The sequence below is a fragment of the Myodes glareolus genome, chromosome 2 (genome assembly GCF_982192425.1).
Source record: "Myodes glareolus chromosome 2, mMyoGla1.1, whole genome shotgun sequence".
NCBI lineage: Eukaryota > Metazoa > Chordata > Mammalia > Rodentia > Cricetidae > Myodes > Myodes glareolus.
In genome coordinates, this window is record NC_142027.1 from 13,152,113 (window position 1) to 13,295,265 (window position 143,153).

General features: G+C 43.5%; 2 protein-coding genes across 4 annotated transcripts in view; one reads left to right on the forward strand and one right to left on the reverse strand.

The window, feature by feature from the left end:
- Positions 1–36,903: 36,903 nt before the first annotated feature.
- Positions 36,904–117,689, reverse strand: Map3k7cl (MAP3K7 C-terminal like). Of its 3 annotated transcripts, XM_085685727.2 has the most exons (7): positions 117,563–117,680; positions 99,818–99,928; positions 99,114–99,148; positions 73,712–73,820; positions 59,564–59,625; positions 48,862–48,977; positions 36,904–38,057 (listed from the first exon to the last, which is right to left on the reverse strand). In XM_085685727.2, exons 3-7 carry the CDS (start codon positions 99,129–99,131, stop codon positions 37,877–37,879), a joined length of 486 nt encoding a protein of 161 aa, XP_085541853.2. In that variant the 5' UTR covers positions 99,132–99,148; positions 99,818–99,928; positions 117,563–117,680; the 3' UTR covers positions 36,904–37,876. The 3 variants fall into 3 exon arrangements, with proteins under 3 accessions (XP_085541853.2, XP_085541854.2, XP_048278891.3); XM_085685728.2 differs by lacking the exons at positions 99,114–99,148; positions 99,818–99,928 and having other exon boundaries at positions 117,563–117,689; XM_048422934.3 differs by lacking the exons at positions 99,114–99,148; positions 99,818–99,928; positions 117,563–117,680 and adding an exon at positions 76,197–76,775.
- Positions 117,690–136,781: 19,092 nt separating this feature from the next.
- The window catches only part of Cct8 (chaperonin containing TCP1 subunit 8), a 10,684-nt gene continuing 4,312 nt past the window's right edge, over positions 136,782–143,153 (forward strand). Inside the window, exons 1-7 of the mRNA XM_048422680.3 lie at positions 136,782–136,939; positions 138,692–138,782; positions 139,357–139,436; positions 140,719–140,868; positions 141,573–141,753; positions 141,855–141,916; positions 143,102–143,153. The exon at positions 143,102–143,153 is cut by the window's right edge and continues 86 nt beyond it. Of these exons, the coding sequence (XP_048278637.1) occupies positions 136,880–136,939; positions 138,692–138,782; positions 139,357–139,436; positions 140,719–140,868; positions 141,573–141,753; positions 141,855–141,916; positions 143,102–143,153 (676 nt within the window). The 5' untranslated portion in view covers positions 136,782–136,879. The remainder of the gene's footprint in view (positions 136,940–138,691; positions 138,783–139,356; positions 139,437–140,718; positions 140,869–141,572; positions 141,754–141,854; positions 141,917–143,101) is intronic.

The following is a 143,153-nucleotide window of genomic DNA, read 5'->3' on the forward strand; positions in this document are numbered from 1 at the left end:
TATTAGTTGTTAAAAAAATCTGGACAAGTTTTAGGCATCTCTATATTTGTGCGTGCATCTTTGTCCATGTGTTTGTTAACGCTGAGGGACACACGTGCTTAGATAAATAAGGCATAGATGTAGAGCTCTACCAAAACAAAAAAAAAGAAAAAAGAAAAGTGTGAGAGGATGAGATAGGATTGTCAGAGACCAATTGTCCACATTCTCGCTTCTGCTAACCTATTTTTAAAAACGACCTTGAAGTCTTTGACATCCCCTTCCCCTCACCACTGTTAACTGTCTACAACTGTCTATGGTGTGGACCATGTGAGCCTTCCCTCCTCCATGATTAAATATTGACAGGCTCAGTCTTCCTGGAGGCCTTGTACTGGTAATCCCAACTGCACTGAGTTCGTGGGTGTAATGCCCATGCCGTGTTCAAAACCATGTTTTTACAATACAGCTCCCCCCAATCCTTTGGTTCATCCATTCCTTCTGCACATCTTCCACAACACCCCCTGAACCTAGGAAGGAGTAAAATAAATGAATCCATTTGGGACCATACACTCCACGATCCCTGATTCTTAGCGCGCCAACCAGTTCTGAATCCACATTAGCCACTGCTCTCTACAGTAAAAAGCCTCTCTAACAAAGGTTGAGGGGAGTGCCAACACGAGGATGCAAATATGAGTGTTGAGGAGCCATGAACTAAATAAACAAGAATTCCAGTGCTAGGTAGGGGATGCTTCTCTGTGAGTTGTTTGTCGGGGAGTCCCCAGATGCTCTCAAAGCAGCACAGGCTACCATCATTCCTCTAAGCTGCCCATCATAACTAAACAAAAAGACTCTATTTCTGAAAGCATCGTGCTTCGGTCACAGGCTGTGGAGCAATCAAACTGAAACCGAGCCGAAAGCGGCTTGCTTCCTGGATGGCTGTCATGGAGTCGCAACATGTCCTGCAGGTGGCTAAAGGAGGAAAGTCACTAACAGCCTCATCCACCTGTGCAGGGTGTGAGCCACAATAACAAGCCAGCAAGATGTGCCCACTGGTACAGGAGTGGCATGGGTGTTTAGGAACAGCCAGCCACCTTGGGATTGGATTTGAGGTTCACGCCACAGGAGGAAACTCGTGGGGCAAACAACACATGCCTCATTCTCACCTGGCAAAGTCTGCTCTAAGGTTTGCTGAGGTTCCCTCCTCAGCAGTGTGGAGAAGGGGCCTAGGCTTGAGGTTTATCTGAAGTCAGGTGTTGAGTGCGCTCTAGGGTAAATGGAAGGCAGTTGTCTCGAGACTTCGGGAAAGAGTCTGTGGACGCGGTCTGCCTGACAGGACAGTGGAACCTGTGAAGACATGTTGAGAGGTGCTCTGTCACACAGGACAGCTAAGCAGGGAGCCTGAGCAGCCATCTGTGGTAAAGATCTTCACAATCAAAGGATTTGATGCTCCAAACCAGTGAGATAGTGTGACAGCTGTTCCCACAGACCACGCTGTGGAAAGTGCAGAATGTGAGACAAATGTCTCCTGGGGGGCTAGAAACACTCGTTTGCAACAATGCCACTCAAGACTGTGTCACTCTTGTTGTCTTCCCCATGCCCCCGAGTCCTCATCTGGAAGCACAAGAGATAGCAGAAGGTCAGTGGGAGGGGAAAATGGAGGGGAAGAGAGACGAAGCTGCACACAGTTCCTATTCCCTCTGCAGATTCCCGAGCTTGGCAAACCTGGCCGTGGAAAATGGAATTAAGTTTAATCTGAATGAGTGATGAAAGTTTAATATTACTTGGGGCTAGATTATATTATGGTTTTACCTTAAATTTCCCCCAAATGTCAATACCTCAGGACTTGGGTGGCAGCCTCAGGTGCTCTGAACCTTTGGGAAGGAGGCCCTAGTGTGAGGACTCTGGGTTATTGGAGGGGTTCCCTGGGATGCTGGACTCTGGTCCCTTTCTCCCATTCTTTGCTTCCCGGCTGCCATGAGGTGAAGAAGTATCCTCTACCTCGTACACCCTTTGGAACCTTCTGTTCTCACCACACACTTAAAGTGACAGAGCCAAGTGACTGCTGGCCAAAACCTAGAGCCAAACCAACTCTTCCTTCTTCAAATTGATTGTGTGGAGGATTTTTATCAGAGACCAAAAGCTAACTTGTATATTTTATACCTGTCAGAAGATGGACTCTGTAATACAGATAAGCGTCAGATAGGGAGCTTGTAAGGATATGGTAATATCTGCTCCTTTGCCTCCAAATAAGTTCTTCCTGTTCAAAAACGGGTTATACATTGCAAACATATTATTAAGCAACGACTCTTGAGTGGTGTATAAATCAAACCTGGAGGAAAACGCCTGAGGAAAAAAGATGATGCCTTAAGGAACATCATTAGCAATGTATTACAATAGAGAAAGGGATCCCTGCGGGCTCCTCCCAAGCCTTCCTTGAGCCCATGGTCTAAGGTGTGGATCACAGCATGAGGGCTGGCAGGCAGTGTGCACACCTAAAACATGGGTGTCCTTCGGCTGTATGTCAAATTGAATTTATATTTATTCGTTCGTAGCTCAAATTTTAATTTAAACAGCAACCTGAAGATAGTAAAATATTTCATCCTTTTACATATCACCAATTAAATCGAAGGGTCTAGAAACACAATCGAATGGAAGGATAAACAGCAACAGAAGGCAACGAGAGTTGAGAGATCTCGGCACCAGCAGTGATCCCACTGTGTGGTTGTGCTCAAGGACTTTGAGTTTTTGTCTTACTTGTGTTGTTCTTAAGATAGGTTCTCAAGATAGGGCCTAGGCCGACTTAGAACTCGCTCTGTAGCCCAGGCTGACCTTGAATTTGTGACCCTCCTGCTTCAGCCTCCCAAGTGCTGGAACTACAAGCCTGGATCCCAATCCCTTCAGTGTGCACCAATCAAGCCTTTCAACAACCCCCATGTGTAAAGCATTGGGAACTTGGTGTCGAGCCTTCCCAGGACTTCTGTAACACCTTCTGATGGCTCCTTCTTCCAGAGAACTGTATCTAAGAATGAGACTAACACCCCATTCTTATTTAAGACACAAGGCATTTTTAATAAACTAGAAAATTATATTAACAAATAAAGAGATTGTCTCAAATTTTATACTCACAACAGAAAGAAGATGTCCCTAGATCTACACAGTCTGTCACTTTAGCCACTGGCTGGATGTCACTACTTAAATTTAAGTTTATTAAAGTTATAAGAAGATTAACTGTTAGTTTGAAAATAGACACCATATTGGACATCAGACACATAGAACATCTTCTCTATCACAGATAGAAGTGTGAAAGACTTGAAAAAATAAAATATTATTTGTCATTTTATCCATTAATTGCTTTTGGGGTTTTTTTGTTTGTTTGGCTGGTTGGTTGCTCTTTTGTTTGGTTGGCTTTTGGTAGTTTGAGACAGGGTTGTGCTCTCTAGCCCAGGATGGCCCAGAATTCCCTATGCAGCACCAGGTGGTCGTAAACTTGCTGGGATCTTCCTGCTAGGCATCCTAAGAGACTGCTTGACGGGCACGGGTCAGCAGGCACAGCTCTCTCACTCATGTTAGGGACAGGCTGAGCTCCCTTGATCCTTTATTTCTAAACAGCCTTTTATGGCCAACAGACAAGCAGAAATACAGAGTTGCAGAACTTCCTGGAAGCCTGAGTCGACTCTGGAACGCTGGCAAGCCGTTCTGCTCTCCACTGGGGGATTGTGCCGCCGAGCTGAGTGACGTCATGCGCGGGCTGTTTCTGAGAAGCTTTGATGGTCCCTCTGCTAGACACACTGAGCTTCTTTGTATTGCATTCCTTTCCCATGGCCGGCGGTCTCACTTCCCTTTTATGTGAGTCACGCTTTAAGGCAACAGGGCCACTTTTTTTTAATGGGTAGATCTGACTGTGAACATGGACAAGGAAGGAACACTCAGGAATATTTAGGGAATTCTGTCATCTTAGAGACTCAGAGCCCAAGAGGCTTATACTTATTTTAAGAAAAATCACAACTCCTGACAGTATGAGATTTCAGATCCTGCATGCTGCCTGCCTTCCTACCGCAAAAAAAGCTAAACACATCTTTGTCAGACTAATTTTTCCTCTAGCTTCTTCCTCCAGGGAGGAAATACATACATACATACATACATACATACATATGACTAAATCACCCAAAACCATTTTCATTTCCCAATGACGATTTCTTGATATCTGAGAAACCTGATCTACTGTGTAGTAGGAAAATGTCATTTAGTCTTCTACAATGAAAAAAGAAACATCTGCACTTAAAACTATAACTTGTCATCTCAGTGAATCATAAGGATACTGAAAGGACAAGGTCCCTTTACAAGCACTGTGACCACCACCAGAGCGATCTTTCATCTCCATCCTGAGAGCAGCCAATAAGGAAATAAACTCCTAAGAAAATTCCGTGTGTGTGCTCTCTGTGTTTGCTCAGCCTTACAGCTATATGATTTTGACAACCAGATGTCTAAAGTCTAATACAATAAAGATGTTATTTTCATATTTACAGGATATACATTTTTTAACTACTAGGGAACTGTATTAAACAGAAAAAGATTCTCAGTCTACCCCTCAGCCCCAGCCACTTCCTACAACTGACGAAAGGCTTAGAATGTCCAACTTTGGAGAACTAACTGACAGTCCTGAGTAACTTAAGGAACTTAAAATTGTTTGCTTCTTACGTCTCCTATGGTCTTTCAAGAGTTGCCCCCAGACCCTGTCATAATATTAGTGCAAAAGCAAAAACCACATAGAAAACCATTCTTCAGGGAAAGAGGAATGAAGGCAGACTGGAAATGGATGATAACGATTCTGAATTTCCAGGAAGAGAGAACTGCAGGAAAGTCTCAGTGGGAAAAAGGAAGTGGCAGGAGAGAGCCCAAGACCCATCCGGAAGGGGAACAGAAAACTACCCAGTGCTTTTCAGGCTTGAAAATGACAGAGGCTGTGTTCTCCCACCGTGCCGCTGGTCAGAGCTCCACACACACACCTGGCTCCTAAGGGATGTGAGTGCTGCCGCCCTCTGGCCCAGGCTTTGGGTCCAATACCTCCAAATCACCTCAGTTACCACAAGCATTAAATAACTCACAATATTTATAATAACATTTATTCTGATGGTTCACAAGACTGGCCTTTACATACTCTGGATGGTTGTTTTAAGTGAATCAAACAAGAGTCTATGAAATACTTTGGGTAATCTTAACTATTCTATAAAAACATGCTTGAAGAGGCTCGAGGGACTCAACATCACAGTATCTTGCCATTTAATAAATCCCTTTATCAGATTCCAAATAGCACCTCAAATCTGTATTTGCTCTTCCCAGGTTATATGAAATTAGATACTTCAGTAATAAAAATGTTCCGTGTCCAAATAAATTTGAAAGTGTTGACTTAAAAACAGTTCCTGGGCTGGTGAGATAGCTCAGCAGGTAAAGGCAGTTCAGCTAAACCTGATAACCTGACCTGAAGTCTATCCTGGGACCCACATGGTGAAGGGAGAAAACCAGCTCCCCTAAGTTGTCCTCTGACTTCTACAGACACATTGTGCTACACACATACACACACAAAGACACACAAACATACACACACAATACAAAGGTTCTTAATGAGTTCCTTAGGGGTAGAGAGATGGCCCAACAGTCACAGAGACCACGTTCCAGTTCCAGGGGGTCTGACGACCTCTGAAAGCATCTGTTCCCATGTGCACATCCCTACACGCAGACACACATGCATACACATAATTAAAAGTAGAAACTAATCTTTTTAAAGGAATGTTTCCTTTACCATCAGACTCTCTTAACACAAACACATTCAGACTCTTTAAGAGAGATCTATGTGATCAAGAGCTCATGGTTGGGGAGCTCACAGGACCTGAGGGTGAACCTGTTAAATGGACATAGTACCAACTGCCCTCTGAATTTGTATCTATGTAGCCACAGATTAGCGCAGCTCTCAGATCCCATCAAAATATGTGTGTGTGTGTGTGTGTATGTGTGTGTGCACGCGTGCACACGCGTGCCTGTACACATACATATGGAGGACAATAGCTGACAAACACACATCTGGTCAAGGTGCAGAGAACCAGTAGCTGTGGAGGCCCACAAATGGGGCACGAACATCACCCTGCCTCTCCAAGATTCATTGAGGAAGAGGTGCGGAGAAAAGACTGTAAAAGTCAGAGCCCAGGGAGGACCCGAGCTAAACCGCATCTTCTGGCTGTGACAGGAACACTTTATTCCAGGAATCACGGCAGCTGCGGTTGCCTGGACGAAATCACGCCAGTCAGTATTCCAACATGGGACAAGGAGTAGTAACAGCTGAAGGCTTCTGGGGAAGAGAGATGGATCCTGTGTGTCAGCATGTTCCAGGGCACGGCTCCATACCCAGCAGGAGATGGGCAGTATAGAGTGAACTTAATGGGCGATTAAAATAAACCAAAAAAGGAACACAAAGTTTGGGGGTTTGGGAAGAGTTGGAAAAGGAGTTGGGGTGAATATGATTAAAACCTTGCATGAAGTTCTCAAAGAGTTAATAAAATAAATATTAAAAACAAAGAACTGGCCACAGACCCCCACACTGTCTTCACAGCCACTATAGAAGTCTTCCCACACTGTGAATACTGTGTTAGTTTTTTTAAATATTTTATTTAATATTCATAATGTATGCAATATGTTTCGATCAAATCCAATCCCCTATTCTCTTCCCCTCTAATTCTTCCCCAAATCCCACTCCTCGGTGGTACGGTTTTGCATGAACTCACTATGTTACTTCACAGACATTACTTAAATCAGTGTAACCTGCAACCAGGACCTAAAAATAAGTTAGTAATAAGGTTCTCAAAGACGGCCAGGGGGCCAGAGCAGAAACGATCACCTTGGTAACAGTCAATCAGATAGGGTCAAGAAGAAAAAGTTTCCACGAGAAACAATGGAGACAAAGTTGGGCTGAAGGTGTTCACAGACAGATTACGAAGCTCGAATGTTCAAAACCAAAGCTGCCACGTGCCTGCCACCTACAAGGAAATGACAGTGACCTCGGCTTCCCAGCAGTGCCCCGCAGTGCCTCGTGATCTCTGCCTTTGAGGGTGAAGATACAGACCAAACAATTTCCACATGGAGGCCTTGGGAATCTAAATACATTAGCACCCTCTATGATGACCAGGGGTATGCATCTACCTGTATGAAATGTTTGAAAACTTCTTTGATCTTTCTTTGGATAGGCTATATTGAAATAACTACTGGATGGGGGTTTCTCCGACAGCAAATGGACCCAGGAGGTTGATAGGCCATGAGTTCTGGATATGTAGTTAATAATGTCTTCCTTCTAATATAAAACACAGCTTTGATTGAGCTTTCTCCTTTTACACAGAGGTAGAATTTGTGCCATGCAACTTCAGAAAAAAGTCACAGGTATGTCCCACAGTAGCTAAATGAGGCCCCCAGATATCAACGAGTTCTCTTATAGGAAGTTGTATTCAGTGGCTCTCAAAGTTTATCTGCTTCAGAGTCACCCAGAGGGCTACGATCCACCCTCGAGTTTCTGATTCAGTGGAGCTAAGGGCCTGCATTTATCATAAATTCTTGGTGCTCCTGTTACTCCAAGGGGCACGATGTGAGGGGCCCCCCACCGATGGCCTGGGCTTCATCCTTTACCTTAGACGGGTGAGTCTGAGGCAGGGATGAATTTATGGCCTACAATGGATCCAGGAAAGTCTTTGAGCCATGAGTCCTGAACGTGATCCCTGTACCCTGCTCTGCCCTCCTCTGCGGCTTCAGTCACGGGTTCAGCCTCAAACTGGGGTGTGTGGATCCTCCCTGCTCAGTCATCGGCTCCATTCCCTTATCTGGGGAAACCATGAGACTTTGATACACACCACAGAGACCGCTGTGAGCCCAGTCTGGTCCTCTAGGCTATCTTTACAGCCTTTTATTGCCTTTCACCTACTTTACAAGACTCCAGTGATTCCTAGAGCTGATAGCCGTGAGTGTGTCCCTGCACCGAACTGAACCCTTCAAAATGCAATTGATTAGGGGCCCAGCTACTGGAGGCTCCACAGGGACAGGCTAGAATGACCTGAGCCTTATACCTCGGGAAAACTCTCAGCTTCGGGGGCCCTCAGCAGGGCTGACTTGTCACGTGAGCCGTGGGACCTTCATGTGAGCCCTCAGCCCTCCACCTCTAACTCCGGGGGAGTTTTCTATACCTGCCAGGGTAACTGACCACAAATAGTGTGAGCCTGTGAAAATCCACTCTTAAAACCGGAGCAAAGTCAGAGATCGGCCTCCCTGGGCTACAGTTCAGCTGAAGCACTGTTGACCTGGCCTACGGCTCCACGAGGCACCTACATGCTGCCTCTTCCAACTTCTGGAGGCCCCGTGTCACTTCCCGAATAAGTCTTTCTTCCCTCTCCAAAGCCAGCTGCACAGCCCCGCAGTCTCTCTGATGCTGATCCTCCTGCCCCCTTCTAATGAGGACCTGGTGGTGACAACGGACCCTAGAAAACCTGCAAAAGTCCCCATCTCAGGGTTCTTAACTTGATCCCATCTGCCTTATCTCTTTTTCTCTGTGAGGAAATAGTCTTAAGTTCTAGGAATTAGGATATGCTGGTCTTTGGGGAACAAAGTCCTACTGATCATAGTAGAACCAGACCAGAGAGTTCTATAGTTTGGATGTGGTGTGAATGTCTCATTCAGCACTCGGAGTTCATGTGTGGGGATGGCTGACTCTCTGTAAGGTGGTAGGAGAGATGATTGTTGGAGGAAGCGGGGTTCTACGGGAGTATTTAGGTATTACCCTCTAAAGTAATTAACAGAGTTTTTCCTGGAACACTGGTTGCTCCCAGAAGTGCAGTGGGCATAAAGAACATGTCTGGCCCCTCCCTGCTTGCTAGTTGCCTTGCCCCATGACCTCTGCCTCTCCCTTGTAATTCTATCATGCCATCCACGTTGTGACTCAACCGAGGGCCCCTCACCAGCCGCACATCAGCCCCCTGAGCCTCCAACACTGAGGAAAAAAAAATCATTTTTCTTTGTAACTTAAAAAACTACAATTGATTATTTGGTTATAAGTATTACCAAATATGCATCTACTTATAAAGCTGTCCTGTGTCAGCATTCCTACTGCCTATGTGGATGTGTATTTTTAATTGTCTTTTGACTTACAAGCAATTCTGTAAGTCATAAAAATTTATGAGCATCTCGAGAATTTCTTAAATAAAATCTTAGACATAGATTTGTAAGTATTTTGATGATTTTTGTATTTTATGACTTTACTTTTTATTAAAAATAATCACACAACATTCTATATTCTCCTAAAATGGGGTGTAACTCTTGAATGGCAGGATAAAAATATCAATGGCATGCTTTTCCTGAAAGCCACGGAATCTGTGGCAAAATTATCAAAATCAGGTTTTTTTGAGCTCTAGAAACTAAAGTGTTGCAATATCGCTTTGTATGTGTATATTTATAAAAACAAAAAAAAAGACTGAATCTTGGTTTGAAGAATGTGTCATGGTATTTTTACTTGATGCTAGCCCTTCTCCTCCTAACTCTGTGGCTGCAAAGACCCCCATGGAAGCTGTCCTTCTTTGGTTCTGTTGTTGAGATAAAACACTGGCTGAAAGCAACTCAAGGAAGAAAGAGGGGGTTTATTTCATCTTACAAATTACAGTCTGTCATCACCAGGGAAAACCAGGACAGGAATTGGAGGCAGGAACCTCAAGGAGGCAGGAACTGAAGCAGGACCATAGGGGAATGCTACTTACTGACTTCCTTGCTCTTGCTTACTTAGCTACCCTTGTGCTGCAAGCCAGGCCCTTCTACCTTGGAAAGTCAGGGCCCACAGTGGGCTGGGCCCTCCAATAACAATTAACAATCAGGAAGGTGCCCCCACAGACACATCCACAGGCCAATCTGAAAGTGAGGTTCTCTCCTCCCAGGTGACGCTAGTTTGTGTCACACTGACAGCCACTGGAGAGGAAAGAGCGGATTGGAAACGTCCCCCAACCCCACCATGGATAAGAATTTACCTGTGCAGCTGCTTGTCTTTGCCAATTTCCAATTTCAGGGGGATTGGCTCTACTTTTAGATAACGCAGACCATTTTTTTTTCCATGACAACAACCTTATACTCAGCGAAAAGAAAAAGGAAAAAAAAAAAAAAGAATCAATGACAAGCCAGGTTCAGTGGTACATCTAGTTCTAACTGCCCATGATGCTGAGTGGGGACACACAGCTTAAGAATTTGAAAGCAGATGATGGACTGAGAGGGACAAACAGATCCACATGCGGGTGGTCTGCCCAGGCTGCAAGGAAAACACACGGGCCACCATGCAGCACCAGGAAGACAGGCGCTATTACATGAGCAAACAAATGGGCGGTATGGAGGGGGAGGGGAGAGAGGGGCGGAGGGAGGAAGAGGAGGGAAGGAGGGACGTTGGTTCATTTCCAGTAGACAGAGGCGTATCTGAAGAGGTGAAAGCAGTGCGAAGCGGGCTGAGGTGGGCGACTTGATTGCCACCCAGGGCCATGGTGATGTCTGGGCCTAGGGTGCTGCTGGGACCCAAATCTGGGTCCTTAGCCCTGGATGCAGCCTTGGTCTGTGAAGACGTCTGTGGCGGCTCCTGATACCACGGAAGGCTAAGATGATAGGGCGCTACAGAGTAGGCCCCGCCCCTCACTGGCTGCAACACTGGGAAGGACCAATCCTGCTCCTCACTGGCTGAAGCACTCAGGGGAGAAGCTCTTACACCTCAGCTAGGCAGCGCGGTAGAGCTGACCCTATTTGACCCTGAGAGGTGAGAATGGGAGGGCAGGTCATGCCCCTCACATCTGCCGTGTGGTGGCATGGGTGAGAAAGACAGCAGGTGCAGGACCTATCCAACCTCTGAACCAGCTGCGGGCGCTCAGGAGAATGGGCCCTGCACCGCACCTGGGCAAGGATGCGGGCGAGCCAGCCCTGAGGGCATGAGAGGGGCATAGCTGGTACTGCTTCCCTCACCTGGTGTGGTGATAGGGATGAGGGAAAGATGCCCTCTCTCCTTCCCATTACCACCTTCAGATGGGGAGGGAGCTGTCACTAAGGAAAGCAGGCCCTGTACCTCATCTGGGCAGCACAACAGAGCTGGCTATGGGGCCACAGGAGGCCGCTTGTTTGTTTTCAGCTGCCCAGAACCAAAATAATCACACAGAAACCATATTATTTGTAATATTGTTTGACCAATAGCTTAAATGTATTGTTGGCTAACTCATATTTTAAATTAACTCATCTCCATTAATCTGTATATGGCCATGAGGCTATGGTTTACTGGGTAAAGTTTTGGTGTCTGTCTCTGATGGGGCTACATGGCTGCTCTGTGACGCCGCCTTTTTTCTCCCAGCATTCAGTTTAGTTTTCCCCACCTAGCTCCATTTTGCTAAGCCACTGGCCAAAACAGCTTCTTTGTTCATTAACCAATAAAAGCAACACATATACAGAAGGACTTCCCACACCAACAGGTGAGCCTGCTGTAGAGAGCAGGAGCTTGGGAGATCTGGTCCCACCCCCTCATCTTCTGTTTGGTGGTGTGGGCAAGGGGTAGATGCTCCCTGCCTCTCGCCACTCGTATCAGGTGGGAAAGCTGGCCCTGAGGTCATAAGAGTGGGGGAGCTGCCCCTGCCCCTCACCACCTGCAGCTCTTGGGAGAGTGTCCCATCTCACCTCACCTGGGCAACACGGTAGAGTTGGCCCTGAGGGTGTAGGTGTGGGAGAGCTGACCCTGAGGGCCCCGTAGAAGAGATGGCCCTGCCCCTTGCTCATCTACGCAAGGGGTAAACTAGCCAGAGCGATGATGGTGAAGACTGGGAAGAACTGGCTGGCTGACCAACCCTGCAACTACCCAGGCCCAGAATCAGGGTTATGAGTTAGCCCACCCCAACATCCACCCCATCTGTGATCTTCTGGAGTACATGAAAGGACCGATCCTGCAGACCCAAAGCTGCTGGTTCTCCATGACACAGGACAAGAACAGGATACCTAAGAGGAGTCCATTGAAGGCCCAGCACCGATAGTGTAGCAGAAACCAGAGGCCCTGAACCAGACCAATGACTGCAGTGAACACTTGCAAGTAAAGATCAATGAAGGGGAGGCTTTGCTGCGTTTTTCACCGTGTCACACGACAGCCTTTGTGACAACATTTTTCATTTTATTTTATCTTAAATTTTATTTTTTTGTGGGGGGAAGGTTGCAAGGGCAGAGGATGGGTATGGAGTGATGAAAAATGAATGGGAGTAGATGCATGATGTGAGAGAGACAGAGAATAAATTTTAAAAAAATTTTAAAAAAGAATTTGAAAACAGGCTGAGCAACAAATAGAGACCCTGTCCCCAACAGAGAAATAACCAATCAAGCACCAGTGACAACTCTCAGGGTGGCATCTGTGCCAGACACTGTGGCTGCTTGGGACTAGTAGGAAGCCGGCTGGTGCACAACTGAGAAATGAGAGGTCTGTGAGGATCTGTGAGACGCAAGCACATGGCGAGTCTGAACACCCATAACTCCAGTTCCAGGGCATCCAATCCCTTCTTCTGCCTTCTGTAGGCACCACACATGTGCACATGCATGCGCACACGCGTGCGCGCGCGCACACACACACACACACACACACGCGCGCGCGCGCGCGCACACACACACGTAGAATAGATACACATCAGGGAAAACACTCAACATGTAAAATACAATGAACAAATCTAATAAAAATTTTAAGTCGCTTGATTGGATAACAAACATGGGAACTATTGAAAAGGGAAATCAGTGAATTCAATAATTCAATTGAGATTGTTATGTGTCAGAGAGACCAAAATAGGTAAAAAAACAAAAAAGGGCACACACACACACACACACACACACACACACACACATCCTTTGAAGTTCCAGAGGAGAGAAGATGGATTTTAACAACAACAACAATGATAATAAAGAGAAAATAAGCCTAGTATCGTCCACAGATCTATAGTTTCAAAACTCAGGAGTTAGGGAGAGGGAGAGTGTAAATTTGAAGCCATCTTGGGCTTGTCTCAAAATGAAAGAAAATTCTGAAGAACACAGTGACCCAAATTTTTCCAAATATGATGAAATACACTAACCGGCACATCCAAGAATCTCAATAAATTAAAGTAACATAAACTCAAAGGATTTCAAGTGAGATTGAGTCCTGAAAGGCAATCTTTAAAGCAGTGGAAGAGACGGGACTCATTGCACTCCAAGAATTCTCAATACAGCTAACAGTTTGGGGCTAGAGAGGCAGTTCAGCAGGTGAGGTCAGGTTCTGCTCTTCCAGGGGACCTCAGTTTGGTTCCCGGCTCCCTTGTCCAGCAGCTGACAACACAGAACTCCAGCCCTGGGGGATTGGTTGCCCTCTTCTGGCCTCAACCAGTACTACACTCGTGCATATAGACATATACACAAGAATTTAGGTTAAAAAAAAAAAACAGTCGAAGACTAACTCATGATTTCTTGTCAGAAACCACTGATATTTGAAAGAGGTTGAGTAGTCTAGTCAGCGTGCTAGAAGAAAAACTTGTCAACCAGAACACCTTCTCTCTGTTTACCACTGAGACCACCCCTTTGCCATGCCGCACACTTTCCTACGTTCCTGTCTCAAGTGATAGAGATGATTCAGTCAGGGGGCTCAGAGCCCCCTCCCTACACCAGAGCAGTCACTGTGCCAAGTCTCATCACCTCTAGAAGACCTTTCTGTGGCTAAAGGGACACCTCACACCGTGGTCCTTTAGAACCTCAGTGAACGGTGGGAAGACAACCTTGAAAACTGAAGAATAAAACTTACCCTATCTTTCTCGCAGAGACAATGCCCCGTGCATCCCCTGGTCACTTGGACACAAGCCCATACTCACATAGGCTGGTGGGCTGGTCAGTTTTATTGTCAACTTGACACAGCCCAGTGTCACCTGAGAGGAAGGAACCTCAACCAAAACATTGCCCCCAACAGACTGGCCTGTGGAACTGGCGGGGGAAGACGTTTTTTGTGATTGCCCTTTGATACAGACAGGCTCAGCCCACTGTAGGTGATACCATCTCCCAACAGGTGGACCTGGACTATGTGAGAAAGCTGGCTGGACTGGCTGGAGGGAGCAAGCCAATCAGCAGCGTCTCTTCGTGGTTTCTCCTTTGCTTCCTGCTTGAGCTGCTGCCCTGACTTCCTCCAGCCATGAACCTGGAAGTGTAAGCCCATGATCCCTTTCCTTGCCTGAGCTGTTTTTGGTCAGTGTTTATGAGAGTGGCAGAGAGTAAACTAAAAGACAACAACAAAAGGACACGTGCCCACTTCTGAGCAACTAACCTGCGAGAAGAACCAGTGTTACCTTATTCAGCCAAGGGTTTTGTATGTCTGTCCTTGTTTCTGTTGTTGCTGTTTTTAAATAAATGGATACCTAAATAAAACTCTGGGGGTGTAGACAGAAAACTCAGCTCCTGTGACCCAAAGCTAGAAAGTGCCACCCTAGCACAAGGGGAAGGATGGAACAGGGACTTTCCTGAGGTGTGGCAATGCCAAATGACTCATGCCACTTCCTTGTTCTAGCCCTTTCCATTGCTAGGGTGGAGAACACCCAGACAGGCTGGAGAAGTACTCTCATTTAAAGGGTGGCCATGGTGTGGCGAAAGCTTCGTGCCTTCTTCTTGCAACAATACCAGACAAGGATCTAAAACTGCAGAGCAAGATGGGGAGGGTTTAGATCTTGGAAAACGGCTCCTCCAAGGGCTCTGCCATGCTAAGGACTTCCCATTAAAGGAGGCTACAAGTCCTCCAAAGCAGCCTCAGCACCAAGATATCTCTGACCTCCCAGCTTCCTGCTTCTTCTCTGAAGCAAATCATAAAAGCAAGAATTTCTCTGACCCATGATGGTTGGTGGAAACCAGAATCAATTTTCATGAAGGCAAGGCATAGAGTATAGGCTAGCATGAAAGCCATCTCTAAGGTCGCTGGAGGAGCAAGACATAATTAAAGGCTCTAGCCTACCAAATCCTAGGAGCTCTACTCCAGAAGGGGCCTGCATGTGCCCCGGGGGAAGGGATGCTACACAGCAGCCAAGAGACTCCCAGCAGGCAGATTGCTCAATCTCCAGACTTGGTATATCACCGTAGGCCACACCCTTTCCACACATCAGTGCATTCTCCACTGAACGAAACATACACACACACTCACATGCACACTCACACACAGAGCAGTTGTGTCTGAGTCCAAAACTCATCTTCAATAAACCTCATGTGCAGCTTGTCTCTTACTTTGCCCTTGTTACAGGAATGTCAACCATGACTCCTACGAAAGAATCAAATCCTTTCTCCCCAGCAGGTACAGGAGCCATCTTTGAGATCAGTTCAACACATTCTAGAACTTGTTACCCACTGTGTATATAATTACAAAAAGAGTCAAGCTCAACAAATTCCTCTTCGCCAAGCCAGGAACTGAAGGAACCTCAAAGCTCACAAGGCAGGCGAAGAGACCAGACAAAGAAGAAGGGAGAGACAGGGGTGTAAAGAAGAGGCTATCCACCTCAGTCCTTGCAAGCAAGGCTGGATTTGCAGCTTCATCCCATGACTTACTGAGGTTGTCTCTCAACAGCTAGAGAAGATAATGGTTCCTTCCAGACACTAAATCTGCCTGAAAGCAAAGCACTCAGAGCTCTGCCAGTCCCTCCGCTCACAGGCAGAGGAATAATTGGGCTTTTTATACCTCATGAGGCTTTCCAATCACCAGAGATTAGCTATCAGCAATTATATAAATCCATCCATAATTCAAAAAGGATCCAAGCTGTTGAGGAAATCCAAGCCAAACCAGAATGGCTCTTTATTTCATGGAACTACGCTGCTTTTGAAATGTTATTATTGAGCTCATTCAGTAAAACTTGCTTGCTAAAAGGCTCTTTGCTGAAAAGAAAAGCAGGGTGTGAGGACTCATAAAATACTGTTTCATCAGCAGACTCTGTGTGGGGATCCGAGAAATTACACTGAAGATTCTGTGTGCAGCGCCCCCTGCAGCGTGGGCACCTGCGAAGGGACCAGAAGGATGTGGATGCTATTACCACTGTGCTTTCTATCGTTGTGACTGTGGAGGTGGATTTATGAATTACGGAGACTTTTCCATTGCTGTATAGCTCACCCAGACCCCTCAGAAGACTGACAATTGACCTCATGGCCCACAGACAGACTAAGTTCTAGGAAGAAACTTCGTCTTAGTTTAAAGACGAAGATTTTTAGATTAAAGAGTCCGCAGGTTGTTTGACCCTGGTTGCACATAGAAAGTCACCATTTTGTAGACCGTGTATCATATTGGACCACATTGTGGCTTTCAGTAGTCAGCTGCCTCAGTTTTTGTATTTCATGGATATTGCTGTAACTAATAGATAGACTTCTCAGGCAGTTTTCACAGAGCTTAGCAGACATCTCTCCTCTACCAAACACACAGCTAAGCCTATTTTAACATCCAATGTAACATGAGGGGGCCTGTTTGTTGGGGGTTTTTGTCCTGCCCAGTACCCACAGCTGGCAAGTCCAAAGAAAACCACACAGAGATTTCTATAAGTTATAATGCTGATTGGCCCATTAGGTCAGGCTTCTTACTGGCTAACTCTCATATCTCGATTAACCCATTTTTCTGATCTATGTTAGCCATGTGGCTCAGTACCTTTTTCAGTGGGGCAGCTCACATCCTGCTTCTTCGGTGATCTGGGCAGGAGTGGGAGGAATCAACTTCCTCCTCCCCAGAATTCTCCTGCTCTCCTTGCATCATTTCCACTTCCTGTCTGGTTTCCCCACCTATACCTCCTGCCCGGCCAATCAGCATTTATTTAAAACATGATTGACAGAATACAGACAATTCTCCCGCACCAATCCAACACCTTTAGAACAAACTTTCCCATTTTCCTGTAACCTCAATGATCCACCAGTGTAGTTGGGAAGCGTGTGATTTATAACTTCTTTTTTTCCTGAGATTGGGCAGGTCCACGTAACATCTTCTGCAGGGAGGCATGTCATTCGTGTGTCATAGTCACTCTTGATTGGCTTTGACTCAAATGACTTTCTTGTTTCTTTTCGTAGAATATTTTACATTGGTCCATGTAGAAAAGAATGTAATACTCATGTTTTATATCAAGTTATGATTAATCATGTTCTCAAAAGAATCTTTATTATTATCTAAAATTAATTATAGCTTTAAATTCCTGAATGTATTTTTTAATTATAGGAATTCCTTATTGTGTATGTCTCTGACCAAGAGGACACCAGAATACAGCCCCCTCAAATATACCTCTTTCTTGGTTTTTTTTGTTTGTTTTGTAAAGAAAGAGCATGAATGGATAAATAAATAAATAAATGAGTATGGAGTTGTGTGGGGAGGGAGGGAGAATCTGGTAGGAGTTGGCCTAGGGGAAAGTATGATCAGAATGTATTGTATGAAAAAAGAATTGTCAGTTAAAATAAGAACAACAACAACAACAACAATAATAATAATAAGTCTACTCTCGAATGGTGTTTTGGTGCCAGTGGGAAATCTTTATTTTTGTTCTGGGAAAGAATAACTTAGTCCTCAGAACTTCTTAGTAGTGAAAACGGCCGCCCGTTGAAGCTATGATTCACCTCTGCATTCTAGTTCAGCAAAAGACAGCAGCTGAATGTGAGTACCAGTCCACATCTTTGAATTTCTGAGATTCCCCATGTACACACAAGGTATACTGTTTCTATTACACTAAGACGCTAGTATACTGATAATATGTTAAAGGTAAATGAATAAACTATTGGGTTTGTGTTGTTTTCTTGTTGGTGTGTCTTCTGTTTGAGGGATCTGACCCAGTCAAGCACCCTGAAGTAGAAAGAGGAGCTTAGGTTTATCACCTGTACACCCCAACAACTAAGTTTGTCCATTACTTCATTTCTGTCTTATTTACCATCATGTAAGTGGCAGATAAACCAAGATTATCCTATAAAGAAAAATTACACTAAAAATGTGAAAAAAAGGGCTGGGGGAGATGGTTCAGTGGGTAGAGTGGTTGTAGCACAAACACGGACCTGAGTTTGGATCCCAGCACCCATGTAAAAACCTGAGTGTGGCCATGTGCAGACTTGTAACCCCAGTGCTCTGGAGAGCAGAGACAGGAGGCTCACTGATGGCTGCTGACCACCCTCCTAGTGTCTGGTTCAGTGAGAGATGCTCTCTCATGAAAATTATGCACGAAGTGTAGAGTGGACAACCAATATCCTCCATTGGCCTACACACACACATGCATACACACACACACACACACACACACACACACACACACAGATGTTACACACACACACATGCATGCACACAAGTACTCATGCATACACAAGACTCTCTTGAGTTCAATGCCAGCTTGGTTTATGTAGTAAGACACTGTGTCATAGAAAGAAAAGTAAAAAATTTTCAAATGTACTAAGTGACCTGCATGGGTTATCTAAAACTATTTACTCTTACGAGGCTATTTTGCAACCCTTTAAATATAGAGATGCAAAGAAATCTTAGTAGTTGAGAACACTAGTTCCTCTAATAAAATTCAATTCCCAGCACTTACTTGAGAGCTCACAGCTGACTGCAGCTCTGGTTCCAGAGAATCCAATGCCTTCTTCTGCCTCTGCCAGCACCAGGCACACAAATGGCACACAGACATACATGTAGACAAAATACTCGTTATAGAAGATAAATTACAATTTCTAAAAACTAAAAATAAACATCTAAATAAACTTGGAAAAATTTGATTGTAATATAGAATGTGGAAATGAAGTTTTCATATCAGGAATAGCCCAGCCTGTGGTCTGTAGGTGACATGTGTCCCAGGATAGGTATGAATGTGGTCCAACCGTAGATGACAATATTATGTCACATGTCAAAAGTGTGGGCACCTTTGACCTAAATAATCATCAGACTTACACGGTTCACTTAGAAGCACATTCACTTTCCCTCCAAAGCCACAGCAGTGTCCTCCTTCCAGAAGCTCCTGTGTAGTTGTCATCAGAGGACCTGTCAGTCAAAGACGAGTGACTCAGTATGTGGGCTACAGAGGTCCACCCTGCCATTGTGGACAGCAGTTTCCTACACAAGGAAAGCAACCGCCATGCCTGTAAGTGTCTCAGGGAACGTAGTAGGCCAGGAGCAAAGGAAGGAAGGAGGCAACCTTGGGAAGGGGATTCTCAAGGATGAAGTGATATCAGCTCATTTCACAAGAGCATTCAAAACAAAGACTTTGCTCTGTTTCGAGAAAGGAAAAATATTAAAACTCCACTGTGTTTCATACTTTACCATTACAGTTACATTTTTAAAATCACAGAAAAAGCAACTTTGCCCTAGGGAACACATTGCTAAAATGTTGTCTTTGTTTTTAAACTTTAAATCTCATATAATTATAGAGCTTAACATTTTACAGCTATAATGCCATTCTAGTTATGGAACATTTTATGCAGTTGGAATAATTATACAGGAAGAATTTAATTAGCCCATCCATGCAGTCATTAATGTCAGTTATAAAGGAACTTAAAATATGTGTCTATCTGAATGTATGGTGTTTCTGACAAGAAAGGCACCAAGATGTAATTTTATGAATAGCTGGTTATTCTAAATGATCATTATTTAGTGGCATAACTAGTGAGTGATTCTAGGGATTGTTGAATAGGGAAAAAAACTTCTGTCTGTGCATTCAGTGCAAGACACTCAATGGAAGATGGAGAAAACCTTTCGACAATTAAAATGTCCTATCATGTCCATTTTAATCTTTTCACTTTAAAATTATCAACAATTTAATAGATTGTTAATATGTTAATATTTCCTTTTAAATATTTTAGTATGTGTATATGTGTGTATGTGTATGTATGTGTATATGTGTGTATGTATGTGTGTGTGTATGTATGTGTGTGTGTATATGTGTGTGTATATGTGTGTGTGCCACTTACATGCATGGACCCTCTTGGAGGCATCTGATCGCCTGGAGCTGGAGTTACAGGTGGTTGTGAAGCACCTGATGTAGGTGTCAGGAATCAAGCTCAGATCATCTTGGTGAGCAGTATGCACTCTTGAACACCGAGCCACCTCTCTGCTTATAAGTATGTCATATACTGCTCTTCCTAAGGTGATCAGGCAGTGAGGAAATACAGCCACCACCCCTCAGACATCTCCCACCTACAAAGTTATCCTTAGTGTCTACAAGACAGACGTGTACACGTCCTTCTTCCTGCCCCCAGTATAACTGAGACTACAAAAAAATTGTGGCACTTTGGGGACAATGAAGATGTGGAGTCAAGACATGTTTGGGTTCCAGAATAACTAATTATTTTTTGGGTGATTATTCATAATCAAGCCAACACTGTGAAAGTCAGCAGAAGTCCATTAAAAAGACTACAGTGTTACCACATAATGTGTGTGTGTCCATATATATACATATGTATATATATAGAGAGAGAGAGAGACTGTAATAGTATTGTAAAGATAAAGGATAATATTTTGTTGACATCTGGAATATAATAAGTGATCAATTGATCAATAAAGGTTATTCGAGCATTTCCTTCTCTTTTCTAATCATCAGTGAGCATTTTTATAAGTATTACATTTCTATATATGTTTTTCTATCTTAACTGTGTGTGGCATTGTTACATGAGGGTGCTTCCACACACGTATCCATCATTCTTTGAGTACACACCCTCATCCTTATATATTTGCTATATAAGCTAAGCGGGTGCCGTAACAGGAGATGGGCATCAGCGAAATGACAAGTATCGCAAGAGTTCGCGTCTCTCAAGTCTGTCACGTCTTCTTCACTTGCTAAGTTGCTATTAGAGTTTACTTCTCCCTCAACCTCACTGTTTTGACACCAGTGTTTAAAAACACACACAGAAACATTGAGCAATTGATAATGCTTGCAAAATGTTCCTGGCCTTTCCTGTTCGCTGTTTACAGTGAGAGACTAATGTTCAAGCCTAATTAAGTAAGGATAAAATATTTGCCCAGAGAGAAAGATCTAGTTCTGCCTGTCCATGACGGGCAGCAAGGAGCCAGGAGCGGTGGCGCTCAGGAGGCGGAGGCTGCAGAGTAGGAGGCAATATGGGATCCTCCCTGACCAGTCAGCTTCATGGTCATCCCATCTGGCACACCTGTCTAGCCAGAGGTCAGCCAGTCTTGACCACGCCATCTAGGTGCTTGTCACACAGGGATTCTTCTCCCAGAACCACCCTTCCTTGCATTGTGTACTGTGATCTTCTCAAGTCTTTATTGAGTTCCCTGCTTTTTACCACTATGCATTCATCTCTGAAGGGGAGAAAGACGAAAAGAACAGAAGGAATGTCTTATAGCCCATCTCCTGTCCTCTGGGGATGGTAAAATACAGGTGCTTCAGTCAAACATGGATTCTAACAAGCAAGAAATGATGTGTATGACGAGTCTGCCTCAAATAGTCCATGAGATAGCATGTACTACTTGCTTACATTTAAGTTTCACTTGGCACTCTGTATTTTGATTTGCTCAATCTGCTGCCCCTTGCTGTGGAATGGTATTAGGCAACTTGTCTTGCGTGGTACCATCCTTAGTAAATATTACCCTGCTACAGTCTCTTTGAGGCCAGGAACAGTCTCCAACCCTTCCGTTTCGTCACTACTTCTCTCTCACCCACTGAGTTCCCATAACACCATCTTAAGTGTTGGCAAAGCAGGGACGGGATCCCCATTCATTCCTTCCCTCCTTCTCTGCACTGAAACAGCTGCCGAAAGCTGAGCCGCTGCCAGGCACTGGGTTGGTTCTGAAAACAGAACTTCAAAGGAGACCCAGCATCAACAGCTTGCTCCCTGCTCCAACAGGACTGCAGAGAGATCAGAGCACTTCCATCTCTGTGTGAGCTTCTAAACCAGGACGGTGAGAACGCAGGCACTCGTCTAGGAGGAAAGAGCACCAGGCTGAGACTTAGTGACTCATGGCAGTTTGCCAGAGAAGTGGCAGAAGGAACAGAATAAATGAAAGCTCACAGAGGCACTGGTGATTAATGCACTCGGCTCCCTCTTATTCCAAGCCTGCTCTGACTTGGGCCGTCATTCACGGTCTTGGAGGCCTCAAGCTCTTGTTTGTTATTTTCTTCAACTTCTTCAAGAACAACAGCTCCTCTGCTCCTACAGTATCTTCCTTCTCTGAGCACGGGGCTGCTCTCTTTCTCTCTCCGTGCAGCCTTGGCATCTTCAGGGATGAGGAACTGAGTGTAGCCAGGTGTCTTTCCCTGCCGGGGCCTCCCTCCACCCATCTTCCCCTCTCTGCCCTGGGTTCTTGTTTGTCTTTACTCCCCACCACCTCCTGTTGTCTAGCTGAAGCTTACCCTAGGGAAGCCTAGCCACACCACTCACCTCTCATTCTGCATTTCCTGCATCAAAAAAAAAAAAAAAAACCACCCACAACACAATGGTGGTTGACAATGACATTTGTAGGTTCCAACTCTAAAAGTACAGTCACGAGCTCTCTGAGGAGAAGCATACATAGTACAGGAGGGAGGTCTCAGGTAAGTCCTTTGATTGCACGTCCCAAGAAGCATCCTCGGGATGAGCCACCACGCTCTCTTGCTTTTGCAGTACTGACCTGGGTTCAACACAAAGCCAGCAGCCAGGAAGCTGCTGATGCAGGAATTTACGTGTAATTAAATCTTCAGTCCTAATTAAACTTTGATATAATTAATGTTCAGCGATGGCTGAGTGATAGAATTAAGCAAATAATGAACAGTAGTTGCTTTCTGTACTATGTGTTGAGCAAAATTTTACAGGATTTGAACTGGGATCTTCCACAGAGCCCAGTAAACACAGAATCAATCTAGAATCTAATCACAGCAACTAGACTGCATTTGGCTTCTAGAGGCCCTGGAACCAATTACCTAATGAAGCTATAATTAACAGGTTAGCCTGTAATCAATTGTGTGATTGGCTGAGTAAGCTGGAGCCAATTAAGTTTTCTCTGACATGTTTCTGTTTTCCTATAAATGCTATCAGATCACACTGTTGGGAGAGTTCTCAGACCCTGCTACGACTGTGGCAGCTGCTGCCCAGTTGGTAAAGAGTTGATTTTTGTTTTAGCGTGTTGAATTTAATTGATCTAAGGTTCTTTCATTTTAACATGTGAAGCTGGAAATGTTGAGGGCTCTGGAGGATTTGTGACAAAAGAGTGTCTATGGTGGTTAATTTCACATGTCAGCTCAATGGGCAAACAATATTCTGGATGTTTCTATTGGGGCGTGTTTTTACATGAAATTGCTGGGATTTAAATATGCTAAATATGCTGAGAAAATCAGGGTCTCCTGTCTAGGGTGGTAGACTTTGTCCAAAACAAAAATTCTGACTGTTCTCTTAATATTTAAAAGTTCTTCTCCCTTGCTGCCTTCATAGCGTTCATGAGTATGCCCTGAATCTTGAGCCTCCTGGTCTATGGACTGGATGATCCTCTGGCACGCCTCGGTGTCAAGCTTCCTCACTATCTCTACACACTGTAGGGCTTGAGCGCTTTCATATCCTATATGCTAAATCCTTTTTACAAACATATGTATGGACACACATAGATGATAGATAGATATGAGAGAGAGAGAGAGAGAGAGAGAGAGAGAGAGAGAGAGAGAGATTGTCCTAGTTAGGGTTTCTATTGCTGTGAAGAGACACCATTACCACATCATTTTTTTTTTCTACATCAATTCTTATAAAGGAAAACATTTAATTGGGGTGTGACTCACTCACATGGTAGAAAGCAGCATGGAGGCAGAAAAGGTGCTGGAACTGAGAGTGCTTACATCTTGATCCAAAGGCAACAGGAAGTGATCTGAGACACTGGGTGTGGCTTGAGCATATATGAGACTTCAAAGCCTGCCTGCATAGTGACATACTTCCTTCAACAAGACCATACCTACTCCAACAAAGTCACACCTCCTAATAGTGTCATTCCCTTTGCGAGCCATTTTTTTTCAAGCCATCACATAGATGATGAAGATAGATAGATAGATAGATAGATAGATAGATAGATAGATAGATAGATAGATAGATAGTAGATAGATAGATAGATAGATAGATAGATAGATAGATAGATAGATGGATGATAGGTAGATAGAAGATAGATAGATGATAGATAGATAGATAGATAGATAGATAGATAGATAGATAGATAGATGATAGGTAGATAGAAGATAGATAGATGATAGATAGATAGATAGATAGACAGACATATTTGATTTACATACATAAACACACAAACACGCACACACATAAACACACACATGCATGCACACCCATGCATGCGCACACACACACATTCACACACCCTATTGGTTTTCTTTCTGGAGAACCCTGAAGCAATCTCGCTGAAAGCAAAGCAGTCAGAAGACACTTTGATAAGAAAACTCACCTTTAATTTGACTGACAAATCCTCTTTGATTCAGATGTACCTATCTCTCTTGGTTTCTCCCAATGTTCACCTGTACTAAATGCAGATGATTTTATTCCTATGGGTCATCTTTTTATGTTCAATGTCAAGGACCTTTGAAAAATATTTTTTAACTAATTTAATCCTTAAAAATCCCCTAGCAATAGACAAATAAATATGCATCACATGTATACCTAAGGCTTCCAAGTAGACTAGGGGATAGGGTTGTATTTGAGGGAATCAAAACAAAGGGCGGTTATCTGTGAGAGCTTATATCTGAAAATCAAAAGAAAAAAATCTGGATAAAGCTAATTGAGATTTTCTTCCTCAGATATTCTCACAGTCCATAATAGTGTTTTGTTTGTTTGTTTGTATATTTGTTTTGCAGAAGTAAAGGTTTTGAAAATGACAAAGAATTGAGAACTCAGTGGGAGGGGATGAGGTGAGAGTTTGGAAAGGATTTCAGTGGGATCTGGGTACTAAACGTGTTTCACTGAGCAGTATCACTTTGTCGATGCCTAGAATCAGATGGGGCCTGAACAGCCAAACGCTCGGCCACTGCGTGAGCTGCTGAATAATGTTGGAAACACATGACCCGATTTCTCTGTGTTGCCCTGGGCCCTGGAAGTTTATTCAGCCTTTCACTCTCATAGTGAGTTTGATGGCCTACTAATTGCAAAGCAACTGAGGTCTCATAGTCTCCTTACTCTCCCCACGGTAGAATGGGCAGCCAGTCAGCCATGAGAAGTCACCAGCAGGAACTTGTGCAGACATGAGAAGAACTGGAGCACCTTCTTACCAGAGTGTAGAGGGCTGTTTCCAGAACCAAGAGAAACATCATCTGTCACTAGCTAAAGTGTCTTTATTCATTATTGCCTAATGAAGTGGCAATAATGTCCAAAACATCCTTTGCCATTCCTCACCTCTGACAAACTTCTAGCAATAATAAACGGAGTGAACAATTTGGTCCTTATTACTTGATATTCAAAGGCATCACACCAGGCTGAAGGCAGATTGTAACACCCGATTCTGTGTTACCCCCTCGGTACAGTTCGCGCACCACTGTACCATATGCAAGTCGGGCAAGGGCCTGGAGATTGAAAGAACACACAAGAGACTTGGGTCATTCGAAAGGAGATCAGCCGAATGCCATTTATTCACCTTTGGGGAAAATCTTATATACCTAGCTGCTGCACAAGGATTTCCCCCCAGGCAGGTGGGAAATTACCATACCAAAGATGAAACAATGCCCTACACCTAATCACCAGGCAGGGCAGAGGGAGCACAGGAACAAACAGAATGTTTTAGCTGGCTGAGCAGAAACTGTCCTCAAGATGCACCCCAGGAGCAGGGGCAGACCCGGGCCCTACAGCAGATCAGACAGCCTATTTCCATTCCGCAGACAGTGTGTCAGCGCAGTATCAGTACGCTGGTGACAATAGTTTATCTTTGTAGAGACGGTTGCCTCTGAAATACCTTGGATGGATAGTAAAAGTGAGGGAGTCTAGATCCGAAAGTTAACTTTATGAACTCTGATGGTGGATCAGAAGGGAACGGTGCTACCTGCTGTGATAGACAGCGGCTCCTAACTGCCCAGGAGGGGGCAGACTCAACCATCTCCTTAAAGTAAGGGAGGATGCCAGTAGCACGGCTGACTCAGAGCTACTCTGAAGGGTTGGAAATGCACTCATTGCACACATGCTCACAGCCCACATGCACACACGCTCACACACACATACACACACACACACACACACACACACACACACATACACACACACACACGAAGAGAGGGAGGCAGGGAAGGAGGGAGGGAGGATTGAATATGGAATGTCCCTCACAGGCTCTTGCTCAAACACTTGGTCCCCACAACTGGTGCTGTTTTAGAAGTTGGTTAAACCTTTTCAGGCAGGGTTCTACTCAGATGAGAGTCTACATAAGTTTTATTCAACCCTTCAGTTGACCAGATGACACCAGACCACATTAGGTCGGGAATCCTGTTTTACAACCTGTACTCTTCAAGACATGTTATAAGGCGTCATTTGACCAAACAACACGTGTCCCTCGTAGTTCAGTGAAGCTGACATTTCAAGTGTCACTGGAGCATCCTGCAGCAGCTGACAAGATGGCTGTCCCACTCTTCTCCATCTTCCTTTTCAGGCCTGGATCAGGTGCGCCTCCATTTTGGGTGTTAGGAGACAAGACAGACATCCCTCACTAAAGACTTCATGCAACACACTCTGCAGATCAGTCCAGGACTTGACATCTCTCTCGTTTACATAAGAGAACCAAGCAGTATATTTCACAGTTAATTCTCAACCTTTTTCATGACTTGCACTGTCCACAAAACAGAATTATAGATAGGACAACAAACTAGAAGAAATACTTCTGTTTAGGTTTCATTTCTGTGGCTATAATTTAAAAACATACACACACACACACATACACACACACATACACACACACACACACACACACACACACACACACACACACACACACCCTAACAACAAACAAGTTAAGAAAGGAAGGGTTTGAAGCTTAGAATTCCAGTTCACAGTTCACCAATGCAGGAACATCAGATCCTCAGGAGCTTGCGACAGCTGCTCACATCGCCTCCTTAGTGGCAAGCAGAGAGATTCGTGCACTACTGGGTACTCTCTTCTCTCGTACAGGCTAAGGCCCCATTCAGGGAGTCTGCTACCCACTTCAGGCTAGCTCTTCAGATAATAAAGAGTCCCCCAGAGACATGCCCTCAGGCCAACCTGATTTAGACAATCCCTCATTAAGATGAGATATTCTTCCCAGGTTCTAGGTTATATAAAGTTGAGGCTTAGAACTATCACAACTTGTGGCCAAACACAGAGAAAAAGCAAGACTTCCTAGTGAGGGGTATCCTAACTGGGGACAGAGCAGAAACACACACACAGCCTGTCACATCGCTTCATGCCGCCTCAAGAAATGCCTATGAAGAGCTGACGGCTGTTTTTATTCTCACTTTTCTTTCTGAAATATTGAGGACTGTCCCTGTTTCGACAATAATTTGGTTTTAATTGTTTCCTCATATTAAGCTAAGCAACGCTATTCTGTATCAAACAAACAATCTAATATCTTATTAAATGGAATCTCTTATTGGGATTTTTAAAACCATCTTTAATACATGTACATATGGCCTTAAGGCAAGATTAGAAGATGAAGATAAAATTCTACTTTGGCATGATGGACATCAAAGTGATTATGTTCAATTTAAATTGTATTTTAATGAAGACCTATGGACACAGAAAAACAAAGACATGGTCAAGCCTGTGGCTTGTTTGCTACAGTGAGTTTTTGCTGGGGTAGTTATTGCTATCATTTGGTGCTAGGAATCAAACCCACAGTCTGGCTCACCGCTGAGTGATAGCTCTAACCTCTAGGTTTAAAATAAAGTAAGGAAACAGGAGTATTGATATGCTGATTTATATAAATATTAAATACCCCAGAAATCCTTACATGGTGAGAACTCTTTTATTTATGCAATGGTTTTATTTGACCATAAAACACGGCTTGCTTTTTTTTTCTCTTTCCTTCTTTTCCTCCTTTCCTTTCCAATATCCATAGCACCATTTTAGGCATTGGTGTTGAGAGCACACATTTTCAGAAAGCCTTCACCATACCTACTTCCAAAGGACTTTCTTCTCACCACGCATGGGCCAGCAGAGGGCCAGCATAGGAGGGCCGTGCAGTGACACCATATGCTTGCTGAACCTTCTCCACACCAGCCCCTAATTAGGATTCTTCCATTTATAAAAATGTACTGTTAGTCCCACAGATCGAGAATAAGACAACTATCACAATTTTAAGCCAAATTTGAAGCAAACTTTAATTAAGTGCTGGCGAAGAAGAGGGGCTCTGGCCAGGAAATGGCCATGAGTCACATTTTGCAGAAGCTGAAAAAGGTCAAAATCACAAGGCCACCATATTTCCCTTTCGATCCAATCAGGGACAAGCATATATCCTGATGTACTTCCTGCCTGTATATCTCCCACCTGTTATTCCTTTGGGTCTGATTCCTTTAAGAGCTAACCACGCCCACTCCCAGCCACTTCTGACGTCCCTCGCCGCCATCTTAACTCTCTCTCTTTGGTCTTTCTCGGCGTGTGCACAGGTGTTTCTCTCTGTCTCTATGTTTTTATGTCTTTTTGTTTGTCTATCTCTGTCTATCTTTCTGTTTCTTTTTAAGTAATAAATGTTTACCCTTATGTTTATTTACTATGTCCTGTGGGCCTTTTATCCACTGTACCCATCCGCCTGACTCGCCCGCCGCATGGCGGGATCAGCCTGCCTCCCTGGAGATCTTACAGGGACCCACAGCTGTCCTTGTCGGACTAGCGGCTGCTCTGCGAGCCTGCCAGGGAACACACCTGCCTTTTAAAGAACAATACCACCTTCATCCAATCAAGGGCAAGCATACATCCTGACGTATTTCCTGTCCACGTACCTCCCACCCACTTGTCATCAAGCATACCTGGTGTAGATGGGTCAAATAAATATACAACAAATAGGAACTTTTTTTGTTCGTTTGGTTTTTTTGACCTGGAACTTGCTCTGTTCACCAGGCTGGCCTTGAACTCACAGAGATCCTCCTGCCTCTGCCTCCCCGAGTGCTGGTATTAAAGGCATGCACCTTCACCTCCCAGCCAGGAATTTATTCTTAACTGCCTTAACTGACAATAAACCTCTTAACCTGCATGGTTTATTTTCCTGTTTGTTTTCACAGTACACTGGAAAGTTAAATGGGGTTTCAAACCAATAGTAAGACCTTAGAGTAGAGATATACCCCAGGCAAGATTGGGGACATAATTATACTAAAAGCATTAGCTACTGCCTGTGTGAATCCTGGGATTCCGTTTTCACCGAACAGCTTGTATTTTATCTGGCAACCCCACCTCTGACGTCCTCAAGAGCCACAGTTTGCCCTCTTCACCCAGTCGTGTGTATTTAACAATGCTTTACTACTAAGTCTGTCCAGGATCGAAAGTGACCAGCCTGATGCAAGTGTCTCCTCCTGCAGTCCTAACTCAGCCTCCCTGGTGCTGGGACTATAACGGGCACCACTGGGCGCAGTTGGATCCTGGATTTCGCCGTCCTCTGCAAATCTCTCCTCCACCCTGCTCAGTGCCTGACAGAGTAGCAACCAGGCTCCCTGTCCTCTTGCTTCTGTCTGGGTTTGGCCAATGGGAACCACCCGGAGAAGATGACAAAGGGCAGGAATGAGAAAGGTAGTCATCTCTCCTCTTCTCTTTGCAAAACTCTGATAAGCTGTGGCTCTGCTTCACCCACAGGTCAAGTTCTGAAGGCCGGTCAGTGGCCAGGGTGGGGTAGGGAACCTCTCCCATCCCCACAGCTCAAGCACAGCCCTCAGGCAACTTCCTCTTTTGTTTGCCCTTGGAGGCCAAGAAGCTTTCTCTGGTGGCCAGGCTAGCCCGGCCTTGAGAGCCCCAGGGCTTGCACTGCCCTTTTGATTTTCCAGGCTTTCCCGCCCTGAGCTTTAACAGCAGCTCCCTGGGGCTGTCCCTGACACCCTTTGTGACTGTGTTCCCTCCCTATCAGGACCCTGACTTTCCTGGTGTAACACCTACAGCTGAGATTCCCAACCTCAAACTCAGTCCTCCCATTGGCAGAACTGGACTTCGACTGGACTTCCAGCTCCTGGATAACCCTAAAGAGGGCCTCCCGCCCCCATTTCTGAGTGAATCAGAGACCCACGTATGTCCTTTCCGTTGCATAGGCTGAATGTAAAATGTGTGATTGTGCTGGCCAGTGTTACCACAGCATCCTCCACAGCACACTTAGATTGTGTGGTTGCTGTCACCTCGGAGGTGGGGACCAGGGTTCTTAAGTGCAGTCAATGAGCATCTCTAAATGAAAAGGAAAGTGTTTGCCTGTAGAGCTGGTGACAGGCTGGAGGTGGGGGTCGGGGTGGGAGGTGAGCCTTGCCTCACGCCTGTAGTCTGAGATCAGAACAGCAGATTTCAGCGTCCTGTCCCTTGTCAGCATTCAGAAAGCCCGAGGTGTTATGGTGAACAGTCTGCAGAACACTTAGATGTGAGGCAATTTACATGAAAACCTAAAACAAACAAAAGAAGCCATCCGGGAACTCTCACCCTGACCCCTACAACTCTTCCCCCAGAGCAGCTATTTTTAAATCACCAAACCACTGTAGTATCTGTGGCATTTTGGAGGTGGCCGGGATCGTGAGTCACATCCGTCTTTACAGGAATGATGGCGAAAGACAGCTTGTTCAGCACTCCGTTTATGAGATGTGAACAGCAATTAAGACGCTGGGGATGGAAGGAAGGTGGGAGGGGAGGGGGGGTGGGGGCGTTTCACAATCAATCAGACCTCATCCCAAAGTCTCTTTATCTTTCCCTTCTCAGGACTCTGACCTGAGAGAAGAGCCATAGCCCAGACACGTTTGGTGGCATGGTAGTTGTCTGTTATCCTGGAATCTTGTCTGGGTTACAGAAACTTTGCTTCCTCCTTGAGCACCCTGACTCGGTCGCATATGCGTATAATGTGTCCCTGACCCTCTTTGCCCACAGCAACTGGTGAAAGTTCGTGAACATTCGACTCCTGAGGGAAACACTCTGTGTTCCAGTGTGTGTGACTCAGGTGATCACCTCATGGCACAATCAGAGTCTCAGTAAACAGCCCTCGTAAAACCAACCTTTTATCTACCGGCCTTTGGAGAGGCTGGAGCGCAACATTTCCAGCCTCTCACAGCAACGCTCTCCTGTCCCCAAGAAGAGAACTTTATTATACCATGAGAAATAAAAGAACGTATTCCCACTTAGTGAAAACAGGTTCGAATAGGGAGGGGTTCAAAGCAATGGAGAAAAATGTGGTCAACAATGGAGTATTTCCTTAGCCCAGAAAGACTTGAGTTCACTGACCCAGGTTGACCTCAAATTCAAGTCTACCTTTGCACTTTTGTGCGTTCTTTCTGGGCTCGCGTGTGACGGCGTCCGTGCTCCCTGTCCTGGAAACCATCACTCTTCCAAAACAGCAAAGATGTTAGCTGGGTGTGAGGGGTGCAAGGTTGGAATCCCAGCATTTGGGAAGGTGAGGCAGGAATTATGATGAGCAGCGGGATGATGGGTATTTCTACATGTAACATGCAAATGGAAACAAAGAGACAAATTCAAGACTCTTTATTCTACTAGGCAATGTGATATTGCTAAAGGCTTGTTTATTCTGTAAGTATACCCATGAAAAATATATATAGTACAATATCTATTTTGTATCCATCAAAATATATAGAGTACAAATAATTCTATACAGTCTTCTAAGAAGCCTAAAATGAGGTAAATTGTGAAAGAAAACCCTTAAAATCCACTATCCTCTTTGTGCAAGCCAGTGGGAGGCCTGTCCCTTTCTGAATGGAGATGGAGGAGGCGTGGATGGGGAGAGGGGATAGAGGAGAAAGGGAGGGTGGGAGGAGAGGAAGGAGGGGAAACTGGTTGGTGTGTAAAATAAATGAAAAAAAATGTTATTTAAATTTAAAAACTCCACTACCTAGCAGTGACTGCGTTACCTTTGTAATGGAATACACCTGAAATTCCTGCAGAGTACCATTTTGCTATTAGGATTAAGCCCAAACAAAACAAAACAAAACAAAAAACTGCCCTGTATTGAGAATTTCACACTTACATAAAACGTGTTTGGAATTCGATCCCCTCCACTTCTCCCTTTCCCTAACAATTTCAAACACAAACCACAAGCATGGAGTCCATTTAGTTCTGCCTGTGTGTGCATGGTGCAGAGCCATCTACTGGAGCCTGGGTGGCCTCTGGGGGACACATCTCTGAAGAAAAGCCACTCACCTTGAACAGTCATGTTACCAACGGCTTCTCAGGCCACTTCACTTAACTCTCAGCCACACTGGACTGACTACCCACAAGTTGCTAAAGTAGTGTGGGGCCTTTGCAAGTGTGAGGAGGTTTTTTGTTTTCTGCCGTCTAGGTCTTTGCCACCTGCCTTCTCTGTCTTACTCATCCATCAGATCTTATCTCATTACTCATTACCAAGCCATCAAAGATTCCTCATCTCATCCCTACCCTGTTTATTATACGCACCCATAAATGATATCTTTTTCCTGTTTGGCTCTTACCCCATTTGGCATATTCCTTATCTTTTACCACTTTAATCAATCAACCCAAAATTTAGTGGCTTAAAGCAACAAGCATTTACTGTTTCAAAATTCCCAGGAACCAGGATCTGGACGCACCTTGCCAGGGCAGGCTGTTCTAGCTCCGTCTTTGCTGAGCTTCGGGTAGCCTGAAGCCACCTGCGGTGTTGCCTAGGGCTGGAGGCTCATCAAGGACATCAGTTCAAACCCGAGGACCTCCCCACACCCAGCTCTTCACAGCCCAGCAGCTTACTCACCCCAGAGAGGAGGCCAGGCAGGCCACACCTCTGGCCACTCCCTGCGTACTTACTAGAAACATTTTATCAGATTCCTACTATCAGGGAGAAAAATTGGTTTCCATTTTTTGAGGGAATTTTTTTAGAAATATCTGAAGCTGCCCCACATGGTTACTTAAGTAAACATATGTCTTCCTTCCTAGACTAAGAATTTCTTGGAAATAGGACCCCCTACACACACGGCTCTCACTTTTCTCAGCCAGAAGCCTGAAGCACATAGGCCCGCAGTAATGGAAGAAGTGGGGATGGGAGGAGGAAGGGATGGGGGCAGGGACAGAGAGTTGGGGGATGTGAGAGTTGACATGACTGGGAGTGGGGGTGGCATCTCGGTAACTGGATCCCAGATCTAGAGAATTTAGTATAAACCATGGAATCTTATTGTTCTGGTTCGGGTAATGGGTGTAAATACAGCGACTGACTAGGGACATATGACATGATGTATGTGATATGGCAGAGATAATCTATAGACACGCAGCATGAAATACAAGGAGACTCTCAGGGGGAAGGTGTCCAAAGGAGAAGGAGAGCAAAAGAAGGTAGTTAGAAAAGACAGAATGCATATTTTCCCTTAATTAAAGATCTAGATTTAGTTATGTATACACACAGCTAGCTATACAATATGTGTGTGTGCGGGAGACATGAAAACATGAAAGGGGTTATCGGAGGTACAAGGGGACCAGCCAGCCACAGGGGAGTAGCAACGATGAGGAAGCACAGTAGGAAAGCAAATATGAGCAGAGTATAATGAGTTCTTTATCTATTTTATGTGAAAACATTATGATAAACTCATTATTTTATAATTTAAAATTATTCCAAAGATGGGTCTGTTGTGCAGTGGATAGCATCAGGAACGTGTAAAATCCTTCAAGAACTAAATGGCACCTTGTCCTTACCACGCCCTTGGAGTCTGACGTGGGAGGGGGGGGGTGGGGGAGGCGCTGAATCTTTTTCTTCTCCTTCCATGTTTAAATCACTTAGGCCGTCTATTTGATGTGGATCCCACTTCTGGTATATCTCCTGTTCCTCCCATCTACTGGTGCGTGTCCATGGCGGTTACTCCAGGACCCTTGCGCATACCTACGAACCTCCACCAATCCCCTCCTCTTTCTCTCTCTCTCTCTCTTTCTCGCAATCGACACACTACAGACTATTTATCTTTAGTTCTTTATACCATCTGCTTTTGCAGTTTTTGTTGCTGCCATATTTATTAAATGTGTGATAGCTGGGGAGGGGTGAATTGCATATGAATTTCAAGTTCTTTCTGTTCCTCATTTGTGCAGAACTGATAATACACTCAAGCCCTCTGTAACTTAGAGAACCAAGCTCAGCCAGTTCCAATAGATTTGGCCGTTAGCCATATTTGATCACATTCTTCTCAAGTCTGCACAAACTAAATGGCCCAGAAATAGCAGATCTTTTAGAATAGCAATTGGAAAATATAATGAGATTTTTATCACTCTTTAATTCTAGCTGTAAGGCAAGCGCCTTTACGCTATTACTAATAAGGCCTCTGTTGAATGTTGACATTCTGTAATAGTAACAATGGTGCTATATCAGGAATTCTGCCATTCTATTTTTCCTTTTTGTGTTGCTGGGGATTGGCCCTAGGGTCTCACTCAGTGCTGCTGTACTATAGAGTACTCTACTATGGATTTATATTGTGAAGATGGCAAATTCTCAGTGGTCTGTAGTAGACAGATACTATGCGGTGGTACGTAAGACTTATGGGAAGTTGCCAAGTGAATGACACATTCTGCCTTTAGGTTTCTCAGACTTGCCATAAAAAAGATGATAGTTCACATTTTCATAAATTGGAATATACTGAAAACACGCACACTTGGGGCAAAGTTTGCTTCTGAGGAATAAATATGTGTATTTTGGAAACACTGGGTAAAGTTTCTCATTGAGACTAGCAGTGCTGTTCATAGTGGTCCCAGGCCATGATCCCAGTGACGTCCTGTGTGGTTTGAATAGGAAGGGCTCCCATAGGTTCATAGCTCTCAGCACTTGGTCATTACGGAGTAGTGCTCCTTGACAAGCATCAGGAGGCTTGGCCTTGCTGGGGAAAGTGTGTCACTGGGGTTGGGCTTTGGGGTTTAAAATGCTCAAGTCAAGCCCAGTATCTCTCTCTCTCCCTGTGCCTGCCAATCTGGATGAAGAACTCTCAGCTCCTCTCCAGCACCATGTCGGCCTGCACACCACCACACTTCTTGCCATGATGACAATGAACTAGCCCTCTAAACTGTAAGTCAGTCCCAATGATAAGATTTGTATATGTGAATTTGATGGTAACTAGTAACTAAACTTCTTTGACCATTATAATAATTATGATTAAAAGTATCAGATGTGATGCCAGAAGATGGTATATGAACAGTGTAGGGTAACTCTAATTAAAAGTATCAGATTGTAATGCTGGTAATGTAGGTATCTTTGAAAGTATTTCTCAAAAACCATACATTAAATTTATTTGAAGTATTATAGAAATGAAGGCTGTTTGATTTTTAAATTTTGGTCAATCAAGTAAATATGGTCTGCCCCTGAATTTAAATTTTGCCTTTTGACTGTCCTAATAACCTATTTGTGAATTATACAGATAAGCTGCTTTGACAAGAGTGACAATTGATGTACCAACTGAGTGTTTAATTTCTGCATCATAAATCAGATATATTAATGTTGAGCATTAACAGGTATTTTCACATATCTGACTTTAGTATGCATAGAGTGAAATGGAACAAGTAACTAAATGGGGACTAAAAATTGGCCTTTACTTTTAAATAATTTGTTATAAATCTTGGCAATAAAGAATAAATTGATGTTTTAAATGTCTTGTAAAAAAAAAAAAGATTTGTTGAGGTCACGGTGTCTCTGCATTGCAATAGACAATGACTAAGACACGTTCCAACAGTTGTAGCTGCTCCAATATCCATCCTGCCAGAGGGAGGACTTGGGGACGATTTCCCCAAAGTCCCTCATCCTTTGCTTCAGGTCACAACTGCTTGGGCTCCACAGATGTTTTCAGCAGCTGGTAAACCCCATGTCTGAAACTTAGGAAGTGACTTCTCCTGCTACTCCGTGTGCCCTAGAGTTGTGTAAATCTGGTAAGATCTCCTTCCTGTTAGTACTTCTAAGCTTCGCAGCTACTACAAATTAACAACAAAAGTAGGGTCTGGCCAGAATCACAGACTTTTGTTTTGCTTTGGTTTTCCTCTTTGGGTCAACGATTAAAGAAACAAAGGCCGTTCAGGTTTCACAGCATTAGAGACCTGCAGGAAAGCTTCATCCCTGTAAGAGGGGGGCCTCACAATCCCTGACCCACATACGGAGCAGGCCCTGGCTTCCCATTCTGTACCCAAGATCCCCAGAGATTGGTTCACCCTGAGGGACAATCACTCTTTGTCCTGGTGACATGGGACTGAGTTGGATAGCTCCTTTTAGGGATGGCTGCTCCGTACTGTGCTACCATCCTTGGGCTCTGGCCTCCATGCCAGTGTGGTCCTCTGCCCTAACTGTGGCAGCCAAAGAAAAGGACCAGCAAGATGGCTCAGCGGGTGATTGCTGCCAAGCCTGAAGACCTGGATTCAATCCTGAAGCTCTACAAGGTAGAAAAAGAAAAGTGATCCCAAAGTGATCCTCTGACAATCACATGGGCACCATAGCACACACGTACACGCATACCCACATGCATGTGCATGCACACAAAACACAGATAATAAACGTATTTTTAAAAGGAAAGAAATGCCTCTAGACACTGTCAAGTATGCCCTAGGGGGACATCATGCCTGGACGGAAACCACTGTCTACATCTATGGTCATCTTAGACCTCTGAGTCAGTGTTAGTGTTCTGAGGATTTTTGGGCCTCGCAGTCAGTAGCAATGCTCGGAGTACTTCAGATGAGAACGCTAAGTGCTTCCGTGAAAAATGACTCAGTTCTTCTTCAGCACATCCTGTGGAGAAGACGTTCTAACCAGGGCAACTCTTAGCACAAAGGGCTCAAGAACGAAGCAAGACACAGAGCTGCACTTTTGATCATGTTTAATGAAAAAGAAGTCACGTGAATAGAAATGGACACAGAACAGAGATGGGCGGGAAAGCGTGGCGGCTGGAACGACGGGAAGTCGCTTTGCTTCTGACTTCCACAGGCACATCCTGTCAGTTACTACTGACCTAACACGATTCCGGAAACCCCAAACACCGCGATAGTATGCCATTCCACTGACCTTCCACAGACACGCAACCACGTGTGTCCGAATGGTGTCTCTCCACTTTCCCCCCCACACACATATCCCCAAGACACACATGGCCAAGGCAAGTGTATCCACTGTGCGTTAACCTGGAGTGAGGAAACGCAGCAGCCTTGGCTCTTTATTACACAGCAAGTCAGCACTGGCCGGTGAGCTCTGGGCACGGACACGACGGCTGCTCATATTTTCACGAGAGAGCGCTTAGGCTACGCAATTGTTTATTCTTAGGACAATCAATCGCTGGAGAGTTACATCTGACTCTGCCAGCTTCAGCTATGTGGAAAGACATTCCTATGGTTTGTAGCTGAGCAGATGTGAAATATGAAAAGGCATAAAGTTTTAAAATGCAGAGATGTGCAACTACAGTGATCCTCCTCCTGGCTTGTTTTATGGCTCATGATTTTCAGTGGGACCAGTCAATATTCTATTTTTATTATCTTCTACTCTAATGAATAGTACGATCATATCGTTCTAACTAGGAAATATACATATATAAATCTTTGGAAAAGAACTCTGATCTCTGAAAATATATACTGGTGAGAGCTTTGCAGTAATGACCTCGATTAAAATAAAATATCCCTCTCTCAAGCTGGAAGCTAGGCAGCACTAAACTCATTCTAGACATTTGCCATGTGGGTAATAAAGAGAAGCAATAGATTTTACTCTCTGTCCCCTTTCAGATACAAATCTTGTTGGCCAGGGCAAAGCAGCCAGCAACCTCATACGCTGACATTTCACCGATGGACGTTAGGAGGACCCTTGCCTCTTCTGATACTGGATGCGGAGTTTTTCCAGTTGTTCTACACACTGAGACTGCGCCATCTTCAGCGTCCGGTTCTCCTCCGTCAGAGCCTCAAATTCCCGGACCAGCTGAGCAGCGTCCAGCTTCTCCTTCTCTGCCTGGTCCAGCTTGGCAATGAGCTCCTTTCTGAAATTCAGGACACAGGACAAGAAGCACAGGCTGTACTACACACATACCCGGCAATCCGCACTCCCCACTGCGCTTCTCAGTGTCTGCTCTCTGACCGCCAACGACACACCTTACTTTTTCCTCCTCTTTTCTTTTCCTTCCCTTTTCTTCCAGTATCTTTATGTTTTTATTAGCTTGCAAAGCAACAGGTTTCCTTCCACATGGGATGTTCATACATCTCTCCCTCTTTTCCCCTCTTTCCCTTCTTCCCCCACTGTACCCTTTAGACCCCAGGCCCCCTTTCTACTATGTTCTATGACCTTCTCCACGCTTCCCTTAAAGCCTTTTCTTCACTCTCACGGGCCACTTCCCAGATTCCTGCCCTTTACTCATTTACATCCTCCTGGATGTGAGTATTTAACAATTAGAAGTTAGGATCCAACTCAAAAAAAAAAAAAAGTAGCCCTCCGATATATAAACGGGAAAAGAAAAACTGAGAAAGAAATCAGAGAAACATCACCCTTCACAACAGCCACAAATAACATAAAATATCTTGGGTAACACTAATCAGAGAAGTGAAAGACCTGTTCAACAAGGACTTTAAGTCTTTGAAGAGAGAACTTGAAGAATATACCAGAAAATGGAAAGATCTCCCATGTTCTTGGATAGGTGGGATCAACATAACAAAAATGGCAATCCTGCCAAAAGCAATCTACAGATTCAATGCAATCCCCATCAAAATCCCAACACAATTCTTCACAGACCTTGAAAGAACAATACACATATGTAACAGCAAAAAACCCAGGATAGCCAAAACAATTCCGTACAATAAAGGAACTTCTGGAGGCATCACCATCCCTAACTTCAAACTCTACTATAGAGATACAGTAATGAAAACAGCTTCATATTGGCATAAAAACAGACAGGTTGACCAATGGAATCAAATTGAAGACCCAGATATTAATCCACACACCAAAGAACACCTGATTTTTGACAAATAAGCTAAAATTATACAATGGAAAAAAAGGAAAACATCTTCAACAAATGGTGCTGGCATAAACGGATGTCAACATGTAGAAGAATGCAAATAGATCCATATCTATCTCCATATCTGTGTATGACATCTATTTCCTTACTATTGTAAAAAGAGCCATGATCCACATGGATAAGTAAGTGTCTCTGTAGCAAGATGTATAGCAAGTCCTTTGGGTGTGTGCCTAGGAGGTAACTAGGTCATAGACTAGTTCTATTTTTAGGTTTCTGAAAAGCCTCTCACTGCTTTTCATTGTGGCTGCAGTGTTCTATCCTCACATCAACAACAGATGAAATAAGGTCTCAATCTACAGACCCAAGTTGGCCTGGAACTCACTATGTAGTCCAGGGTGACCTTAAATGTGCAGCAATCCTCCTGCCTCAGTTTTCTAAGTGCTGGAATTATAGTTGTGAACTACAATGCCCAAGTATTGGTCTTCTTTTTTATTTTAATTTCTCCAAAATCATGGGTCTTTGGAATATGTTTAGGACTCAGAGATCTTTCAATCATTCAAAACAATGATCTTTCAAATTATTTAGTGTGTGTGTGTGTGTGAGTGTTCCACAACATGCAATAAAATCAGCTCTCTCCTTCTACTAAGAGTTCTGGGGATCCAGCTCAGGTGGGCTACCTTGTATGGCAAGTGCTTCGTGCCTGTTAAGCCATCTCCCTGGCCTGCGATATTGTTACAGAATATTTGTTGAACTATGTACAGATGTGTTGCATTTAACTATGTATAGATATTTTGCATTTGCTTTTAACTATGTACATGTATGGTGCATTTGTTTAACTATGTACAGATATGTTGCATTTATTTTAACTAGGTACTGATGTGTTGCATTTAACTAAGAACAGATATGTTGCATTTATTTTAACTATGTACAGATGTGTTGCAATTGTTTAACTATGTGCAGCTATGTTGCATTTGTTTAAGTATGTATAAATATGTTGCACTTGTTTTAACTATGTATACAAGTGTTGCATTTGTTTTAACTATGTACAGATGTGCTGCATTTGTTTAACATGTGCAGACTGTTGCATTTGCTCATGTTGTAGACTATTTATTCAACTATGTAAAGATGTGCTGCATTTATTTAATTATGTAAAGATGTGTTGCTGTCTTATCTTGCCTGCCTAAGGTACCTGATAGATCTAATAAAAAGTTGAATGACCAATAGTGATAGAGGAGGTACAGGTGGAACTTCTGGGCAGGGAGAGTAAGTAGCAGGAGGAATTTAGACTCAGGGAAGAAAGAAGAGGACAGGTGGTGTGGGAAGTTCTTCTGAAAAATGTATTGTTTTTATTGGTTAATGAATAAAGAAACTGCTTTGAGCCTATAGCAGGGCAGAACAGAGCTAGGCGGGGAAAACTAAACTGAATGCTGGGAGAAAGGAGGCAGAGTCAGGGAGACACCATGTAGCCACCAGAAGGGAAAGACACAAACTGCCAACTAGAACCTTGCTGGTAGGCCACGGAACTTCATGGTAAAATATAAACTAATAGAAATGGGTTAATTCTAGATGTAAGAGCTAGCAAGCAATACACTTAAGTGATTGGCCAAGCAGTGATTTAAATAATATAGTTTCTGGGTGATTATTTTGGGAATCTGGTGACCAGGAAACAAATAAGCAGCCTCCTACAACAGACAGGGAGATGCAGGAATAAAGGAAGCAGGAAAGTAAGACATACAGAAGGAAGAAAAATAAAGCTGTGAGACAAAACATAAATGAATCGAAATGGGTAAAATTAAGGTATGTGTTAGCATTTTTTTATATACTATAAAGCATACTCAGATATGAATGCGTAATGAGATAACACTGGACTCTAGAACAAGTGGGTGAAAGGAAAGCTAATGAGGAACAATATTTTTTCATGTTCTCCAAGTATATTTCCACAAAATCTTACGAATTGCAAAGGATAGATGAGAAGGGAAACCCGGGTGACTGCTTCAGCCAAGTCAACAGCATTGTTGTCACCATGGGGACAAATAGGTACCACATGCCCCGTGAGGAACATGCATTAATTACAGCTGCAGTTTTGCCTACCCAACCCAAAATGCACACGCTAATCTAAACATGAGGAATGTTAGACAATTACCAGACAAATATCCCTCACTGGTCGGAAAGAACAAAGTACATTCTGGAAAACTTTTAATAATAAATCCAGTAAGAGACACAAGAGGATTTGTAATACTTCCTTTGGGGTTTTCAGCACGTTTGAAACCTTCAAGATGATCTATGAAGGAGCAAAAGTTAACTTAGAATAGAAATTCTAGCATTTTCTTTCTATACCTGATAGACTCCCTTAACCACTCAATTTGGTATCGGCTGAGCAAAACCAAGCTTTCCAAAAGAAGGAGGACCCAGCAGGACCAAAGGGGAGGGTGTGGAACACACAGGCACACACACTAAGTCCATGGGCTCCAGCTGATCTCTGGATATTCCAAGCTGTTTAAAATAAAAACTTGGCAAATGAATAATTGAAGAAAAACAAGTACGTCAGGGAAAGATCGTTTCTATCCTAAGAGAGAGGAAACCTAACTCAAAGTGCCCCATTTAATTAAAAAAGCCAGACAGCTAATAAGAAAAGGCAGAAATCAAGCCTGTCCTGATTAAAGTCTTAGTGCTCTGTGTCCCTGAGCACAGGTAAAGCAGAAAATGCCGATAATTAAATATTGATCAGTAAAAGTTCTCTTGTAATGATCTTAAAGAAATTAATGAGAAAAACCCTACATGGGGTTGAAAAGGAGAACTGTGGCACATCCTCCACCCATCAGGTCATCCCTCTGCCTGGGGCCCCCTCCACTTTAAATTACCTACATCACACAAACCATTAGAGTTCCGCTTTCGCTGCACGGTCTGGGGGTGGCTGGTGCCAGGATGGCTGCTTTCCTGGCTTTCTGTTTGACTTCAGTTAACCCCCTGATGCTCTCTGTCTGTCTTTTGTTTTGATTTCTAGAGACGACCACCCGCAGGATCACTGACTTTCTAACTGCAAGGAATAGTTGAGACTGTGTAGTTCCATCTCTCCACACTGGAGAATGTCAATAATAATTTCTCCTTTACGACAATCAAGAAGCCTCGGCTGATAGGTTTCTAAATTAGCTTCATGTAAGTAATTATATAGATAGCCAATAAAAACTGCCAAGATGTCTGCTGTCTCCTGTTTGGAACTTATTTATTTAGACATATTTATGTTCATCCATTAGCAAGTCGTGAGTAAGGCCAGGCACATCAAGCTACTGAAGCTATTTTGTAAACAGATGATTCCAAGAAGAATTCATTGTTTACAATGAGGCAAACTATGGGCCCAACTTTGATCTTTCAGGCTACCGTGTCTATCACTCATCCACTGTCATAGAATGTGGGGGGTGGGGGGAATAGCTATGGGAATCTTATTTTGATGTTAAGAATCTGTAGCCTAATACTCTATGTGATGCATCCCAGCAGTCTGAGGGCCACACCCTTAGGATCCACCACGAACCATCAGATGTCCCCATCCTAAGCCACAGACCTGGAAAAGTTCTACTTGTAAAGAAAACGGAGAGAAGGAAGAGTGTTAGTAAAGAAAAGATTAAAAATATGTGGAAATTAATTTCAAAGTGTAGGAAATTCTTTAGGTTCCAAGAAGTTGATTCACTGATGGTACAAATACTTTTTGATCTAAAGAGACCACTCTTGGACTGGAGAGGTAACTCAGACATGAAAGGTGAGGCTCGCAACCTAACATACAGGACTGAAAGAATTACTATCATGGTCCTTGGTGATTGCAAAATTAACTAGGGATTTTTATTGAGAAAAAGTTATAATTCTAGACAGTTTGACTCTGATGAACTTGTAGGATAAACTTCATTTTTAAAAAAATTCAAACCCTTGACTTGGTGGTGCTTATATGTTCAGAGGCCCATGTTATATAGGAGAGAGAGAGCAGATGCCACCAGATGATTGAAGGATTGAAGATCTTACCTTCCTTTTTTTAAATGATGGAGAGAGAATGAATGATGTTGAATCGAGGCTTCCAAACTCAGTCTGCCAATGGTGTTGAAGGCTCATGAATAGTAAATGCATACATGTACTAAGATATGAGGAGGCAGAAGCAGGCCAGAGGACAGCACTGTACCCTTGCGGGGGTGGGGGTGAGATTGAGTCTAAACAAAGGTTTGTTTAATGTGAGTATGTTTGGCATTTAGACCTGAAGGGTCTGCTCTAGACAGTGCCGTTACAGGAGGCTTAGCATCATCCTTGGCTCTCAATCGCTAGATGCCAGACACAACTTCCTCACTTCCTGGTCATGAAATCAGAAATTTCTCTAGATATTAGCCTGGTCCTGGGTTGGCGATGAGGGAGGAAAGTCTCCTTATGAGAAACACTGCTTTAAGTAAAGAAGGCTACAGGGCTCGCGCTATTGGTCAACCTGAGCTGATCCTCAGGTGGGGTAATAAAGAAAAAAGGAAGATGCTTCCTTATTCTGCTCCTCTGGAGATTGTATTGTTGCTGCCTCCCTGGTAAAGGAAATAAGTTAAAGATATACTCATTAAAGGTACATAAATGCCTTGCCCATTTTAACAAGGTCTTGGGCAGAAGATAAGGAAAAGAAATGTAGTCAAGAGACTGGACAGCGATGAGTTAGATGGTGTTAGAGAATCAATCATTATAACTGGGGCATTAAAAAGTATGATCTCACAGTCAGATGATCTCTGAAATATTGGTATTTAACACAAAACTAGCTATTTAAATGAAAAACATCCTTTTGGCCCTACCTCTGCCTCCTCAAGCAAAACCTTCAGCAGTCAATTTTCAGACTCCTCTGGTCAACTTGCTCAACAAGTATTATGTCCAAGCGCAAACCAGGCGGTGTGTCTATTCTCGCAGGTGAACTGGTCTCGGGAAGCACACCCTCACTGCTGGGAAATGAACTCAGATCCCATATTTCCTCAGGAAGAAGTTGCACACATCAGACATCATGAGAAAGAGGATAGGTATTTGCACCGTGTGCCCGCCCACTATTACAAACCCCTGGGGGAAATCCCGCTCTTGCTGTTCCTGGAGGGCAGTGAAAACCCAATTTCTAGACTGAGTAAATGCATAAGACCCGCGTGCCTGGCGTCCAGAGAGAGGTGCAGTCCTCCGTGTGTTCACACTTTACAACATTTTTACAAACCTCACCCTCGAGTGGAGTGGTGTAGACCAAACTGGCCTTTCTCTGTTCCCTCTGTGACAGTGGCCTGTTGAGCTCCTCTCTGTCCCCCAACTTTGAGAGACTTTCCAAGAACTTGGCTTAAAAATCTTTCTTTGAAAATAATCTCAGGCAGCAAGTGTTCCCATTTAGACACAAAAGCCTCTGTTGGCAGTTTCAGAATGAGTTAAGTAGCGCAACAAAAGGCAAACAAAAAGGAGGGTTATTTTTACAGTGAAGTTTTACAGGTTACCTAAGTACCCCTTCCCATAGTTCAGTGCTCCCCTAGATAAGCTATTGTTCTCCATAATTGCTTTATATTAATAAGACATAAGCATACAGCTCTTGTAATGTTTGTTGCTTCCCAATTTTAAAAAAAAAAACTTCTAATGCTTCACCTGAACCCACCACTAAAGTTATATAGTTACTCAATGATAAAATGAAAACCCTCTTAAAATTGGGCAATGTATCTGAACAAATATTTCTCCAAGGAAACATAGAGATGGTTCAGAAGTGCATGTAAAGTTTGCAGCATCATAGCCGTCAGGGAAATGCCTGTGGAAACCACAAGGACACATCGCTTTCATCAGGACCAGCATCCTCAGGACAGAGCAAGCACTTGGAGAGATAGATGTGCAGCAAGAGACTTTTCAAGATGTCTATAGTGGCATCGTCCAAAATACTAGAGAGGGCAAACAACCCAAATATACACTAACCAATGAAAGGCAAATAAGATGTGGACAATAGGATATTATCTGCAGATGAAAAGAACAAAGGCTGGTATGTGATACATGGATGAACTTGAAACACTATGCTCTGATAGTCTGAGAGTCACGCCAAAACATATTACACAATTACATTCATTTAAAAAAATGTCCAGCAGCAAGCCAATAGATACAGGAAACAGGTTTAATTGCTAAAATAGCTAGTGAATAAGGACAATGAGAGGGACTGCTCAAGACTACAAGACTTCCTTCTGGGCGGATGAAAATTGTCCACATCCAAGATGGCAGCACACAACGCTGGAAACACCGCAGAGCCTGAACTGTTGAACAGAGAACTTCAGGGAGAAGAATCTTTTCATCTTTTGTAACTATCCCTTTCTGATCTCTCCTCAGAATGGTTCAAATACAGATTGGAGAAATGCTTTCACTATCAGACAAGACGTGAGCATGTAAGGAACCCAGTAACCTTTATAGCTGATGTAGTCTAATCAGATATCTTAAATCATTTCTGTCTGGCAATTGGTGCTAGATATTTAAAGTTATACAATGTACAAAAGAAGCTATGTATATCAAATAAAAATTCTTATAAGATGTATCAAAAATATGTCATGTTATAATATATGCAATTATAAAGAATATGGCAAAAAGATCTAGATGTCCAGCTAAAGTAGGAACTGACTCTCTACATCACTGGTCATAAGCCAGAAAGACATTTAAACAAATAGGATTTAGCCCATGGTAAGTTTGTAAACTTTGAGAAAGTTTGACTCTCTTTATGCACCCAACAGATATGACCAGTGACAGCTAGCTCTTCTCTCGCTGTTTGTCCTCTCAAACTTGATGCAGGGAGACCTCCTCTGGAGATACGAGAGAAGTTCAGTCTCAAGTGCAAACGTGCGGCTGTGCACCAACAACCCCAACAAAGAAAACCTCTCTTCTGAAATACTTCAGAATCTTCGTGTCTCACTTGCATGAGCCATGTGCCAAAGTCATCAAAGCCAGCCACACTTTATGAAGGGTTGGGAGAGAAATTCTCATCATAATCATCTTTAATGGAATGCTAATTGCTTGGGTCAAATCTATATGGTCGGACTTATCTTGCTTGAAAACAAAGACTGGGGGAAAAGATCTGTTATAAAATGAACCACTGGCTCACTACAGCGTGATGAGTTAGAAGCCATGCTGCTAACAGCCCTTAGAGGATGAATTCCGTGGTGACTTTGATTTAACAGTTTATCTTAGCAACCCTTCCTAATATCAAGTCATATTTTAATACGAGGCTGTAGCAATACAAGCAAAATATGTTTACGTAGAGGGCATTCCTGCAACCTATCACAGGTTACCTTAAATCAACCTAATTCATATTTGACATCTATGATCTATGATCTTTTCTGTGGCGGAAAAGAGGCGCTAAAGAGTGTGCGTGCCTACAAGAGAGACAGAGAGCATCATAACGACGGGAATAAACTTAATCATGACTCCTGATAGCACTAACTCTCCAGTTTCTCCTTCACTGCTGAAGAAAAAAAATCTGATCGTCATGGGTGAGGACAGGGGCTGGGCCTTCCTAGGGGAAGTGCCGCATGTGGAGCAGACAGACAGGACCAGCTCTGTCCTGGGAATGGGAAAAGGCTGATACAGTTGGGGCAGGGTCAAGTTAGGAAGTTCTATAGGGGTCTCTAGGCATGTTACTGTAGGTTGTGAAACCAAGGCCAGAATTGGGTGTGGGACTGGGAGTGCAGGTCAGTTTGTAGAGTGCTTGCCTAGAATCCAGGAGGCTCTGGGTTCAACTCCCAGCCCTTCATAAACAGGTGTAGCTGTACACACCTGTGGATGAACCATTAGGAAGGTCGAGCATGACCATGAGTTAGGGCATACTTGGGTGCACAGTATGCTTGACCGCCAGCCTGGATCCATGAGACTGTCTTCAGAGAGAGAAGGGGCAAGAGAGAAGGAGAGGGAGAGGTGGAAATTCTATTAATTTTAAAGAAGAGAAAAGCCACACACACACAGGAAGGAAAGCATAATATTGCACCAACCAAGATTTGAAACAGAAAATCTTAAACCCAGATAGAAGAACTGGGAATGGAGAAGAAGGAACTTGAGAAGATAAATGAAAGGGGAAAAAAGTAAAAGAATTGCCCTTGCCCATATGTAGCCAATTACTTAAAGAATTGAGATATAACTGATGAAGGAATAAGATGACTTCTACAGAAACACACGTGGCCTTACGAGTCTCTAGAGGGCAGGCTTCCTACTTCTTTGAGGTCCTAGAAGGTTGTATAAAGGTTTCTCCTTAACCAGCTAGCTGCTTCTTTCTAAAACCAACTTGAGTCCTTCTTCCTTTGATGCTGCGGTGGTACCCACAAGTTATTGTTGTTCTCAACAGAAGCCATGGGAACAAGTTCCAGATCCCTAACATTAGCCATTCTGATGCATGATCCTGTCATAGTTCAAAATGCGGCACACAAAAATAGTAACTCTCAGAGTGGGTGATTCTCATATTGCCAGAAAAATGCCCCATATGAGGTTAAATTAAATATCAGAGTCCTCAAGAAGATGTAAAGTGAAGAGTTATCTATAAAGATGAACTACCTAGGTGCGTTCTTCCCTGTTGTGCCATCACAGTCTGTGTGTGCCCAGAAAATGCACTCACGGGCTACTCATCCTAAGTCCTCCTGAGGCTGCAACATTTGCCACTCTCTCAACATTTGCTGTGGTGACAAACGCAATCTAAACATTTTGAATAGCTTACCAAGACTCTGTGACCAAAAGGAAAGCTTTGGATTTTAAAAGTTGTGCCTTCTGATTTCTTAACAGTTCTTAATCTTTTATAACCAAAAGTTCAAGTCAATGTTTGTGTTTGAAATGAAGCAAAGCAGGGAATTTTGAAGAGGCCGGGCTCATTTGGTAAATGCAGTTGTCTGTCTACCAAACCCACGACTGCATAGATATCCAACCGCTATACAACAGTCTAAAGAGTCCTAAGATTTTTCTTAAACAAAGCACATGTCACCTTCTTTCATTCAGAAATTAAGTAATAAATATATTGTGTCACTGCTATAAGATAAGGGAAGAAGAAAGATAAGGTTGAAAGCTGTCATGTTTGTGAGTTCTGTACACATCCTGACAAAGGTGTGTTTAGCGTTTAGGTGTACATAATAGAGAAGGCTTCAGGAGCTCAACCATGAGAAATGCCTGTCTGGCTATGCTTTATTGGGATCATGTGATCACGTCCTAGTCAGAGGCGTAAATACCACCAGCAGATCTCCTAACAAGTATGTAAAAACAAACTGGCCAGAGGATGAGGACACAGTGTTTAATATAACGCTTTTCAGGAATCAAAAAGGAAGAGTCCGTGAGGAAAAAAATGTTGGCAGAACAAAGAGCAATTAAGCTGGGTTTCCTGAAACAGGCAGTAAAATTGAAGTGCTCCAATTAATTGAATTGTCTAACTTTGCCTAGCAGACCCGTAATGATAATAAACACTATCATGATAAAAAAAAAAAAAACTTACTGGGACTATAAAATGCAGTTAGTCAACTAATGCATTTACATAACTCTAAAAAAGGTTTTCATTTCATGGGGGACCTTCACTGCTTAAACATCAATTAAAATTCACTCCAAGCCAGAGTGCCCTGAGGTCTCTGGGTATAGCCAGAGAGACTATGGCATGGCTCTGGATGATATTTTGGCAATTTTAATTTCTCTCACTAAAATCTCTCATTTCAAAACCAATTGCATTTTGAGTGGAAGCATGCCCACAGCTCCCTTTCTTAGTCAATAGGTGGAGGCATTTGATCGGCAGAAGGTCTGTTGCATGCGCCCACAATCCCCTCCCTTCCCACCCACCGACCGCAGTCTCTGCTCAGTAGAAGAGAGTACTTACTTTCTTTCCTCGAGCAAGGCGATCTCTTTTTTGACCTCATGGTACTCCTCTGCTATTTGGCAGTGCTGTTTAAACACCTGCATGGATTCTACGGAGTCGTGACATGGCGGCAGAGGCTGCACAAAAGAGGAGAAATGCAATCAGTCCGAATCAGAAAGCCGACACAGCAGAGTCAGGTGGCTTCTGTTTGAGGGATCACAGATCATGAGGCGATCTTGCTGACATTGACTTTCCTGGCCGTCTCGACCCGAAACTGAAGCTCTGAGACCTACTACGTTAGCTCCCTGCCCCATTGATTTGTGGTTGTTCTTAGAAGTTGTAAACTGCTTTAGAAAGGATCAGAGGAAATACTTCAGTCATCTGTTTCAATTCCCCCCTTTTTTTCCTATGCCTCTGATTCTGAGGCCAAGCCCACACGGCGCAGTCCTGCCGGTAAAGAGGACCGGAATCCTAAACCCTGCTTGGGGCACATGAGGCAGAACACTGAAATCTGGGTTTCTTCTTTCCTCCCATCTATGAGGAAAACAGGTTCACACGACAAACTTCTCCTACATATAACATGGAAAAAGTTCCTACCTCCAGAAATCATTTTTAACTAAGACTGCCACGGCTTTGTAATTCTTATTTCCACATCAGCAATGTGTGATTTAAAGCACTACTATTTAGGATGATCTTTTAATTGTCTTTTAGAGAGGTTTTTAATCACTCCCTAATTACTTATGGAAAAATATGTAAAATCTGAGAAGCACGGAAGTTGGCTGCTGAGCAAGCTCTTGGGTCTGACCTGTCATTATGGTCGGTACAGGCAAACAGTGTCTGAGTAGGTACTGTTCTCACGAATTTATTCCAGTAAAGTGTGAACAAACGGATCTGGTCCTTTGCTCCCATAGTCTCCAAGCACAGCTCAGAGATTTCTTGGGGTGTCGTATTTGCTCAGTAAGTAGCAGCGATTCAGTAAAGCGTGTGCTCCGGCTGACAGCTAAGAGCACCCTTCTCACTCAAAGGAAGTAGAAGTCTAAGTAGACATAGGCATTACTGGCACATCACACTGCACCTCATCAATATGCACAATGAATACTTGTTAATAATAATAGGATCTGCAATGTTTTCCAATTCTGATTAGGACAAATTTTACATTCATGTGAAATCCTTCATGTCAGTTAACTCACGTGGAATCTGACACTGGCCACTTTATGTGGCATCTTTCCCTGGACCTCTATGAACACATTCACAATGCCAGCCCAGCCAGCTGTAACCATGACCCTTTTCAACACAGAAATAAATGGAAAACCAGGACACAGCAGTAGAACAATATAATTCACCCCAGGCGACGAAGCGGCTGCCAAAGGAATTCACGACTCCTGGCTCCTCCAGTCTGTAGCCCAGAAATCTCAACCCTTCACCAATTCTCACCTGTTACGCTGGCAAGTTACCAGGTATAACTGTGAGCGGAATGAAAGCAACAGACCCGGGCTCCTGAGCCAAGCTTTTAAATCATCTGTGCCCTGTTAGAAGACTTGCCTGCTGGCAGCCATGAGAGCCCACATCCCATCCTGTCCTCAGGAGCACCACATAAACCACACTCACTCAAGCAGGATTCAACAATTCAGTTGCCACCTGCAAGTACCTGAACTGCAAATTCCACAGCTACCTAATGCCACAGCCAACAGTCTAGAGGACTGTGTGCCTGGGGGGGGGGGGGGGGAATGATGTCAGTCAAGGTGGGAGCATCTTTCTGCTGCGCTTGGAGAAGAAAACTGAAAATCACAAGTGTACTTCCTTCAGGCGAGGAAGCTTCCCCCTCCTCCTTCCTTTGCTAGGATTTTTTTCCTCATGACTTTGGATTTGTGTTTTTTTATTTTTTAATTTTATGAGTATGGGTGTTTTGCTTGCATGTTTGTCTGTGCACCACATTCATGCAGAGTCTCAGAAGCCAGAAGGTCTCGGATCCCCTGGAAGCCGAGTTACAGACTGTTCTGAGCTGCCCTGTGGATGCTGGGAATTGAACTCCCATCCTCTAGAAGAGCAGCCACTGTTCCTCAGTGCTGAACCACTTCTCCAGCCCCCTTACTTCTGTTTTTATTTGTACATTAGCATGCTACCAACAAGTGACAGCTCTAGGCCTTTTACATTTTTATTTTTGGACAGTATCATGCTAACTTGCCAAAAGCAGCCTTGAGTTCATTCACTGTGCATCCCAGGTAATCCCCGAACCTGTCTCCTCAAGCTCCAGTACCCCACCACTGCATCTGGGTAACTGGCATCTCTTAATTGTAGAATTAGATATTGTATTTTGGAAGAGGAAGGAGACCTGCAGGAGAGGAGGAGGAACAGGTGAGGGTAACGAAAGGCTGAATCCAGTCAAAGCACGTTATGTACATAGATGAAAACGCCATAATGAACCTAGTTTTTCACTAATATCAGCTTTTAAAACTATTTGAAAGGATTTTTTTTTTAAAACCTGGGCAGTGTGGTGATACTGCTAAGGCATGTGAGCCTAGCGAGGCAGCTGAACTGAACACTTGGGAGTGACTAGCATCCCACGTTTTCTTTTACTTATTTTAAGCCATAGTCCATGTTGATGCAAAGAAGGCTTCCTCGGAGACTTTTCTCTTTGCCTAGCCTGTCTAAGATGTCTTCCTCCCGGGGTCTGCTGACTGAGGCATGCCTCATCTGCACTCCGCTTTTGTCCTCCCTGACCGTTTTGACAGGGCACTTCAAATTCTCACCACATTTTACAATTCCAGGCCATGCGCAGCTGACCACCAATGTTGCCGGGCAAATCAACATGTCTACTGGTCAGCAGAGTCCACGGCCATCTGAAGATACTAGACATTTATTCGAGCCCAGAAAAATCCTTGAAGAATTTGTTTACGTGCATGCGGTTTGCATCCCTGGAGAAATTCCAATCAATGAAAGGTTTCTAACTACTACAACTTAATCTAACGCCACACCGCTCTGTGCCTCCTAATACGTGTGGCCATCTTTTCTCATACAGGCTCCCACATAATCATGTTGACCCTGAACTGACTATGTGGCTGAATCTCTGATCTCCCTGCAAAGTCCGTGACTCTGAAGATGAGCAGATGAAGGAGAGTTGTCCATCATTGCCAACTGCCCAGCTCTGAGGAACTCTGAAATAGAATAGGATGCCGTGTTGGCCAAAACTGGTGTCTGTCACCGCAGCGGCAAGGATATGGAACTGAACATAGCATGTGGTAAATACTGCAGATTGAGCACACTGACTCCCATTGATCCGGGTGATTCTGATATCGTTAGAAGCATGTCAGCACGGGCTGGACAAATGTAAACCAGGAAAGGTTTTAGGGGAAACTTACTAGAGCTTGTTTCAATATATATATATATATATATATATATATATATATATATATATATATATAATTTATTAAAAAAACCAGAACTACCCATAGACTTAAGTAATGGAAGATCTAAACCCAGGCACGTATGACTTAATTGGCTGTTGATCCCGCTTAACACATGTTCAAACTGGAAACGTAAGGATAAGCTACAAACATTCCTGGAATAGCTAGACAAGAAAGCGTTAACTTTGGGGAATAAAAGCAACAGTTTCTGCAGGCATGGTGTGCACCTGCAGCCCCAGTTCTTGAAGGTCAAAGAGCCAAAAAAGCTCAAAGTCACCCCGGGCTACTCACTGAGTCCAGCATGAAACTACTACGTAAGCCTATTTAAAAAAAAAAAAAGAAAAAAGAAAAGAAAGAAAGACAGCAATAAAAATAATGCTGTCTTTATTCCCAACACTCAATTTAAACTAGTCCCATTAGAGGGAATAGTTTTCATCACAATCCCATGCTGGGTGGGGGTGGGCAGTTAGCCAACTCCCTGTCTGTTGTCCTCTTCCATCGGGAGACACCGCACTTGATCCCCTCTCATTATTATGCTGCACTTCCTACACCTTGATGCCCTTAGTCCACGCTCTCGTCAAAGGAATGAGGCTGCATTCCAAAATAGTGAGCAGTGAAAAGATCCTAGAACAGCCTGGGAAGCGGCCATAGGCAGAGCCCATGCATAGTATTTGGGAGGCCCTAGGTGCAACCTCTGATATCACCCATCACCAAAAGCAATTGTTGAAGATCCTAGAACATAGCTGCTGTGTTATCACAGAAACTGTTTTCAGTCTCACTCTGTGTGAAGATCTGTTACTGGAGTTCGAAGTAGATAAATAAAAATGTTCTCCCAGCGTTGCTTCAAGCCAACTTTGAAACACAGGTTCCCAAGGCACAGACTGGGGCTTGGATGAGGTCAGAGCCCGCCCCCCGCCCCGGCTTCCCGAGGTCATTTCCTCTTCACCCCCTTTCCTGAGAGAACTGAGCTTGCAAAGGTTTTAAATTACACCATCGCAGAGTCGGAGGTGGGGGCGGGGCATATCACGGCCTCTGGTACCCTGCCCAATCCCCAGGACTAATTTAACACAATGAAGTAAGAGAGAAACCAAACCACAGGCTTGGGTTCCAAGAATGCGGCTTGAACCACACCGCACCACCTCGGCCATCGGTTCACAGCCTCCCGAAGTGTCTTCATCCTTTGGAACTGAGCCCGTGAGAAGCATGCTGCCAAGCATCCCTCGGCAAGGGGCAAAGCCGGCTTAAGCGTTTCCGTTTTCTGCTTGGCTACTTCAGAAACTACTGGCTCAGTCCCCTTCCAAAATGCAAGAATTGAATTTTCCTACCCCAGCTTCCCACACAGAAGATATATTTAGGAAGCCAAACATTCTACAGTGGTTGAGTGGAGTTTGTATTTATTCCTTGATTCTCAGGATTACCTATTTGAGGGGAGGATAGAGGATACACTCCATTTTAATGTCTCTCAAGATTAACAAGCATTGTCTGCCAAACAGACCTAAGAGGAGAAACCTAGCCCAGACTTGCGGAAGGAGGATCTGGAGCACATTCAATTATGGTCACTCAAATTTTATTATTTTAAGACTTTATTTTTAAGGGTTTGAAAATTTATTATAGTAACTGACACTTCTTCGATGCATACAGTAAAATCCTAGTAAGTGTGCTGGAATTTATACTACGCAACTTAACACATTTTACAGCTTGGAGTAAAACACATTTGTGTCCTTTCCGTTGATCCAGAGGATAGAAAAGAGCAATGTAGCTCAGGAGTTCTCAGACTTCCCACAAGGTAATACCCTAACAACGTGACCGGGCTTTTGAAATATTACTTTGGCAAAGCTCCAAAATATCTATATACGATCTCTGAATGGTCACCAAATCCAAAAGATAACTCTAAGACATTCATCGGTGTGTGGACAACAGAGAAAACGTTGGCTGTTTTCAGTGCCCCACCTCCCTCCAGCCTTTGCCATCTATGGCTCCAGGAAGGTACTGAAGACATCCTGGTAGCGGAATCCAGGGATGCTGGTCTTGCTTCATCTTTCTCTCAACGTTTTCATTTCCCAGGTGTCAAATGATAGACTGAGGTAGGCACTAAAAGAAGCTTCTGGAGAGGCTGCCCGGATAACAGTATATTACGCTCCTCAAGGGAAACTGAAATTGTCTATTTGTAGAAGTGACATCAGATTGTGGACCTCCTGGACCCTGTCTGAGGAAAAGCAAGTTCAGTGTGTACCATGGAGACACCTGTCGCAGCCAGCCCATCAGATGGGAGGACTAAGGCGTCGGAGTTATTGCTCGATTTAGTTTTTTGTTTTTGTTTTTAAAGACTGTTGTTTTCCAAGTGACTGACTTGATGGAGAGAATATCCAAAAAGAATCCAGGGCACTCAGCTTTGGTTTTGCTTTACGCATAAAGAAATAAATCACTTAGTCCAATTAAGAGTTTCACCAAGGAAGACTATTTGTTTTTAGTGTACATGAGTGCTCTATCTGCATATATGCCTTTGTGGTGGAGGAGAGCATCAGATTCCACTGTATATGGTTGTGAGCCACCATGTGGGTGCTGGGAATTGAACTCAGGACCTCTGTAAGGGCAGCCAGTGCTCTTAACTGCTGAGCCCTCTCTCCAGCCCCAAGGCAAACTATTTATGATGACTGAAAAATTATTCATTTTCAATTTTTATTTTCATTCGACCTCCTCGGTGCCCTCCTTCATTCCTGCCACAGTATGAGACAGCTGTTGTTAACTCCAGGTACCGGCTGATGAGCGTGGATCCTGAAGAGAGCAAGCATTGCGTTAAACCACACAGTGACTGAAACGTAACTCTTCTACTTGGGCTGTAGGATGGACTTGGCCTTGCACTGGACCGTGAAAGAATCCCATCATCTTTCCAAATAGAGAAAAGATAAGAAGTCCATCAACACTGCTCCAAACAAAAGAAAACCACTTTTTCCTGAAGAAAAGCAATAAATTTTCATTTACTCTTGAAGTATACATAGAATATCACCTTTTTTTCTGTTCATATAATCTAAACCTGCTGTACCAAATACAGCTCCTGATGCCCACAAGAGATCTGGAAACTTAGTCTCAAGAATGGAATGTAAAATTAGCCTCCCACCTGCCCTTCAGCAGAGACTCGGGGCCTAGAAATGAACATTATAATGTTCATTTAATTCAACCTTACTCTGAGGTCCGTGACCCAGAATTTTGCATTAATAGAGACATCAAGAGAAAGGTCTGTCATTGCTATTCTTGCCCAAGGCTTTTTTTGGCTTCTGTGAAAATAGAAGCATCAGGAATTACATGTTCAAACATGTCCACATTCTTGGCAAAGCAACAGAAAAAACTTGGGGGTCAAATTGGTGTTAGCGTATCTACCAAATAGATATTTTATAGCTACACTTTATAAATTACCAAGGAATGTGCAAAGGATATCAGAAAGTCCCAGCAAGTTTTACAAGGCGGTTTTAGAACTACATCACAGTAACCTTGCCAACCAGAAACAAAACAAACCTCAGCTTATCGAACTAATTTAAACAGCCCATGTGCCCCACAAAAGGGACTAAGCAAAAGATCAGCAAATTGATTTAGACCAAAATTTGACCTCAAGTTTCTCACGTATAAAGTGGAGATGAAACCGCTTCTATAATTATTGCAAGAGTCAAATGAGATCACATGTAGAAAAATGGCCCTTGCCTACTCCAGAGTCAATGGGCAGTGGTGGAACTTCATTCCCAGGGTTTGCAGAGGGAACCCATAGTAACATCTGGCATTGTTCTCTGCTTGGTGAGTTTTCAAGTCTCCTGTATAGTGACAGCCACGAGGCTCTTCTTTCTGTCTTCCTTCCTTCCTTCCTTCCTTCCTTCCTTCCTTCCTTCCTTCCTTTCTTTCTTTCTTTCTTTCTTTCAGATAGGGTTTCTCTGTGTAATAGCCCTAGCTGTCCTGGAACTAGCTATAGGTGTATTCGGTGGGTACGATAAATAACAAGACCAGCTCAAGAACAACGGTTACAACGGTTATATTTTAATAATTGAAAATGGGGGAACTCACAGAGGTCCAAAATCCAAAATGGCCCAGCGAGCACCAGAGAGAGAGAGAGAGAGAGAGAGAGAGAGAGAGAGAGAGAGAGAGAGAGAGAGAGAACGCCTACATCTGGTTTTCTACTTGGGCTCCAGGCGACCACACCCTAACCAGATGTGATTGGTTGAGCTTCCCCATCAACTAGCTCTGGTAGCCTTCAAACTTGCAGAGATCCACCTACCTCTGCCTTATGAGTTCTGGGGATTAAAGGCATGTGCCACCACCGCCCAGCCAAGGCTCTTCTTTCTAACTGATGTTTATTTTCCCAAAGTGGATTATGACAGTCAGAGAGAAAGAATTACAAGGTAGAAGAACTCGAGTCTAACTGTAAAGAAGACTTCTTCCATCTTCCCTGTTTAAAAATAGGGGCAATGGTTCCTTTTGAACATAAAGTGATTTCATTTTTGTTAAAACAGGACTTCTTGATACAGAATGGTTTTAAATTGTGTGTTTGTGCTAAACATGGGAACAGAAACTGTGTTCTTTCCCTCCTCAGTCCTTGCTGTCTTGCTGTATTTTTTTTCCATTCATGCCTTGGAAAATAGAATAAAGATTATAAGCAACAGTTCTAGACAGGGGTAGTTCTATCCAAAAGTCTTGACAGCTGGTGAATGTTAATAACAAACTCAATCTCATCTCACCTTTCACAAAGGTCCTTGAACATGCTTAGTTGTGAGGCTAGTACTGTCCTTACTGTTCAGGAAGAGGTGATGTCATAACCACACTGAAGAAGAAATTCAAAACCCCTAAGGCAGAAACCATGCACTCAGATGCCTAACCCACCAAAGACAAAGACAGAAGTTTCTCACTGGAGTAAAATAATTAAATAGATTTAATTTCAAGTACATCTCATATAGAATTAAAGCTGTAAAACTCAAACGGACTGAGTGATGCTCTAACAGAAAATTATCTGGATAATCACCAGTGTGCACTGTGCATTCTACTTGTGTGGTCTGTTGTGGTGAATCCTCTACAGCCTGAGCCACAAGGTAAGGAAGATGCTGAGAGCCCAAGGAGGAAAATGATTTTTCCAACACCAAACATACAAGGAAAAACAACAGCAGTAACAAAACCCTTAGGACGCATGATCCATAATTTCATGGCAGAACAGGAACCTGAATTGTCTTCCTGATATATTTTCAAAATACACTGACCCCTGTTTTCACATGATTTTTATGATAATTAGACAACTTTGAGATGACAGTGTAAGAAAGAGGGAAATATTCCTTTTACCATCCCGACTGTTCTACTGGTGGTGCATACATAGACAACCCCTGGAGAACAGCTCTCAAGCAATGTGATGTGTGGTGTGAGAATAAAGAAAGAAAAGGAGCCTGGAAGAGGGAGTGCTGAATAGTTCTCCATGCTGAAAAGATGCTGGACCAGTGTGGGTGTAAGGGGAGTGTGATGAGACACCGGCAGCCTGAGAACCAGGCGGAAGAGGCTGCATGGAGCACGGAGGAACAGGAAGAGGTAGCTGACAGCTGGAGAGGGCATCTTCGGAATTACAGCATCCTCTCATAACTGTGTGGTAATCATAATGCTTTCTGCCTGCTGGGCACTCTTTAGTGAGCCCTACATAGGTGACCATGTAAACAGGCTGGCCACTGGAAGGGAGCAAGGCTACCCCACGTCTGAGCGCTTTCTGTTGGCTCTGAGAAACTACTCCAGTCGCTAAGAGAACTGGCTGCTCTTCTAGAATTCCCAGGTTCAATTCAGCCACATGAAGGCTCACAACAATCTGTAGTTGCAGTTCCAGGGGATCTGACAGTAAGTAGCTCAAAAGTGGTACACAGGCAGGCAGACATGTAGGTGGAGCCCCAAATACAAAAAAAAAAAAAAAAAAAAAAACAAAACAAAACAAAACCTAAATTTAAAACCTCCTTTGCCTAATGCCAGAATATAGCAACTAAAAAATTAAAAGAAAATAAATGAGCATCTTTTTTTAAAAAAAAAAAATCTGGCCAGATGGTAGTGATGCCAACAGAAGCAGGTGGATCTCTGAGAGTTCAAGGCCAGCCTGGTCTACTGAGTGAGTTCCGAGACAGTCAAAGCTACACAGAAAAACCCTAGAAAAACCACTTTTTAAAATAAATAAATAAAGCAAAACAGAAACAACAACAAAAGTCATTTTGATGTGTTCTACTGGTGTGGTCTGCTGGGATGACCTTTCTGTAGGTCATCTGGAAACTATTTTCTCATCAGCTGAACCAACAATTTTCTGAAGGTCTTAACTCTTAACTCCTTAACTTGCTACAGTCCACTATAGCACCGTTTCTCAACTTTCCTAAAGCTGGGACGCTTCGATACAGTTCCTCACGCTGTGGTGACCTACAACCATAAAATTATTTTATTGCTACTTCATAACTGTAATTTTGCTACAGTTAAGAATCATAATATAACATAATATAAATATCTGATATATGACCCCAAAGGAGTCACGACCCACAGATTGATAACTGCTGTTCTAGACGTTGTCAGAGAAAAGAAGCAGATAAAAAAAAAATTATTATTCCAAAGACTTGGCAATATGACAGACTGTTGGAGGAGGGGACCATTTGTTTGTCCCAGCAGGCCAGAACCAAAATAATCACACAGAAACTATATAATTAAATCACTGCTTGGTCCCTTAGCTCTAGCTTCTTATTGGCTAACTCTTTTATTAATTTAACCCATTTTTATTAGTCTGTGTATCACCACGAGTTTGTGGCCTATCAGCAAAGTAAAGTTTTGGCATGTCTGACTGGTGGTGGCTCCATGGCGTCTCCTCTGACTCTGCCCTCTTTCTCCCAGCATTCAGTTCTGTCTTCCCCACCTACCTAAACTCTGCCTTGCTATCGGTTCAAAGCAGTTTCCATATTCATTAATGGTATTCCGAGCACACAGAGGGAACTTCCACATCAACAAACTTTCTCTGCAGAACATAATACTAAATCATTAACCCAAAATGGAGCTAAAGTCCCATGCCTGGAGACACCATGGCAAAGGAAAATGACCAGGCACTGTCCCAGCTCCAGCTACTTCACCCAGCATTTGAAGTCCAGGTATCATAGCCGGATAACCAGGGCCTTCCCATAACTGTTCCTATCTGACCTTAGAGCTCTGAAATATCAATGTTTGTGACTCGGAATCCCTCTTCCCTGCATATCAATCCATCTTTCCCACTTGGCCACTTCCTGGGTCACCGTTTGTGGCACTATAAGAAGCCAGGCAAACGTTTGCGGAATCGGAATCCTTACCTGGAGCTGCTGCTCTAGCTCTGGGAAGACCAAAGGAATGGGATCTTCGGACGGTGTATCGTCTAAAATACAAAAATATGTTGATTATTCGCATGTCCTGTGTCTCATGAGCATCACCCTTCATTTCTGGGCACATGGAGGCACAGAGAGCTTAGTTGGCCTGACACAGTTTTTAAATGTGTGTGTGTGTGTGTGTGTGTGTGTGTGTGTGTGTGTGTGTGTCCTCAAATGTCCACTGTAGTAGCTCTCCAATTTAAAAGGGCTACTTAATACTGTCACATTAGCCCAAACCAAAAAATATGATATGCATGAAAGTACTTTAACAAGGTGCTAATGGGGTGGCCAGAGAGCTTCAGCAGGGCAGAGGACATGTGTGAAAAACAGCAGCCTCGCTTAGTTGTGCCCTTCGCTCTTATCACAATCCACTATTTACAGGCTGCTCTCCAGACCTCACTCCGGGTTCCTGGGGTTCCTGCGGGTAACAGCCAGCGGCCCGACAGGGAATCTCACCCCATAGAGTCAGGCAACACTGCCAATCTGGAGCAGAATCCACAGCTGTGTTTCCGAACAAGCCTGAGGCCTCAACTGTGTCCTTGGTGGCCTACACAGTCCCTTAAACAAAAAACAGCTCTTGCTCCTTCAAAAAATAGATATAGTCTTAGAAGCCTGTGAGGAAACCTGGCAGAAACATTGCCTACGACATTCAAGTTACGCAAAATTTTTCAAGAACAGACTGCTAATCCAGCCTTGGTGCTTTGTTAAACAGGGTCTGTTCCTCTAGAGAACTTTGGATCCATAAGGACACTGGCTATTTGTTTCTAAACTCTTCCCCCGTACATGTCTGAGAATACAACACACACACACAAACACATACACTTAAAACCAAAACCATTTCAAGTCATAATAAAGCAAGATAATGCATTGGTTTTTTATATTCTCACTAACTTAACCAAACTCACTGATAAAACTAATTAATGTTAATTTTTAGTTATGCAGGTCATAACTAAAAATTACAAAAAGACAAGGAGAGTCATGGTTGGTTTCCATGGAGATTTATTTCCATGACCACTCATGGATAAAAGTCAGAGGAAGCTCAACTTAAATCTTTATATGATATGGAGTGCTAATTTAAATGTGTCCTCACACATACGTTCATCTCTCGGTAGCCCTAACAAAGTACAATGTGATTGCTATGAAAATCGATGTACTCTACAGGTTAAGGGATAACAACAAGACAAAGTCTCCACAAGTTCAGTATGTACACGGTTTTATGTTTTCCCTACCCTTGATTTAATCCCAAATACCAAACTCACAAACACACAGAACCGACTATATTGTCTCCCGGTTCACTGAGAACATGGTCCAAAATAAAATGTAAATACACAGTGTATTTGAGGCTTCTGGGGGATTACAGCTCTTTGAAGGCATGGAAGACAATCACCAGAGAGATGATTTAAACAAGGATGGTATTAACCTCTACCAAACCCCTCAGGGATCTGGTCACTCAATAGCAGTTGATATATTTTGGTCAAGAGTACTGAAATAATACTCCCATATAAAAGTGACCTAAAATAATGGCAATATATTACCAACATGAAACTTTCTTTTCGACTTCAGTTGTGCTGGTCAATGGATGCCCAGGGTTCACTGGTACTCCTCAACATGGGCTTCAGAGAAGGGTAAAACGCCTGTGCCCCTTGGATGCTCCCTTCCTATCAGAGTAGGAACAGTAGGTTCTAGCCAGTTCCTACGGCTTTCTCTAGCCACACCATCACTGGCAAAGAAACTGGATGGAATCATCACTACCTGACACATTGTAGAGAAGCCTCCCAATAGAAGATTTAGAAGACCGATTTGAGTCTTGGGTGCATTTGATTTACTTCAGTACAGTTCCAAAAACCTAGACATCACGATGATTTGAGCTCACCAGGTTCAGGACCAGGGTAATTTGGCACAGTAAATCGGAGCATTTTGTACTTTGGCATCTCAGCCCCGATTACCACAGATGAAGAGACAAATGGAAGGAGAAATTGCTTCCATAAAATACAAACAGACAGGGCATTCTAGAATTCTAGAAAAAAAAAACTGAGGCGTGCAGCTCAGGGCTACCTGACAACATTCTGCCCACTGTGCAGGCACACTCCTTCTTGTTTCATTATTTGAAAAAAAAAAAAAAAGAGTGGATCGTTATCCATTCATTGCCCTACCATGTTGCAGTCAGTCAGTACCTGATACGACCCAGAATGAATGAAGCAATGTAGAAATCAACGTCTTTATGCACAACCAACGGCGCTGAGCCATGCAGGACTATGAAACTAATTTGTGGCTAAACACAGGCTTGCGATGGGACCTCTTTGACTGAAAGTCTAATCGACATAATGGATGTTTTACGGACAAGCAGAATGAAAGCAAGACTTTTGTTTCAGCGTAGATCAAACTGGATTAACCCAAGCAGGAAACAGCAGCGGAAACAAGCAAACCCAAGACAGATGCGAGGAGTCTACCAGCTCTGAACGCCAACCGGCATCTCCCGCACCATGCCATCTGCTTTAGCTGGCAGCCTCGCCTGCCAGAAATTTTGGGCTTTGAGGAGCTGCTTACAAAGCTACCCCGTGTTGGTGTGAGGGGTGTTTACTTTTAAACAGTGGCTGCCTTCTTTGACTGGCTTTAAAAATAGGCGAATATTCTAAAAGCAGATTGATGAATCACAGGGCTGGAAAATGACTGGAAAGTGACTCAGGCAGCCTAGTAGCACAGCTGTTGCACAAACATTTGGCCAAATCGTTGTAAAACATTTCCACCATGATGATGGATCAGCGTCCCTGAGAGTGCTCAAGTTTGTTATGACAGTCCCAGAAGCACAGAGCAGACCGCACGGTAGCTGGACCAAGAGACCCCTGGGCATATTTGTTATTTTTTTTCTAACAGGGAGAAAAAGAACAGTTACTAGATACATTTATACTGGGACAAAATCCCAGAATAACTGCGTTTTTACTATGATTTAACTGCCATATATTTACTGGCTATCATGTGTACAGTAAGGTCTCAGATGCCATCCTGAATCAGAAAAGCACTTTATCCTAGTTAGTAATACATTGAGAAAATATTATCAAAGCCATGTGTACTTCATAGCATGAAGAAGCAGTGAACCCCAGTAGTAGAATATTCATCTAAAATGCACAAGAGCCTGTGACCAACGCAGCACAATCAACACAACCGAACAGAAAGACCAACCAAAATCTATCCAAGGGAATGTCTTTTTTCTTTATAAAAAAGTTTTTAAACAGGCTTGTCTGTTTTGTGTACAGGTGTTTTATCTGCATGTATGTCTCTGTATCATGCATGTCTCACTCCCACAAAGGCCAGAAGAGGGAAGGCATCTGATCCCCTGAGACTTGCATCACAGATGGTTGGGAACCACTATGTGGTTCTGGGAGTTGAACCCAGGTCCTCTGGAAGAGCAGGCAGTGCTCTTAACCACCGAACCATCTCTCCAACAAGGATGAGATACACAAAGGAGAGAGAAAAGAAATGAAAAGATTTTTTTTTAATAAACAGATGTTTGCTGCCTGTTTGGCAGTTGTAATATGACTAAGCCCGACATGATCCTGAAGACAGAACTCATTTTTTGGTATTCCAGCCGCACTGGCACACCACAGTACAGGTTATGATGGGCTCATTTCAGCATCCATTGAGCAGATGTTGGTTTTCAAGGGCGTTCGCCTTTCAGAGTCCCTTAAACCCTATGAGCTGTTTGTCCATGAAATGGATAAAGGAGATTCACTAAGTCTGTAAGTCAAAGCCTCACTGGTATCTAGGAATTAGCCACTCCATCTCAGTTATGACAGAACTCTGAACTGAAGGGGGTGAGCGAGCATCTGGCACAGTCCACTGAGAGCAGAGTAAGGAACAAGTCACAAGAGGAGGGAGCTCTCTAAAGCGCCATGACTAGTTACCTTGTGTGATGAGGTGCCTCCCGACCCAGGGTTCTTCCGCTCCCCAACCCCCCCGTACGACTCTGCTGCTCCTCTTGGGGGCCAATGATTGTCCAGATTTGTATTTCATAAACAAGAACAAATTCTCCCGAAATATTGGAAGCCACACCTTAGATTGCATTCAAGTTTTTATTTAGCTTGTGAAAATGATTCAAAAACAATTACTATACATTCTTAGTTTCCCTGTGCATCACAGAGAAGCTTTACTAAAAATGATTATATAAAACTTAGAATAAAAGAATGGCCATCATATTCATAAATATTGGCTTTGTGTGCTAAAGTAATGTACTCTAAATCCCCTTGTTACATCTGTTTTTATTTTGTTTCAAGTGAGAGAGGTGAAAACTCCATCAAATGGTTCTGCAAGCCAACATTTGAGAATTGCTATTCTAAATACTCTCTTGGTTGGACATTTTTATTGGACTTTGGGGTCAATTATTGCCCCTCAGACATGGTTCTATCATAGATATAACTGGAGTATAGAGTATAAATCCTGTTATAAAGACCTTAAGTTTTCATACCCAGAGTCCAGAAGAAGAGGATCCACATTTAGAAGACACTCCCAAGCCCATCCCACACCCCATACAGAACACAAGCTGTCCTGTTCTGAATCCTCTGAATAACTCTGTTTTGTAGGCTAGGGAGATAGCACAGTTGGTACAGTACTTGTTATGTAGGCACAAGAGTCTAAGTTTGATCTCCAGAACCATGTAAAGGGCTAGGCATTATGGCTTATGCCTGCAACCTGGGTACCTGGGAATGAATGAACTTCAGATTCAGTGAGAGGCCCTGCCTAAAAGAATAAAGGTAGGCCGGGCGGTGGCGGTGAACATCTTTAATGCCAGCACTAGGGAGGCAGAGGCAGGTGGCTCTTTAGGTTTGAGGTCAGCCTAGTCTACAGTGCTACCCAGAAAAACCCTGTCAAAAACAAAAATAAATAAATAAATAAATAAATAAATAAATAAATAAGAAAAGCAGTAGAGAAAGATACTCTGTGTCCTCCGCGCACACCCCCACACAATATATGCACCCAAACGTATATCTGAACATACCTAAATTAGCATTTATATACCACACACACAACAACAACAACAACAGCAAAAGCCAGCAACACAACACACATAACATACCATATACATACACCAAAAAGAAAAAGCTGGGGCTGGATAGATGGCTCAGTGGTTAAGAGCACTGACTACTCTTCCAGAGGACCAGGATTCAGTTCCCAGCACCTACCTGGTGGTTCACCAACACCTGTAACTCTAGTTCCAGGGATAACTGTAGTGCCCGGAGAGCCAGTGCCCTCTTCTACCTTCTCTGACACCAGGCCTGCACATGATGCACAGACATACATGCAGGGAAAATACACATAAAATAAATAAAAATCTAAAATTAAACAAAATATTCTGGGTGCGGTAACACAAAGAGGCAGGTTGATTTCTTTGACTTTGAGGCTAGTCTGGTCTACAGAGTGAGTTCCAGGATAACCAAGGATACATAGAAAGGCTCTATCTCAAAAATTTTAAAAAAATACATAATAAATAATACTATTTGTATCAGTCATAATGGCTTCATATAGCTGTGGTCTGTGTAATCACTAAGAGTTTGTAAGACCAGATGAGCCATACTTGTTTTATTGCTTTGTCATGGTGTCTTGATTTTTCTTGATAATATTTGAATAAGGAGTCCTACATTTTTGTCTTGTGCTGTGCACCCAGGCAGTCTGCAACTGGCAGCATGATGCCTAAGTGCTCGTGACCTGGAGGCTGTTCTGCAGGCCACCAAGGGGCAAGTAACCTAAATAATGGTTTCAGATATGAGGGTCATCCCCAGACTTTCCTGGAAACTGCTTGCCTATAAGAACTCATATTTTCCTCGCAAACCACCAGGGAACACAGCAGGACAGGTTTGTATGAGAACCGTAGGTTCACCTTAGTTGGTGAATGTGAACAATCAGTGTGATTGCTTCAAGAGTTGGTTTTCTTTCTGCAAATGGGCAGAGTGACTTGTTTCAGAGACTTGCTACTGATGAAGAAATGCACATGCCAATGACTTAGCTTGAAGCATCACATCCAGGAAATCGCCATTAACAAGGATGAGTCCCTGATGTAATTGAGTTTCATTTCCATTCCTTCTCATTATGAACCCAGTCGATGTGTGGAAATGGGGCAGACATATGTGTGCACAGGTGTGTGTGCATATATGCAGTGTTGACGTTCTCATATGAAAAAAAAAAGAGAACAGACATGGGTCAAAATCACTGTCTCCACGTCTTACTTACTTCTCCCCTGACAGCTGAGGGGTCTTCCCAGGTGTAGCTAGCACCTCAGGTCTTATGATCTACTTTCTTCATCTAAACCTGCATTGAAGAACTATCTCTCCTTCATTTCCCCAGCAAAGGAAACCCTTCATGAAATGTTTTCTGAAAAATTGGACTCATATAGAAAAGTTCTTTATTTGTTTTATGTAAAATGAAGATGGTCCACACATTTCTAATACATCATCATCAATAACAATAAAAGCTTTTTAAAATAGATACCTAGATGCCCCAGATCTTGTAAAAGCACAGCAGTTTTAAGCTCCATCAAAACACATTTTAATATTGTGCTTCCTGATTATTAAATGTTATGTATGAGTTCTGTAATATGTGCTGGATTTTCAGAGGCATAGATTTAAAAGTACAACCAGAGAGGTGGACGGGGTGGAAACACTGACATGGTAAAGAAAGAGCTAGTAGGACACCCAGTCACTGTTGGTTCTTTATCATTGACAAACACCCTACTGCTGTGGGACAATGGTCTTGTACCCTGTAAAGATTTTTCAATTGTATTGGTTTAATACAATGCCGATTGGCCAGTAGCTAGGCAGGAATTATAGGCGGGGCAACCAGAACAGGAGAATTCTGGGAAGAGAAAAGGGTCAGCCTGCAGTCGTCACCCAGATGCAGAGGAAGCAAGACGAGAACGCCTTGCTGATAAAAGGTACCAAGCCATGTGGCTGACACAGACAAGAAGTATGGGTCAATGTATGACGTAAGAGTTAGTTCATAAGGAAAGTCTAAGCTAATAGACCAACTAGTTTATAATTAATGTAATCCTCTGTGTGTTTCTTTGGGACTGATCAGCTGCGGGACCAGGTGGGACAGAAACCTCTGTCAACACCCTGCCACGTGTGCCACCACCCATGAATAAACTAATGCTACTTCTCTGCAGAGAAGGACTTGGTGCCGCTTACAGCAAATTTTATGTTTCTTAGACGCACTCTTCTGTTTCATTATTGACGCTGTCATCTTGATGATTCCATCATTTTTCCTTTTTCTCTCAGAATGTTTTGATGATGGTCTTACTCAGATGCATATCATTGGTACTCAGTTACCCAAAGGCATCAAGCACAGCATGGTACACACAGCTGGCCCTCTGTGTTTAGGGAAGTTCTACACCTGCAAGTTCGGTCAATCATAGACCGAAAATATGGAAGAAAAAGACTTATGTCTGCATTGACAAGTTCCTATTTCCTAAATAATAAAAGATGGCAGGCATTTACTCAGCCTTCGTGCTCTATTTGGTAAAGTTTTCCAGAGCTGAATTATAGGAGGGTGTACACAGGCCAGGCAAACACTGTGCTGTGCTCTGTAAAGGGTTTGAGTATCTGCGGAATTTGGTGTTTTCAGGGGTCTGGACCTCAGAAACCTCCAGAAGAGGACACTTATTCTCAGCACCCCACCAAACACATTTTCACCTCTCTTTTTCCTCCTATCTCCAACAGCTTACCAGAGTAACATCCCCCCCCCCCCCCACACGTTCTTCCACTGACGACTGGGGACCTTTTTGCTTTCAGGAACACTCATGCTTAAAAAAAAAACACAGGGTCTTTATTACAGAACTTGAGCTTTCCTGGAATTTGTGGAAATCTCCCTGCTTCTGCCTCTTTAGTTCTTTAGGTCTACACAGTCGTGCACCAGTTCATGAGATCCTCTCCTTGCATGGGCCCTACTTCTGACTGGGTAGTGATACAAAATTACCCTGGACCTGGCTTTGAAGCGCTCCTCTTTATTAAGGCCGGTTTGGTTCTTTTAGGAAACATTTGCACAAATGGTTACAAAACCTCCTATGGTGTTGTTAGCGGTATGAAACTGAGGTGATAACCGCAAGTACAAAGGTTACGTACTCTATAAACATCTACTTCCTTTACAGCCTTACCTTAAAAACTTAAGCAACAGATCCCAAACAAAATAAATAAAACCTGATTGCATCTCAAAGAATTTTCGTTGATATAATGATCTCCAAGTAGCTGTAGATATTGTATTATTGATTTCATAAATGTATGGTGAGTCTCTAAAGTTAAAAATGGCTGTCATGGAGTCTCTGTCCTTGCTGGGTTTGTCAAGCATCCAGAATTCTAGCAGAATTTTCTCTTTTTTCTCTCGATCAAATAGATATGTAAAACTATTGAAGAACAGATTAGCAATTAAAAAATAGGCCTCGGTATTCCCTGTGGTTAGACAAAAGTTAGACTTTCCAGATTCTTCTTGGAGAAAAGCGATGAAGAGTATAGAGAGGAGAATGTTCTAGAAACATTTGGGCCCCGGGAAGAAAGGAAAATATAGTATCCAAAGCAGGGAAAGCTGATGGGAGGAGACAGTGGCAGGAAGGGCTGCACCTGAAACTGCCTGTCTGAGAGCTAAGCACTCCGGACAGCAGAGCCACTGCACTCGGTCAGAATGCACGCAGCGGCGGCTGCTTTGGCTGTCCTATGGAATTCCCACTGCTAGACAGAACACTGGATTTTTGAGATAAAAACAAATACTTTTGGCAACTCTGATACAGTGGTCCTGGATTTTTAAACTAAATCCTGCATGGCTAATTTGTGCCCTAATGTAAAAATTCTAACAACTTAACTTTTTTTTTTAAACAAAACAGAAAAGCTCCTAGTCTAGGCTCCTGCCAACATCCTTGGAGAGAGTGGGGTGAAGAGAACGACTGTAGCATCTAAATATGGATGACAGTATGCCACCATCGTGACTCGGTTGACAATAAAGAAAATCCTGTCATTAAATGAAATCCTAGCATCTGTCCAAGTCCAAATTCTCCCCCACTAGAAAGGAGCCTGTGATTCTCATAACTCGAGGTGGAGGGTCTCATTTCTTTTCAGCATGTGTTACTGTGAAAACTAATTCACTGGAGGACCTCATTTAGGAATTTAACACTTTGGAATTCCTGATTTGGAAATAGTATTGAGCTGATTGAAGGCAGGGATGGCCGCCTCCAGGAATTACAATGATCTAAGTATCGTTTAGTGAAGGCTCTGGCAGTGACCTGGGAAGGGTGAGTGCACCTTACAGGACTCCATCTATTTCTGCCCAAAGCCTGCTTCTGCATTTGTGCCCTTGAAGGTTCATGGAGCCTGCAGTCCTGTGGCTCACTTTCTATCCGTGAACAGTCTACCGGTTCTCACTCTCAAAAGCCAAACCGTCGCCTGGCTGTGCCAATCCTTCTTTCAACTTCACTTTCAAACTCCACCATTCCGTCCTAACCCAGACTCACGTCACTTTGTATCGGTATAAAGCATCTCTTCCATTCACTCTTCTCTCCACATTCCAGACTCTTCCACCCAGTTTCTACCCTCCCGTTATATCATATACACCCCTGCTCAGGGAGTTTGTAGGCTCTGCCCAGTTTCTACCCTCCCGTTATATTATGTACACCCCTGCTCAGGGAGTCTGTAGACTCTGCCCAGTTTCTACCCTCCCGTTATATCATATGCACCCCTGCTCAGGGAGTCTGTAGACTCCACCCAGTTTCTACCCTCCCATTATATCATATGCACCCCTGCTCAGGGAGTCTGTAGACTCCACCCAGTTTCTACCCTCCCGTTATATCATGTATACCCCTGCTCAGGGAGTCTGTAGACTCTGTTGCTTCTGATCGAATGCAAACTCATTAGATGAACTTTGAAGATTGACCAGGAAACCCTGGGCTGTGACTGTCTAAGTAGGAATCCTCCAGGGGTCTCCAGTACAGTGCTCTGCTCAGGTGTGATATGACCCCATAGTTCAGCTTCTGTGCTAACAGACTGTGGGTTAGTGGAGTTTTTGTTTGTTTGATTGATTTTTTTTTCATTTTTTAATATGCTGTGCTCTTCCTGACTTCTAGTTTTGCTCTTGATTTCTGCTGGGAGCATGAAGAAGAAAAATGACTAAAGATAGGTATTCTCATTCATATATACTTTATACCCAGAGATTTCAAAGGACTTTGACAATTTCTCTAGATAACATAGGCTATTAAGCAAATCTTAGCCTTTTAGATTTATGGAAGGGGTCATGCCTGGCCCTGTTATGCACATCCTAACAACCTTGGCAGGGTACTGAAGGCACAGGAACTAAGAAAGGCCAGTTTCTTAGACAGGAGAGCTAGTACTGCCCTCTCCTTGGATTACTAACCCCCCAAACAACAGCAGACAGCTACACTGTGAAGTGTATCTCAGCATCAAAGAGCAGTGTGGAACGTCCATGGGGCAATGCTCCCTAGTAGTTTATATTTGTCCTAATATTCCAAATCAGTTAGTGTAATTATGGGGAAAACTTGAATATTTAATTTGTGTCAAGCACTTTGCTAAATGCTTCACCTACAAGGTGACATTCCATTCTTACTTCCATATGCAGCTGAAGGAAAACTGAAATCCAACAAGGCTGATGACTAACTTATTCCAGATCGTGGTGTTAATGGTGAAGATGAGCCCCAATGCACCCCTCTCGAACTTCAAAACCTTATGCTTCTATATTAAATGTCTCAGGAATAAATACCAATAAGTTCTAAAATTAATGAAGTATTAACCATACTAGTCCCATAGGAAATGAATTCCTGGAGGCTGGAGAGATGATCACTGGTAAAGAGCACTTGCTGCGTAATCATGGGACCAAAACTCTCACCCCAGCATGCCTGCTATATTGTGTCCTGAAAATGCCTGTAATTCTGGCTCTGAGCGATCCAGTGCCCACTTCTAGTCTCAGTATAGTGCATGCACACACACACACACACACACACACACACACACACAAACAAACAAAATGATAGGCATGAGTGCTATGATATATTTTATACACGTGTAAAATTGTCAAAGAATAAATGACCTTCAGAAAAAGAAACAAACGGCTCTATTCACAAGTGAACACGTCTCCTTCCCCTTGGACTCTGTACATGCATCAAGAGTAAACCCACAGCAAGGAATTACTCCTCAGAAGTTCAGGTTCCTTTCCCCATTCACTATTAAGTGTAGGATAATTTCCTTTGTTTTTTTTTTTCTTAGTAAATATGTGGTCCTCAGATACACACACTGGAATTCAAAAGGCATGTACAGCTTGCATGATGGCAAATGTCCCTGTGTGCGTGCCTCTGGGACTCTCCACACACCCCTTACTTGAGAATTCAGAGGGTGTGTCCCAAATATCTGCAAAGCATCCTTTTGTGAACTGACAGCTTTGCATGGAAAATTTCCACGTCCTTGGCTCTGAATGACCCCTCAAAGGTTCCATGTCTGGTGTGTATAAACACGTAAAAGGGCTTTCTTCTTCCTCGAAGAGAAGCACTGAGTCTCTGAGATCAGCGTACTAGTAGTGCCTTTAGACATGTTTTCTTTTTTCTTAATATTTGTATTAATTCTTTGATAATTTCACACATTTGTACAATGTATTTTGAACATATCCATCCACTATTACTTCCTTCCAAGGCCCTCTAGTGCCCCCAACCCATCTCCCTCACATTTTCATGTCTTTCTGTTTTTGTTTTTCTAAACATGCATTCTTGACAGATGCTATCAAGTGATACAATCGGGCAAGGCTGAGAAACACTGAGAATTACCCTCTGCCTTAGTATCTATAGGAAGACAGCCTTCCTACACAGGTTGAAAAACATTGATCATAACGCTAATATAATTAATCATGATAGATTCTTTTGATTGGTTTGGTGCTCTGGAACTCGCTTTTAGATCAGGCTGGCCTCAGACTTAGAGATCCTCCTGCCGCTACCTTCACACAAGCCTTCCTAAGCATCTTTTTGTGGAAGGAGAGGGTAAGACTTACTTAAGGTGTAAACTGTCCAAGAACTCTCATCTAGGATCAAGAGAACTCAAAGACAGCACTGAACAAATCTTCTCAAGTCACAATTTTGGACTTTGAAGAAGAGTATTCACTCGGCCGAAGGAGAGTTTATTTGCTCACCCCAAAGAAGAGACTTCCTTCTCTGTGATTCTTTCCTGGTATGGTACATTTCTTTATCTTGTCCAAAATTATGTAATACTTTTACTTGGGTAAAGCAAGATTTATGGACTGGAAATTTCTTCATGAACCTGTTTATTATAATAGGATATATCCCACCCCAATGGAATGTGAGGAGAAGGGAAATTAGGTGCCTCCTTTCTTCCTGGACAGTAAACTTGCATGTCTGTGTCTTGAGGATTACTCCTTGTATAGAGGCCATTACCTGAAATTTAGAGCTATGAAGTGTCTTAAAGACTGGAAGGGATTTCCTTGTACTTTCTAGAGAAATAATAAGACATAATGAAGGGACTTGGACTTCCAAGGACCTGTGTTTGGATCACAACTCCATGATTTAACTAGCAGTGTGGCCATAAGGCCTCAGAATTCCACCCCGTAGACACAGAATGCTCACGGCGACGCTGCATGGTTGTTTAAATTGACACAAATGACAAAGATCAACTCCTAATGCAAAGAGAATCAGAATGGTCGCGTTTGCGTCTGTGCTGGAGTGGATCTTCCTCGTGTGAAGGTTTCCCCTCACCAGAGTCTTACAGAATAACCCCTGAGTGGAACACACAGTCCATGAAAACAGGTCTTGGGAAGACTGCCAAGAAAACAAACAGTAAAGAGCCAAGGTTTTTTATCTCTTCATACTCTAGCATGGCCTCCTGTGGTGACCATGGTCTGGGAAAGTTTAGGGTGGATCAATGGCTGTGTCACACCAGAATTTCCCGAGCCAAATTTCTTACTTTACATTATTCTGGGTTGATTAATTGTGTGTGTGTGTGTGTGTGTGTGTGTGTGTGTGTGTGTGTGTATGCGTGTGCATGCACGCGGGTTTGTCTGCATGTGACAGACTCGGGTGTCACTGTTTATGTGCCACCCACCTTGTTCTTTGAGACGGGGCTCCTACCATCCTGGAACTCACTGCCTAGGCTGGGCCAGAGAGCCCAGGGATGCTCCTGTTTCTACCTCCCCAGTGCTGGATTCACAAGTGTGCACCACCACGCCCAGCTTTCTCACAAGGCTTTTAGGGAATGGAACTCGGGTCCTCGTGTTTGCAAGACAAGCATTTTACTGCTGAGCTATCACCCCAGCCCTGGAACATCAGTTTTTAAACCCTTATGCCTATACGAACATCACAGCAGCATCAGAGAAAATAAGACTTGGTTCTCAAAAGACCTGAGGTTTAAATGGTAATGTGTGAGCAGGTGATTTTAACAGAGGGCATCAAACTAGAGGACATAAAAACGGCCCATGCCAGCGGTTGCAAACCCGCCCCTCCTTTCCTAGGTGGTGACCTCCCACCCCTTGAGCCCCTTGTTCAAGGGTGATGCAATTCCATATGTGTGTTAAGAGGTCACCGAGGGGAGCCCTGACGAAAGGCGCTAAATATGGCAGGCTCACCTCAGACCTTACTATTTAGAGAGTCCCCTCCTCACCTGTCCCATTCATCATTTCTGCTGAAGTCTGTTTGTTTAGCCGGAAGTGTGGGGACACCAGTGAGAAACCAACATCACACACGTGTGGCTGGAATGGGGCCAGTGATATTTTTATATTATCCAACCGACTGCCAGCTCTTAACAACCATTTCCTCATGCCATCTTAACCATGACACCGTTTTCTATCCTTAGAAATTGTTATAGCTCTATGCGTCTCATCCCAAAAGAAAGCTCGAATGGGGAGAAGAGGTGGAGTGACAACACCCCAGTCAAGGCGGTGGGGAGAACCGACAGAGGCATAGCTGGACGCCACAGCCTAACGGTGTGCGATGGAATCTCAGACGCCTCTCACCAGGTCATGCAAACATGTCATTTTAAACATCCTTCACAGAATCACAGAATACGGTGAAAATTCTGGCAGTGCGGGAGGCACCCCTTCCCCCCGGAGCAAGCGTACCTGGGGCATCACTGAGGCTGAACGCGATGCGCACTGGTTTATCTGCAGGCACCCTGGCTGTGCTGATCATGTGGGCGCCTGAGGCCCGGCCTTCTCCTGGGTCTTCCAGCTGTAAGGACAAGAGATAGCCATTGTCACTTTACCCAGCACTGATCTTGGACACCCCACAGACCCTCAGAAACGAGAAGGAAAAGTTAGTAAGTTGCCTTTTCCCACGTTGTAAATTCCTGGTCCATTTTAACTTTTTTTCTGGCTCCTACAAAAACTACTTTGGTAATAGACATTCAGAATGAATGAAATATGGTTTTTAAAAATCTCTATTTCATATCAATATCCCTTCCCATTGATCAGTTTAATCCTGACTTTGGAGGTCACCTATATTGTTTTTGTTTTTTTTTTTAATGAGGACAACATAGAAAAGATATAATCTTAAGACTTCAGATAACTTCAGACTCAGTTACCTTTCCATGTTTAAAAGTCAATTTAGGGGATGAGGAGATGGCTCGGCTTGAGAAGTGCTTGTCATTCAAGTAGAAGAATCAGAGGTCAATCCTCATTTGAAAGGGGGGGGCAAGGTGGTGCACACTCATGACCTCAGTAAAGAGACAGAGACAAGAAGATCTCTGGGGCCCCCAGGGCAACTAGTCAGAGACCAGGTCTCCCAGAACAAGGAAGACAGAGCCTGAGAAATGACTCTAAAGGCTGACCTGTGTCTTCTTCATGCATGTGCACACCTGCACACCCATGCAGGCACACAACACATAGACACACAAAGCCTAAATTAAAAACAATGTTTTGTTTGGGAAGGAGTAAATGATCAATACAGTGAAATCATTTGAAGTAAGTCCCAAACCATTTTTAGCCATGTTACAGTTGTATGAATATTGCATTTGCAACTGTCTGATGACCTAGCAATCTAACCGACATTTATGCTTAAGGTTTCACCTCATAACAGCAGGTCACAACAAAACTTGTCCGTGGGGCACACAACTGTGATTACCAGGGCTTGAGATGTGGAAGCAGGAGGATCGGCCGGTCTGAGGTAATATTTACTAAATAGAGAGTTTGAAACCAGCTTGGGCTACATGAAGCTCTGTCTTTTAAAACAAAACAAAACCCAAAAACATCCTATGAGTATTTGACTCTACCTATTAAATTATCGTTTAGCCAATAAACTTAGAGCTAATGAGTGAGAAACATCCTTTGCGTAAGAGAGCAAGAGCAAAAGCTGTGCGTAAGGGAACTTAACATAATTATACTTTGAGGAAGATATTTGATAATTTGATGTTCAGTGGGACTAGGAAAACATGCTGTAAGAAACACATAATATGGTTGTTATTTAGACACGTATATTTAACATTTCTATTTTTGGTCATGCCTCTCCTAAGCTCTCTGCTCTCCATCTCATGTAGGCAGAACAGCAAAAAAAACCTGCATGACATTTTAACGAAAATGTCTCCAAAAATGGCAAAATATAAATAATGTCTTTAGCCATCCTTGGCAGGATCCTGGGAACCTCTGCTCCAGAACATTTTCTCATGGTCAGGTCTCTTACTTTTTCCCATAGCTTTTCTATCTAAAAATAGTGCCCAGAGGGCTGAGTGCTGTTTTTACAATTACTTATGCGGGCAAGCTCGAGGCATACATTTGTACAGGCACACTCAGATGCGCACGCATTTTGAACCATCTTAGGTACCATATGGAAGGAAAACAGACTTATATTAACCACCCAGTAAAGCTAAAAAAAAGAGACAGAGCAACTGTCTGTGAGCCACTTAGAGTTCTGCTGAGCCCATTAGGTTAACCCTATGAATAGCTCTGAGCCTCGGACATTCTACACACCGTGGCACGGGTAACCATAAGTTACAAAAGGATGGTATCCTGGATTTGCCATGATTAAACACAGGATTTCTTGCTTTTACAAAAACAACCCTCTGGCTCACTGCTGTGTAGATTCCTCCGCTTAGTATCAAGTATTCTCTTAGCCACCTGTTTCTGAATAGCGCAGATTGTCTCAAATTGAACAAAACAAACAAAGACCCCAGAAGTTGCAGCCGAAAGGAAAAGTCTTGCTGCTGGGCATCCCACAGCACCCAGTCCACCTGAGCGTGACTTCGAGGGATAACCTAGCTCGCTCCTCTTCCGGTTCACCCCTTCACACTTTCTCCAGTCAAGAAATGAAGCGCACGAGGTGAAAATCTGTCTCTGGGGCTCACTCAACAGACCTCTGCTCCGGTTTCAAGCTAGACAGATGAAATTCACAAGCACAGCTAAGGACCGCACAACAGAAAATATCTGTCTCCCTCTGAAAGAATGTTAAGGTCCTGTGGATATTGTGATCCACACAGCGTCTATGACTTGCCTTTCCATCACACCTCCCTGGAGAAAGCGACTGCTGGTCCCTTCTCCTGGCCGCTGTAACAGAGACTTAGTTAAGCTGCCCGTGCTCGGAGCGGTTAGTTGCTTCTCACACCTGCTGCCTTACCTCACTTAGTGGAGAGTCTGCACTTGTGTAATCCAGGGCCAGCCACTGCCTTGGCCAGTCGTTGCGTGTGTGGAGTCAAGACGCAGCGAGAGAGCAGTCTGCACCTGCTGCATAGCAGCCACTGACACGCTGAGGGGCAGAGACAGCTGTCCCGGCTCTACACCACTACCTGCTCAGCCCCAGACCCCGGCGTCCCAGCCCACGGGACCTCCCCGTTCCGCTTCCTTGTACAGCCCCTCTCTCCTTTCCTTGCTACTCCAACAGCCAGGATGTTGTCATGTTTCTAGAAAAAGCAAGAGCAAAAGAAAAACCCTCCTCCTGTCAGAAGCATTGATAAACAGCGAGTTGTTGAGAGTCCAAATGTTTTAATTCATTAGTCCTGGCAAACCTAAAATACAAACAGTCTTGCTTCACGAGACAGGAATGTCTTCGCGGTGACCCAATCCGTGTCTGTGTCTATTCCAGCAAACTGGCAAAGATAGCATGACTCTAGTCAGCAAAAATGTCAGCTCTGCTAGGCCCAGCCAACTTGGACAGGCCACTAGCTGACTCTTGGACCATAGCTGTGATGATCCCAGTAAGAAGGTGAGGTCTGGGCTTGATGACTTGATCCATTCTCCAAACGCAGGCATTCGCGACGGGGGTCAGTGGTGAACAGGGAACATGAGAATCCTTCGACCTTCGTTTTTACAATTGTAGGCTTGAATGTCTTGGGTATTTAAAGATAACTGAGCCATGATGCTAAGGTTAGATCGTTAAATATGAATAATATTGACAGAACGCAAAGACAAGCCACCAACTAAAAGAAAGTATTTGCCAGATTCACACGGGGATTCAAAGTCTGCAAGGAAATCTTCAACTGAGCAATAGGAAAACAATCAAATCCGGAAAGGGGGGACAAGAGTTCTGAACAGACATGTCATCAGCAGGGGTGAATGAATGACAGGTAAAGCCAGAAAACATGGCCCGCTTTTATGTCACTGGAGAGTCACAGGCTGCAACAATGGTGCACTGCTGTGCACCTGTCCCCATGGCCCACATCTGCAAACAAATGGTCAGGTACATATATAGAAGAATAGTACTCCTTCACTTCTCCTGGGAATGCAAAGTGGGGAAGGAGCTTCAGAATGCAATCTGATCATTTCTTCCCAAGCTAAACACATTCTTACCATGCAATCCATCAATCACAGACTGTTGAGTGGCCCAGCATCCAGGTTCACATAACATTAGATTGGAATTATCTCAATGCACACATTCAGCCTCAAAGCAATAAAAGTTGTCCAACCTTTAGGAGCTGAACGGGAAGTGAATAGTTGTTGTGTCTTGAACCTTAAGTGTCATCCAAAGGTCCACGCACTGAAGACTTGCTCTGATACCCACAGCATGACTGGGAGGTGGTGGAAACTTTCAGAGGTGGGGTCTCACTGAAGAATTTAGGTGACAGAGGTGTGTGCCTTAAAGGAGATTATCAGTGTCCCGGTTCCTCCTCATCCTCTCTCTCTGCCTTCTGGATTTAGTGATGTGAGTAGTTTCCTGCATCCCATCCTCCATGATAAATTGCCTCCCCACAGGCTCAAAGGCCACAGGACCATGTGAATAATAGCTACAGCCTCTAAAACCATGAGACCAAACTAATTTTCCAGGATTATAAATTGCCTTTCTTAGGTCCTTTGCCAAACAGTAAAAACTAATGTGACATCACGTCTTTATTGATTGCCACCTCAGCCCTCCAGGTCCACCTCTAGGATGCCTGATGGTGACACTGGTGTTTCTAAAGTTATCACTAACTGCTAGCATCTGGATTCCAGTGAAACCGAGATAAAGATGGAAAAATAGACTGAGGCAGCACCTCTCTTAAAGTGGCAGTTCACATTAAATACATGAAAATCACCTCCTTCCATGGTCGTGTAACTAGGACCTGACAGACACAGCAGCTCTCTGACCTAGAGTCACAAAGACCCTGGGGGCTTCCCAGAGCACGGGCTGTCACGCTGATGGCTACATCTTCCTGATACCAAAGATGACTTCATGATGGAGGTGGGGCAGATGCTATGGAGGAAAAGATTGTGACAAAGGATAATCTGGCAACAATGAGTAGGGAATAAATAAGAAAATGTCAAAACACTTTAAATACGCTCTGCCTGAACCTGGGGATATAAATTGAACCTTTTCCAGCCATAATACCTACTGACTCTTCTGTTGTCTTATGAGTGATGGTGCATTTCTGGACTTGTTACCCAAAACACACTCAAGACAACAACAAATAGGAAACACAAGTGAAATCTATTTCCACAACTGAAACCCAAAATAACTGCATGGCACTTTAGGAATGCAAAAGAATTAGGGAAATTCTAATATATGTGCACATGAAAATATTAACACATTAACAGTATGTGTGTGAGTGGTACTAATACCCAAGAACTTTATTTTATTCTTTTCAGCGGTAAGTACTTCACTGTTTGCGTTAGTCAGCTTTCCATATCCATGACAAAATACTCGAGGTAAATCAATTAAAGGAGGAAGGGCTTGTTTCATCTCGTGTTTCAGGGGCTTCCGTCCATGGTAGTAACTTGGTCCCATTGGTTGGAGTCTGTAGCAGAATCGTGCATCATTGCAGGCGCATTTGATGGAGAGGGTGTTCTCCCTCATGGACAGAAGCAAAGGGAGAAAATTCAATGGTCCCATAAGTGTCCCAGCTGAGAATCAAGTCTAGGACATATGGGTCTTTGAAAACCCTCTAGACTCAATCTAGAGCATTGTGATATGGGGAGTTATCTTTAATAGAAGGGAACTTGGGGCTGGGAATAGTGTGCATGCCTTTAATTCCAGCATTTAGGAGGCAGAAGCAAGAGGAGTCCTGATATGGGATTCCCCTCTGTATGCTATGAATATGTTTTATTGCCATTGGTTAACAAAGAAGTTGCTTTCAGCCAATGGCTTAAAAGAAGATAGTCAGGCTGGAAAAGATATAGAGAGAGAGTAGGTGGAGTCAGAGAGAAGCCACATAGCCATCACAGGAGACAGACACCAGACGCTGGACAGAACCTTTCTGGTAGGCCACAACCACATGGCAATACACACATTAATAGAGATGGGTTAATTTAAGATATAAGAGCTAGCTGATAAGAGGCATGGGCTAATAGGCCAAGCAATGGACTTCATAGTGAGACTCTAGTGTGTGGAGAGAGAGAGAGAGAGAGAGAGAGAGAGAGAGAGAGAGAGAGAGAGAGAGAAAGTTGGAAGGGGGCATGGGAGGTATGGTGGATCTAGGAGGAATTAAAGGAAAGAATAGGGAGTAGTATGATGAAAATATTTTAATGGAATTCTCAAAGAACATAAAATGTTTTTAAGAAAAGCTAACAATGAATTAAAGAGGGGTAAGAATATAAGAGGCAAAAGATTGTTTCACACTATGTTCTGGGCGTGACACGGCTGATGTCTTCATGGTCTAAGGCACTGAGGTTGCCTTCAGTGGCCTGCATAAGACTAGACCTATCAGTCATCAATCATGTGTGAATCCAGGAGGGGTTCACAAGGAACCTTACACGCTCTGCTGAACTATTGGCTGTGATGGATTCTGGGGTGGGGTGGCTATTTTATCCCTCTTGATGAGCCCACCGACTGGGCTCTGATGGTCACACAGATGGCCCTGATTACATTTAATAGATCACAAGCAAGACAAAAATACATAAATAGAGGAAAGAAACTTGAAGTGAGGAGGATGATAATGAGGGAGGCGGAGAGAAACAGAGGAGAACTGAGAGTAATCAGAATGTACTATATACGTGTGTGGAATTGTCCAAGAACAAATACATTAAAGCTACTTTTTAAAAGATTAAAGGACATATACTCACTGACTAAAGCTAAACCAAGGAATAGTAGATAAATATTTATGATCACTAAGACAAAGAACTAATAATGCCCACGCACGTATGTGCGCACACACACACATGCACACACACTCACCTATGTGAGTGTACATTAGACACTTCACAGCTCCATGCCCTAGTTTGCTTGACTAGGCCAGCAATGGAAAAGAAATCATCCTGAGTGAGGTAAGTCAGGCCCAGAAAGAGAAATATGGTATGCATTCCCTTATAAGTAGATATTATCTGTTAAGTAAATGATAACCAAACTACAATATGTAGACCCAGAGAGGTTAGGTAACAAGGAGGGGTCTTGGGGACACATGGACCTCCCTGGCTGCTGCTAAGACAAGGGGTTGCTCGACCCAAACTGATAGTGGGACCCTAACATGGGGAATTTGAGCCAGTGCCTATGTGGTAACCTTCACTCCTACCTTCCAGACTCTTTGGTTCAGGAAGGCTCTCTGCAGGCTCCTGAAAGAGAAATGTGGACACCAAAACATCCACAAAACCTTTGACCTCCAATCTGTCCTGCCTGCAAAATATGCTAGGGCTATGGTGGCGCAGAACTTGTGGGAATAGCCGGCCAATGTCTGATTTGACATAAGGCCCACTCCACAGGAAAGAACCTATACCTGGCATTGCTTGGGTAACCAAGAACCAGAGATTAGATAAGTCAGAGACCAAGGGTGAAGCCAAACACTACGGGTCTACACAACAACAACAAAATCAATAAGATAATTCCTGATGATATTCAGCTGTACCCATAGATCAGCGCCTTATTCAGCAATCATCTGAGAAGCTTCCAGCTGCAGATGAAAACAAATGCAGAGACCATGGTCGGACATTTCTGTGAAGAGAAAGGCTACATTGGAGGTCTCCATCAAATCCCTCCCATCAGAGCTCAGGAAACCCTGCAGAAGAGGAGGCAGAAAGAGTGTAAGAGTCAGGAGGGATGGAGGACACAGGAGAACAAGGCCCTCTGAATCAACTAAGAAAGGTACATATGACCTAAAAGGCTGAAGCAGTGAGCACAGGGAGTTTATGGGTCAACACCAGGCTCTCTGCATATATAGCATGGCTATTAGCTTAGCATTTTTACAAGACCCCCGAGTGTGAGAACAAGCGGGTCTCTGGCTCTTGTGACTGATCTTGGGACTCTTTTCCTCCTGTTGAGTCGCCATGTACAGCTTCAATATAATTTTTGCTTCATCTTGTTATATTTAATTTTGTTGTGTTTGGTTGCTGTATCTTAGAAGCCTATTCTTCTCTAGGAAAGACCAAAAGGGAATGGATCTGGAGGGGAGAGAAGGTGAAGGAGGGACCTGAGAGGAAGAGAGGGAGGGAAAACTAGATTCAGAATATACTGTATGAGAAAAGATTCTATTTTCAGTAAAAGAGGAAAGGAGGAGTCGGAGAATGACTTTGGGTAACTTTTGCAAGTCACACAACCTTATAATTGCTCATTCCCGACCTAGACTGAGTAGACATAGACAATAGACAAACCGGAAGGACTCCAATAAAATTTAATTAGGAAAAATAGTAAATAAATTGTTCAACAGAATGCCAGGAAAATTGCATTTTAGACAATAAAGTTAGTATTTCCTACAATTTTCGAATGTCACAAATTTTGTTAAAAATGAAAAATAAACAAACAGCAAACAACAACAACAAAAACATTTCTAGGTGCTGGGCCACACCAAAACAGATGACAGAGCAAGACTGCATCTCAGGCCCTTGGTCTAGGAAGAGCTAGTCACAAAGCCCTCATTGAAGAAGCCAGAGCTTTCCCAACTGGAATAAAATCATGTTTTGTCTTTGTCTTTTAAAAATGATTTATCTTTCCCACAGGGCAGGGTACCCTGACTTCTCTTAGGACTGGGGAGGGAGGGAGGAGAAGGAGGGAGGAGGGGGGAGGGGGAGGGAAATGGGAGGCGTGGAGGAGAAGGAAATTTTTAATAAATAAAAAAATAAAAATAAATAAAAAGGATTTATCGAGAAAATTCAAAGGCTTTATACTCAGTGAGTTTTTCAGTTGTCATTGATTAAAGTTGACATTTGTGTTCCTGTTCTGCCAACAGCTTAGACATTGAGCTCTTGGAGAGAAAATAAAATTTCCTCTAATATTCTTAGCTGATAAGAAAATAATATTTATCTTATATAACCCAACATTCGCATGTTTCCCAATAATATAACCTAGAAGAAATAGTGTAACTAAGTCTTACATTTTGTTTTTATTACAATATAGATTTAGTTTTCTAAATGCTATCTTAAAGATAGTCTAAATTTCTAATCATCTGTAAATATTCCAATGTGTACCCCTAAAAGGCAGCAGCACCCCTTTTTAAAACATAACCAAAGAATACTATTATATCAAGCAATGGCATTGAAATAAGTAATTCCTACAATCATTGATTTTATGGTTAATTCATTATCCAGGCACTCCAAACATCTACCTTCCTCAATCATCTTATTTCCTCAATTTATTTTTAATGTTTTACCTAAATTCCAAATGTAAAGTTGCTATGTTTCTTACTTTTTTAAAAAGTCTGTAATTATCCTCCACCTACTTCTTTTTTATGTTTTTTTAAAATCTGTTTTAAAATAAAAAACCTACAATTTTTCACATACAACTGTGTCTTTTTTTAAAGATTTATTTATTTCTTATGTATGTAGTATTCTGTCTGCATAAAGCCTGCGGGCCAGAAGAGGGCACCAGATCTCACTACAGATGGCTGTGAGTCACCATGTAGTCGCTGCAAATTGAACCCAGGACCTCTGGAAGGGTAGCCAGTGCACTTAACCTCTGAGTCATCTCTCCAGCCCACAACTATGTCTTTTAATATGCTTCTTTCTACATCTTCACTATAAATTGATAAATGGACACAGAAAGTTGGGCACAATCTCGTCTGAATTTATTTATTTATTTATTTATCTTTATTTTACGTGTGTGGGTGTTTTGCTTGCACATACATCAAGTGTGCCGTGATACGAGTCTGGTGCCTGTGGAGGCTAGAAGAAGTTGTCTTAGACCCCGACACTGCAGTCACAGAGAGTTGTGAGCTGCCATGTGGGTGCTGGGAGTCAAACCCAGGTCCTCTAGTGTTCTTAACTGCTGAGCCATCTCTCTAGGCCCCTGAGTTTTCTTTTAAAGACTACTTCACAGGAAGTAAGCACTATTCATGTCTCCACTTTTGATTGAGGTTCCAATTCTGATGGTAATGTGTATTCAGCACAAGGGTAAGCTACACAGAGCTCCTATAAAGTCAAGTCTATTATTTAAATACACACAAGACAACACATTTAAAATGCAGCTCAGCTGAACACAGTGCATTCTTGAAATGAAACAAATGTACACAGCACGAACACAAGACATTCAGAAATGCAGGTTACCTGGATTCCCCTGCCAACACTGCATTGCAGGTGAGCACTGGGTACTTGTGGGGCTTCCTTTCCGTGGCTTTTACAGCCTGTATTTGGCTGGTGCCTGTGACATCACGTGACATCATCACTGGCAGAACAACACACCATGCAGACAGCGATGAGCATCTGCCGTCCATGAGAGCTGTTCATGCTCTCTGCTAACCACAGCTAAGCTAACCAATGAAAACAGGCCTCTTAGAATCAAGCCTTAATCGGCTACATTCCCTGTGCTCTGAGACCGTTCTCAAATGGGCCTCATTTTAAGGTCTTATTGTTACTTAGAATTATTAATGAAATTCTTTCAACTGTTCCTTAAAACTTCAAATTGACTGAATCTAGGAACTCCAGTTTCCAAAGTGAATCTAGAGTATGTCAAGTTGACAACCAAGATGAATGGTTACAAGAGCCTGCTGTCTTTGTATGGAAAACCTTCTATTTCCAGAAAGAATTAAAACAAAAACAAATAAATAAAAAAAACCTAAACCTCCCAAGTGAATGGTGGTAAGAAAAAAAAAAAAGAAGAGTAGATCTGAGTGACCCATTTCTCCATTTCTGAATTATCGCTAACCAAGTTAGCATGACCTTACCTTCCATAGAGCACAGTTGGGCTCAGATACTTGGGAAATTCAAAAACTTACGAGTTCTACAAGCAGATTTTATATAAGTTGATATAAAAATGATATAATCTGACTTTCTTTACCTTTGGGACAGCTCTAGTATAGGCCGACTCCATTTCCAGTTGGAATTCCCCCATCAAATGATTGCTACCTGCCTGCACATGCCTCAAGATCTATAAATAAGCCCAAAAGGAAGAGAAGAATTCTTGTCCTGAGCCTTCAAACCAAGTTTGAACATCACAGTCTTCACTGTAGTTACGAGGGGGCGTACTGTATCACATGGGACCTGTCATGGGCGCACAGGTGACCTTGAGTATGAAGAGACTTATTTTTTCACCACATCTTGAAGAAATTTATGTTAGGAAGGAAGGAGGAATAAAAGAAGAGAGGAAGGGAGCAGGAAGGGAGGAAAGGAGAGAGGAAGGGAGGAAGGGAGGGAGGGAAGATGGATGGAAGAGGGAAGTGGGTGAAGAAAAGGAAATTCAAAAGTTCTAAGCTAATACCTTCACGAATAGATTGTGTTGGACTCATGAAATACCTTGGCTTCAAGATAAGGTTGAGACACTGTGTGCAGGAGGCAGACACCAACGGGCAGATATTCAGCTATCTGCGCTAATTCATGTGGTATTTAATGTGCAAGGCTGCCCTTTAACATTCCTGTTTTATAAAGGAACAGAGAGTTAGAAAGTCTCAGATATTTGCCCAATGTTCCAGGACTCAGGAATTACACTCAGCTCAGTTTCTTGCCAAAAATAAATCTTTTCAACAACGCACCAAAATCTTCTTCACCTTTGAAGAAGATGCTTTCCTATTGCTCCTTGAGAAGTTCTTTCTTTTCTCTTTAAATATTTTTATTAATTCTTTGAAATTGTCATACAATGTATTTAATGATATTCACTCTCATTTCCTTACCCAGTTCCTCCCAGAACTACCTCCCACCTTCCCACAACCTCCGAACTTTTTTCCATTTTAAAAATAATGAAGGGAGTCTAGTTCGCACTGCCCATATGCTCTTTGGTGTGGGGCCATCCGCTGGACGTGGTTGGCCTCTCAGGGGCCACACCCTTAAAGAAAACTGACTTGCCTTCCCCAGAACCCATCAACTGCTAACACCTTCTCGGTGAGTGGCAGAGGTTTGTGAACCCCTCTCCTCTCCACGCTGGAAAACTGACCATCTTCATCCAGCACAGTGAGTTCCTCTCCCCTCCACGCTGGAAAACTGACCATCTTCATCCAGCACAGCTCTTGAGAAGTCATCCACAGCTGCTGGGAGTTCATGAGCACAGTGGTCTTTCATGCCCACAAAACACTGCTGCGGCCAGATCCTCTTGGACTTTCGGGGTAAGCAGCTACTTCTCAATAAAGAACAACTACAAAGGGGCTTGCTTATTTCACCAACCAAATACTGTGAATACAAATCCGACAGCTTCCTCCAGTGCATCAAATCATGAATTAGTCCTTGTACAAGAATTTACTATGACATCCCTATAGGCCCGTGGTTCTCAACCTTCCTAATGTTGTGACCCTTTCATACAGTTTCTCACGTGGTGGGGACCCCAAGCATGAAATTATTTTTGTTGCTACTTCATAACTATAATTTTGCTATGGTTATGAATTGTAATGTAAATATCTGATATATGACCCCAGAGGGATCGCGACCCACAGGTTGAGAACCACAACTATAGCTAGAGTTAGGACTAGATAGACTCTCAGCCAAATGCCTTCTTCAGGAAACTGTGCACAGGAGAACAAAAGGACAGTGCTGAACACTCAGTGTCCACACTTGGAGGGAGACTTCCAGTAGCAGCCTGGTCCTCATCAATTTTACTTTCTAGACATGTACACATACCACCAAACATGACCTTTGAGAGTAAACTATGACCCTGAAAAGGAAAGGATGCACAACATTTAAATGTTGACAGAGGTTTCTGTCCTGCCTGCTTCTGCAGCCGTTCAATCCCAAAGAAACACACAGAGGACTACATTAATTATAAACTAGCTGGCCTATTAGCTCAGGCTTTCTTATTAACTAATTCTTACATCTTATAGTAACCCATAATTCTTGTCTATGTTAGCCGCATGGTTTGGTACCTTTATCAGTGAGGCATTCTCATCTTGTTTCCTCTGCATCTGGATGGAAATTGCAGCCTGAGCCTTCCCTCTTCCCAGAATTTCCCTGTTCTGGTTTCCCTGCCTATACTTCCTGCCTGGCTACTGGCCAATCAGCGTTTTTTTAAACCAATACAACCGACAAATCTTTACAGTGTACAAGATCATTGTCCCACAGCATTTAAATTTTGAAAGAAAGACAGGAAATTTTTCTAATAACATTGAAATTGGGGTTTCCTTTTCTTTAACTCTCTACATAGAATCTTCAGCTAAATCTCATTAATTCTTCTTTGGAAAGGCTATACACGCAAACCCCAGCTTTGAGCTTCTTCTGGTTTACCTTTGCTGTGTTGGCAGAAATGGAGTTGCTAGAAGTAACGTGTGGGCCTGAACTAAGGAAAAATAGTGTATGTTTGTTGTCCATATGTTTTTGCAATTGTCTCAGTACAGTGTCCATAGTGTGTTATTGGGTTTTCCCATGTAGAAATGGTACCTAGGATTAGCCATATCGCTATCCCAAGAGAAAAATTTTGGATACTAAGAGTCATGGTTTATATGGATTGTCCATTTGAAAGGACCTAGGTTCACCATGAGAAAAATCTCTGGGCACATATGTGAAAGTTTCTACGTTAGTTTAGTTGATGTGGGAAGATACATCCCAAATTCAGATGGGACCCAAGCAGGAGAAAGTGGGCTGAGCACAACAGCATTTGGTGTAGGAGGTCTTCTTTCTATGTGTTGCTTTCATTGGTTGAAGAGATTGCCTTGGCCTTTTGATAGGGTAAAACTGAGATAGGCAGAGTAGACAGAACAGAATGCTGGGAGAAAGAAGGCAGGCAGAGAGCCGCTCACCATGAAGCTGCCAGGTCAGACATGCTGAATCTTTCCCAGTAAGCCATGAGCTCATGGTGACATACAGATTTTTAGAAATAGGTTGAATCAAGATGTGAAAGCTAGCCAATAAGAGGCTAGAGATAATGAGCCAGGCAGTGTTTAAATGAATACACTTTGTGTGGGGTTATTTCAAGGGGGTTAAGCTAGCCAGGCAGCCGCTCGCCGCTCCACATTACAACAAGAATTCATCATTGCCTCCTGACTAGGATGCCATGTAACCAGCCAGCATTCTGCTCCTACCACCGGTACTTCCCTATCTACCACCATATCTTCCCTACGATGGTGCAATGAGCCTCTTGAACTGTGAGACAAAATAAAACCTTCTCTCCTAAATGACTTCTTTATATTTGGTCACAGCAATAAAAAAAGGAAATAATATTGAGTGGAGATGTGTCTGTGGTAAGCTTGCAGATGTGGCTCTACGGGTTGCAGATGAGTTTGGACCCTTGGGCTAGAAAGATCTGATGGCCATTCATTCTGGTGGAAGTTTGGAAGAGAAAACACTAAGAGAAACACAAACAATAGTGTCCTGACTCATGACGTTTGGAGGGGGAAAAACTTGTCTTATTTGGTGTTCTGTTGCTGTGAAAAGAGACCAAAGACAGCAACTCTTACAAAAGAAAGCATTTAAGCCGGGCAGTGGTGGTGCATGCCTTTAATCCCAGCACTCAGGAGGTAGAGGCAGGAGGATCTCTGTGAGTTCAAGGCCAGCCTGGTCTTCAAGAGCTAGTTCCAGGACAGGCACCAAAACTACAGAGAAACCCTTTCTCGAAAAACCAAAACCAACCAAACAAACAAATGAAAGAAAGCATTTAATTGGGCCTGGCTTACAGTTTCATAGGTTTAGTACATTGCCATCATGTCATAAAGCATGATGGCATGCAGGTAGACATGGTGCTAGAGAGATAGTTGAGAGTTCTACGTACAGATCCACAAGCAGGAGGATGAAGGGAGATGCTGGGCATGACTTGAGCATTTGAAACCCTAAAACCAACCCATACACTTTCTCCAACAAGGTCACACCTACTCCAGCAAGGTCATACTCCCCAATCCCTGTCAAGTAGCACCACTTCCTAATGACCAAGTATTCAAATATATGAGCCCATGGGGTCATTCCCATCCAAGCCACCACAGGACTCTGTCAAGAACAGATTCTGGCAAAGAATCTGGTTGTTTTTGCCCATGTCCTAAGAATTTGCATCAGGCTGAATTCTAAAGTAATGAACTAATTTCTTTGATGGAAAAAAAATGTAAAGAGATCACAACATTTAATCTATGGCATAGCTGTTGTACCGTGTTCTTATTCAGATTAACACTAAGCTATAACCAAACAGATATAAAAATGAATAGTTTGGCAAGAAAAGGTATGTGAGTGTGTGTTAGTTAGGGTTTCTTGCTGTGAAGAAACACTATGACCAAGGCAACTCTTATAAAGAAAAATATTTAATCAGGCTGTTTTGTAATTCAGAGGCTTAGGCCTTGGTCATCATGGTGGGAAGTGTGGCAGCACACAGGCAAACATGGTGCTGAAACCTTAAAAGCTCACTCCCAGTGACACACTTCCTCCAACAAGGCCACACCTCCCAAGAGTGTCAATCCCTACAGACCTATGGGGGCCATTTTCATTCAAATCACCATAGAGTGTGAACAAGTTTAAAGTTGTAGACAAGGAGAGAACAGACAAAAGAGAATCTTTAATTGTTAAAGAGGAACCTCATTCTCTTCATAGGAGAGATGCTCTAAAGGTAAGACCACATCCCTGCAAAGGTTCCAACTTGTAAAAATGTGAATGTATTTGAAAGAAGAAACCTGAGCTAAGAATGCTCCAGAAGGGATTTGCTGCTCAGACACAGGAACCTTGTGGCGGTTTGAATCAAAATTGTCCCCATAGGCGCATACATTTTGATGCTCAGTTCCCAGCTGGTGAACTGTTTCAGAAGGATTATGAGGTATGGTCATGTTGGAAGAACTGTCACTGGAAGTAGTATTTGGGATTCCAAAAGCCCATGCTAAGTCCCGTTCTCCCCCGTGTGTGTGTGTGTGTGTGTGTGTGTGTGTGTGTGTGTGTGTACGCAATGCGTGCCTGCTGTCTAAGGACCAAGATGCAGCTCTCAGCTATTTCTTCAACAACATGCCTGTCTGCCTGCCATCATGTTCTCCTCTGTTATGTCAGTGGACTAACCCCCTGAAACTACAAATGAACCCCAAATTAAATGATTTAAAAAAAAATAAAAGTTGCAAAGTTGCCTTAGTGACAGTGACTCTATAGCAATCAAACAGTAACTAAGATATGCCTCAAAAAATTATTTTGCAGATTTAGCCACCAAGACACACAGAGGCCACAGAGGCCCAAGGAGACTAGTCCCTTCCCTTTTGGAATGAGACTGTTTAATTTGTGCTGTGTGTCATTTGTCTTTTGAGTTTAAAGGGAGTCATAGTTAAGACACCTTAGAGGTAACTTTGGACTTTGCACATTGGAATAGCGTTGGGCCAGGTTGTTGAAGATTATGAGACTTTGGAAATCTAACTAAATGCTTTCCATTATGAGTTAACAAGGGGTAGAAAGTTATGATCTAAAAGTGGTATGTTTAGGTGTAAAACAGACAACAATTAGAACTGTGTTGATATATTGATTATCAACTTGACTAGGATCACCTTGTAGACAAATATTTGGACATGCCTATGAAAGGTGATCTGAATGAGGCTGACTATGGTGGGAAGACCTACCCTGAGTGTGAGCAATGACTAACACAAAGTGTTCACCTCACCAATGTGAGTACTTGAGTTCGAGCCCCTAGGATCCCACATTTTTAAAAAGCCAGGCATGGTAACATGCTAGTAATCCCAGTACTAAGAATGTGGAAACAGGAGGATTACTGGGGTTTGACTGGGGAGCAAGAGCCAGGGTAAGAAAGACACTGTGCCTCAAAATAAACAATAAATAATAAAAGTTAAGGCCAAGAAATAAAGAAGGAAAATACCCAAAACACCAGACATTGACCTCTGTCTTACACACATACATGTACATTTTCTCAATAAACAAAGAAAAACGAAGGAATTTGACCTAATTTTTATATTTTAAAAGAAAAAGATATTATTTCCAACTCTGTTTCATATATGTACAAATTATTAATTAAATCTTAGAGTGAAGAAAATTTATCTATTTTTTCATTATTATTTTAATTTTATGTGCATGGGTGTTTTTCCTACAGATAAGTCTGAGTGCCATATACACGCCCGGTGCCTGCAGAGGCCAGAGAGAGTTTTTGATTCCCCTGAAACTGCTGTTAGTCAGTTATGAGTCACCAGGTAGGTGCTTAAAACTCAACCTGGGTCCTCTGAAGAACAACAAGTACCTTTCAACTACTCATCCACTTCTCCAGTCCCTAAGGTAACTTGTAAAAAAATCATACTCAATGCAATTTTTTTCCCAGGAAGTCACCAGGAAAACCAGGAAAGAACCGACTTGAGACACAGGAAACAGAATGCTCCAATGCAGGTGACCCTTCAGATGACGTGAGTGCTCTCAGGAACCAGGGGGAAAGGACAGCCACAGAAGTAGGTCTGAGGGCCACAGAAACAGCTTGACTGGGAAAAGGAAGAGCTTAGATTCCTTGACTGCTACGGTGTTAATAACTCCTGACCTCTGCATGCAGGCATACATGCATGCACCTGCACACACAAATAAGATGTAGGAAAGATGTGATAAAATCATTTTTAAAAACCAATTTGATCTCTTTCCTAGAGGATAACTCCTGTAGCTCAGTGCTCAAATCCTGTTAAATTTATGCTCTCTTCTGGGCTTGCCTCAGGCTCCACCCCTCCCCACAACGAGGACATTGCTCCTCCTTTCAGTGTCCTCAAACACCCCAGCTTTGTTGTCAACACTGTCGTTCTGAGGATCAAGTCCCTCACTGCTGTCCCTTTCTCTGTGTGGTCACCCAGCCTTGTCCTCCAAGTACTCTGTTCATTGTCACGCCAAAGCACTTAGCACACTGTTTTGTTCTTTAAAAAATAATATGATGTGGCGCCCCCCCCCCAGCAGCCTGTGAGCCTGGCAGAGGCTGCCGCCAGGCAGAGGCAGTGCAGGTTCCCCACGGCAAGCGGCTTGCGGGAGCTCATCCCAGACAGGCTGGTACCAGCCATGAGGCCGGGAGAGTCAGGCAGGCGGGTAACCAGGTGGTGGATAAAAGACTTACAGGACATAGTAAATAGATGTAACACTAAACATAAAGGTAAACATTTATTACTTAAAGAAGAGGGAGAGAAAGAAAGGCAGGAATAGAAAAAGAGGCGGGGGAAACACGTGTGCACACGCCAAGAGGGGGAACAGAAGAAAGGAGTTAAGGTGTCGATGAGGGGGGTCAGAAGTAGCTGGGAGTGGGCGTGGCTTGCCCCTTAAAGGGACCAGACCAAAAGAATAACACACTGGGTGTCTGTGACTTGCAGGTTTACCTCCCAGCCTTCAGACAGTGTAGACACCACTCCTGCACAGTATGGCAAAGATGGAGGACATAGACAACTGCAGCGACCAACCAGATGAGAAGCTGCTGATAGGACAATGGTATTTCCGGGTCATGATGGTCCACTCTTAATGATGCCAAAGTCAAGCATATCAGTTCGATTGCCAGTTCAAATATCCTTGATGTCTTCAGAAGTAAGGTCAAATGTAAAACCACACAGAGGGCGTGGTGAGGAATGAATGCCTTAGCTATTCACTACTGAGCGCAAAAGCCATTAGTATACAGTCTAGAGAAGACCAATGCCATGTGTGGCCTCACGCCAGTCTACCTGTCTTGCGTCTTGGTTTTGTCTCCTACTCATTAGTTACGCTGAGATCGCTGCCAGCATCTCCCAGCCTTGTTTTTCCTTCTGGAAGACAGATATTTAAGAGTGATAGTTTACAGCATTTCTTGTAATTCTAACGTTGCTAATTTTAGGAGACAAAGCTGGCCTGTAATTGAAAATATAATTACTCCCAGAAACCTTTCCCTCACTTTGATTCAGGAAAAAGGAGTGAACTGGTTTGTAATAAACTAAAAATACATTTTACAGCAGCCATCAAGAAAAGCACAGAATGGAGCTAATCCCTTCTTTCCCGGCCAAAGCCAACCTCCAGTTTCGCTGCCAAGCCCACTTAGTCATCAAATATCTGGTACCCAAGCAGTACCCGTTCAGTCCCTGATTATACCGTGAAACCCGAGAGCATCCCAAAAACTGACAAGGAAGTGGTGGTGTTTTGTTCATCAAAACACTTTTCAAATGAAGCCATCACATCCTAAAATAGTGCATCAGAATCACCCATCAGGACGTCTTCCTGGAGGCGGGGCGTCAAGAACTGTGCAGTTACAAAAATGACTAAGGGCAGAAGCCTAACAAGACACCTGTCAATCCGCCTGTTTTTAGCCCCGCTCCTTTCCATTCATATGCGTTGTCGGACACAAACACATTTTGCTGACGGTTCCGTGTGCGCTTGAGCAATGACACCATTCGAACGAAAACGGAGTTTTTGATATTTCCATCCGCTTCTTAAAAGGACATTTTAAGAATTACAGTATTAACCACAAATGAACGGCTGCCCGGCCTTTCAAATGAAACACGGAAATAGCATGTTAAGCCCATCTTTAGAGGACCAGGTCCCTACTGCCGCTGCAGCTAAATGGGGCTGAGGATTTCCTAGAAGAGACCAGGAATAGGATCTGACATTTTCCTGGGACAGAAAAATCCAGGGAAAGTCAGGAGAGTATCTCCTTTAGGGATTTAAGGATTTCAGATCCTATGATTTATAAGAATATTCGCTATGTTGAGTAGGAGGGCACAGCAGGGACAAGGGCGGGTTTTGTACGTGCTTTTCTTCTGAGATGGCAGCACACTGCTCAAGATGACCAAGACCACAGCTCAACATCAAAGAGGCATTTGTGCAGGTTGCCAAATTAACCCAAACAATTTCAATTAAACAAATCTGTACTTTCCTCTACGGTCTCGGTTCCAAGAAAAGGAGGGTTATTTCTGTATCAGGAAATCATCCCTCCTGGACTAACTATAGCCAATTCACACTAATGATAGCCAATTCACAGCCTGTATGGTAAGAGTCAGTTGCACATTTAAAATGTTCAAAGTGCTTCCTGCAGAGCCTAATTAGCACGATTTTAGACTCTTCTTTCCAAACTTGGATTCTGAAATTTGCGATGAATGAGAATGGTACTCCCTTACAAGAGAAGGTAAACACTGACGAATCAGATCCCCTTTGTCATTTATAAAAGATGGTTTCAAGAAAATTTTATTGTTCATTGATCTGAGGTTTTTAAAAGTAACTCCCTTAAGGCTATATTAGAGCAAAGTACAGTAACAATTCTTCCGACTAAGTCCTCTCACGTGTATCTACATGAGTGATGGAAAGAATTGACCCAAGCGATTAGAATGGGATCGCCGGAGCCAGGCTTCTTTCAACCTATCTCATCATCCCTTCATTAACACTTGAAGACTCACCTCTCATCTATCCTTTGTACATATTTACTTATAAGTTTTCTCCCATATTTTGATATTCAAGTCTCAGTGACATTTTTCTCTCTTAACTCAATGACTTAAGGAGCAAAAATCACATGGTGCTGGCGAGAGAGTGCCGAGGTTCCAAACACTTGCTGTTCTTGCAAAGGACCAAGGATCAGTGGCCAGCACCTACATGGTAACTCGCAACTGCTTGTTACTCCAATTCTGGGGAACCTGACACCCTTCCAACCTCCGTGGACATTTGCAAGCACATGGTGCACACACATACACTCAGGCAAACACAGATAGACAGTAAATAAATAAATCATTTTCTATAAAAAAGAATAATGTGGCCATCAAGTAGCAGAGTGATGATATCGTAAGAAGTATTCTAACACGCTATAGTGATATAATAAATCACATAAAAATCATAAGTTACATATGACCACTGTTCTTTTTGTGCATGGGATATAAAAAAGCATTCAAATATAACGTTTGGGAAAATCACCATTATTGAAGAGAGTCATGGGATATCCATAAGTAAACTATGCAGGGAGTCTCCAGGCACAGCCTAAGCCTTCCTCTGCTGTCACACTGAATTACCCATGATCCTTCTCGTTCCCTCACTATTCACCATTTCCTAGTTAGCTATTTATAGAATGTGTAAGTGCCGGACACTACCTTAAAGGCTTCCAATAACAGTTTATTGAATTCTTACAACAAGGCTGTAAATAGGGACATTTATCTGGGCAGTGACACATGGTTTCACTTCCAGGGGGCCCCCCACTTATGTGATGCTCTCATGTGGTCATCTCAAAAATCTGAACAGAGGTATCCCCATTCCCATTTTATTCCAGTGTGAGCCGAAGACTCCAAAAATGATGGAACTGGTCCTCTCCAGGTTAAAGACTTCACTATTTTACAGCTGGGGATACGAAGACAAAGAGAAACTGAGCAACCGCCTGAAGAATCCATTATCAGGTCCAGGTTGCACCCCCAGGTGACCCCAACTTTGACCACAGCACATAGGGGAGGCAACGGGAGCCATAAAGGCTCAGGGCCTCAGCAGATCCATGGGAGATTTGCTTCCGTCCCAGTCATTCCGTCAGAGCTTCCCAGAGGGGCAGAACTGGGGTGGGCAAAGAAAAGGACACACATCCATAAACAAGCCCGATTTCAAAAAAGAACTGCTGAGCTAGATGAAAGGTGAGAGGGTTTTAAATGGTCATGGCAGGGGCTTAGCTATTTGAATGATGAGCTAAACAGGATACCTTTGGGGCTATTTCAGACTCTGATTCTCAAATTAGAGCTTTTAGGAGTGGGATCTAGAGCCCTCCGTGGGGAGGAGGTCAAGGCTGAGCGGTCACATCAAAGAACCTTTTATAGACCTGCAAGCAGCCCAACCATCCAATGGGAAAACATAAATCAAAGACTTGCATCAGCTGAGCATCAAATACTAAAGAAAAGAGGGTTCTGAGTCAAGGCCAAGTGCCCTGTGGAGAGCAGCATCCGGTCTCAGAGCAGCGCCTGGTCCAGTCGTTTCTATCTCACATTATACCTCAAGTAACTGTGGGTGTCTCATCCTGACGAAAATCGACCGCTAGAGAAATGGGTTGTGGACATCCATTAACCCAGGTCCTAATCCACCCATCTAGACAGGAAAATTAGTAAGATCATCACTATTTGTTACAATTGCTTTCTGTCTTCACTGGTTTTGTTTGGCTTTGGTTTTGGTTTTTTAAGACAAAGTTTCTGCTATGTACCTCTGGACCTGGAACTCACAGCGATCCACCAGCCTCTGCTTCCCAAGTGCTGGCGTTAAAGGTGTGTGTCACCCCAACTGCCCTACCTCCACTGCCCTTTTATAAACAAACAAATCTGTCATCTTATTTATTGTGTCATAACTTCCAATGGTCAGTGAAACCACTCGCTTGATCTGGTCCAAGGAGAACCAAAGAAATCCACTATTCTAAACCAAACACACTCCATTGCCACACACTCTGCCCAGCACAGACCAGAACCAAATGAGAAATGCTAAACAGATCTAGAAACCAGTAGTAGGGGAAGCACTATGTGAAAACGAGAGATTTTAAAGAAGCTCAAGAGTCTCCAACAACATGCACGTTCTTTGTTTGAATTAAGTAAGGCAAATACAAACCCACCCCTGCTTACACCATTATGATTTTCCAAAAAGCCAACAAGGGCCTCTTTGTGTGTTAATATTTAACCAATTAATAATCTAAGCCAACCATTGTCTCCTTATAAGGTCTCCCAAGATACCTCTCCGTCCACAGAATCCAAGGATCGGGTGAGAAAAGAAGCCTTTCCTGACTTGAAGTACGTTCTGCATTCGTTGCTTACAAGATAATCTGACGTAGCATCCCCTCGACAGCATCCTTGTTTCACGTGTAAACAGAAGTTTTAAAACACTAGCCCCAAAAGAGCAGAGTGGGAAGTGCCTGTATGGAGGCCCTAGTTGGCAGCAGAGGCACTTAGAGAAAAGGTTGTCTCCTCGGGGTTTGTGAGTGCTGAAGTCACCTGCAACAATACGAAGTCAGAAGGGAGTTCAAATTGGACAAGGCTCTTATGGCTCCTCACCTGGTCCTTGGGTATTATGGCGGGGTAATGGGGGTGTACTGAAGACCTCACGGTATGTAATAGCATCACCTTGCTCTTCAAGGAAGTTCTTGGTCAGAGAGATGTAGTTGTGAACATGTTCAGGAATGTCCAGAAATCATTGCGCCTACCTATTGCCCTGCTGACAAGAGCTAATGAGGGGGAGGGGGACACAATAGGTGCCAAAGCCAGATTTGTGCTGTTTGTTTGTTTTAGGACTGGTATGTGACTTTTCTCACCACCATGACACCATAGTGACAAAAGCAACATCAGAGCTGGACACAGTGGCGCACGCCTTTAACCCCAGCACTCGGGAGGCAGAGGCAGGCCGATCTCTGTGAGTTTGAGGCCAGCCTGGTCTACAGAGAGAGTTCCAGGTGGCCAGCTGTTGGACCCCGCCTTCCTGTGGATACCCACACCCGATCCAGGCGCGCACCTTCCCGAACTCGGGCCCACGAGAATGGACGACTGTCCTGAGGGTTTAAAACAGACACACACAAAAGAGAGACCTTGCTCATTTACCAAGAGTAAATGGCCGCTTTATTAAACTCAAGTCGGGTATTTATAGAAGTGGGCAAGGGGGATCAGAAGGGCAAGGCCTCCTCCCATCAGAAGGAGAAGAAGATTAAAGGCCCCCGGCGCCTCAGGCAGAATCAGCTGGGAGGGGCCAGGCGTGTGGAGCCCACTGCTAGAACCTTGAATACAGGTGGAATCACCATAACAAAGAGAGCCAGGTTCTTCCTAAGCTATCCCCTCAAGCCAGTGCTAGTGCAGAATCTCCAGGGAGCCGGAGGTCACACGGCCCTGCGAATGGACAGGAAGAAGGGAAAAAGACCTTGGTACCTACAGCCAGCCAAGACTACATACATAGTAAGACCCTGCTCACAAAAAAAGAGGCAACTTAAGGAAGGAAGGCTTTGCTTTGCCTCACAGTTCAAGGGTATGCCCTTCAATCATGGCAGAGAAGGTGTAAGTAGCTCTAATTGTGGTTGCAAGAGGATGAGGGAGCAGCAGGCCACACTGGGTTCCTGCTTGTCCCCTTTAATCCAGTCCACACTCCAGCCTGTGGGACATCACTGTCAGCATCTCTGGGGTGATCCCTACAGAAGTGCCCAGAGGTGTGTCTCCCAGGTGATTCTGAATCCAGTCAACTTGACAAAGGAGAATAATCCTCACAACAAGCTTCACAAATTTTACTATGTGCCCCAATGCTGAGATAGCATACAACGAGCCAACATGTGATATTTTGATCACATTCTGGCAATAAAGTTTGCTTTGAGTCAGAGGGCAAAGCTAGCTACGCGCTGACTGTAGGAGCCAGCCATGATAAGCTGAATATGAAGAGATCACACAAAGGAAGTCCTTTACTTTCAATCATTACCACCTGCCAGAGTAGGACTTAACCATAGAAAAGTTTAATAAGATGCCTGGGTCTCAGTAATTTACCCAGAAGCAGTGACTGGTTTCAGGAAGAACCACAAGCTGAGATTACCTGACCACCACCCAAGAACAGACCATTCAAAGAAAATGCCTAACATTCCAATCGCTGTAGACAGGATCACCTGCCAGCACACTCTCACCAGGACGCCCCTAGACAAATGTCAGCCTATCAGGGGTCCTGAACCTCAGAAACTCCTCACCCCCACTTTTACTACTATTAAACACTATTCTAACTGAGCTCGGGACTCTCCGTTTATTCCAATGCGTTGGACATGTGAAGAGACCAAGTCTGCAAACTTGCTTAAAATAAAGGCTCTTTGCTTTTACATACGGGACTCGGTCTCCTTGTTGGCTTTTGCAGGGACTTCGTGGATTTAGGCATAACACTGACCTTAGAGGTTTTGGAGAACTGAGGACAAATAGGTGACTGGAAGTAGTAAGGCAGGCCTAAGGGAGGATCTCAGCTTTTTTGGATGGGGAAACGGGAGAGATAGGAGGTCCCTGGTCACTTCTCTGCCACTTCTCTCATCACTCAGGTTCTTACCCCAATACCTGACTCTTGATTTTTTTTATTGATAAAGAATAATTAAATAAACACGTCAGCTCATTTCATGATATCTCAATATTGGGGCAACCTTGAACTTGAGTCAGAAGAACCTAAGGAGAGCAAAGGGATTTTATTCAAGTGTCTCAGAAGTGAGTTCACCCTTCTTATGTCTTCTACTTTCTGCCTGCCCGTGAGATGGGGTTGCCAGCACTGGGAGACCTGAACAAATTGAACTATGACACAGTGAAGGTCAGAGAAAAACAACACAGAAAGAGGCCCAGCAATGCAGAGATGGGCGGTCAGGGGAGGGGGAGGCCCAGCAGTCAGCGAGAGGAGTTGGGGAGGGGGCCACAATCAGTCAGAGTGTTCATATTCGCACAGAACAACAAAAACAGAGACAGAGGAGAATGCTTAGAGGAGAAGCATGAAGAAGTCCAAACTCAGGTCTAAGAACATCCCAAGGCTAAAAAAGCAAATTATAAACTTCCAACTCACATTGCATGAAATGAGTTAAAAGAAAGAAAGACAATACTGTGACCCCAAAATAGTGGCAGAAAATACCTAATGAAATAAATATCTTAAAGCAAAAGAGAAAATATAAGTAGGTACAAATTACAAAGGGAAACAACTTTGGAGGGAAAATGGCTGCAGGCCAGAAATCCTAGATTCAAAACACCTGCCATACACATCATGACAGAGGTTCTGAAGCACAAAAGAAAACAAAGAGAGGAAAAATAAAGGAGGGAGATGATGAGCAACTGACAGATGAGAGATTGTGTGTGTGTGTGTGTGTGTGTGTGTGTGTGTGCAGAATCGATAGTGCCATTAAGATGATTAGGAAGAAAGATTATATTGAGACTCACAATAGTAGGGAGAGAGACACATGGGTTGCACATAGAAATAGATCCATACATACCTTCAGAACATTGTGCATGGATAATGATGCACCACCTAGGAATGAGCATAAAATATTAGTGAGCTAAAACTAATTTTCTCACAAAACCTCTGTGAGGATGAAACCAGTAGTAACCGCATGCACCGAGGAGGAAACTGAGGTACAAAACATTTAGTTAGCTGACCGGTAAACACAGAATCAGGGCATGGCGGAGCCAGGATGCAAACCCAGATCATCTGGCTTTAAAACAGCGACCTTGGGGTATTCTTCACTCTCAAATAGGAACTCTTAAAAGACAAATATCAGACATGAAGAGGTAGAGGGAAAGGGGTACATTTGTGTGTGTGTGCTCGTGTGTATGGAGGCCAAAAGTGGATGCCAAGTTTCTCAATCACTCTTAGTTTTTAAATGTTTTTACATTTATTCATGTACTTTGTGCTGTGTGTGCTGTGTGTGTGTGTGTGTGTGTGTGTGTGTGTGTGTGTGTATCAAGTGTGTGTATGTTTGTGCATGAGCCTGTGATGGTCAGAGAACAACCCCTGAGGGTCAGTTCTCTCCTCCTACCGTTGGACTCCAGAGACTGAACTCATGGTCAGAAAGCACTGTACCCGCTGGCCCTTAAAATTTTTTTTTTTAATGCAGTTTATTTACTTGTGTCTTAGTTAGTGTTTCTAATGCTGTGAGGAGACACCATGACAATGGCAACTCTTCTACGGGAAACTTACAATTGAGTTGGTGGCTTACAGTTCAGAGGCTCGGTCCATTCTCATCATGGCAGGGAGCATGGAGCATGCAGGCAGACAAGGTGCTGGAGAAGTAGCTGAGCGTTCTACTTCCTGCAGGCAACAGGAAGTCAAATGACACACTGGGAGGTATCCTGAGGATAGGAACCCTCAAAACCCTCCCCCACAGTGACACACATCCTCTAACCAGGCCATACCCACTGCAGTAAAGTCACACCTCCTAATAGCGTCGTTCCCAATGACATTATAGGGCAATTACATTCAAACTACCACAGTGTGTGTGCATATATGTTTGTGTGGAGATGTCCACGCCATGGCATTCATGCAGTGGGAGAGAATGACTTATGGAAGTCAATTCTCTCCTAGCGTGTAGGTCTCAGGGATTGAACTCAGGGCCTCTGGTTGGTCACTGAACTATCTCACAGCCCTACATATATGCATATATTTTTCTGAGACAAGGTCTCTCAGTTAACTTGGAGCTCACCAATCCATCTAAGCTGACTGATCCAGAACCCTAGGGATCCTTCTGTTTCCATGGCAGTGCATTCCAGACATACACCACTGCCCTCAGTTCTTAACATGGGTGCTAAGATCTGAACTCAGGTCTTCATGCTTGTCAGACTTCTGCCTAGCTCCTGTAGTATGATTTGAAATTATGTATGGTAATGCCTGCAGCAATATTCTTTGAGGGTAGAACTGCTCTGGTTATCGTGGCGAGGGGCTATCTGTTGTGATTCCATATGAATTTTAGGACTAGTCGTTTTAGTTTGGTGAAAAATATCATGGGAGCTTTTTATGGAGATTACATTGAACTTGTATGTTGCTTTGAATATTAATTCTGATAATCTATAAGCAGAAGCGGTCTCTCCACCTTCAAGTACTTCTTCAATTTTCTCCTCCATTATTTTAATTTTCAGTGTAGAACCGTTTTCCTCTCCTTGGAGAAGTTTACTCCGAAGTCTTTGGTTTTGCTTTGTGAGTGTCTGAAGTTACTGTGAGTGGAATTACTATGGTCTTTCTCCTCTGCAAGTTGAATGTACATGTATAGGGAAGCTGCTGGCTTTTTGTATGTTAATTTTGTGTGCTGCTACTTTGCTGAAAGCTTTGTTCAGATCTAAAAGTTTTCTGGTAAGGCCTTTAACATTTCCAAGCACGGGATCCTGTCATCTAAAATAGAAACGGCCTGGTTGTGTCTTCCTACCTTATCCATTTTATTATTTCCCTCTACCTAAGTGCCCATGCACTAAGATAAAGAGTTGAGTGTACTCTTGTCCAGTGCCTGCTTTAGACAAAATGCTCCCAATTTTCCCCCATTTAGCATAACGTTGGCTGAGAGTTTGTCGTGTGTAGGCTTGATAATGCTGGAGCGCATTCCTTCTATGTTACAAGCAGTTTCAACACTGTTTCTATTCCTGAGGCTCCATCTTCCATTGCAGATAATTTCTCTTTGTAAGTCAGATTGATATAGCTTAGAGTTTGTGGACATTATCTCCTCTTAGCTGTCAGCTGTAAAGTCTAGCGCACCGTGGTTTCTTTCTTCCCCGATAAATCATCCCTGAGATGGGACGGGTCAAAGTTTTCAGAAAGAGCAGGACCTGGGGCTGAAAGGACTGGTAGTAAAGGAGACAGGTCCTGAGTATGTGACCAAGAGACACAGTGGGAAGCTGAGTCCTGCTTTAACAGGACTACCTACCACTGTGTGGGGTTTGAGGCCTATTGGGAGACAGGCCGCTTGTTTGTCCCAGCCACCCTGCTAGCTTAGCCCCAAAATAACCACACAGAAACTGTATTAATTAAATCACTGCTTGGTCCATTAGCTCTAACTTCTTATTGCCTAAGTCTTACATCTAAATTTAACCCATTTCTATTAATCTGTGTATCGCCACATGGCAGTGGCTTACCAGGGAAAATTCCTAGCGATTGTCTCTGGTGGATCCATGGTGTCTCTCTGACTCTTTCTTCCTCCTTCCAGAATTTAGTTCTGTCTTCTCTGCCTACCTAAGTTCTGCCCTATCAGGCCAAGGCAGTTTCTTTATTCATTAACCAATACACAGAGGGGACTCCCACATCAGAGGCCCGTGAGAGCTTATATTCTTAGACATAACAGAGGCAGGGACTGTTCTGGACAGGGTATGCACACATGTGCACAATCACACACACACAGACTTGGCACTTGTGATTCCAGTCTCAGTTCTGAGTGTTAGGATCTCAGCGAAGAGTAGCAGGAAGAATCGTATCTGCTGAAGGCTAATCATGGACACGGCATGGGAGCGGGGCATCAGGGAAAGGGGAGATGAACCTGTAGGCGAATTTTCCAAGGAAGTACAACTCTAGTGCTGGAGACATTGAAAGCAGGGGTCAGAACCAGCCCAGGACTCAGCATCAGTTAACTGGGTCTGTGGAAGCTGCATGGATGAGCAGAACTCACATGGCCCCCAGAGGAGCAGGAGCTTCCAAAGACAATTCTTTTCCCCTTGTTAAGAATCACAACCTTCCCAGCATGAGACAGTTCTGCCTACGGTCACCAGGCCTTTGAACAGTGCAAAGGACTCGGAGTCTCCCCCAGGAGAGCTGGCTACCTACTAACAACTCTTAATGTGAGGGAACTTGGTGTGTGTGGGGGTGGAGTAGTGCCTTAGTTCTCGATGCCCCAGAAAATGGGCCATTGAGTGTCCGAGGCACGAGAAGACTGCAGGACGGATGCTTTGGGGAAAGATGCACATGCATAAAGAATGTCACTCGGTGGATGGGGATTAGCTGGAGGACTCACTGCAGGTCATAGCAATGGTACCTTAGGCATGATGCTTCCTGAAGTGCTGTAACAGGAGAGGCTGAGCCCACAGTCTGTACTGGGACAGGTCAACAAATACCCAGCCCTTTCCTGTGTGTAAGCCCAAATGCTCCTGGCTCGGGACAGTGTCGGGTTTCCGTCCTGGACTTCTCTAATCCAGTCAGGCTTCTCTGCTTGGGAAGGGAAGGAAGTTCTCAGATTCAAAGTGAGTAGGTAGGCTGTTCAGAGCAGAGTCTCAGAGAGCCGGGTTGCCCTCACAAGAATTGTTTGTTCTGTCCACAGTGAAGTGGACATGAAAGAACAACAATGATCGTCACCGGGGAAGAAATCCATACATTTAGAGTTATGGGATGGGGCTCTTCTCCAGAGACTACCACAGTTTATACAAACCACAGCTCTCACTTCGAGGAGATGTGAGAGATTGCTCTGATAGGAACAGAAATAACCTCAAGTTAAAGGACAGGGGCAGAGGGAGACATGGTTAAGAGCACATGCTATTCTTCCAGAGAACCTGGGTTACTGTTCCAGCACCCATGTCAGGTGGCTCACAATTGCCTGTAACTCCATCTCCACAGCGATCTGACACCTCTGCACTGGCACTCACATGTATGTGCACATGTATGAACACACACACATTTTAAAAAGTGAAATTAAAAATGTTTAAAAAGAAAAAATTAAGCAATAGGTGTATCTCGGCTAATATAGTCTTTGCCTAGCATTGAGGCCATGATGTTGAGTTTCAGTCCTGCACAGGCCAGGCTTGGCGGTGCACATCTGGAGTCCCAGCTCTTGTAAGGTAGAGCTAAGAAGATCAGGTCATTCTCAGCTCTACTTGGGCATCATGAGACTCTAACCTTTTCTTTTTTCTAACGGGTTGTCTGGAGAGGTGCTGATGCTGAGACCATGGACCACTATTTTAGAAGCAGTGTCATAGAGAAGAACAAGCCTGAATTTGGTTTGTAGAAAAACATGGATCAAGAAAAAACAAAGAAGAAAAACATCAGCAGCATCATAGCAAGAATCTGTGGAGATGAAAAGTTTCAACCAAGCCAGGTGATGGTGGCACACGCCTTTAGTCCCAGACTCGGGAGGCAAAGGTAGGTGATCTCTGAGTGGTCAAGGCCGGCCTGGTCTACAAGAGCTAGTTCTTGGACAGTTAAGCATTGTGACACAGAGAAACCCTGTCCTGAAAAACCAAAAGAAAGAGAGAAAGAAAGAAAGAAAGAAAGAAAGAAAGAAAGAAAGAAAGAAAGAAAGAAAGAGAGAGAAAAAGAAAACTCTCAACACAGATCCAAAGCACTAGGAAGGTTGGAGGGTTAGAGAATGGATGGTTCTTTTGTTGCACCACAGTAGACACTGAATTCATAGAAATAAGATGAATGTTCTTAAGAAACAGAGACTATACTATATACCTTGATTTTGTCACAGGTACCTGTGACCTCTGGGTGAGAGCCAGTCACGAAGAAGGAAATCAAGGGATCACCGTAAGCAAGAGGAAGAATCTCCAAGGCCTAAGTGATAAAGAAAGAACAACATAGAAAGTCCACATTGCCTAATAAACACCAGGACAATGACAGGCATTGGCCCTGCCACCAGCTGGGTTCTCCTTACATCTCTCATTAGTCAGACAGAAGACAGATTCCTAGGTCATCCAGGAAGGACTGGACGGGAAACAAGTGATCAGGTCTGTTCACTGGACCCCTTTCCAGTCCATCATGAGTGTTCTCAGAGGCCCTGCAAATCCCGTCCAGCTCAGCCACAGTCTTGAGCCTTTTCTTGTGGAACCTGATGCCAGACTGCAGGAAAGGAAGCAGCAGTGATGAGTGGGGAGGGATCACAAGGAGTGCTGTCAGTTTGAGATTTTGCTACAAAAGTCTTATTCTACACCAAGCTCCACACTTTCCCTCATGCCTTTATCAAACTAATATGCTTGGCAGGAGTCTGGTTTCTTCAGTTACAGGGGAACTTTGTACAAGCTGAGAGGTATACACTCATGTACACAGCTTAAATCACAGCTCAGCGACTAAAACATTCCAGGGGTTTTCTGCTGAGTAATAAGGAAAGCTAAGGTGAGATAGCCGATAGCCACAGGGTGGGTGAGTCAGTGACCTAGTGATGTCATCACAGAACCAGGTTCAGTGAGAAAACCTATCGAGAGAGGGAGAGAGAGAGAGAGAGAGAGAGAGAGAGAGAGAGAGAGAGAGAAGAAAGGAAAGAAGGAAGGAAGGAAGGAAGGAAGGAAGGAAGGAAGGAAGGAAGGAAGGAAGGAAGGAAGGACGGAAGGAAGGAAGGGAATATGAAGAAGCAATTGAGAAAGGTACCCAGTGTCAACCTCTGGCCTCCTTCCATACATGCACACTAGATAAATAGGCAAATAAATAAGCATCTATCTTCATAGGTTTCTTTTAGTCATCTTTTCAGATGACTCCATTAGACATCTTGTGTGGAGAGAGAGGGGGGGGCACACCAACAGAAGGGGAAGGGGGGAGAAAGAGAACCTTTGAAGTGAAAAGTAAGTGAAGCTCTATTTATATATTTTTAAAATCTACAGCAAGAAAGAAACTATAGTTAGTAGACTAACACAGATAGTTTGTAAATATATATTAAAATAAGTACTTAAAAGTTTAGCAAATACCAGGCTGTTTTCAGTACTGTAGCTCTGTAGTACAGTTTGAAGTCAGGGATTGTGATGCCTCCAGAAGTTCTTTTATTGCCCAGGATTGTTTTGGCTATCCAGGGTTTTTTACTTTTCCATATGAAGTTGAGTACCGTTCTTTCAAGGTCTTTGAAGAATTTTGCTGCTATTTTGATAGGGCATTGTGTTGAATCTGTAGATTGCTTTTGGTAAGATTGCCATTTTTACTACGCTAATTCATGTTCCTATCCAAGATCATGGGAGATCTTTCCACTTTCTGGTGTCTTCTTCAATTTCTTTCTTCAAAGATTTAAAGTTCTTGTCATACAAGTCTTCCACTTGTTTGGTTAGAGTTACTCCAAGATATTTCATGCTATTTGTGAATATTGTGAAGGGTGATGATTCTCTAATTTCTTCCCCAGCCCTTTTATCATCTGTATACAGGAGGGCTACTGATTTTTTTGAGTTAATCTTGTATCCTGATACATTACTGAAAGTGTTTATGAGTTGTAGAAGTTCCTTGGTATAATTTTGGGGTCGCTTATGTAAACTATCATATCATCTGAAAACAGTGAGAGTTTGACTTCTTTTCCGATTTGTATCCCCTTGATCTCCTTTTGGTGTCTTATTGCTCTAGCTAGGACCTCAAGAACTATATTGAATAGATATGGAGAGCGTGGACAACCTTGTCTTGTTCCTGATTTCAGTGGAATTGCTGTGAGTTTCTCTCCATTTAGTTTGATGTTGGCTGTTGGCTTCCTGTATATTGTCTTTATTATGTTTATGTATGTTCCTCATATCCCTGTTCTCTCCAAGACCTTTATCATGAAGGGAGGACCAATGGAACGGAATAAAAGACCTGGATATCAACACACACACATCTTAAAACACCTGATTTTTGACAAAGAAGCAAAAAATATCAAATGGAAAAAAGAAAGCATATTTACCAAGTAGTGCTTGTATCAACATGTAGAAGAATGAAAATAGACCCATATCTATCACCATGCACAAAACTCAAGTCCAAATGGATCAAAGACCTCAACATAAAGCCAGCCACACTAAACCTTGTAGAAGAGAAAGTGGGAAATACACTTGAATGCATTGGCACTTGAGACCACTTCCTAAATATAACCCCAGTAGCACAGACACTGACAGAAACAATTAATAAATGGGACCTCCTGAAAAACTGAAAAGCTTCTGTAAAACAAAGGACATGGTCAACAAGACAAAACAACAGCCTACAGAATGGGAAAAGATCTTCACTAACCCCACATCAGACAGAGGTCTGTTCTCCAAAATATACAAAGAACTCAAGAATTGGTCACCAAAAGAACATATAATCCATTTTTTTTAAAAAAAAAAGATTTAAAGATTTAAAGATTTGTAGAGAGACCAGCCTACAAATCACAATCCCAGAGAACCTAGGCAACAATGAGGACCCTAAGAGAGACTTACATAGATCTAATCTACATGGGAAGTAGAAAAAGACAAGATCTCCTGAGTAAATTGAGAGCATGGGGACCATGAGAGAGGGTTGAAGGAGAAGGGAGAGGCAGAAAGGGGAGCAGAGAAAAATGTATAGCTCAATAAAATCATTTTAAAAAAGAAAAGGATCAAGCTGAGCAAGCCATGAGAAGAACCCCTCCATGGCCTCTGCATCAGCTTCTGCCTTATCTGAGTTCCTGTTCTGACTCCCTTAGATAATGAAGTGGAAGTACAAGGCAAATAAACCCTTTCCTCCCCAACTTGCTTGTGGACACAGTGCTTTATCACAGCAATAAAAACCCTAATTGAGATACCCAATATCTTATTCCAAATCAACTGTTAAGCAGCAGAAACTCTCCCAAGCACCCCAAAATATGGTCCCAAATGAATGTGCATCGCCTCCTCCTTTCATAGCATACAAATGACAGTTTGTATGACTTTTTCATAGATCCCAAGCCAGGGGAATCCAACTGAACTGCTCCCAGCTTCCTGACACACAGAAAATGAGAGACACTTGCAGTTTAGACCTCAGGTCATCTGTAATGCAGTAAACGTGAAAGGAACACATTCTTGCAGGTGATGTGCCAACTGTATCTCTAAGCTTGCAGCACCCTACTACTTCACCCAGGCTACACTACCTCCCTTTACAGAGGAGGAAACAGACTCAGATTATTTTGGTGATGTGAGACGCACCCCTTGACCAGCAAGCGGGAACGACCACGAAATCGAGAATCCTCCCCAAATCACAACTTTATTGGAGCACTCGGTTGAATGGGGAATGGGGGACGAGAGAGAGTGAAAGGCCCAGAGGCAGCTGCTTTTAAAGGGTGGAGGGTCTCGGAAACTGTACTGATTGGTGAATACCATTCTGCTGGTGCCCAGGGGTTCGGGATAGGCTAGGGAACCAAGGCTCAGTTGCGCATGTGCAGGCAAGGGCACTCAACCCCACGTGGCTATGCCAAATATGGACTTGTTTACCTCCAAGCAGTAGGATCACCTGCGCCATCTCGTAATGGCGATTTCTCCAGGTGGCTCCTTACACGGTGAGATCCCCTAAATCCAGAGCAGCTTGGAACCTGGAGCCAGACTGTCTCCAAAGCAACTCTTTTCCTTTCTCGGCAGACTGCCCTCTCCACCCAGGCCAATGACTCCAGTCTCTCAGTTTCCACTTACATGACTTCAATAGTAAGGAACGCTGAAGAGGGAGGCAGAAGACTTAGAGATCACATAATTTAACTGAAAAGCAGCTGAGTCCAAAAGCTGTGAAGCTTGCGCAGCCTGCAGGAGGTGTGCCAGCTCCCTGTGCATGCAGTGCTGCCCTATAGAGGATGCAGGAGGGAGAACTGCTCTATAGGGCAAGAAAACAACCTGCTGCCCTAGCACTCAGAGGCTGAGGCGGGAGGATCCTCGGCTCAAAGCCAGACTGGGTTGCGCTGTGAGACTCGGTCTCAAGAATACCACTGCTATGACTACTACCACTACTACTACTACTACTACTACCACTAATAGTAATAATAATAATAATAATAATAATAATAATAATAATAGGGCAGCCTGGTGGAAGAGGGGATTACCATGCTCAGAAGCAACTGATGTTCATTGACATCTTCCCAACTACAATGAACATAATCAAAGGAATCAAACTCACTTTGTAACAACTTAGCATGCAACTCTGAGGACAGAGGGTTGAAAAACATGGAACCACAGAGAAGGAGGTAACACCATGTCAGAAGGAACAGAATAATCAACAGTGTGGTCACTATCCCTATGTCTACCTGCTCTGACGGAGCTTAGCTTATTCCAACTGGTTGTTCTCCTAGGCTTTCTGTATGAGCTGCAGCAACTTTTCTGAACTCCTTCACTGTGCCTTCAAATCTTCTAACAGTTTTAAATGTCAGTTCACACTCAAAATGAGAAAACCAGTTCACTGGACCTTGGAAAACAGGTCCAAGTTGCTGTACGGGGGAACTCTGCACAGAAGCAATGTCAAAATTCTACTTGCTACTTTGGCATCCTTTAATCTTTAAAGGATGCTTAAGGTCATGAGGACGGTGTCCAAATCACAGCTGAGGGTCCCATGAATGCACAGGTAAGGCAGATGCAGGAGTCTCTGTTTTCGAAACAAAGGAACCAACAACAGATGTCCTTTGCCAGGCAGCTTGAGTTATCGCTTTCTAAACTAGGCTCTCAGAGTTATCCTGCTTTTCCTTAACAGCTCTGCCACTTTGTGGTGGGTGAATACAGATATGCGATTTGCTTCCTCTGGAATGTAATTTCTGTCTTTGGGGAAAAGGCAGGAATGATAAAGCCTTTCTTGTGTATTGTAAAGGGTGAAGATGACTTATTTTTAAAAGATATTGTAAATTATATACAGTGAAAATACAACAAATTTTTGATTGTCTTATGTCCACCCTGTGTGCACAGCATGAGAGTTGGGCCCTTTGTAATCGTTTCTTACCACTGAGCCATCTTTCTGCACCCAACTCTCATCTCTCACACAGTGGCCCACAACCATCCATAATTTCGGTTCCAGGAGATCCAGTGCCCTGTTCTGACCTCTGCAGACACCAGGCACACACAGGGTGAACGAACATACATACATTATGCAAGCAGGAAAAAAAAGTATACAAATAAAATAAAATGAATCTTTTAAATATCATCTTTAAAAGAAACTCTACATCTTTCACTTCAGAGAAAGGGGAACTCGCTGACGCTATCAGAACCACGAACAGTGAAGGCAGACTCCAGTTCCATGCACTGCATGGCAAGTGTGGATGCCAAAGGATAGTCTCAGGTCGCATTCCCAGGACCTGCCCACATTGGTTTGGTTTGGTTTGCTTTTGGATAGGACCCTCACAAGGACCTGGAGTTCACCAACTTGACTAGCCAACAAACCTGGGGATCCTTCGTCTACACCTCTCCAGGACTGTGATTGCAAGCTGGGTCACCATGTGCGGCCGTGTCACCGCGTGCAGCTTCTTCCTTTAGTTTGGGGATCACACTTGAGCCATCATACCTCCGTGGGAAATACCTTACCAGCTCAGCTCTCTCCCTAGCCACAAGCCTGAGCAGTGCAGGTCTGAGTAATACGCAATCCGATGTTTTCTTTACGGGTTCCTTACATTAGGGCTGGAGTAATCACTCGGTGACAAGGGACGTTTGTTGCACAGCATGGGGGACTGAGTTCAGATCCCCAAACTGTGCAAAAGAGAGCCAGGCATGTGTAATGGAAAAATTAAAAATGCTGCAGGATCCCTTGTGGCAGCAGGCAGCAGGCAGCAGAAATGCTGTAGGTCCCCAAGCGGTGGTAACTGGCCATGTGGCGCAGGCAGCGGCCCTGAGAGCAGCCAGTCCCGGGCAGAGACTGCTGCCATCCCCAAGCCATTCCCAAGCCATCCCCAAGCCATGGCTGGTCCCAGGCAGGAAGACATGTGGTGGGCAGGCAAGAGACAGAGACATGAATAGGCACGCCATGCAGAGTGAGGTTGGATATTTATTCAGGGGGTTATGGAAGGGGTAGGGAGAAGGGGAGAAGAACACAGTGGGGGGACAGAAGGGGCGAAGGGGGAAAATGGGGAGAGGCAGAAACTGCCTCTTCCAGAGGAAGATGGAAAAGAGAAAGAGACTAAGGCTGCAAGCAGGAAGACCCGCCTGCCTCAGCAGATGGGGGAGGAAGTGGGAGTGGCTTGTCTCTTAAAGAGACAGAACAACCATTACAGCATTACCATACAAGTCTGTAACCACAGCACTATAGGGGCAGAGATGAAGGGATTACTGGGCTTGCTGGCCACTAGCTTATCTCCAGGTTAGTGAGAAGACCCTGTCTTGAGGAAATGCAGGCTATAGCAGGTCTAGATGCTCTGTATGATCTTCTGGCCACTATATTTACATGCATAGGTGTATGCACCTGCATCTACACACATGCACAAACACCACACAAACAAATGACACACATACTCTCAAAAAAATAAAAATAAAATGGATTCCCTAAATATGCAGACACAACAATTCACCAAGTCAACAGTTTGCTTTGATAAATGCTTCCATGATCTTGTACATTGTAACAGTTCAGTGCATTACATCTGAGCTAAAATCTGGGGAAAAGAAGAAAAAGGGCTTTCCTACTTCTCTGAGTTCCAGTATTATGGCATTAATGGCTAACCCCCTTCGACCATTGTAAACAAGCATAAATTACAGTTTTGCAGGTTTTAATTAAGTTGGAATACCACTCCTCTGCCTAATTTATGAGAAATCAATTACTGTAACCACATATCACCTTATTTGACCATAATGCTTACAGAAGAAATGATTGATTTCAAAAGAACTCAGAAAGAAGGCGATGACCTAAACAGACTCATAATAAATCTGCCTCCTGGACCGAGGACAGTGTTGCTGTCACACTCAGGGGCTGAGCAGCATTTCAAGGGCAGTCACAGTAACAATTGTGATGAAAATAAATTTTATTCTTGTGCCATCTCTTTATGTTTTGTTCATAGTAACGACCTGTACATTACAAAGGCTTTCTTTCTTCCTTTCCTTCCCAAGCATCCTTCTGTTCCCTGGAGTGTAGACACCCTATCAGCACTCAAAACCAAACCTATCATTAAGAGGAAGTCAGAGAATGTCTAAGGCCAGGTGGTCGGGAGGCATTTCTAGGAAGTATCAGACAGGTGGAGTGTTGCGAGTTCAAGGCCAGCCTGGGCTAGATATGAGACTCCACCTCAAACAAACAAATATAAGTTCAATATGTAGACTGAAGAGATGCTCAGTGGTTAAGAGCATATACAGTTCTTGAAGAGGACCTGAGTTCTATTCCTGGAGCCCACAGCTGGCAGCTGACGCCTAAAGAGCCAAAGTCCCTCAATTTTGTCCTCCATCTCCATCCTGTGTCTTGTGTAAGCTATTTCCCATGAAACATTCCAGTCCTCAGAAATGGCTAGGGGCAAAAGTAACAGGGTAGCCATCTGGAAGTACAGATAACTGCAGAATGTCCCCACCATTAGGTCAGCCGCTAAGAAAGTTTGACAAACAACAGGAGAGGTTCAAAACTAAAATTTCTGAAAAGTCCCTAGGCATCAACCAATCAGGATTGAACCTGTCACCCACACCCTGCTAATGTAACTTTTTTGGCTTTTGCCTTTAAATAGTACCCTCTAGAAGGGTGGAGCTCCTCCTCTTGTCGCTGCTGTGCCAGTTGCTTTGATGAGGCCCCTGCCTGCTTGTATTGTGCACATAATAAACCTTGCTTTTGCATTTTGGGGAGCTGGTCTCCCTGGTGGTCTTTTGGGGTCCCCACGGACTGGGCACAACACCCACCTCTAACTACAGCTCCAGAGGATCCAGTGCCCTCTCCTGGCCTCTGCAGGCACCTGCACTCATGTGCACACACACACACCCTCATACAGATATGCATAATTAAAAATAACAAAAAGTAAACCTAAAAATGTTAAAATGCAGTGTGTGAATATAGTGTGACTACTCCCTTCAAATTCCTGCCATATACTTTGTGGACTCAGTCCTCTCCTGACTTTGCGTGGGTTCAGGGACCAAACTCAAGTTGCCAGGCTTCTTCAGGAACCGCTCACTCACGTCACCCCTCGCCCCTACTGCATGCTGGGAGTGTATTGCTATCTGTCCATCCAGCACCAGTTTGCAACTTTTTCTCCTAGTAATGGAAATTCTTTCCTCCATGGTATATATAGTGAGCGTCCTTGTGATTCCGTGAGTCAGGCGATCCTCGATGCTCCTCTCCCAACTACACATCAGGCTAGGACTGCACAGAGTGCTCATCAATACCCAGCCAGAACTCTTGGGGATGTTACTAAGATTCATTCTGGAAGGAAGGAGTCCTCACTTTTGTGCAGTGCTGAGACTGGGCTGTTGCATATGTGAGACAGCTGAGATGATCACCAGTTGTCTCCCAACCACGTGAAGAAGCAGTCTTCAAAGAGAGACAGAGCAGCCTTCTTCCAGCGGAAGCAGAGGAGAGGAGAAGAGGTCATTTCACTTCTCTGTGCCCAAGGCCAGCTCCACCCATGTTCTGTTTACTTGGGCAACAACCTTCCCTTCTATACTTAAGCTCCTGAGTTGTTTTCTGCTGCTCTGCTCCGGACCCACAGAGGGTTGTACTCCTTCACCCCCTGTGCTCAGACACACTCTCTGGTCACTGTGCTTTCAGTCAGTGGATCTCCAGTCACGCCTGGACCACTGCCTGCAGAGCCCAACTGAAACACTGCCTTGTTAAAAGGCTCCCCCACTTCCAGGGCTGGAAAGAGAGCTCAGCAGTTAAAAGCACTTGCTGCTCTCACAGCAGATTCAGCTTTGACTCTCAGTACCTACATGGTAGATAGCTCACAGCCATCCATAACTCCAGTACCAGGGGATCCAATGCCCTGTTCTGACCTCTATGGCACCAAGCACTCATGTGGTGCGCATGCACACATGCAGGCAAAACACACCTAAAATAAGTAAATCTAATTATAAAAATAAAGAAGGTCCCCCTCAGATATTTAAAGAAAGATCATTCGCCTTCTATAGCACCTTGGCACCCAGGCCTTTTACTATTTCAAATTCTCATATCTCTAACGTGACCAAAGATCATTATATATGTGCATTAAAATACTACAGTGAAGTCTGGGATTTTGCATAATTAATACATGCTAACAGACAACACATGAAAAATCAAAAGCCTTACCCTACTTATCATGATTACCTCTCCGACATTTGTCTTGGTCAGCTGACTCCAAGCTTCATGAGAGCAGGAAATCAAATCATATCTGCCATGTTCCCCAGCGCCAAGAAGAGAGCTTGCCCCAGAATCAACACGGAACGAATCAACAAATGAATGAATGGTGTTTTCTCCTCTACTTTCTCAGTTGAAACTGATAACAAACCGATGCTTTTGTCAATACATTTTTGAAGCACAGTAGATATTTTCAATTATACTTCTTAACGGAATCAATTTTACAGATAGCAGGCTCTCAACACCCCCCATAACTCCCAATCCAGCTCACTTCTCTCTATAAACATCTGCTTCCAAAAGTATTTTCTGTGAAAAAAAAAACCTGTGGGGTCAGGGTTAAGCATCACAGTTGCAAAATCTGTATATTTATTTCTCTTAGGAACAGTAGAATCACATTGTTTTGTTTGTTTTATAGTAATTATTGTGTAATTTAAAAAACACAGCAAAGAGAAGTCATGCCATTCAACAAGGTTCACATGGGAAGGAGGTTTATTGAAAGAGAAGCGGGGAGCAGAGACTGGTACCTGGAGACAAGAGGGGTGGCAGAGAAAGAGAGAGGAGAGAGAGAGAAAGAGGCAAGAAGTGGGGGGGTTCAGGTTCGAGACAGGGTTTCTCTCTGTAGCCCTTGCTGTCCTGGAACTTGCTCCACGCTGGCCTCCAACTCACAGAAATTCAGCAACCTCTGCCTCCCCAGTGCTAGGATTAAAGCTCGCACCACCAACACCCTCCTAGGGACTGACTTTTAAGCAGAAAGAGCTCCTAAAAACGGCTCCTGCCTTTTTGTAGACCCTTGGACTGGGAAGACAGGAGCAGGACCCCACAGTGGCCCACAACCATTTGTAACTTTAGTTCCAGCTGATCCAATACTCTCTTCTGGTCTCTTTTGGGACCAGGCACACATGTGGTGCACAGACAAACATGCAGATAAAATACCCATGCACATAAAATAAAGATACATCTAAAAAAAAAAATCAAGAAAGAAAAAGAAAAGTAACTTAACATTCAAGTATTAGTATAAGGAAACCTGAGAATCGGGATACTTGATGCGCTCAACCGTCGCAGCTGGAACTCAGATAAGGCATTTGTTTTCCTAGATAAAGACAACTTGTTAAATGACTAATGGGCACAGGGCCTCTAGTCTCACTGCTACCCTTCTCTCCTGGAACTTGCTTTAGAGAGTAGACTGGCCTTGAATTCACAGATAACACTTGCCTCTGTTACTGTTTAACCCTAGTGCTGGGATTAAAGGCACTTGCTGAAGCTACCATACTCCGCAGGGTCTCTAGACTTAACAAATCTATTAGCCAAGAAAAAACAGCTTCTTAAACAGATTGATCAACAGAATCCATTGTATAATTCAAGATCAAATTCAGATGATGAACCCAGGATAGCCAAAACAATCTTATACAATAAAGGAACTTCTGGAGGCATTACCATCCCTGACTTCAAACTCTATTACAGAGCAACACTATTGAAAACAGCTTGGTATTGGCATAACAACAGAGAAGTCGACATATGGAATCGAATAGAAGACCCGGGTATTAACCCACAAACATATGAACACCTGATATTTGACAAGGGAGCTAAAGGCATACAATGGAAGAAGGAAAGCATCTTTAACAAATGGTGCTGGCATAACTGGATGTCAACCTGTAGAAGAATGAAAATAGATCCATACCTATCACCATGCACAAAACTCAAGTCCAAATGGATTAAAGACCTCAACATTAATCTGACCACTTTGAAACTGATAGAAGAGAAAGTGGGAAGTAGTCTACAAGATATAGGCACAGGAGACCAGTTCCTAAGCAGAACCCCAGGAGCTCAGACAATAAGAGAAGCAATGAATAAATGGGACCTCCTGAAACTGAGAAGCTTCTGTAAAGCAAAGGACACTGTCAGTAAGACCAAAAGGCTACCTTCCGACTGGGAGAAGATCTTCACAAATCCCTCATCAGACAAAGGTCTGATCTCCAAAATATACAAAGAACTCAAGAAACTAGACACTAAAACTCTAACTAACCCAATTAAAAAATGGGGTACTGAACTGAACAGAGAATTCACAACAGATGAACTCCGAATGGCCAAACGGCACTTAAGGTCATGCTCAACCTCCTTTGTGATCAGGGAAATGCAAATCAAAACCACTTTGAGATACCATCTTACACCTGTCAGAATAGCTAAAGTCAAAAACACCAATGATAGCCTATGCTGGAGAGGATGTGGGGTGAGGGAAACACTCATCCATTGTTGGTGGGAATGCAAACTTGTGCAGCCACTGTGGAAATCAGTGTGGCGGTTTCTCAGGAAACTGGGAGTCAACCTCCCTCAGGACCCAGCAATTCCACTCTTGGGAATATACCCTAGAGATTCCCTAACATACTACAAAAGCATTTGTTCTACTATGTTCATAGCAGCACTATTTGTAATAGCCAGAACCTGGAAACAGCATAGGTGCCCCTCAATAGAAGAATGGTTAAAAAAGGTGTGGAACATATACACATTAGAGTTTTACTCAGCGGTAAAAACAATGACATCTTGAATTTTGCATGCAAATGGATGGAAATAGAAAACGCTTTACTGAGTGAGGTAAGCCAGACCCAAAAAGAGGAACACGGTATGTATTCACTCATAAGTGGATTCTAACCATAATTAAAGATCTTTGAGCCTATTATTCGTGATCCTAGAGAAGCTAAATAAGAAGATGAACCTGATGAAGATTATTTAGCTATCCACCAGGAGGTAGGAAACAGACAAGAGTCCCAGGTAACCTCGGGTGCATGGGGGCGGGGGTGGGAGGGTTGTTGGAAGGGGAGAGGGTTAGAGAGAAGGGAGTAGAGGAGGAATGGGGAAAGCTCAGTGGCCTGGGAGGGGGAGAGTGAGGAAGGATGAATATGGGATCAGGGAAGAATATATTTCAACTAAGGGAGTCATTTTAGGGTTTACAGGAGACTTGATTATATATGGGATCCCAGGTCCAAGGAGAGATCCCCAGATTGTTCTCTGGACAGAGGAGAGGGTGCCTGAACCGGCCGTGGCCCATAACCATACTGATGTATATTTTGCTTATCACCATAGATCCTTCATCTGGCGAAGGACGGCGATACAGACGGAGACCCACATTGGAGCACCAGACTGAGCCCCACAAGGTCCAAATGAGGAGCAGAAGGAGGAAGAACATGAAAAAGAAAATCAGGACTGCGAGGGATGCTATCACCCACTGATACAAGGGAACGGATCTAATGAGAGTTTACCAAGGCCAGTTGGACTGGGACTGAACGAGGACGTGATCTAACCAGATTCTTGGAATTTGGCCGGATTCTCTGAATGTGGCTGGCCCGAAGTCTTTCTGAAAAGCCATTGACTATGATACTGGGACTTGTTTCCTCTGCATATACTGGATTTTGGGGATCCAGTCTGTTTGGACACTCACCTGCCTGGACCTAGAGGGAGGGGGGAGGAACTTGAACTTCCCACAGGGCAGGAAACCCTGACTGCCCTAAGGGACGAAGAGGGAGGAGGAGAGGGAGTGGGGGGAGTGGGAGGGTGTTAGGAAGAGGGGCGGAAATGGAAACTTTTATAATTTAATAAAATTTACTCTCAAAAAAAAAAAGAAAAAAAATAAACAAACAAAAAAAAATTCAGATGATGGTCTGAGTGTTTTAGTGTTTTGTTGTTATTTTGTTGTTGTTTCGTGACAGGGTTTCCCTTGTCTGTCCTGGAATTCAGGCTGTAGACCAGGCTGGCTGCTAACTCAGAGATCTGCCTGCCTCTTCCCCTGGTGTGCTAGGATTAAAAGTCTGTGCCGCTACCATTGGCAGATGATCTTGAATTATACTGTGAGATAACATTTCAAGAGAAATCTTTGAAAGTCACTGTGATCCTTCAAAATATCAGAATATTTGTACCCAAATCAAAGAAATAAAAAGCATGAGAATTAAATTATTTAGGAACAACCTTTCCACTTCAAAGTGCACCCTCTGGTGGGAAAATGCTAGTGGACTCTTGCATTAGTTGACCCACGGAGAAGGAATGACAACTCAGAAGATTCCCGTAGGTTTGAATCTCTCCTACCGCTCTCATCCGGGTCTCCGCGGTCTTGAGTTCTTACGGAACAGTGCACAAAAAGCCTGCAGAGCCGTGACTTTCGGAAAGCGTGACTTTCGGAAAGCGGCTGGAACACCGTCCTGAGGTGAGCTGGGGATTTCCACCGGCACAGTAATAGACACTGGCGTGCGGGTGAGCGCCCAATCCGCAGCAGCCAACTCACTGACCTTTGGATGGTCCTCCAACATGGCCAAACTTGTTGCAGAACATAAAACTAAAACACTAAATAAAGACCAAGGCCAAGTCAAAGTCGCGAGGAAACCGGTGACCTCACACAAACCTTCTCAGGTCAGGTCTTTTTTGCTCTGGGGAGAATCCGAAACCTCTTGCTTCCTCTTTGGACAGGGTCACTAAATGGTCTTTATAAACTAGGGTTTAAATCCGGAAACATTTCTAATAAAGGGAAAGGGCACCAAGGTTGAGTCCACAGCATGAGCTCCGATTCCTGGGTGTTCGTGGGAGAAAGCACTCAGCATCCCTCAGAAAAGTGGGTTTTTCCCTTAAAAACAGAAAGGGATTAGCGGCCCCTTGCTTTGCTTGTCAGTTACAATAACCACCCCTTCCTTGGAAGATACTGTTAGTGAAGCTACAGACCTTAGATTTGGACATGTCCATATCCAGCTTGAGAGCTCAGCTCAGCAATCTTCTAACTGGATCTAACTCTAAGCCTCCCCCACTTGTCTCCCCACCTTTAAAACAGAGGGGATAGATAATAAAAACACCTAAAAGGGTATTGTAAAGGACAAATGGAATTTTATGTGTGAACAGTTAATTAGACACACACTCCCGCACACAGGAAATACCCAACAGATGGCAGGTTGTACGTGCTTGCAAATGAATACTCAGGAGGATAAAGGGGGCGCCTCAGGTTGTGAAAGAGGGGATCTGAGGCACTGAAAAACCAACACACTAAGAGATGCCGCTTCCTTCCCAGGAAGAAGATTACAGATGTTGGTGACAGGCTCAGAAGAAACTCGGGTGATTTCTTGTTTCCTACTCTATCCAAACTGGTGGATAATTCGACATGAGTGGATCCTGGACGCTAGTGTGGTTGGGGTGATGCAACCGAAGGAAGACAGAGAGATGCACCGTCCAGTACAGTAGGTGCTTTTCCCATGTGGCTACTGGACAACGGAATATGATCATTTTAATTTGGGATGTGCTGTAAATGTAACTATCCACCAAAAATAATATTCACTCATATTTTTATATTGCCTATGTGTGGAAATGATAAAACACCTAAAATTAAAATATATATAATTAATATCACCTGTTTCTATTTGTTGTTTAATGTGACTATGAAGACATTTTAAATCGTATCTGCAGCTGCATTGTATTTCCATTGGATAATACCCATACAGAACAAGGGACAATTATAAGCGTATTTCAGCATGAAAATACACACAGAGAAAGACAGAGTAAGATAAAGGTTGACCATGGTTGCCCACACCATCAATCCCAGCTTTTAGGAGGCAAAGAGAAGCAGATCTCTGTGAACTCAGGGCCAGACTGGACTACATAGCAAGTTGCAGGCCAGCCAGGGCTACACGGTGGAGAGACCCTGTCTCAAGAATAAAAATAAATTAAATGAAAGGAACAAGATGGAAGAGGAAGTCGCAGGGTGCAAAGAGCTGGAAGAGAATCAGTCAATGAATGAGATCACAGTTTTGTTTGTTGGGGATTGCACACCTGAGCGCTGTGTTTACATCATTTCCAGCCCGCTCTCCCATCTTTTGACTCCCGTTCTTTCTACTTCTGCTCAAATTCATAACTACTTTAAACTGAATAACTCATTAAAGGTTAGTAGCCAACAGAAGACTGGTTCTCCCTTCCTTAGTAGCCAGAGTCGCCTGTGACTCTTTCTTTTAAGGGTGGAACTTTTCAAGATTTCCCTCGACCACTCCGATATCATTGCTGTTGTCTTGTTTAGGTGACCGTATTGCTAAGATTTCATGTGTGCAGCTGCCCTACACTATTTTATAATAGGTAGGCATCCTTATCCTCTGGCTGTTGCAGCCCACCTCTTCTGCAGTGTTCCCTGAGCCTTAGGTGTTGGGATTGTATTGTGATGGGTTGTATTATACTCTCTTGTGCTGTGCTGAGCTGAATTGTACTGCGTTGTAGATGTATCAACGGGTTGGACACCATCTAGTCAGTTGTTTCTGTCCTGATTTTTCTGTTACTGAAAAATCTAATAAGAGAGTGCCTTCACTGACATACCTTTTACATATTCCACTTTCCAACATTTAGTAAAGAAAAGAACAAAGAAGTTGAACCCCCTCTGCTGAGTCACTAGAGATTTTTTAAAATCTTTACAAACTTCGTCTTCTTTTGTTTAAGCATGAGGTGTAAACATAAGGAAAGTGCGCCCTCTGCAGGCCACTTAGTATACTTTAGAGCAAAATCAGCACAATTGTATGAACGTGATGTAAACAACACAGTTGGATTACTATATCTATCTACATAGATACACTGTCTTTATCACTGACTTAATAACGATGTAAATAAAGGCAAGGGAACAGTTTGGTGGGCCGTGTCAGTTCTTTCCGTCTTTCCTCCTCCTTTCCTTCTTGCTCCCCTCCCTTTCCTTTCCACAGGAAGACACTTGTTTCTCTGTGTAGACCTGGCTGTCCTGGAACTCACTCTGCAGACCAGGCTGGCCTGGGAGACCCACTTGCCACCGTCGCCCAAGTGCGGGGATGAGAGGTGTGTGCCGCCACCACCTGACTTGTTTGTCTTTCCTTAAACTCGTGTTTAAACTTCTAAATCCCCAATCTTCGACAGTTAAATTGCATCCTACTTGAGCTTCACTTCTGCTGGTGAAAACAATCACGACTTCTGCCTTGGTGGTGGATGGTAAGTGGGGGTTATCAGATCACAAGTGAAATGTGTTCGCAGCTCCGTTCTCTCCTGAGTGTACAGGCATTTCCCAAGTTCAACACTTGAGAAACACGGCTGTGTTGCTCTCTGATACACAGTCCTTCAATCAAGCCTTGACGGGGCTGGGGATGAGTCGCAGTTGGTGGAGTGCTTGCTTGGATGCATGAAGCCGTGGGTGAAGTCCTCAGCAGCACGTTAAAGCCAGGTGTATGTGTGTTTAATGCCAGTGCTTGGGAGGTAGGAGAACCAGAGGCTCAAGGTCATCCTCAGATACACAGAGATTTTGAGAACAGCCTGACCCTCATAAGACTTTATCCCAAAAATTAAAACTTTAAAAGAATGGGGATGTCTTGCCTCGAATGGACAAAGTAAGTTGTGGGATCTATCCTCAGCACCATATAAGCCACATCTGTGATGCCAGCCCTTGAAGGGTGGAAGCAAGAGGATTATAATACAAATTCAATCCTAGCTCCTGGGAGGCAGAGGCAGGCAGATCTCTGTGAGTTCAAGGCCAGCCTGGTGTACAAAACAAGTTCCAGGACAGTCGGGACTACATAGAGAAACCCTGTCTTGAAAAACAAAAAAGAAGAAGGAGGAAGAGGATCAGGAGCAGGTGTTGATGTTCAAGGTCATCCTTACCTGCCCACTGAGTCTGCAGCCTGAGCTGCTTAAGAACTTGTCTGAACAACAAAAAAAAACAAACAGACAAACAAACAAAACCTGCTACCTTGGCAGGGAGTGGTGGGACACACGCCTGCAATGTAAATATTTGGGAGTCCAAAGAAAAGAAGCATCTTCAATTTGAGGTCAACGTTGGTTATCCTGTGAGACTTCACACACACATACACACACACACACACACACAGACACCTAAGTTTATTTTATCTGTAGTCTTTACATATTGCAGGGGTGGTGTCTTCTGCTCTCTTGGTGAGTGTTGAGGAAAATAGTATTCATAATTAAGCCTGCCAGCATCTTGCTCGAGTTATTTAGGTCAAATGATCTAACACAGAAACTTATTAACCTGCCTGAACTTCAGCTTCGTCACCCGGACCTTGGCTCCAGGACACTGGTGAACGCCCGCATCTGTGGATGTCCAGACTTCAGATTTGCTGTTTTCTTAAATATTTGTCATATCTCGATCACTATTCTAAAAAAAAAAAAAAGAACTAGAGAGAGAAACAGAAAGAGACAAGGGGAGGGGAGAGGAAGGGAAGGCAGAGAGAATTGTTGGACGACATTGTTGGCTGGTAGAGGTCACAGTCTGTCATAGCCTCTCAGCTCCTCTAAGCTCAACAATATGAAAGTCCCTCCCTCCCCGCAGATCTTCCTGCTCTCTGCCCGGCCTCATCTGGGTGATGTCTCTAACCTCAGGATGCCCAATGCATCTCAAGGGAGACCCTTGACACAGTTCCCTGCACACTCTCTTCCCCTGATGACCACATGGTAATTAGGCAAGTGCTCCAGCCATTTTGATAGGACCCTACTGCTACATAGTAAGTCTTGTGATAGGAGCAAGTCACTTACTGCAAATTAGGGTGTGTCCCCAGGTTCCCTAATCCTATATATTCCTTATACTCTGGAATAAAGTTGAGCTGCTTCACCGAAGTCTGCCTCCTGGAGGACTGTCTCCATTCCTGCTCATGAGCTGCACACAAAGGAGCCTGTCACCACTAGTAGCCTTTTGCCCTCTCGATCAGGTGGCCAACAGGCCTAGAGGAAAAGAAGACACATACAGAGAGGGGGGGGGAAGAGAGAGAGAGAGAGGAGGGGGGGGAGAGAGAATAAAAGAGAACATTATAATAAAGCAAAGACTTTATTCAAATTATCAATAAGATTGAATTCCAACTGGTAGGAATAAAAAGATCTTTTGTTCATTTTTAAAGGAGGGGGATTTACTGTGGTTCATGATTTCTGGAGATATCTATCCATCAAGATGGGAAAGGCATGACCATGGGAGCATGTCAGTCCATGGCAGAATGTTTTTAAGAAACATGAAATTATACTGGCAGATCTGATGAGATGGCTCAGCAGGCAAAAGCCTAGTGTGTTAACATGCCTGAAATGTTCTAGCTCTCAGGAAGTGGAGGCGTGAGGATTAGATGTTCAAAGTCATCCTCAGCTACACCTTGGTATTCTAAATTCAACCCTGAGAACCCACATAAGGTGGAAGAGAACTGGATCCTGAATGTTATCTTCTGATCTCTACATACACACTGTACTGAATATGTGTGTGTGTGTGTGTGAGCAAACACACAAATAAATAAGTAAATAAACAAATATAAAAAACTTTGTGAAAAGAAGAGAAATTTGCTGACTTACAATTATCCTTCCACATCTGTGAATTTCCCATCCGTGAGTCCAACCAATTACAGACGGAACGTACTTTTTAAGTAGCATCTGGAGAAAACACGTACAGACTTTACTAAATGGTACAAATGACAACTGTTTTCCTGACATTAGAGATGATGTAGAAGGCACAAGATGATCCGTGTTACAGCAAACACTGCACCGTCTACTATAAGAGACTTAACACCCATGAATTTTGATCTCTGTAGAGATCCCAGATCCCATGCCCGCAGATTTTAAGGAATGACGTGTTGGGTCTTAAAAAGAAAGGCACACAAGATGATCTGAGAGAGATTGATGACGTTTTTTAGACATTTTTCAAAGAAACTTTCTGTGGTGAGGTGAGATTTGTCCCAGCACCTAAATAACAAGAAAGAGTCGTGGACGGTAAGGTGTGAGAACAGGAGAGTCAGAACGAAAGGAAGCCGGGGGAGAGGCCTATGGAGGGGGGAGTTTGAAAGCAGCACATTTCAAGACTCTGAGGCACACAGCACAGCCGGGGAGGCGCGTGGCAAGCACAGTACACAAGACGGCAGGCATAGGTCACGCTGGGTCCTACAAACCCTCGAATGGAGTTTTACTTTTATTTTAAGAAAAATGGAAATGCATTGAAGGCTTTTGGTCAATGTGTTTTTGAAGATCAAATGAAATAACTTGCACAAAGCCCTCAGTCCAGGAACATTTGGCATTTAGTGATATTATCAACATCATCGCCTTTATACAACAAAATCCTGAACCGTAATACCATGAAATTCAAAGGCAGTAATTCTTATATAAAATTCAGGATACAGTTATTACAAGGTAAATGAAGTGAGAACAGAGGCTGAGGAGCAGGTAGGCATCAACTGCATGCCACCATATGGCCAAATTACGGTGAGCATGCTTTACGATGTATCTGATCATCATTTTCATTCTCAGCATCACCATTATCATCGGGGAAACTGAAGGTCAGCTCTGCTCAGCATTTCAGTGAAACAGTAATTTGCCTGTGGCAAAACGACGCTGAAGGAACACTCCTAAATAGTATGCTCATCAAGAAATGACATCGTCTCACTGGGCATGGTGATCTAGGCCTTTAATCCCAGAACTTTGTAGGCCAAGGCAGGTAGATCTCCATGAGTTAAAGGCCAACCTGCTCTACACAGGGAGATCCAGGCCAGCTAAGTCTATATGGTGTATCCCTGTCGCAATAGAAAAGAAAAAAGAAGATATTATATCATGGCTTAATAGTTAAGAGTGATTGTCATTTATCCAGAGAACCCGAGTTCCATTTAGAGCACCCTCATAAGAAAATTCACAGTCACTTCTACCCACAGCTCCAGTGGATCCGACAGCCTCTTCTGGCCTCTAGGGGCACCCGAATGCATATGTGCTGCGCCCCCCACACACACACACACAAATAATATCAACAAATTTTTTTTAAAGAAAGAAATGGCACCATCATCCCCTAAGAGCATTATTGATTAGTAGACTGTCCATTTTATAAGCTCAAAGAAGATCCTTCCACCCATTCTCAGGGCTGGGGACAGAGCTGGAATTCACGTGGTTGTGCCAAGGTGGGTTTTTTTGTTTTGTTTTTCTGGCCTCTCATTATCAACCATGCCTTCTCACTCTGTAAGAACACCATATAAAGCTGCCCTTTCCCTGTGGATCATCTAGTTTATTTTTTTCCTCAGGATATCACATGCTATTTTAAACTCAGTTTTCAAAAGGTCTTAAATGACTTGGCTCAAAATTGGTTTTATATTAAGGGAAGGAACCGGTGTCCCAGAGTCTCAATCAGCACCTTAACAAATAGGCTATGACCTCCCTCAATCGCCCAGAGGTTACCGCCAGCAGTTGTTAACTGAGAGACGGCACAGGTTCGTATCTTCTCAGTGATCTTCCTCCTTTTCCTACTCTATTACCGAAAACAAGACTACAGTTGGCCGTTGCAGGAAGAAGTATTAGGAGGATGGGGGAGCACTAGGAGGATGGGGGAGCACTGGAAGGATGGGGAGCACTGGGATGATGGGGGAGAACTGGAAGGATGGGGGAGCACTGGAAGGATGGGGAGCACTGGGAGGATGGGGAGCACTAGGAGGATGGGGGAGCACTAGGAGGATGGGGGTGGATTAGGAGGATGGGGGAGTATTAGGAGGATGGAGGAGCATCCTGTAAGCTGCCTCAGCCTAAAGAACCTCTATTGGTGCAATGAATGAAACTCCCTGGGTGCTCTGCTCAGCATAGACAATCACCTGAAGCGATTTAAATGCAATGGCTTCACTAACTGACCTCAGTTACGTTCTCTAGCTTTGGGGTCTTCTGTATGTGTGACGGGTCCTCATCTGGGTGCCTGTCATTACCTGTCACTTCTGGCTACTGTCAATAACTCCTGACTCATGCATTCTCATTTCTGTTCTTATTTCTTCTTTGTGAGGAAGGACACTCCCTGTCCTTTAATTTTAATAAAATTTAAAAGTATTTTACAACAATTCTTGGTCCAAAAGGCTTCAGTGAAGGACCAATGACTTGTTCCATATCATAGGTCAAAAAGTATACAGACTTAGACATTTTCCTTGTTACTTCTTCTGCTTCCTGTTGGGATTTTTTTATATAAAGTTGAATGTCATCTTAAGATAAGTGATTGTGATTAGTTCTTCTAAATATACATCCTTACACCTCTCCTTTCTCACTTTCAGTTCCTAAATACAGGTTCTTTTCTTCTCAGAGTTCACTTCTGATCATTAGACTTTATTTTCCTATGTCATGTCTGCGTAACCACGTTAAAGAGATAACCATCTTTGGGAAGTTAATTTTGGTAGGCACTACTCTTCCTCTGCACGGAAACTGCTGGCGTGACTTAATATTCTCCTCCGTGATCCAGCTGGACATGCGGTCAGAAGAGCGAGGCTCTAGTAAGGAACAGGAAGTGGGCTGCCGCATAGCAATGAGAAAATGTAATTGCTCTAGCAGCCTGCTACATAAATAGACACATGGATCCTTTCTTAATTTTACTCCCTAGGACTAATGACTGACTGCACTGAGCACCCGAGTGGAATTCATTGCAACAAAAATAGCCAAAACATTAAGACTAGGACAAGTGAGAATGACCATGGCTAAGAAGCATTTGGACCATCGAGCATCCTTAACAATCCAACCACATGGACTAAGTTCCTAAAAGAAACTATGGTCCAACTGGACATAGGACATGTCCTACAACCCCAGCATTTGGGAAGTTGAGGCAGGAGAATCACAAGTCAGAAGTGAGTGAGCCTAGGTTGTAGCTCAGAGAAAGAGCCACTCAGTGGGAGAGCACTCACTCAGCACGTATAAGTCCCTGGGTTTGATCTCCAGCTCTGAGGAAAGGATGGAGGGAGGGAATAAGTCAGGAACTATCTTAAAAGCACCAACATTCTACAGTGATCCTCCAGTTTCTCTCTTCTAAATGGCATCTATATATAACAAGGTAAGACCCTCTCAAGTTTCATACTTTGGCGTTGTAGCTCTCATAGCGTGGTTGTGTTTCTTTGTTCAAGCTAACATCTGTCAATTTTGGGCTGGGGAGATGGCTCATCGGGGAAAGGTTCTTCCAGCCAGGAATGACGAGCAGAGTTCAATCCACAGGACCCATGTGGGCAAAGTACAGAATCCATTCCCTCGGGGTGAGTGAACACGAGAACACACACACACACACACACACACACAGAGAGAGAGAGAGAGAGAGAGAGAGAGAGAGAGAGAGAGAGAGAGAGAGAATAAATAAATGAATTAATTAAAAACAAATAAATTCTTCCTTTGCTAAATTTTTACACTTCTAAAATGAGTTTCACTTTTAAAACATCTGTAAACCCATATACTAGTAGCTATGAAAGATGAATACCCCACTGAAATCCATTGAGGATTTAATCTAGCTCATAAAAACAAAATCTGCCAAGATTCTTGGTGGTGGTTATTTCTGAGAAAAGGTGTCTTAGTTACTCTTCTGTTGCTGTGACAAAACACCACGATCAAGGCAGTTTACAAAAGAAGTACAGTTTCAGAGGACTAGAGTTCATGGTGGCAGGGCAAAGCTGAGAGAAGGAATATGGTGGCAAGCACAGCTAATTGCTCACATCTTGCTCCATCAGTAGGAGGCAGAAAGAGAGCATGCTGGGTAAGGCCTGAGTATTTTACCACCAGGAAGCCCACCCCCAGTGACACACCTCCTCCAAGGCCTGGCCTCCTAACCCTTCCCAAACCTGTGGGAACCATTAGCATTCAAAACTTTGTTCTGGGACTCACCCTGCAGCCTAGGCTGGCCTTGAACTCCCGTAGTAGTCTTCCACTGCTGATAATACAGGCAAGGATCACTGTGCCTGGAGAAACTGTTCTTAAACTGAGATAGCTGAGGCAGAAAGAGATAGAAAAGCAAGAAACTAAGGAGAATAAATGTTCCAAGTAATACGAAGAAATGTTATGTAAACTGGGCAGTGATGGCGGCACACACCTTTAATCTCAGTACTCGGGATGCAGAGGCTAGGAGGATCTCTGTGAGTTTGAGGCCAACCTGATTTACAAGAGCTACTTCCAGGATAGCTAGGACTGTTACACAGAGAAACCCTGTCTCAAAAAAAAAAATGCTATTGATATGTAAAAGCCCCATAAAGGTGGTGAAAGTGGACTACCCTCAGTTCTAAAGCAAAAAGATAGCTTAAGATTCATGTAGACCCTTTCTTGTTGACCCTGTGTCTAAATAACCTGTCTAATGCTGAAAGACTGGCATATCAACAATCCAGTGACTAAAGAAAACATGGCTCACACACACACACACACACACACACACACACACACACACACACACACATTCATGGAGACCATACAATTAAAAACAATGGTTGAATGAAATATATTTTCCTATATGTAAGAAAGATGCCATGTAATAAAAATGATTGACAACCACAAAACTAGGCATACAGAAAAAACAACTGTTCACTTTTCTTTCTTCTTCTCAATTCCTTATGCGTGTGTGTGTGATCACTCACGCGCACGCATGTGGGCCAGAGGTCAACCTTTGGGACAATTCTTCAGGAGCTGTCCGTCTTGTTTTTTGAGATAGGGTCTCTCATTGTCCTAGAATAATTAACCAGCAAACCCCAGGAAATCACTGTCTTGTTACCCTCAGCACTGACATCACATAGACTCACACATGGCCTGTTTTGGAGATCAGTCTCAGGCCCTAAGCTTCCTTGGACTGAGTAATCGCTCCAGGTCCTTTACTGTTTCTCTTAATTTTCCATATTATAAAATATGACAGGCTGGGTGGTGGCAGCACAGACCTTTAATCCCAGCACTCAGGAAGAAGAAGCAGAGGCAGGAGGATCTCTGAGTTAGTGGCCAGCCTGGTCTACAGAGCAAGTTCCAGGACAGCCAAAGCTACATACACAGAGAAACCCTGTCTTGAAAAGTCAAAAACCCAGCAAACAAACAGAAAAGAAAGAAAAGAAAAAAGAAATGATAGGGAAAAAAAGGCAGTTTGTGGCCTTGAGAGACGGTTCAGCAGTTAAGAGCATTTGTTGCTCTTGCAGAGAAGCTGGGTTCACTTCCCAATGCCCGTATGTCCACTAACAACCATCTGTACTCCCATTCCAAAGGATCAAATGTCCTGTTCTAGCCTCCATGAGCACTGCAAATATGTAGTACATAGACAAAAATGCCAGCAAAATGCCCAAACACATAGAAAATAAATTATTTTTTTTTAAAGAACAACTTATCAAATTTAATTCTCCAAAGAAGACCCTTGATGCCTGGCTTGATCCAAAAGCAAAATTACTAATTTATTAGTGAATGAGAAGTCAGCACATGGCATCCAGAGAATTTTACTCTTAACACAGACTTCAGACTTCTAAAGTGCATTGGAGAGGAATGCTTTAAAAAATGTTACCAATTTCAAATCCAAAGTATTTGAATAGAATATCAGAATAGTATGGCTCTTCTAGGCAATAAACTAGGGCAGAGAAAAGTAAGACACGAACAAAGGCAAACAAGCTGATGCCTTTAGGAATGGCTGATAGGATACCCTCCAAAATGCTCTGAATTCACCTCAGAACATAAAGGTAGAAAAGTAAGACACTACAGCCCACCAATAATGACTGCACTGGGCTAGAAAGATGCAAGCCCAGTACCAAGCACAAAGCTGGATCCACATTTGTAACCCTTCCCTGAGAGGCATAGACACAAGAGGGTTCCTGATGGCCAGATCGGTTTACAGAATACAAGTCCAGAGGAGTCAAAGAGAGCGTGGTAAAGTGCACCCAGGCACAGGTACCCACCTACACGTATGCCTGATAACACACATGGCAGCTCACAGCCATCTGTAACCCCAGTTACAGGAGTCTGATGCCCACTTCTGGCCTCTGTGGACACTGCATGCACAAGCCACACAGGCATTCACAAAACAATACAATAACTTTTAAAATTCCTTTTTTAAAACCAGTGACCATATTCAATTTTGTGGGGTAATTTTTCAATATAGTCAGCACCCACTGTAACTGAAAAAAAAAAAAAAAGTCCAGTAAGGCACCGAAAGGACTTGTTTATTTGCTGATTTATAGAAAATCCTGCACGATCAAATGACTCACAGTGATTCCTGTGAGGGCTTGCTGAATGGAATTATTGAAGACAAAGTAAAAAAAAAATGCTTGAAGTTTCTTAGCGAAAGACTGATTGGGTTATGTAGCTACGGTAACTGACAGCATTACTGTCCTCAATATTCCTATTTCCTTCCATCTACACTCTGATTCTCCCATCTTACAGGAAGTCAGGAGCTGATCAGGTGGCCTACTTTGATCAAGGAGATGGCAGCAATCTGACAAGGTGTCTGCACAAGTCCCTTTTCTCTTAGAACCCTCGCTGTCCTTGAGAACCAGTCCCGGAAGCCTGCTCAGGCCTAAGCCACTGCAAGGCAGAGCTGAGCGATCCCAGCAGAGACCCCCTCGCTTGTCATCTCCAGCCAGACCAGGAGCCAGCTGATTGTAGATCCCTTCCCTACCCAGCAGAGCCCTGTTTTATTAACAAAATAGCCCTACCGTGATGTCCTCAGACAGGCCACAAGACAATGGAACCAGCTGATCATGGGCTGAAATTTCTTGAAACCAGGAGCCAAAATAAGTGTTGTTTCTGTTTAAGCTGATGATCTCGTGTATTTTATCATAGAAATGGAAAACTAACCAGAACGTCTACGATGGTAGATTCTCAATGGCTTCAGGAGAAACAAACTCAGCCTTGTCTTATCTAACACATTATCCTTGCTCCTTGGTCGTGTCTTAGCAGCCAGCATTCCTTAAGAGTTGGGAAACAAGGCCAGGCAGTGGTAGCAGTGGTAGTACACACCTTTGATTCCAGCACTTGGGAGGCAGATGCAGGTAGATCTCTTAAGTCTGAAGCCAGCCTGGTTGACAGAGTAAATTCCAGTACAGCCAGGGCTACACAGAAAAACCCTGTCTTGGAAAAAAAAAAAAAGGCAAAAGCAGACAAACAAATACACAAACAACAAAGGAGTTGGGAAACAATTGAGTAACCAAAGAGGGTTAAGACGTCTTGCAATATGAAGTCAGAGAAATACTGCTTCAGAAGAACGAGCAAGACAGGAAGCTTCCCAAAGACTTGGCATAGCAAAATGGTCTCTGTGTGGGCAAAAATCACCACTAAATTAGAAGAAAATGGTTCTGCTATGTACTGGTGATTTCCTTACATGGACCCATGAAGGCCAGGCTTATTTGAGTCTCTGGAGAATGCTATCCGATCCCGCAAGAGCATAGGAGGATGGGGGTCTGGGAAAAGCTGTTCAGCCATCTCTCTATATCTGTATCTTCCATGTCACGAGGCAGTTTGTTGTCACTGCCAACACTTTGATGAGGTGATGTCTTCTTGCCCCATTCTTTTTCCTAAGAATGTAACAGAATTTAAGGCATCTTGTTTCATCTAGAAGTACCTTAGGGACAGGTATCATGAGACTTGAATTCCATGTTCCCTGGTCCCTTTCTTTCAGCATCATTCTTGCTGTGAGCCATCTTGACCTCAAAGAGCTGGCACACTTTGTTACCTGCGCCATAATCTGATTATAAAAGTGTCCTGTTGCTAGATGCATGCTTGTAGCCTCAGGACTTAGGAGGCGGAGGTCAGAGAATCGGGAGTTAAAGGCCATCTTCGGTTATGCAGTGAGTCTGAAGTCAGGCTGTGGTAGTTTGAATGAGAATGGCCCCCATAGGCTCATATGTCGTAGAATGTTACTTTAAGGTTACATCTGTTTATGCTCTGGTTTAATGATGTAAAGATGTGTTGTTTTTGTTTTGCTGCAGTTGTTCAACTCTGTGGAGCTGTTGTCCTTCTGGTCTAAAACACCTGATGAGCTAATAAAGAACCGAACAGCCAATAGCAAGATAGGAGAAAGGATAGGTGGGGCTGACTGGTGGAGAGTATAAATAGAAGGAGGAATGTAGAGGAAAAAAGGAGCAAGAGAGAACAAGGAGCAAGAAAAGGGGCCAGCCATCCAGCCACCCAGCCGCCCAGCCGCCCAACCACCGCCCAGTCACCCAGCTACCCAGCCAGCCAGAGTAAGACTGAAAGTAAGATATACAGAAGTAAGAAAAGGAAAGAGCCCCGGGGCAAAAGGCAGTTGGGTTAATTTAAGATAAGAAAGAAGACAATCTAAGGCTGGGGGTTTATAAGCAATAACAAGCCTTTGCGTGTGACTTATTTGGGAACTGGATGGGGAGTCCCCCAAAAGAGAAGAAAAAACACACTCATATATTTGAACATTTGGTCTCCAGTTGGTAGAACTGACTGAGCAGGATTAAGTGCAGTCCTGTTGGAGGAGGTGCGTCATTGGGCGGGGCTTTGAGGTTTCAAAAGCCCAAACCATTCCCAGTGTTTCTCTCTGCTCTTGTTTGTGGATCCAATATAAACTCTCAGCTACTGCTCCAGCATTGCTCCATGACTGCCTCATCTACCTGTCTGTTGCCATGTTCTCCCCCCACCATGTTGGTCATGGACTCACCCTCTGAAACTGTAAGCCCCAATAAATTCTTCCTTCCATAAGTTACATTGGTCACACTATCTCTTTACAGCAATAGAAAAATAACTAAGACAAACCCTGTTGCAAAATGTAAAACAAGCTGGGCAGTGGTGGCGCATGCCTTTAATCCCAGCACTCGGGAGGCAGAGCCAGGCGGATTTCTGTGAGTTTGAGGCCAGCTTGGTCTACAAGAGCTAGTTCCAGGACAGGCACCAAAAAAAAAAGCTACAGAGAAATCCTGTCTCAAAAATCAAAAACAAACAAACAAAAAAACATAAAACAACAGCCAAGTGTTTTATCTTTAACCAGCATAGCCCTTTAAGACTTGACTTTGAAGGGGCTTTATAACATTTATAACATGTGTGCTTGACAGACACTAAGCGAATCTATGAGATGGTGATGCTAACATTTCTTCCCTTGGGGAGGCATAAAGCAACATCTTCCCCCTCCTCCCAAGGTCCCAGTGATAAACGGAGGCAAGATTCCACCAAAGTTCACTCTGAGGAACCAACGAGTTTATTAGGCTTCCTTATAGAGGGGTTACTTAGAGGGGTGTGGACACTCCTTCCCCAACGAACCACCTGGAAAGCCTTACCCTACAGGGAAAAGGGCACAGATGGAGCCCTTGCTCTATTCTTTCCTTGCCTCATCCAGGCTATGTGCAGCTTTGCCAGTTGGTAGGGAACAGCTGGATACACAGAGAGTCTCATGCTATACTCCAGGTCTCTATTCTCGGGTGTGTAAAGGGTCAAACCATCCCTGCCTGGGACATAACTGATAACAGTTGCTTGGCCCAGAAGACAGTCACTCACGACGGATAGACAAGTTAGTCTGTAGCCCACTGTCCTCCCAACCGCATTCCCAAGCCACAGAGACCGTGCAAGGATGGGGGAGGAATACAGGTAGATTAAGAAATAAAAGTAAGCTGGGCACGGTAGTGCACTCCTTTAATCCCAGCACTTGGGAGCAGAGGTAAGCGGATCTCTGTGAGTTCAGGGCCAGCTTGGTCTACAGAGTGAGTTGCAGAACAGCCAGGGCTGGGGGGCTGGAGAGGTGGCTCAGTGGTTAAGAGTATTGCCTGCTCTTCCAAAGATCCCGAGTTCAATTCCCAGCAACCACATGGTGGCTCACAACCATCTGCAATGAGGTCTGGTATCCTTTTCTGGCCTGCAGACATACACACAGACAGAATAGTGTATACATAATAAACAAATAAATATTTAAAAAAACAGCCAGGGCTGTTACATAGAGAAACCCTGTCATGAAAAACTAAATAAATTAATAAACAAAAGTAGTTACATTTTGAGGGGAGCTCTTAGTCCTATGCCTCCCTGTAAGCCTGTAAGGGAACTATTCAGCTGGGGTGACTGACATGTGACCACCTCGCCTGTCTGTTCTGCTCCTCCACTTTAAGGAGCTGTCAAATAACAATTACTCACAAACACATCTCTGTATTCTCCACTGATTCTGGCAGCTTGACTCAATCACTGGTTTGGCTTTTTGAAGATTTTATATGTGTATGTGTATGTATATATATACATACATATATATGACGTGTGTGTGTATGTTTATGTGAGTGTAGAGACCACAGAGGTCAGAAGAGGATACCAGATTTCCCTGGAGTTGGAGTTACAGGTGACTGTGAGGCTCCCTTGGGTGTTGGGGGCTGAATTCAGGTCCTCAGCAAGAGTCACTCTTAACCACTGAGCCATCTCGAGCCCCAGACCCTGTCTCTTACAGAAATAAATAATCAAAGCAAACAAAGAAAAAAGAAAGCAATGAAAAAGTAAACAGTGAGCTCAGTCTTACTGATCTTGAGTTGGCTTATGCTTCCCCAAGTGCAAAGTTGTACTCTTCCTGAATGGGGAGCAGAAGCTCTAATTTCCAAGATCTTTAGTTTGTTCCTGAAGGCCGGAGGCTATTATTTCCCGTTGTTAATACAGTGGTTCTCAATTTTCCTAAGGCTGCGACCCTTTAATGGAGTTCCTCATGTTGTGGTGATTCCCAACCACAAAACCATTTTTGTTGCTATTTCATAACTGTAATTTTGCTACTGTCATGAATCGTACTGTAAAGATCTAATGAGACCTCAAAGGGGTGGCGGCCTACAGGTTGAGAACCACTGTGTTAACAGCAGGCACTCTTGAATTTAAATCTCAGACGTCTTGAATCCTTGATCTTTTATAAATCGGGCACATTTTCTGCTGTGTTCTGTTGTCTGTCTGACTGTGTGATAAGTAGACAAGACACAGACCACACCTTCCCTGTACTAGACTGCTAACAAAACACCACCCTGGTGGCTCACAATTAACAGAATTTCATCCCTCAGTCTTGGGGGCTGAGAAATTCAAGATCACAGTGTGGATAGGTACAGTGAAAGCCTACCTTCTGGCTCTTAGGTGCCATCACACGGTGAAAGACCAAGAAGTTCCCTGAAATATATTTTATAAGGCTGATATCTGCTACAAAGTGTTTTCTCTTATGAAGCAATTACCTACCTAAATGCCCCACCCTGTTGATAGGGAGGACTTCAGCCTGTGAATTTTAGGATACTGACGTTTCGATTCTCATTTGTTGGGCAGCAGTCCCCCTGGGAATTAGATATGGAGCTCTCATTCCACTCAATATCCAATTGGAAGTTCAGTTCATGCAGTGCTTACCCTCTGGTTGAGAAAGATTTTTGTCATTGCAACCCAGTGACATGTGACGGAGAAGGGCAGAAGCCATCAGAATGATAACGAGGCTTGTCAAGGAAAATGCTAGGCTTACTTATGTGGATGGAGTTAACTAAGCTACAGGAGATGGAAAGGTTTGTTAGGCACAGTGGGCATCAGGGACAACTGGCCTCTCAGGCTGCACATTAAAGCCATTGTCATATCACAGACCCTGAAGGCCTCCAGAGAGCCCTGCTGAAAGAATGAAACATGGAGTGAAGAACCCAGGGTGAGCTGTTTGGCTACTGTGGCTAGAAGACCCAGAGTAGAACCAAGCAAGCAGAGATACTAGTGTGACAGCCCGGGCTAGACCTGACTGGAGTCACACTAAGGATTGGTGTTTGCTTTCTTTTCGGGATGACACGTATTCTGCTGAAGCCCAGTAGAAATTTCCCCCTTGCTATCACGACTCTGCAATTACCAATACAGTTTAACCCAAATTACACAGAATTAACAGATCTTCATTTAAAAGGAATCATTGGTAATTAAAATCTAATTCCCTGACAAAATAACATATACCAGATTTAAAGTGATTTTAATTCTTCCCGTTTACTGTTTATTACAACTAAGACAAAGTCCGATTTTATTGTAAAATTTTAATGAAAATTCATCAGTTGTCTTGAACTCAAGATTGATTTTCATGATCTAATTAATCATTTTTTTAAAAATTTGTATAGTTCCCCCCCTTTTTTAAAGATTTATTTATTATGTATACAGTATTCTCAGAATTCTGCCTGCAGGCCAGAAGAGGTCACCAGATCTTATTACAGATGGTTGTGAGCCACCATGAGGTTGCTGGGAATTGAACTCAGGACCTTTGGAAGAGCAGGCAGTGCTCTTAACCACTGAGCCATCTCTCCAGTCCTTCATGATCTAATCATTAAATTTTCCCAAGATTTAATTCCTCATAGTCACTTTTAACGAATCAGGCTATCATTTTAAATCCCCTTTTGCTTTGCTGCCAGTTATGCTTATAAATGATGTTCTTCTGAGACAGGAGCTAATCCTTGAGAGTTAATTTTCTTAGCTAATCCATGAGAAAGTCGTGGACTGTCCTCCCTAACCAGGTCTCATCTACTCCACAGTTCTACTCTATAGAACGCCTATATGTGCTTTAAAATATAGAGCCCGTATGTTTATGTGTATTTTAGTTATCAATAGTTGTTAACATTATAAATCAGACAAATGACTAAACATTAAAAATGTAACAGTGATCACGGTAGGCTAACATAAGACTATTGAAAATAACTTTTTTTTTTTTTTTTTTTTGGTTTCTCGTGACAGGGTTTCTTTGTAGCTCGGAGCCTGTCCTGGAACTAGTTCTTGTAGCCCAGACTGGCCTCGAACTCACAGAGATCCGCCTGCCTCTGCCTCCCGAGTGCTGGGATTAAAGGCCACCACTATCCGTCTTGAAAATAACTTTTTTAAGGAGTAGCATTCACAATTCTTTCCAAATTTTCTGTTTGTTTGGTCTTTGGTTTTTTGAGACTGAGTTTCTCAACCCTAGGAACTCACTCTGTAGACCAGGCAGGCTTGAACTCACAGATATAGGCCTGCCTTTGCCTCCCTAGCGCTGGGATTAAATGCCTGAACCACCACCGCCTGGGAGAAGAAAGTGCTTAACTATGCACACTTTGCAATCAGCCAGCCTGGAGTAGGAATCCTCGTCTTAATATTTACTGGCTTGGTAACCTCTGGTTTATCACTAAAATAGTGAACGTCAATTTCCCTCCCCTAAAACGGAGATAATATTCATGTTTAAGTTTGACCAATAGCAAACCATACAGAACTGCACACACGTGGGCACTCCACAGGTTGCAATCCATCGCCTTCCAGCCTTCGGTGCTTCCCACAGTGGCCAGCACACAGGGGACGGCCAATGGGAGTTTGCACGGACGAAGGGCAGGTTCGGCGCGAGAGGAAAAGGCAAACTGGATCTGCAGGGTTAAGAAGTGGAAAGCCCGCCTCAGAAACCGTCACAAGCCAAACATCCAGACCAGAGTTTACTTAGAGCAAGCGCGAGCGAGGAACCGCGGTCTGCGGCGATGGCGCAGGCGCCGAGAGCGCGCGCTCGGTGCTCGGCCTAATCGTTCGCCCTGATCGGGAATCTGCAGATTGGGTCTGGCTGCAGGAGCTGCTCTGGTGCTCCGCCACGCTCGTTCTCGCGATACATCAGGGGAGCTGGCGGGGGAAGGGGCGGGGCGGTCGGCGTAGACAAACGTGAGGGGACGCAAAGCGGCGTTCCCAGCAGGCCGTGCGCGCACCTTGCTTCCTCTGAGCGCGTGAGCGGTTGATTGCGGACTAGCCATGGCGCTCCACGTCCCCAAGGCCCCGGGCTTTGCCCAAATGCTCAAGGATGGAGCAAAAGTAGGTGACGTCAAGAGTGAAGGCGGTGGGAGAGCGGGCCTGCGCTTGCGGCGCCCGCGAAAGGCCTGCGGGCGTGAGACTGGGAGAGGGAAGGTTCCAGAAAGGGAGGCGTGCTCTGCATGCTTGGCCGCCGACGCCCAGCACGCCTCCCTTTCTAGCGGGCAAGCCTCTCACTCCCCGAGCAGGGTTGGCCCGAGCGGACGGGGCAAGGCGACGGGGTCGCACCCCAGCTCTGCAGTCCTCTCTGTGGGATGGCGCTCGGGCCCCGCCCTTAACGGGAGCTGGCGGTACAGTTGATGGACTTGGGGCGGGACGGATGAGCCGGTTGGGGCACGGCTCGGGGGTTGTAAGATGGAAGGGACAGAGCCCGGCATGCCCGGCATGGTATAGCAACCATTGGGCCTGCTCGTGGTGGCTTTCTTCCAAATGATCCTCCGTAGATACCTGATCCCCAACTTAATTTTACTGAAAACCCACCTCTCGAGATCATGTTTTCTTTATCTTCTCTAAATTGAGAAGACTGGGCCAAAAGATAGTAATGTCTTTGAATTCTGACTATCCCACGTTGTAGCCCACAGGACAAGTGAAGCCCGACCCAGATAAAATAGTGTTCTCTCTTGGATGTAATTTCAGGAAAGTGATTTTTTTTTGTAAAGTATCACACTGTATATGGAGCCATTGGCCAAGAGATGTTCAAGCTGCCAGATAATTTTTTTTTTGTTTCCCATGGTACTAAGACTTGTAGAAGTAGATGAATTGAATTTAAGGTTTTAGGGGAAATAGAGGACCCTTAACAGTTTAAGAGAGCATTTTGCTGATAGCTTGTGCATACTAAGTAGTTGTCAGTATTTAATGTAATGATATTGGCAATTTCCTTTGTGGTGATGTGGAGTGGGGTGTCATAGCTTCCAGCTATGACTTCCTCACTTAGATTGAGAAAATGATACCTTTAAAAGCATGTCTCACTCAGAGACTAGTACTTTAACCAAGATACGTGTAAATCGGTTCTGAAGACTGAAGTGAAGACAACCCAAGTCCCCAAAAGAATTTCAAATAAAAAGCTAGTACAAATTGACTGGAATTAGCTTAATGGTAGATTGAGTTCCTGGGTTCAGTCCCTGGGTAGAGGTGAGAGGGAAAAATAGTTCTTCAATAGGTACATCTAGGATGATTAGTAAAAACCAGAAACAGATACTGCAGTTAAATCTGAAGCAGAACAGCCAGTCACTGGCTCTTAACTTCTACCTCAGTCTGAAATGGTGATTCTAACCTCTCGGAATCTCAGAATGAGACTGTGTGTGAGAGCTGTTTCCTCCTGTTTTATAATCCTCTCTAGGGCTAGGATTAAAGGCATGCACCACTACTGCCCAGTTTCTATGGCAAGCTAGTGTGGCTACTGGAATTAAAGGTGTGTGTCACCACTGCCTGGTCGTAATGCTGACCAGTGGGGCTGTTTACTCTCTGATCTTCAGACAAGCTTTATTTTATTAAATCGCAAATGAAATAATCACTACAGGTAGGTGTTTCTAAACAATTTGTCAAGTAAGGAGTGTTATTTTAATTGATTTACATAACGGAAAAAATTGCCAGGGCCCTGTACTAAGTTAGGGGCGGGGTACAAAGACTGTTTGACTCCAGGTTCCATGTTAAGTGCTTATGTGATCCTAGAACTTTATTAGAAACATGATGAGCCAATCCTCTGTGTTTGGAAATTCTTCATGACCCTATTTAAGCAGATGTTTTCTTCTGCAGCATTTCTCAGGATTAGAAGAGGCCGTGTATAGAAATATACAAGCCTGCAAGGAGCTTGCGCAGACCACTCGTACAGCATACGGACCAAATGGTAATGGCCAAATTCAGCTGTAAAAGACTTTGTGGTGTGATTGTGTGTTAGCTTCTGTTACCACTTCAGGGTGGTAAATTATAGGGCAGTTCTTGCTAGTTGTTTTGATGGCACTGGTGTGCTTCTAACTTTCCCTCCGAAATTTAGCTTCTAGAAAAATTTTTAAAAAATAATACTGTTATCCTATTAGGTGATAGGAAAATTACAGCATTTGCGCTGTTGACATAGCTCTTTATAATGGAAAAGGCTGAGCAGTTTCAAAATTTGGCATAGTTTAAGCAAACTCTTAGTTAAACTAAAGATAGACTAGAGAATTAAGTATAAGACAAGTGTGTTTCTAAGTATATTAATTTTATATGTGTGAATTTTTATTTGTTGAGTGCTTTCTACATGCTAAGCCTGTGGGTGTTCAGTCAGCGAAAGTTCATGGGCTCTTGGTAGATCTGAAAATGCAGAGCATGTGTGCGCATGGAGGATGAAAATCAGTACAGCTTCTGGACCATGTTCTTTCTGGGTTATGGAGAAGAATGTTTGAATAATAATGGATTATTTCTCTTTGCAACTATTTTTTGAGGAATGAATAAAATGGTCATCAATCGCCTGGAGAAGTTGTTCGTGACAAATGACGCGGCGACTATTTTAAGAGAGCTAGAAGTAAGTTTTGCCAAAGCCATCAAAAAAGAAACCCAATTCTAAAACCGGTGTGGCCTTATTTCAGTTAGAAGGTAAAGGGCTGCTTCTTCCTCAAGCTGATCTGAAGATTTGTAAGTGACCAACAGTTGACTGTTGGGGCTGCTCACACACTGTCTTTGGTTACTTGTTTATGGAGGGTCGTGGAGTGTTGCTGTGACCAGCAAACTCGTTACTCTATAGATTGATACTAATACTAATTTCCTCGTGATATAAAACTAAATGGTAATATTGATGCTTTTTTAAAGAGCCAGTTGGAAGTTTGTTTTGCTGCAGTTTTGATGTCAGCCTGAAGAACAGATACTTAAAGCAGGGATAAGAGGAATGTTTGACACACCTATTTCTCATTCTATTAAACTGTGGTTTTGTGTGTACTTGCTCAGCTTTGGAGAATTTTCCAAAGCATTGCCTTAAAAGTACAAGACGAAAACTTAAATCTGCTTTAAAGAAAATGAAAAAAAAGTAACATTCCTTTAACATCTTAAAAAATGATGTGCTAAGGACAAATTAGCTTCAGAATTTTTGTGGTAAATGTTTGTCTTGCACCGTGTTAACATTCTCGGAAATTAAAGAAAGTATTGAGTAGGACCTAATGGTTAAGAGCACTTACTGCTCGGTTGCCAACACCCTCATCAGGCAGCTTACAGCCACATGTAACCCCAGCTCTGAGGGGTCTAACATGTTCTTGTGGTCTCCAGGCACTTTCAGAAATGGGGTTACTGTCCAAGTAATAGAACTGCATTGTTGACTTAGAGTTTGTCTTACTCCTTGGTTTGGAAGAATCTAAAAGTGGTCTAGGGATGTAGTTCAGTGATAACAACACTTGCCTAGCAAACACAAAACCTGGCTTCAGTCCTCATTAAATTGAGGAGTATCTAAAATTAACTCCTAAGAACTCAGGAATTTTCGTTATTTTTTAAAATTTACTTTCAGACTTGGGGGTGCATTTTAGTTTGTAGGGTGTCTGCCTAGGGTTTAATTTCCTACGCTGTATAAATTGAACATGGTGGCACACACTTGTAATTCTAGCCCTCAGGATGTGGAGGCAAAGGATCAAAAGTTCAAAGTCTGCCTTTAATACCAGCATTCAGAAGAGGCTGGTGGATCTCAGTGAACAGTGAATTTGAGGCTAGCCTGGTCTACAAAGCAAGTTCCAGGACAGCCAGAGCTGTAACACAGAGAAACCCTGTCTTGAAAAACCAAAAAAAAAAAAAAAAGTTTTCACTTGATAATCTCTTTATATCAGGTACAACATCCTGCTGCAAAAATGATCGTGATGGCCTCTCATATGCAAGAACAGGAGGTTGGGGATGGCACAAACTTTGTTCTGGTATTTGCTGGAGCTCTGTTGGAACTAGCTGAAGAACTTCTGAGGATTGGTTTGTCAGTATCAGAGGCAAGTATTTGTACTTTAGTTGATTACTTGTTGCTTAAAGTTGAAGGTTCAGGACCAGGGAGATAACTCAAGGACAAGCACAAGGACCTGAGTTCAAATCCCTAGAACCCATGTATTGCTCAGGTATGCCTGTAATTACAGCACTGTGGGAGGCATTGGAACTTCCTGGTCAACCACTTAGCTTCAGATTGAGAGTCTGTGTAAAGGGAATATGTTAGGGATAGAGCAGGACACCTGAAATCTCCTTCCAGCCACCATGCTACACCTAGATATTTATAGAGGCGTACACTGTACACATACGTCACACTTCTCCATATTTACCATATACAAATGAATAAGTTTAAAATAAACTTTAAGTCCACTACTAATAGCTAACATTGAGTAGCTTACACTGTGTGAGGCAATGACCATATGCTTCACATGTGGTGCAGATTTTGTCCTCAGAAGAATCCTATTGCTAAGCCTTCTTAAACTCAATCTATTTCATATGAAGAGAGATTTGAGATAGAGAAATCTTGCTCAGGGCCCTATAACATTTAAGTGGTAGAATCAGGATTGAACTTTGTGTTGTCAAAGCTATGTAGTCCATAGCCATTGGCTCTACCATGTGTCCTTTACAAACACTTTTTGTTACTTTATGTTGAAAATACGTTTATCGGGTTATATTATATCTATTAAAGCAAGTATTTTTCTTCACGGTTTAGGTAATATCAGGCTATGAAATAGCTTGTAAAAAAGCTCATGAGATTCTTCCTGATTTGGTATGTTGTTCTGCAAAAAACCTTCGTGATGTTGATGAAGTATCATCTCTGCTTCGAACCTCAGTAATGAGTAAGCAGTACGGGAATGAAGCATTTCTGGCCAAGCTTATTGCTCAGGCATGTGGTAAGTTATGCCAGTAAAAGAAAAAAATCCAAAATACATTGTCTTTAATTGTGACTGAGATATCTTAGTTGTCTAAAAAATATGTTTCATCTTCTTCACAGTATCTATTTTTCCTGATTCTGGCAATTTTAATGTTGATAACATCAGAGTATGTAAGATTCTGGTAAGTTTCAAAAATGCATTACCATTATCCAAATAGGTCTTGGAAGGGGGTGTTGTTTTTCCAGTACTGGGGATTGAACCCAGAGCTTTGGGTGTGTTAGGGAAGAACTCTACCATGGAGCTACATTCTCAGTTCAGGATCAATTATTTTGCCTATTTCCTTGCTCCAAAATTGTTTTGCTGTTTTTTTTTTGGTTGTTTTTTTTTTTTTAAGACTTGTTTATGTGAGTTTTGCCAGCTGTTTATGTCTGTATACTTTGCAGTTTCTATGGATGCCAGAAGGCATCAAATCCTTTGGAACTGGAGTTACAGATGGTTTTGAGCTACCCTTTGGGGGTCAGGAATCAAATCTGGGTCCTCTGGAAGAACAACCAGTGTTCTTAACCACTGAGCTATTTCTCTGCCCCTAAGTTTCACCCTGTTTTACACTTAGTATTTAACGGTTTTTTTTGGTTTTAGTTTTTCGAGACAAAGTTTCTCTTTATATAGCTCTAACTGTCCTGGAACTAGCTCTTGTAGATCAGGCTGGCCTTGAACTCACAGAGATCTACCTGCTTCTGCCTGCCAAGTGCTGGGATTCGAGGTGTGTGCCCGACACTTAACTAATGCCACAACCATTTAATACAGTTCCTCATATTGTGCCCCCCCCCCCAGTCGTAGCATTATTTTTGTTGCTACTACATAGGTTTAATTTTGCTACTATTATGAATTGTAAATATCTGATATGTAGGATATGCAACTCTCAAAGGGGTTCTGACCCACGGGGTGAGAGCCACTGTTTTAAGGCATCGTTTTATCACATTAATTATGATGCTAGCTATTAGTGTATTTTCTTGTGAAGTCATCATCCCCTCCCCCCCCCCCCGATATTTAGGGATTAGAATACTGTAATAGAATAGGACTGGAGAGATGGTTGCCTTTGCTTTTTCTATTCTGTCTGTAGTGACAATTCTACCTGGTACATTAGTGCAAAGTGCTTGGTGATTAGGCAAATACATGGCTTGATTGCTGTCTAACTTAAGTTTTCCCAACACGCTGAAGTGCCTTCCCTCCATAGTAGTGGCTTATTGTGTAACCTTGAGAAGAATGGTTTGTTTATGCCCACTGTCTGACCCTGTTAGCCTTAGCATACTGCTTTAGTTTAAAACTTAACTTCAGTGACAGTTTTGGTGTTTTGACTCCTTAGGGCTCTGGTATCTATTCATCTTCAGTACTGCATGGCATGGTTTTTAAGAAGG

Coding starts and splice junctions, on each gene's coding strand:
- Map3k7cl (XM_085685727.2), bottom strand. Junction 48,978..59,563: donor AGCTAGAGCAGCAGCTCCAG/GTAAGGATTCCG, acceptor TCTTTTGTGCAG/CCTCTGCCGCCATGTCACGA. Junction 38,058..48,861: donor GCCTTGCTCGAGGAAAGAAA/GTAAGTACTCTC, acceptor CCTGAATTTCAG/AAAGGAGCTCATTGCCAAGC.